Source organism: Rhinolophus sinicus, linkage group LG06 (genome assembly GCF_036562045.2).
Source record: "Rhinolophus sinicus isolate RSC01 linkage group LG06, ASM3656204v1, whole genome shotgun sequence".
In the NCBI taxonomy this organism is placed as follows: domain Eukaryota; kingdom Metazoa; phylum Chordata; class Mammalia; order Chiroptera; family Rhinolophidae; genus Rhinolophus; species Rhinolophus sinicus.
This window is the reverse complement of record NC_133756.1, coordinates 146,083,346-146,227,524: the sequence shown is the minus strand read 5'-3', so window position 1 is coordinate 146,227,524 and position 144,179 is coordinate 146,083,346. Positions and strand designations below refer to the sequence as shown.

The following is a 144,179-nucleotide window of genomic DNA, read 5'->3' as shown; positions in this document are numbered from 1 at the left end:
CTAGAATCATAATTCACACCATACAAAAAAGTCAACTGCAGCTAGATTGTAAATGTAAATGTGAAAGATAAAATAATACATCTTTAAAAACAAAGGACAGTATCTTCACAACATTGAGGTAAACAGGACAAAAATGCACTAAACATAAGGAAGAAATTAATTGCATGCTATTTAAATAAAGAAATTCTACTTATCAAGAAACACCATTAAGACAGTGAAAAGGCAAGCCACAAAGTGGGAAAAAATATTATATATACATATATATACATATAGACTCTTTCTCTCTGCCTCTCACTCTTTCTCTCCCTCTCTCTCTCTATATATATATATGTGTGTGTGTGTGTGTGTGTAAAATATATATAAAATATATAAAATATATAAAGTATATATTTTATATATTTTTGATACATATTATAATATATGTATACTATATATTATAAAATAGATATAATATGAAATAGATATGTTACATATAAAATATATATTATATATTATATATAATATACTCATATATTATATATATTACATATATAATTATATATATGTGTATATATATGTGGACTCACATCCACAATATACAGACGGTGCCAAAAAAATGTATACATATTTTAAGAAAGGAAAACTGTACTAAAATTGTAATATTCAATACATACCAATAACAAAAAATAAATACAGGTCACATTTGACTTCTGCAATTGCAAGAGGTGTTCAAAGTAGTTACCATCAGCGTCTGGACACTTCTGATTACAGCGAACTACTGCTTGAACAACAATGACCAAAGTACCCACTTTTATACATTTTTGGCACCTCTGGTATAAAGAATATTCGCAAGAAAGAGACAGATAACCCAAAAGAAAAGTGGGCAAAATAACTGAACAGACACTTCACAAAAGATGTCCAAATGGCCAGGATACATATGAAGATATGCTCAACTTCATTAGTCACTGAAAAGTGCAAATTAAAACAATATGGATAAAATGAAAAACACCAAAAATGCCAAGTGTTCATGAGGGTATGGAGTGTCCAGAACGCTCATACACTGCTAGTGAGATGATACATGGATACAATCAGTTTTAAAAAAAAGAAAAAACCTGACTGTACCCACTACATCTGAATGTGTGCATATCCTGTGCTGCAGTAATTCCACCCCCAGATAGCCAACAAAAATGAATACATATACTAAGCAAAGATATGGACAAGCATAAGAGCATGATTCATAACTGCCAAAAACTAGAAATTCCCCAAATACACATCAATAGCAGATTTCATACAACAGAAAACTATATCATGGCATTAATTGTTAACTATTATGTTTTTTGGGGATAGTGATGACTGACAGGAAGTATAAGGGGGGCAGGGTTCTGGGATGTTAGTAAAATATGTACTTTGGATGTGGGTGCTGTTACATCTATCTGTTCACTTGGTGAAAATTCATTGAGTTATTCATTTACGGTCTATGTACTTTCCATACATATGCTATGTTTCATAAAGCAGTTTTAAAGACTGAGTATAAAAGAGGGAAAGAATGGAAAGGGAGAAGTACTTGCAAATGCTCAGAAAATAAGAAATGAAACAAGTCCAATGTGGGTCAGTATTTTCTTCCAACTGGACATGACTTCACGTGACATGCCAAACAGAGAGCAGTCCCATCCTGAGGCAGTTCAAACATCAGTACCAAATAGGGTTACCAGGAGGGAATTCCCACCCAGTCTCAGGAATTTTTTTCACTTTCCCATTCCCGAATCCCAAGAAAAGTTGGTCAGGAAATCAGGAAAATCAGCTCCTTGAACCCAGTAATACCCACAATAGGAAATAAACGTACTACTCACAATGTATCTCTTAGACATTCTTCCTATTTATCACTAGGGTTTCCAGGTGGGAATTCCTGCCCATTCTCGGGAATTTTTTCACTTTTCCATTCCTGAATCCCAAGAAAATTTGGTCAGGAAATCGGGAAAATTGGCTCCTTGAACCCAGGTGGTTGGTAGTATTGGCCATCACTTTGTGGAAATGATTCATCATGGAGAACAGAAAACAGTTTATCTCTTGGGAAAAATTCCTGAGAATGGGTGGGAATTCCCACCTGGAAATCCTACTACCAAACTATGATGATGCCCACAGATGCAAAATTCCATCATTCCCTCTCTCAGGGTTTAAGGAAGACACAAGGAAATGATTTCCCATTCTGCCAACACACCGTTTTCGGTTCATCAGGGCCTACCTACACCCATGACCTCAGTGACCTTAGCCAGTCTCATGGTTTCAAATGATGATGACTCCAGCTCAGTTGTATAAACCCAACTCAGAGCTCGCCACTGAACTTCACACTTATACAGTTTTAATCATACAAAAGTGTCTTTTTTATAGGTCAAAATGGGTGATTTCATGAAGTTGAACTTATAAATCAACTGACTGATTTATATTTATACTAAGCACTTCTAATATAACTCATCTAAAGCCACATCTTCCCCTCCTGCATCTTCCAATTTTAATACACAGCAACCTCATCCTTCCTTTGCTGTGACCAAAAATCTTGGAGCCATCACTGACTCCTCTCCTAAAACCATATACCCAGTCCATCAACAAATCATCCCTGGCAGGCCGACCTTTAAACACTATGCAGAATCAGACTTCTGCTACCTCACTGGTCTAAGCCACCATCAGTGATTGGATGATTTTGCAATAGTTCTCAATGCATGCTCCCTCGTCCCTCGTCCCTCATCCTACCTTCCCAAATTGAGTTCATCCCAGCAGCCAGAGTCGTCCTTTAAAATGTCAGACATTAAAATCAAAAACCTCTCTACAACAAAAGCAGCATAAACAGAGGAAACAGCCACAGACTAGAAGACACTTGTGGTGTGTGTGTTTGTGTGTGTTTGTGTTTATTTCTGAAAGGATTAGTAGCCAAGATACCTAAACACCTTACAAAACAAGTAAAATTTACAATGGATACAATTAGAGAATGCTATGCCTAGTTTAGTTTTTAAAGGAAGGCATTGGCTCAGGATGTATCTATCTGATTTAGGAGCAATTCTTAGATAAAGGCCCGCAAGCTTAACTACACGTCAATAATGTGATCTGGTTTACAAAACAAGAAGTAGATGCAAACTTCAGTCACTGAAAGAAAAGAACATTGTTCGAAACTTATGCTGTCCAGATTATAGCCAGAGTATTGAATTTTTCATAATTAGCAAATAGTCATGCAACATTAAAAAAAAAAAAAAAAAAAGGTAAATCATTCTTCTGCTTGAAATCCTCCAGTAGTTTCCCATCTCACTTAGTGTAAAAGCCAAAGCCCTACAATTGCTCACAAAACCGCCCATCACCTCTCCTGCCCTTATTCCCTGCATTCCAACCACATGGCCTCCTTGCCGTTCCTCCAACACTCCAAACACACGACCCCCACAGGGCTCCTTATCTGCTGTTGCTTCTGCCTGGAAACACTGCCAGATACCACACTACTTACTCCTTCCTATCCTTCAATTATTTGCCTCTCATTGAGAACTTTCCTAATCACCTATTTAAAATGTAAAACATCCCCTAACAGGAACTTCTGAACCACTTCCCTATTCTATTTTCCTTCACAGCACTTATCATCCTCTAACATACTGCCACAGTCCCCCCTTATCTGCAGTTTCGCTTTCCAGGGTTTCGGTTACCCATGGTCAATGGTGGTTCAAAAATATAAATGGAAAATTCCGGAAGTAAACAATTCATAAGTTTCCAATTGCAAGTTGTTCTGGGTAGTGTGATGAAATTTCCCACTGTCCAGTTCCATCCCACCCAGGATGTGAATCATCCCTTTGTCCAGCACATCCATGCTTCCGACCCAGTCACTTAGTAGCCATCTCAGTCATCAGATAGACTGTCAAGGTGCCACAGAGCTTGTGTTCAAGGAACCCTTATCATACTTAATACTGGCCCCAAAGCACAAGAGTAGTGATGCCAGCAAATCGGATATGCCACAGAGAAGCCATCAAGTGTTTCCTCTAAATGAAAAAGTGATAAAGATATTTTGAGAGAAAGAGACAGACAGACAGATCCACGTGTTTATAGCAAAGAAAAAAAGTTGTTTTTAGAAGTAAAACTATCTTGATATAAGAATGAAGTCAGTTTTGTCAGGATGTCATCATCTCATCTGTTGTCATTGAAAATGTCATTCACATAACTTTTATTACAGCACACCATTGTGACTGCTCTACTTTGTTAGTAGTTATTGTTAATCTCTTACGGTGCCTAATTTATAAATTAAACTTTATTATTGGTGTGCATGTATAGAAAAAATAACGTAGTATGTATACAGTTTAGCACTATTCGCAATTTCAGGCATTCACTGGGCATCTTGGAAGGTATGCTCCGTGGACAAGGGGGGAAGCTGCTGTATGTATTTTACTTACCTGTTATTTTATTATATACAGACTAATTATAAGTTTCATAAGGACATGAATTTATGTGTTTTGCTTTCTGTTATATTTGCAGAATCTGGAGCAGTGGCTGGCACATAGGAGACATGAAATAAGTATTTGTTAAGTGAATGAATGAATGATGAAGGAAGGAAGGAAGAAGATTCCTTCCAGCTTTGTATTCCACTGTCCTGGTCCTCCTGGTCCACAATGGCTGCTCAGTCTTAAACATCACATCCACAATGCTCACAGCATGATTGAAGAAGGAAGAAGAAAGCATGTCCTCTTTATTTTAAGGAGACTTCCCAGAAATTGCACATATTATTTCTGTTTCTATCCCATCATCCATAACAAGCCATAGTTTCCCAACCTTTGCATTATTGGCATTTGGGCCAGATAATTCTTTGCTATAGGAGATTGTCCTATACACTATAGGACGTTTACCCACATTTCTACTAGCATTCCACCAAATGTCAGTAGAACACATCCATTGCCGTGGCCCTGAGTTGTGACAACTAAAATGTGTCCACACATTGTAAGTAGCTAACAGTCTCTGTTGAGAAGAAAAGTACTCTTTCTTCCCAGAAGCAAGCACTGTTGCCAGTTTGGGGAAATAATTTCAGAGATATTCAATGCATTGAAAAGTATCCTTTTATTTACATAAAGTGTGGCTTCTGTCATAATAACATATCCTGTGCTTTATTTCACTTAACAAAGCCATTTTTTCTAGGCTATGACTTTTCTACCTATACGTTCAAGTTTCCTTTTATTTCTGAGAAGTTCTTTTAAATTACATCTTTAAATATTTGTTCAGTTTCCTTATTTAAGTTACCTTTGTCATTAACACCAATTACAAGTATAACTTCCTATGTCAGTCTTCTATATCTATTATTTTTGTGCTAATCTTTTTTAAAGTGTTCATTTTAATTTACATTTCACTTTCCTCTACCTTATTTTCACCAGTGTCTACCCTTTTCAGTGCTGCATTCATTCTTTTGTTGAACTTCTTTTTTTTCTCCATCCCTTCCCCGGGCTCTGTCAGCTCATACAGCATCTATTTCTGTATCTCACCTTTACGATCCTTGGTTTCTAGAGGCAATTACTTCGTTATGTTATTTCTTATTATTGGTAATATGTTTGATCAGTTTTTTGGTTTCCCAAAGGCAATATTTTTCTGAATATTCTTTATTTGCCATTAATTTTTCTCCTGTTGTATATTGGTTTAATATGATTTCAAATCCACTTGTTTATGATTTAAATAAAGTTGTTTTAATCCATTTGTATATATAAAAGGAAAAAGTTGTTTTTAGAAGTAAAACTGTCTTGATATAAGAATGAAGCAAGTTTTGTCGGGATGTCATCATCTCATCTGTTGTTATCGAGAAGCACCAAGCAGGGGGCCCCACCAGTGGCTCATCAATAAGAACACGGGGAGAAACAACTATGGCAAGGAGACATTTAGACTATAAATACAGAGAGTCTGTGAGGATTAATCGAGAGTTTGCATCTGGGCAAGGTGACACTTTGCCGACCTAAACAACTCTCCAAATACCTTGAGACATTTGCTCCTGCCGTGGCCCAGGCAATTCTTTGTTCAGCAGTGGTGCTAAACCATCCAGTGGTCCCTGGAGTGATAACCCTCTCAGCTGCCTACCCTGTCCACCAATACCAGCATCTTTGTTCCCTAGCAACGTGCTGTAGCAACGAGGGACTTTTGTTTTACACTGGCAGCTGGAAGAAAGCTCACGGTTAGTTAAGCCGTCTCTCCTGAGAAACTAAACTGGTATAAAGGTACACCACTAAATTTGGGCTTTATTCCTCTCACCAACCCTTGCCTGGAACAATAGTGTGCTTAATCCATCATGTATTTGGAGTATGTTATTTCTTTACTTGGGTTATTAGGAGATGTTATCTTGTATGCTATTGGCTTGTGAAATTATTATAATCCCCACAGAGAACCTGTGCCAAATAAATTGTTGGCAAAGACAGAATCAGTCTCTGAGTATAACTATGCCGCCCAAAACAGAACAAAAACAAAACATCTCCTTGTCTTTTTTTTTCTTCTTCTAGTGTCTTTGTATAGATCCTGTGGTCATTCCTTTTTCATTGTTACTCATAAGTGAGATACGTCCTCACTAAATTAAATGTTTGCAGAAAATATCGAGGGGACTCCCCAAGGACTACATGCCAAACTAGAAAGAACCCTCTCCCTTATATGAAGCTGTAAGTGGAATTAAACTTTTTGGACTTTTCTTTTCCCCAGTCAACAGTGACCAGGACCCATCTGGTTTTTCACCATGCAGATGCTTTCCCACCCTGTGTCATCTGCCGATTGTTACCTGTCATGATGCCCTGTCTGTGTAATTTCTCCTTCAGTCCTGCCTGCCATCCTTTTTACCAGCAAGGCCTAGAAAAGTTCCTGTCATGAGTGCTTATGTGTTCTCCCTGTTCCAAACAAGAATAAAACCAAAACCACTGATGGCTATTAACATGCGTTCTCTTTTCCACTTATATCAGAACTGCTATATTAGTGGAGGTAGCAATAAAAACTGCTAAAAGATTACTTTTCCTGAACTCCTTTGCAACTAGATGTGACCACATAATCAGGTTCTTGTGGCTATCGTTGGGAGAAAATTCTGGAAAGCGTAGGGGCAAAAAAACTTTCTCTCCTTCTCTTCGAGTTTCTTTGGCTAGTCTAATAATTAAATTGACATAAGACAGATAGATTAACAGAAGAAAAACAAATTTTATATGTACATAAGCTCCATAAAAATATAAGACTCCCCAGAAATTAGGTAATTGAGGCTTATATACCATCTTCAGCTAAGGAGAAGGGGGTAGGGGTCTGGGGCTTCAAAGACAGGAAAACAATTCACAGGGAGATGGAAAGAGCAGTTGTTTGATAAACAAATGTTTGCCCTGCCACACAGATAGGTTTTTGTGATACAAAATGCTATTTCTGGTAATCGCTGTCTTCCTGGATCAGGGTATTTGGGAGGGATGCGTAAAAAGCTCTTTCTGAGTCTGCTGGAAATAATCTACTGTCTTTAGTTCAAAATAATCCATATGCCAAAGCGGCACATTCTGGGGCATATTCCTTCCCCACCTACACCCTCAAAAAGTCTCAACAACAAGAACACAGAAAGCCGGACAAAGTTTTGGTTATCCTGCCAACTACTGACTAGAATATAGATACGATGTTCCGGCCAACTCTTGGATCAAGAGGTTCCCATAAATATGGAAGCCACACACCAGATGGTAGGGCCAAAAAGCAGAAACCCTGATTTCTGGATAATAAGGAGCCACTACACCAGCTCTGGACAGCAAACCTCTAGACTTCTCTTACGTGAAAGAGAAACTTCTAGCTATTATTTTGGCTGTTCTGTTAAATGCACTTGAACTTCATCCTAGCTAAAACAAAGCTTTGTCCTTAAGGGCATGTAACTGACTTTGAAGAATTGCTCTGCGAGCCTTGTCTGACGTCAGCAGCCAAAGACAACCTCTCTAGAAGGAAGAGCCACTATTGGACTTTCACTGCTTTTGACATCCCTTCCTCAAATGTTTTAATTATAAATTCTAGCGTTCTTAACAATGGAATTTGAGTTTTTGGGCTCTTAAATGCAAGAGTAGATAAAGGAAATGCTTCCTTATTCTACTATTGTAAAACTTTTTTTTTTAGATAAGAGAAGAAATCGTTTGGAAACAGCAGAAGGGAAGATGAAGGGCATGTTCTCTACTTCCAGGCTCTGATTTATGAGAGATATAAGCTGCACATAAGAAGTCTGCAGAGCAAGCAGTGTCATCAAGGGACAGCTTGTTTCTTTCAGGGTAAAAATACAGCACTCAAGGATGTAGAGGACCCAGAGGCCCTCGCTCACGAGGACCTGAATGTTCCAAAGGCAGAACAAAAGGGAGGTATTGAAAGGGCAGGGAAGTGCATGGAGTGGGTCAAAATTATATGGTCATTAAAGGTCATGGTGACAAGAGGTAACCTGGGAAATTGGGGTTTTGTGGTGGCTGAGAAGAACTAGGAAGTGTCCTAACAGCCTCCAGAGAAAGGCAGGTTCATCGTTTCCTACCACATTGGAAATTAAAATATACATATATAAAACTTGGGTCCAAGTTCATAAGTGCACAAAGAACGGCTGTCTTCTGAGGTTTTACCATCTCCTTAGAGCATTGATGTTCAAAGACCTTCAGTCTTTCATTCCCTAAAATTTACAGAAGTCATCCCTCTACTCTCTTCCATTGTATTTAAAGATACTTAACGTAATTGCATGATTGGGTCAAATAGATGAGACAAAACAAAATCCTGGAAGAAAACTGCATGATAGGCAGCTTCTGCTTTCCATTGCGACACAACCTCTCCTGAAGTAAGGAAACTTAGCACCTGGGGAAGAGGTGGAGGTGAAAGAGGGAAATGCAGAAATAAACACAAATTATGTCAGACATCATCCTGCTCCCAAGCAATCCCTTCCCTCTTATTGTCCACACAAGTTAATCCCTTCTTTCTCGACTGTCACTACAGCTGAACTGCTTTTCCTGTCAACAGAGCAGCAATGCTTTGTTGGAGAAAAGTAGGAGACCTCAGAACCTCTTGCCCCCAGACATCCCCCCATTTTTATTCCTTATAGACTTCTTTTGACCCTCATTCTTTGAGGGCAAGGTTTTTCAAATGCTTTCCAAGGGAACTCTTCTTATCCACAACTTCAAAATGTGAAACATAAAAGTGTTGCTGTACTGGTTGAAGTGACGTCAGGGACACGCCACGCTTTCTGTGCTCAGCCTCCCCTTAGCACTGCCATGTTGTCCTGACCCTCCCGCCTCACACACTCATCTTTCCTAAAATTCCTAAATTAGGGTGACCAACTCACTCCAGTTTTTCCAGAACTTTCTGGGTTTAGCACTGAAAGCCCCACATCCTGGGAACTCCCTCAGTTCCATGCAAACCCGATGGTTGGTCACCCAACCCTAAATGCTGTGCCATGATAGCTTGAACATCACCAATTTAGAAAAAATATAAGCATTTCTAACACGGGTCACACTTTAAGCCACGGTTGGTCATTGCCAACTTGGTATGAATTGGTTTATCAGCTACTTTCCAAATGACAGCCAGGTGGAAACCAGGATTTGAAAAAGAAAAGGATGAGCATGGCCACCTCATAAGCATGCACTGCTGGTGTTCTCATCAGAGTTAAATTCATTGACAAGGTTCTAGCACCCGGTTACCCACAGGCACACACTAGCTGAGCATCTCTGTAATTCAAGTGACACATGGAACTATGCCTGCCTCCACTACAAGAAAGAGACACTCATCCCTCGGATCCTCAGAGGGCTGGTTCCAGGACCCCTCATGGGTACCCAAATCTGTGGATGTTCAAGTCCCTTGTATAAAATGGCACAGTATCTGCATACAACCTATATTTGCATAGAGGCTACAGCAGGGTATGCCGACATATCAGGGATTCGGTGTAGTGTTCAACACATGGCAAATTCAAGTTTTACTTTTTGGAACTTTCTTTTTTGGGACTTTTTTTTTTCAAATATTTTCTATCTGTGGCTAGTCAAAACTGCAAAGGCGAACCCTGTGGGTATGGAGGGCTGACTGTAGTTAGGTGGGTCATGACACACAACCCGTAGCTCCATGGCCAAGAACTGTGTTAGCTTCATGAGAACAGCTCTGTAACGGAACTAACCAGCCATAGCGAAGCCTGTGTAATTGACTTGGAAGTGCTTTCCGGCGCGGGAGTCTGTCACAGCAGCTGGAACCAAAGCCCCAACCAGAGAATAAGTGCCCAGCAGAGAAAGGGATGGTTCGAAGACACCCAGATGATCCTCTTTTTTGGCAAAGTTGTCCAGATGGTCATAGAGCTTTAATTAAGCCCAATGCTCATTAATCTGTGACCTTATTCAAACCAGCTGTTTCCCAGAGCCTCTAATGCCTCTCCAGATTCAGACTCCCTTTCCTCCAAGTGGATTTCAAAGGTCTGTTTTTCTTATCAAGTTTAATTGAAAGATGACCGAACCAGGGTCTTTCATAAACAGGACACTCCCCACCGATAGAACCTGTACAACAGAGGAGTGGCCAAGAGGCCAGGGAGACATGACACAGCTTCTACAATCTGATCACTGATGAAAGGCTGGGTCCAGCAGGGACTACTTCAAAGACAGCCCCGGAGGCCTCAGACACTTGACTAATCGAAAGCAGCACACTGTTTAGAACAGACACAGCTGGCTTGGCAGCAATGTGACTGTGGACAGATGGAATGAGACCAGGAAGCAATGTGAGAGAGGAGCAGTATAAAAAGGAAGCAATAGTCAAAGCGTTAAACTCCATCCCCAGCCCTCTAACCCAGAGCTTCTCAACTCCCCTGTCAGGGCACACTGTGTGTTACACGTGACTTACCAGGTGTTTCCAGATGTTGATGCCTCTGCACTGGTTGGGGCTTGGGGGAAGTTGGAGATCCCAGGCCAGTTGCCTCTGACAGCAAGCAGTCTTCCTCCAGCGTGCTGTTGGAATATAATCATTACGTGTGCTATGTTACATGATACTGAAATGGTGTTAAACATATTGGGAAGCACTGATGTAAACCCATTCGTTACCCCCCTTTAACACCAAAACTGTATCTGTGCTTCTTTTCTGTCAGAACAAGTACCCCCACTGACCACAACTAACCAACGTGGTATGGAAAATGTGAGCTGCTCTTTGCCTCACCGTGCCTGTAAGATATTTTATTAGTCTAGTCTATATTAGGGTGATTTGAATGTACTGGGATAGATTTGAATATGTCGCTCTTCCCAAAAGCTTCCAATTAAATAATTTATATAGTTTCCTATTATTTTTAGGGTAAAGATCAAAGTCCTTACCAGGATGCACAGGACCTTCCAGAATCTGGCTTCTTGGGGCAGTCAGGAGTTTTAGCACAGACCCATCCAAATTGGACTCAACAGAAAATGAATGTATCGGAGGAGATTCAGTAACTCAAAGGACCTCTAGGACAGACAGTCAGAGGACTCCCCAGCCAGGAACGGCCGACCTCACCTAGACTCTTCCCACGAAGCCCGCCCTGACATCATCCCTCACACAGATACCCAGTTCACCCTTCCCTTGCTGAGCACTGCACACCAGAATCTCCACCAAAGATGTTCCTGAAAGCTACTGCCACCACACACACCAGAGAATGGGTTCCACATGGCACCCACGACCACACCTTTCTCTCTTCTGCAAAAACATCTCACTGGGGTGGGGCCTCTGATTGTTGGAGCTTAGAACATGGCTGTGTCCTAACTGCAAGGGAAGCTGGAGAAAAGGGCAATCTGGTGTCCACTTTAGGAAGGTAAAGTGCATGGTGTGGGACATTCCCCAAATGTAGACAAGATGACAAAGATGTCAGACAGTTACTAACTTGACAAATGCCCATTTGCTCCACTGTATAAAACTCCAACTTCATCTCCCCTGGTCCTTATTATTCCAGCCACATGGTCTTCTTCAGGTTACTCCAAACATCATACCTCCTTGTAGTAGAATAATGCCCCTTCCAAGGATATCCTGATCCCTGAAATCTATGTATATGTTGCCTCACATGTCAAAAGGAACTTTGTAGATATAATTAAGGATCTTGAGATGGAGAGATTATCCTGCATTACCCAGATGGGCCCAATGTAATCACAAGGAAAGCAGGAGGGTCAGAATCAGAGAAGCTGTGACAAGATGTGATAACAGAGCAGAGATTGAAGTGATGCGAGTATGGGTCCATGATATAAGAAATGATGACAGCCTCTGGGAGCTGGAAAAGACAAGGACCAGATTCCCTACTAGAGCCTCCAGGAGAAACGCAGCCCTGTGATACCTTGATATTCTATTAGCCCCGTGAGACCCATTTTAGACTTTCTTCCCTCCAGAACTGTAAGATAATAAAATTGTATTGTTTTACACCACTAAGTTTGCAGTAATTTGTCACAACGCCATAAGAAAGAAATACACTTCTGCCTTGGCACATGCTATTCCCTCTGCCTGGAACACATACCCTTAGCTCATTCTATTCCATCCTATCTCAGCTCATTTATCTCTTTCTCATAGAAACTGCCTTTAACCTCCCAGACTACATCAATTAACTCCCCCATTGTCCTTTATTACAACCCATGAACTTGTTCTTTATGACACTTATCACAGTTGTAATTTGATGTTGGAGTTATTAAATTCTACTGTGACCAGATGATAAGCTACCTAAGGACAGAGGCATGTCTAGTTTGGTCATCCATTTATCCCCATCACCTGGCATAATACCTTCCACATAACAGGTGCTCAAGCAGTGTATGTTGACAGGATGGATGGATCTCACACACATACTGTCAACCCAGCAGCAAAGCACTTCAGTTAGCTCTAAAAAGATGCTTATTCAGAAAGGGAAAAATCTAGACACTAAAAGCTTCTAAAAGTAACCTGGCAAAGAGCAAGCACTCAATAAACATTGGGTGGGTTGAAGAATGGACGGATGGACTTGTGGATGCATGGAAGCATGGAGGAATGGATGGTTACATGGACAGACAAAAGAATGTGTGAAGTGCCCTAATAGCCGTATGCACATTTAAGAATCTTGCTGGAGAATTTATTTTACAAGAATAAGATTTTGATCAATAATTGCCAAAAAGCATAGATGCTACCCTTAAACCATGACCCTTGAACACTAAATGATACTCCACTCCGTAACTGTATCCCCAGTTGACCTTTTGTTCAATACATTCCAAAAACCTTTCCTGAACTCATACTGTGTGGCAAGCATTTCAGATAGAACCAAAAAGAATGACACTAGGTCAAGGATCTCCTGGCTGGTCAGATCAGAGCGACACATTCTTCTAGAGCAACGTGTCTCATCCATCATTTCATTTCACCCTCACATCCCCTGTAAGAGAAATCATTCCCTGCCTGTTGGAAGTCAGCCCGTCCTGTGTGGCGCCCAGCTCTGGGCTTCATTCACAGGGAGGGAGGGGCTGTATCAGATGCTATCAGTTGGCATTTTCCATATGCTATTCCGACAGGGACCCTCTTTGAAGGTTAAGAAGCACTATCCTTTCCTGACAAAGGGACTATTTTGTCAGATGATACATCAGTGTCCATATCACAGGATCCTTAGCCCTTTCTAGACCTTTCCTCTAACTGTTGTTCAGGGAAAGAGCCACCTCTCTACAACACTAAGATATAGATACTGTCTTCTATGCCCTTCTCTCTCGTCTTCCCCATCCTGATGCCTTTCTGTGCCTTCCCCAGCCCGACGCCTGACCTCCAGCCCAGGCCAGAGGGCCTGTGTGCTCAGGGAGTTCTCAGAAGACTTACAACTGATACGGATTCACCCTCTCAGGATTATTTCAATGTTTTTAGATTTCCAAATTATTAAAGTTCTTCAAAGTTAAAAGAAAGAAATGGCCAAGGATGAGCATTGGGGCATGATGTCTGATGAAAAAAAAAAAAATGTTTCAAGCCAGAAAGTCTTGATCAGTGCCTCAAATTATCTCCCAAAGGTGGGCCACCACCTCCATAGCGATCATTGCCCTGCCCACTTCCCTGGGAAGCCCCAGCCTGGGTTTAGCTACTGGCAAAGAGGAGAGACACAATGGTAGGCACATGCTAAGAGCTTAATTACTAAGTGGCAATTTATCAGAGACAGAGATGTGTGCAAGCAAACAACGAGAGCAAAAGAGAAGGGCAGGGGGTGGCACTTCCGAGCAGCTGCCCAGAGCCACAGCCGGTCTTGGGGGTTTTGTGAGCAGCTGAGGCTTGACCTTTGCTGGCTCAGCCTGGCTTAGCGTGCTGGGGCAGGGAAGAACACCTGGCTCCAGAGGCCATCCTCCAAGCATCTGGAATGTTTTCTTTTTTTAGGGGTTTTATGTCTACATAGTGGAGATACAGTGTAAAAATGAGACTCTATCATTTTTAACAAGGTCCTTTTAAATCGGAAAGAACAGCCCCATCAATCAAGATATTATTCTCATTTGTCATTTTCTAGCCTGTTGCCTCAGGATTATACTAGGCTGCCAGCAGAGATGTAGGAGCACAATTAATAAAATATTATTACAGATACAGGCCGCAACCACAGTAAGCACAATTAAGATTCACACACAAGCACGTGCACACACCCTTCCCTTCAGCGTCTCCAGGCTCCTGTCATAGGAACCCTCCATTTGTCATAACTAATCCAAATGAGAATTTCAGCCCACTGCTAGTTGGTATGTGTGTGAAATCACTTCATAGCCCTTTCATGAAAGAGACCTAGAAGGCACCAGCTAAACATGATAAATGAGAAGCGCCACAATGTGTAAAGAGTTGGGGCTCTGAAATCAGACAGACTGGGCCTGAATTGGGCTTCTCCATTTACTAGCTGTGTGGCCTTGGGCAAATTATTTAGCTTCTCTGGGCCCTGGTTTTCTAATCACTGGAACAGGGATAATAATATTTATTTTGCAGAGCTATGGAGGAGGTTAGAGAAAATTTGTTTAAAACACATACTCCGGTGCCTGTCACTTATTAAATGTTAGTGTCATGAAGGGTCTCTGGTCCCGCTCCTGGTGGGTGGACAGAGAATATGGTGAGTCCAAAAAGAAACCCCAATGGAGCCATGGATGGGGGTTCACACCACTATATTCTTGCTGGCGGCTGAATTAGAGATACAGGAAGCAGGGTCCATACAATGCGCAATCCGCCATCCGCTTCTCTGCCAACCAACCCACCAACTAACCCCCCAGCGTAGCCACAACAGTTATATTCATGGCTAATGGCTAACCGGTAACAGCTAATGGCCACCCAGCCACAGCGGATGGCCAACTAACTACAGTTGATGGCCATCTACTACCCGAGCCAGCACATTTCCACGTGAGGCCAAGAGCCTGGAAACTGCTCTCTGGGGCTCTGTCCTCACAGTTAGCATTTATTATACTCCTTCCTTCCCCCTTCCTCCTTCTCTCTGTCCCCCTCCCGCTCCCTCCTTCTCTCCTTCTCCCTGAGGTTGTACCTACCACAGACCTACTGCTATTTTTCCCTTCAGGTGTTTACATGACCAGTCAGTCTCTCAGGAAGAATTTATCAGCTCAGACCAGGTGCTGAGCAATAAACTAGGTCATGTTCGAGACACCATTACGGCTGTTGTCAGCACTAACTGATTGCAGTTTTCTGACATAAACTTGGCTGTTTTTTGCCCTGCTGCCATCAGGGAGCCATCTTACCATGGGGACCCTTCCCTCCCTAATGGAAACATTTGGGGGAAGTGGGAGGGAATCGCTATAAAGTATGAACAGTACAGAACAGCTGGAAGTGGCCTTCCTAATTGGCGCCTTCCCACATTATGACAGGTTTGAGGCAGATTACAACAGTGAAAAGGGCGCGTGCAGGGACAGAGTGGCAAACAGCACTTCCTCAGATGGAAGCTTCCACAGGCTTCCAGATGTAGCGGCTCCCTTTAACCTGCGTGTTCACAGCGGTTCCAAAGTACCTTTTCTGGGGACTCCCAGGGCCATACATCATTGTCAGTTTGGCTGCCAAGTCCAGCTCCACAGAGACACCTGGGCAGGCCGGACAGCTAACGAAAGCAGGGCAATCAAGGGAAAAAGACAGCTGGGCTGGGGGCCAAGAGGCCTGGGCTCCCGTCTTACCACCACAGGAAATTCTGGCAAGTCCCACTAAGAGTCACAGTTTCCTGTCACAAAAAGGCTGTCCTGATCCCATCTCCTTTCTATAAGAGGAATGCTGCCATGGGTGCTCACTTTGCTTATCTGTAGTTTCTACTTTTTCTACAATATACATATATCATTGAGGGTGGGGGATATACCATGTTTCCCCAAAAATAAGACTGGGTCTGTCGTGCGGGGCGTCCGGCGGGGTCTCTGCTCCCGTTCCCCACAAGAGAATGCAGGATATGGCTAGGCCAAAAAGGAACACCCACGGAGCCATAAGTAGGGGAGTCATACTACTATAGTCTCGCTGGCGGCATCCACCTCTCTGCAATCCACTCTTGTTAGCTCAGCCACCATCTTCTTGCTAGCTCCCATTTTTTGCTAGCGTAGCCACAGCAGTTATATTAGTAGCCAATGGCTCACTGGTTATAGCTGACGGCCAACTAGCCACAGCTGATAGCCAACTAGCCACAGCTGATGGCCATCCAATCACAGTTGATGACCATTTACTACCTGAGCCAGCAGCTTTCTATGTGAGGCCAAGAGCCTGGAAACTGCTTTCTGGGGCTCTGTCCCCACAGGGTCTTATGTTAATTTTTGCTCCAAACGATGCACTAAGGCGTATTTTCAGGGGATGTCTTATTTTTTTCATGTACAATAATCTACATTTATTCATATACAGTCATATCATCTTCTGTAACATCGTCATAATGTACTAAATGTGTTCGTCTGGCTGATGATCTTAACTGGGGCTTATTTCAGGATAGGTCTTATTTTCGGGGAAATATGGTATATATAGGTATATATATACCAGGGGTGCCAAAAAAATGTATACACGACTTGTATTCATCTTTTCTTATTGGTATATATTATCACAATTTTAATACAGTTTTTCTTAAAATGTATGTACATTTTGTGCACCATATATATATATATATATATATACATATATGCATATACAAGGTCGGACAATTAAGTTCTCAAACTCATCCTGAAAAAGTACTACATACCTCATTGCTGAATATCACTATGATCACCTTCAAAGTACTCCCCTTGGGAAGTTATGCACCGACGCCAGTGCCTACTCCACGCTTCAAAGCAATTTTGGAACTCTTTTTCTCGAATGGCCATCAGAGCTGTCGTCGTATTACCCTTGATATCCTGAATGTCATCAAAATGTCTTCCTTTCAATATTTCCTTTATCTTCGGGTAAAGAAAGAAGTCATTGGGGGCCAGATCATGTGAGTAGGGAGGGTGTTCCAATACAGTTATTTGTTTACTGGCTAAAAACTCCCTCACAGACAGTGCTGTGTGAGCTGGTACATTGTCGTGATGCAAGAGCCATGAATTGTTGGCAAAAAGTTCAGGTCATCTTTTTCCCACAGCCTTTTCAGAACTTGAAAATAGTAAACCTGGTTAACTGTTTGTCCAGTTGGTACAAATTCATAATGAATAATCCCTCTGATATCAAAAAAGATAGCAACATCATTGCAACAAGTTCGCGAACTTCATTGTCAGACCTCGTGTACATATATACACACACATATACTTGAGAGGTAGAAAAATAGTAACTAAAATACTAAGCTAATATTAATCAGGCACTTCCTATGTGCCAAACACTGTGTTAAATGCTTTACATTCATTGTCACATTCAATCCTACCAACACCACCAATAAAGAGTTGAATTTCCCTCTGCCTCCTCATAACAGTGCTCTGAATTTCCCATGAGAAACCACACCTCTTCACCATCTTCCCCCATGTCCCTCTGTGGCCTTGGCCTCAGCCCCAGCTCTAGAAGCAGATCTTGACTGGCTTCATCCGTCGGTATATGCCCTTTGCTCCTCACCACAGTGATTGATTCAGGGGCGGACAAGACCTGAGCAGCACAATCAGAAGAAATCTCCAGAATTTGCCAGGGATGTGAAGATACGGTCTCTCTCTTCCCTGAAGGACTTAAATGGGGAGCGTGTGGCCCCATTATGTGCTGCCAGATGTTTCAGACACATAAGAGGACATGCTTCCAAAATAAGAGTGAATGATGAAGAAACAGAGCTGAGAAATAAAGAGTGAGAAAACCAGGCACTTAAGTTGCTAGATCAAGCCTTGCCTGAAGGTACATTTACTCCTGGAATTTACTGTTTAAACATCTGATTTGAATTTTTCAAGTTTGAATGTTTTCAGTTTTCTAATTCTTCCATTTTTTTAATTTTCCAAAAGCATCCTTATCAATGTAAGCAGGTGTTGCTATTCTCCCATTTTATACATTAGGAAACTGAGGCCCCATGGGGCTAAGCAACTTGTAGGTCACACAGCAAGTATGTAACAGAAACATCATCTGAACCCAGTTCTATTTAGGTTAAAAAGCCCAAGCTTTTTAAGCACTACACTTTGCTACCATGAGGTAGTAGAAAATGAAAATATCTTGAAAGTGAAAATGTTCACAAAATGCAACTTTGTTTTATTTCAGGAGATTTAGAATTACCACCTCAAACCCCAGCTGAAATGGGCTTTGTTAGCACTTTCAGAACAAGAAACCTACCCATTACTTTACTCTCAGTGGGTTGTTCCACAGTGATCAAATGCTAGGCCGCACCCACTCCAGTTTCCTGGTAACTATTCCAAACAGATGACATCCTACCAACCTGAACCCCTCACTCTCAGTCTGTCCCCACCTTCTTACTCACTAAGAATTGGGAACTAGGGAATCTAATCTCTAACCTAGTTCTTCACTCACTAATTATGAGACCTTGAAGAAGTCATTTCCCGTTCCTGACCTTTCTGTTCCACATTTTTTACACGGAATAATAAGATGAGATCATCTTTATAGGATCTAAGAATCAGGATGCCATTTAGGAAAATTACAACTTTTGAAAACTTTCATGGAATATTGTTAATGACTTAAAGTTTCCTTAACATGGCTGAATGGGTTCCCCCAAAACTTAAGCAGCCTCTTGGTGGTGGTATTAATTATTTGCTTTTTGTCTTCTTATGTATCTCTATTTCCTAAACTTTCTACATTGACTATGCATGACTTTTGCAGGAACATACTTTTCTGAAGAGGAAGGTAATCGGTGAAAAATGACATGCCTGGCAAAATAAAATTACCAGGAGATATTCAATCAAAAAGGAGATTCTTCCAGTCTGGACATGTTAACTTGTGGTAGGCTGAATAATGACCTCCGCTCCCCAAATACACCCACATCCTAAACCTGGGAATTTGTAAATGTTACCTTCTACGACAAAAGGAATTTTTGCTTAAGTGATTGAGGACGTTGAAAGGGAGAGATTTTCCCAGATTATCCGCACAGGCCCAAAATAATCACAAGAGTCCTTATAAGAGGGACACAGGAGGAGTCAACGTTAGAGAAAAAGACGATATAATGGCAGAAGCAGAGATGAGAGTGATGATGTGCTTTGAAGAGGGAGGAATGGGCCACCAGTCGTGGAATGGGAGTGGCTACCAGAAGCTGAAGAAGGCTTGAAAATACACTCTCCTTCTCAGAGACTCCAGAAAGAACCCCCTGCCTTTAGCTCAGTGACACTGATTTCAGATTTCCAACATCCAGAACAGCAAGATAGTAAATTTGATTCTAAACTAAGTGCTTCTTTTATTTTAAAATATGTTTATTTTTAAACTAATGCTATTTAAGTCACTAAGTTTGTGGTAATTTGTACAGCAGTCATAGAAAACTCACACATCATTCTGGAAGAAAAGACTAACCGAGAAAAGATTTAGCATTTTCCAAATTTAGAAAAGGAGGGAAGGCTGAGATCGTCAATTATATGAAGCATGAAAAGGGGATGAAGACGGGCAGTTTTTCTTCTCTTTGCAACATGACACGAGGAGGACGTGGACCACAATGAATCCAGAGAAATCTTGATTCGATATAAAGAGGAACATGTTACCAGTCAACATTGGTAAGAACTAGAACGCATTTTCAATGGTGATTGTGCAAAAATCATCTAATTGGCTTCCTGAAGGAGGGCTCTGGCAACAATTAGACAGGACTTTAACTAGATTTGCTGGAAAGCAAAATGATGCCCTTTGACACACTGTGTAGTCAGAAGAGGCCACAAGTTATTGGATGTCTGTGTAGGAGGGCTGGGGAGTCAGGGATGTCTGAGGTTTGAGTAGGTGTGTTTCTAGCACAGGCATGGAATCCAGGGGCTTGAACAGAGTGGACCTGTCTGGCTTCTGCATGTGGATAAGAGGAAAGTGTCACCTGTGAGTGAATGTACCCCCTAACAGGACCAGGGGAATACTAGGATGGTTGTAGGCACAACTATGTCTTCCTCAACGGGCCAACTCTATACACATGTCAAGACCAAGCAGTAGAGTATGAGCCCGTACACATATCATGCAACAGTCAAGCACACAGGCTTTGAGGTCAGACAGTCCTGAATTTGAATCTCAGTCCCGCCCGTTCCCGTGTGACCTTAAGCAAGTTCGCATCTCTGAGCCTCAGTTTCCTCCCTAGCAAATGCTAAGTATTTCTCCCATTAGGCTCATGTGAACATTAAATGATAAGTCACATACAAAGTAGAATGCCTAGAAAATAGTAAGCATTCATTAAAGAGAGTTAGCATTTTTTCTAGCAGTGCAATCAGGCCTGCTGTGAGTTAGAGCAAGGTAATCAGATACGAGTGGAGGGAATGTGACATTAAAGACCCAGAGAGGCGGGCGCATGCAAAAGGCAGAGAGAACCAGGAACCAGGAAGCATGCAAATGAACGGTGATAAATCTCCAGTATTAATATCCCAAGCTCTGGAGTCCTGTGAAGACTAGCATTTGAGGTGCTTGGCAAGAACACCTACAGCTGCCCTTTTTCCCCTTTTCTACCCTTTCTGGCTTGGAAGGACAAGGTAGGGATTTTGAAGCCACTTGCAAGAGACAGGAAGTAGACCCAGTGCCAAAGTAAGGCTGTTCCCAGGGCTTCCTAGGATTTCTCATTCACTTTGGTCTCTGTACCAGGGATGGCAAATGCTTGACTTTCACGCCATCATTTCTTCTCCTCCCATGCTCACTCCTTTAACATATATTTCTGTGCTGTGTGCAGGGCACATCTAGGTGTTGGGACCTAGCAGTAAATACAACAAAGACCAATCCCTTCCCTAACAGACTCTATAATCTAATACTCGTGGCAGACATCAATAATCTATGAATGGTATACTTTCGAACTGAGCTCCCAGAACCCTTCAAGTCCTTCGTAATGCAGCCCAGTTCTCCAAAGAGCCGAGGCCAATCAATTCGAGTTGGTACTTAAGATGAAAACTCACTTGCATTCCTGCTTTGAGCTTCTGTGACTGCTGAATAGACACATTGATCCCTTCACAGGAGCCTGTCATTGTTTGTCTCACAGCCTGGTGCTAACAGGAAAATCAGACCCCAAAAGCAGCAACAACCAGACATTTAGAATCTGGTGAAATGATCGCTTTGACTACTAGCACTGAAATGGTCTTGGATATTTCACTGAAGCATCCAGTTACTATACTGATCTCGGCTGAATTGATGGGGGGTAAGGAGGTATATGTCATAATCTCAATTTCATTTATTATATTTATGATCTTCTCTCATTTTATAGCTCCAAACCCAGCCTTTATCCACTCTTTCTCCTTCTCCCCAAATACACACACACACACACACACACACACACAAACATACTCTTGGAGGAGCCTCAGCAAGGAGATAGAGAGAATGAGTGTACACATGAATAGCTGGGGACCACACAATATGGTGGGAGATCATCCATGATATGGTGGGGTCAGTGGAGCCGGTTCCCAGCCTCAGCTATTGCACTGACTCACTATGTGGCTGTTAGGACCCAGTTTGCTTATCTGAAAAATAAGAATCATGAAATTCATGTCATAATAATTTCACAGCTTATCTTATATAGTTCTTTTGAGACTCCATGTGATAATATGTTACAAGTCAAGAGTTCTAATGACTCCGATGCCACTCGGGCACTAGGAAGAAGTGACTTCCTGCCTCCCCACGGAGCCAGAGGAACAAGGTGACTTCAAAAGTCACCTCCATGTGGCCACCCAGGGCTTTCCCCAACAGAAAACCCAGTAAGGATCTGTTTGCCTTATGGCATCAGAGGGAAAGGACTGAACCAGACACGATGCATTTCAAACCCCTCTAATCTATGAAGTAGGAAGCGGACGATTAAACCACAGGAAAACGAAAGACCAACATGGCCACTGGACAGTGTACCCAGGGAAGTAAATGTGTGACACCATGACTCTACTTCTTAGTGACACTAGCTCTCAAGCTCAACTCCTCTGACACCAAGATACGTGCTCCAGCCTCCACATTAGGAGGTACTTCTGCTTCAGAGAGGAGGGGAAAGAGCCTGGCTTGAACCAGGGTCTCCTGTCTCTCCCTCCAGGTCCAGACAAGCAGACCTGTGATTTGATTTTGTTATTCTGTCTTATCGCTTCCCTCTGTCTTCATAAGAAACTGTTTTCCAGTGAAGCTAGAAGGCAAAATAGAGTAACATAAAAATACAGTGGCCACTAGCCACAAGTAGCTGTTTAATTTAAATTAATTTAAATTGAATAAAATGAGATATTTCCTTCCTCCGTTGCATAGCTCAATAGCCATATGTGGTTAATCACTGGACAGCACAGATAGAGAACTTGTTCCACTGGGCAGCACGAGTCTACATCATCAAGGAGGCATGACTGTGTCACACACACCATTCAATTGCTTTACAATGAGCTATATTATGTTTTTATTTGGAAAAAAATCAGTGGAAAATCAGAAACGCATTCCTATGTCAAAACAGTATTATATAAAGGGGAGTGAAAATGTAAGAGAAAATATTTACAAAATACATTAGGAGAAAATTGTTAATATGCTTCATAAATCAATCTAAATGGTAGACAAAGTATCACAATAGATAATTCAAGGTAAAGAAATTAAAATGACAACAAAATGCATGAGATGATTCTCAGCACATTAATAATTTAAAAAATGAAAATAAAAGCAATGAGATAAATTAAATGAAACCCGCAAGTTAAAGAATTTGTTTTACCAGGTGATGACATTTTTGCAAAATAATACATATTTATATGTGATCATGAATATAAAATGGGAGCTAGATTTAGAAATGGAAATTTTTTTCAAAAACAAAGGTTTAAAGTGTTATAAAATTTTTCTTACATTCTTATTATAGACATCATACTTTCAGATGATGGCCCTGCTTTATTTCCCTCTATTTATCATCAATATTATTCTTGTATTAAAACCTCTTCTCTGTAGCCAACAAAATCAAAATGAACAAGTTTGCCCAAAGTGAAATGCTTCTTAAAAAGAATGTGGGATAGTTAACATGTATGACTATGCTTCTGAGTTAGTTATTTTTTTTCTTTTTCTCTAGACATCCACATCCCATCCAAATTGCATATATCTACTTGTCTCTCAGAACATATTATTAGTACTTGAACTTGCTGGAGAAAAATGGTAAATTTATTGACTCATGGAACTGTCAAGTCCAAAAATGTGTTTAGCTTCAGTCTCAGCTGTATGCAGGGCCTCAAACTATATCCTCAGGGCTCTTTCCTTCCCAATCCTTCATAAAACTCTAGAAATAAGGCATCATTTTCTCCAATAATGATCTTCGTGCATGCTATCGGGAGGGTGACCACCAGAGACTCTTTTCCCACATCCCTGTTTAGCAATCCCAGTGGAAAGGGAGACTTTTCTTTCCTAACTTCCTTAAATTAATTCTAGAAACAAAGTCTGATTGGTCCCATATGTCATGCCCATCCCTGAGACCACTCAATTCCAGAGCAAGACTATCCTGTCACACAACACCAGGGGACCGTTCACATTGCAGTCTCTGTCAGTGGTGGCATTTGGAGTTACTGGAGTTTGTGCTACATGGTGACCCTATTCCCAAGGACAGGTTGTTATGAATGGACAGGCCTGTATCATGTACCGTGTTTCCCCGAAAATAAGACCAAGCTGGACCATCAGCTCTAATGCGTCTTTTGGAGCAAAAATTAATATAAGACCCAGTCTTATATAAGACCAGGTACAATATAATAATATAATATAATATAATATAATATAATATAATATAATATAATATAATATATAATATAATATAATATAATATAGTACCGGGTCTTATATTAATTTTTGCTCCAAATGACGCATTAGAGCTGATGGTCCAGCTAGGTCTTAATTTTGGGGAAACTTGGTAGTACCCCAGTGTCCAGACGGATAGGATCTGTTTCCAGATGAAAGCAAATGTAGGGAACGCATTCTGGAGAACCCAAATAAACCCATAATCCACCTCAATATATCACCCCAGAGCAAGAAGAAATGAAAATTCCACACCCATCCTCCCTGTGCCCTTCTGTGTAGGGTGAGGGTGGGGTGGGTGGTAAACACAGTAATCTTTAAACCCTCAGAAGAAATCAATATGTGTTGCAAGGTACTGCAGTGAGCAGGGGTCTTCTTTCCTGTAAGGTGACAAGACCAACATACACACACACACACACACACACACACACACACACATGAAAGTCTTCTGCTGGTTTGTTATACAATGGCAAAGTCCAGGCTACTTCTTGAAATACAGCTGGTCTCTGCTTCAGAAGCCAATTTCAGTCCTGAGAATATTTTTTAAAGAGCTAAAACTCTAGAAATAAGGCACAAGGACTGGATCATGTTGGCAGCATCTCATCTTTTCTAATTCTCAACTCTGGTAGGTTCCTGGGTTTCAGGATGTGCCCTTGAGAACCTGCAAATGAACCCATGCCATCGGCTCCAGTGGCTGTGCTGGCAGGCTAATGAGGAGGCGGCCTGGTGAGCATGGGCCACCTTTGAGCATGCAACTCTCTCTGCTCTAAACAACGAGCTTCTTGCACACCCCCAGTTCACCCACAGAGCTGCCAGAAGAAGGTCCCCAGCCAGGCAGGGGCAGACATCCTCTTTTGCTTTTCATTATCTGTAGCCCATCTCCTTGTAGTTACAGGATGTCTTTTCTTTGCTCCTCTTTGCAAGTCCAGTAAAGAACCACCTGTGGCACTCTTTTTAAATGCAGATTCCTGGATCTCCTCCTAGATTTTATGATACAAATATCTGGAGACAGAAGCTCCGGAATCTGTATTTCTTTTTAGTCCCCTAAGCTGATTTTGATGTCAAGCTCCAGAGCACTGTAATCACACCTTTGCTTGGCCTTGCTTGAGACTCAGGCATTATGAACAGAAAATAACATCTCAGAGCAACTCTACACCAGGTCTCCATCCATGAACTCTTCACTGATCTAGCTTACTATTTTCTGCTCAGGACTATTAATACTCTTAAAAATTATTGAGGACAACAAACAGCTTTTGTTTACATGGGTTATGTCTATTGATGTTGAACATATTAGCAATTAAAATGGAGAAACATTAAAATATTTAATTAAAATATTTACACGTTAACGTAAGTAATACAGTTTTATAAAGACTACCTTTATTTTCCAGTATCAAAAAAATCGGTGAGAAGAGTGGCATTGTTTGAGATTTTTATATATCTCTTTAATTAAGGTCTTATAGAAGAAAGAAAGAGCAAAGAAAGCTGGGTTCTCGTATTTGCTTTTGCATTTAATCTGTTGCTATATCACTCGTTATGTTGTCTCCAGAAAATTCCACCGGACATTCACTAGAGAAGGAGGGCAAGAAAAACGAATAATGTCTTAGTATGGCTAGGGAAATGATTTTGAACTTATAGAGAACCCTTTGCTAAAGTCTTCAGGGTCCCCAAGTGACCCCCAGACCACACTTTGAGGCCCCCTGTTCTAGTCCTTCCCTCATACTACTTACCCTTCACTTTCATATACATGCTTATTTCTCTAATTTCACTGTTTGTATATCTTGAAGCCTTTTTTCTTTTTACGATATTCTGCTTGTTTCCCTAATCACACATGAGCATGCGTGCCTGTGCATGTGTCGTGCACATGTGTAAAAATCATGAGCTTTAAGAATCAGAAATCCACTCATGCTAGATTAAGCCAAGGGAGATTTATGGTACAGATACAAGGGAATCTCACAAAACTCCACGTGGGAGGTGCATCTAGGTCTTCACTGTGTTTCCTCACAGACTCCATGGCTCTACACGTGGGCCCATTCTCCACTCTGCATATTGGTGTCCCCTGCGTGGCTCTTGCTCTCCCTAGGAAGCCTTTGGGTTACCGTGAGGCTAACTTGGATGCATGCCCAACTATTTCTTCCTAGCCAATCTCGATTCTAAAATCCTAGGTGAGAAAATTTGGTTGGCCCAGCACGAAGAAGGTTCCAAGAGGAGTTAGTGGAGCATTTCTGATGTTTTATTTACATATAGACACAGAGCCCACATCGGGGACCCCACGAAGAACCAAATAGGATAACATCGGTTCTCAACCCTGGTTGTTCAACCCTGGCCTAATAAGATGGGATCATAAGCCAGCGTTACTAGTGCACTGGGTGTCCGTTCAGGCTGTGGGGTTTCACATTGAGCGGAAGTGTGTGATGAAGAGGTAATGGGCATTCCCCAGGACAGACTGCCAGCACTGCTCAGTAGAAATATAATGTGAGCCAGGTATGCAACTTACAAATGTTCAATCGTCCCTTTTGAAAAGTGCAAATAAACTAGTGAAATTAATTTTAATGTATTTTAAACCAACATATTCAAAATCTTATTTCAACATGTAACCAGTATAAAAAGGCACTCATGAGAAATTTTACATCCTTTTGTATGAAAGTCTTAAAATCAGTGTGTATAAAATACATGTCAACTGGTATACCAAATTTTCATCAGAAATAGACGACCTGCATTTAGAGTTCATAAAACTTAGAGATGAAAAAGCAGATCTCTGTACCCAAGTTGTTACATACGTAGAACATTTCCAGCAGCTGAATCAAATACCAGCTTTTACATTTTAATTAATTAAAATGAAACGATATTAGGTTAAAAATTCAGTTCTTCAGCTGCATTAGCCACATTTCAAGTGCTCAGCAGCCACATATAACTAGGGGCTACATTCCAGACACAGCAGGTCTGGCCTGAGAGCCAGAGTCTCCTCTCCTCTACTCTCTGCATCTCCCACAGCACCAGCTGAGAACTGCCTCGAGGGATACCCAGTAGGTATTGGTGATGGAAACTGTAAGTTATAACTGCTCAAATCTAATGGCTCAAGGACCCTTAGCAGTTGCATGCGAATGTTTTTCTTTAACAAATCACACTAAATGCATCAAGGAACCTTATTAGTCAAAGGAATCCTATAATGAATTAATTCCATCAATTAAATCACTTGTCAGTCACTTGTGTAAAAAAAAAAAAAAAAATTCCGATTTGAAGTGAGGCACAAACATACAGAAAACCAACTGAAGGCCATGCAACAAATGAGCAACCTGAGAAGCCGCCGTAAGTTACATCCTCCACCCTGATGCAGAAGTACTTGACAATACAAAACAAAAAGGTGTGATTTCTGGTTCTGTTGGGCTGCCTTTAAGCATGCAGATCCTCTGGCCCAATGTGCGTGGTGATGGAAATCAGGAACAAAGGCTGGTAAGTGAACTCACAGCCTTGAGCTCTTTCCAACAGATGGCACTGTAATCAAAAGGCATGTTCCATGCCTCCACAAATCAAATTTCCACAACGATTTCTGAAATCTGATGTCTTTACATCTGCACATTATATTCCAAAGCTGGCCTATGTATGCATAACCCATTTTGACTGAACTGAATTATTGAAAGCCTCCCTTTGTTCAACCAAATAAGCATTTGAATATTTAGTGTTAGCCAAACAAACTGTTCATTTGTTCATTCACTTATTCATTCATTCATTCATAAACTCTCCTTGAGTGCTACCAAGTATCAGATGCCATACTAGGGAGCTAGAAACTCAGGGAAAAATAAGACTAGATCCTGCCCACAAGGAGCTCATAGCCAGAAAAGTCAGACATTCACATAAATCACTGCAGAATAGTGAGACTCAGTATAGTGAGAGCAAGATACAATTCTGTATCAGGAGGATGGAGAAGAAGAGAATTGAGGAAGATTTTCTGCATAACGATATCTCTCAGATGGGTGTAGAAAGTTGGATAGTCGTCACCATGCAAAGGTGAAGAGGGAGGCAGGGAATAGACATTCCTGAAATGGGAACAAGAGATATACAAGAGCCTCTCACGTGATCTCCCTGCTTCTACTCTGGTCCCACTATGGTTTATTGGGCAGATTCCATCTCTCCCTGATCTCAGACTTCCAGTAGCTAGCTTTCTAGCACACCTGGAATAAAAATCCAAACTTCTCACCATCATCTAAGAAGGGCCTGATAGGACAGACCCTTGCTATATTAGTGACCACCCTTCTTTCCACAGTCCCCATGGCTCAGCGTTTCAGCCACACTGACCTCTCGGACGTTCTTCAAACATTCCAGGCAAGCTCCTATCGCAGGGCCTTTGCAAAGTGCCTTCCCCCATCCTACATAAACTAGGACCACCTATCACTCTCTGTCTCCTTGCTCTGCTTCATTTCTCCACACAGCACTCAGGATGGCACTACGTTACATAGTTAGCTATTCGCCTGTGTATTATCTGACTTCTCCACTGGTATGGAAGCACCATTAGGGTAGGGGCTTGATTTGTTTTGTTCACAGCTACATCACCAAAGCCTAGAACGGTCCTGGCACAGGGTGGGCTCCCCAAAAGGATTTGAACAATGAATGAAGAATTGAACGAGGCTAGGGAAAATATTCATATTTCAAAAGACTGCAAGTACCCAGCATGGCTAGTACACAGAGGGAGGGGGCAGGCAGGAGAAGCTAGAAATAGACAGGTGCTCGGTGATGGGGTCCTGAAGAACCCTGGACTCCTGGCTAAGGGCCGGGCTATGTTCTGAGGACTCTGGAGAGTCAGTGGAGCTCGTTAAGGAAGGGAATAACACAAACAGATCTGCATGTGTAAAAGATGTGTCAGGCTGCCATGTGGCAGACAGGGAGAGGGACTGCAAGCAAAGTGTTAGGAAATTTGTGCAATCATCGCAGCTTCCTCATCTGTAAAATGGAGATAGCAACGTCATCTTAGTGTAGGCTGCAGTGATGATTTAGGGAGTTAATGAACACAAAACACTTGGCACAGTACCTGGCAATAGGAAGCTATCAGTCAACATTATCCACTACCAACAATATTACAGAAGCTTACAGGATGATGTCCACACTTCTGCTCAGACAGAGGGTCGTGTGTTTCATCTTGATAGAATCTATGGAAGGGAGAAATAATCATTTCTGGGAGCAGAGAATCAATTCTATTTTGGGCAAGTGCAGTTTGAAATAGCTGTGGGATATCCAGGCGAGATCTGTCGTAGGCAGTCTAATATAAAGGTCTAAAGCTCAGAAGGGAAGTTTAAACCAAAGATAAAGCTTCAGAGGACTCCCTGACTTTAAAAGCAATCGTCCTGGTCCCTTACAAGCAAACCCTGAATTCAAAGTGTTCAAAGTACACTCACCAGAGTAAAAAGCCCCAACAAGAAACCATCTTATGGAGCCGAAAAGCAAAATTCCATTACAGGAATTGACCCTAACTCTGAGCCTCTCAGTAACTCCCACAAATGTTCACAAAGTCCCCCGTTGCATTTCCCCTACGGGAAAAAAGAGCTTCACGTACTTATAGCTTTTTCCACATCCTTCTCTGAGACCTTGTTTTCCAACGTGCCTCTACACGAAAAGGCTGAATAAGCTCCAGAAGTCTAAACATTACGGCTGAGAGAACTCTTAGCTTTGAAGGCAATTTTTTTCTTTTTCTGAGCTGAGTGAATTTTAAACTCACAATGTTCCACTCCTAACCCTGCTTCAAAAATCTGAGAATACATGTGTGAAGTATGGTATATGGTGCTGGGGAATGTGACTCTATCTTGTTGCCTGGGGCTAGAGGTTAAAGAAGACCAGACGGGCAAAGATGGAGACGGCTCTGGCACGGGTTCAAAAAAACAGTCTTGAGGTTCACATACAATTGACTTTGGCGCCATTGAAAGGGCATTGCAACTAGGCTCATCCATGCACGCATGCATTCCCTCATTCATTCAACAAATAGCTGCTGAGTACCTAAAATACGTGCTAGACTGCGCTGCCTGCAGAGGAAACAACAGTGAACAATGTCTTGTTTCCCATTTCTTAGAATCCTTAGGGGTATCCAAAATCTAGGGAAAGCCTTCTTAATTTTCATTCACTCATCCAACAAAGGTTTATTGGGGCTACTGTGCTGGCCTCTAGGGTTACAATATTGACTAAAATCAGGCCGTTACAATTCCATTTAAAGGTCACAGTGAGGCAAATACAGTGTGCCAGAAATATGCCACCATATTCCTTTGATGGAATAAGCTTGTCCACAAATTCTTTGGCATTGTCCCCCCCACCGCACTGAGAGGAGATGGCTATGCCCCTCCTCCTTGGATCTGACCTGGTTCTCCAAGTATGTTGACCAGCCGAATATGACAGAAGACATGCTTCATCCAGGCTTTAACAAAGTAGCCAAATCCTCTCTTAGAATGCTTGCTCTAGGGGAAGCCGGTTGCCATGAAATGGGTCTGACTATCCTGAGACTGTCACGTTGTGAGGAAGCTCAAGTTAGCTGTATAGAGAGGCTAGGGGGAGAGAGAGGCTCTCCAGCCATCCCAGCCAAGTGACAACACCTGAGTAAAGAAGCCATCTTGGATATTACATGTTGGATGGTGCTTTGGTCTGAATGTTTGTATCTCCATAAAATTCATATGTTGAAATCCTATCGCCCAATGTGATGGTAGTAGGAGACGGGACCTTTGGTAAGTGCTCAGGTCATGAGGATAGAGTTCTCAAGCATGGCACTAGTCTTCTTATCAAAGAGACTCCACAGTGATCTCTGACCAATTCCACCAAGTTAGGACACAGCAAGAAGGCACCAGCTATGAATCGGGAAGTGAGCCCTCTCTGGACCATGCTGGCACTACCAGGCTCCAGAACGGTGAAAAATAATTCTCTATCTATAAGCTACTCTGTCAATATGTAGTATTTTGCTATAGCACCCCAAATGGACTAAGACAGATGGAGAAGCCCTCTCTAAAGAGGTGCCACTTAATTTGAGACCCAGAGGATCAAAAGGATTTTGGCATACAAGGACCAAGGAGAAAAGCATTCCAGTCAGTGGAAAGGGATGTTCAAAGATCCAGAGATGGGGAAGGTCTTGGGGTGTTCAAGAAGCTGAGATTCAATCAGTGTGCAAGGCATCTGAGGAGCCAGGGACAAAGCTGAAGACTAGACTGGCAAGAGGACAGGGACAGATCGGGAAGCCCTTGTTAGCCACAGCAAGGTTTCTGAATTGTGTCCCAAGTACAGTGGGATGCCTTTAAACAATTTTAAACACAAAATAAACATGATCTGTATTAAAATTATAAGAGGATCCATGTTGCCACAATGCCAGCTCTGTGAGTACCAGTTCTAAGACTTTGATCACTGTTATAATTCATCACTGAGTATAGTATCTGGCATATAGAAGGTGTTCAGGAAAAAAAAGGTTAAATGAATGACTTAATAAGACTGGATTGGAGAGGGATATGAGTAAACCAAGGGAAACCAGTACAGAAGCCATTGCAATAACCCAGGTGAAAGACAGTGGGCATGGCTGGAGGTGGAAAGAAGAAGAAAGGGTTAAGAAATCGCCAGAGGTAGAAGAGATAAGACTCAACCTTTGGTTCTCAGATGTATCAACAAATGGCCTTGGGCAAATCAAAGTCCCTGAACCTCTTAATTCTTCACCTGTAAAGTCTTCTCAATATAAAAATCTCTAATTCACATTGGTGGTACAAGAACCTCATGAGAAAATATAAGGAAAGCACTTTGTGAAACTGTGTGCTGCTAACTCAGTGAGGCGGCATTACTGTTATTATTGCATTCTCTCTACGGCCTGATGGATTACTCAGAAACACAGCCACTGAATTTTATAGCATCTCCTAGGTTTCTAGGATAGTGAGCATAGGAGTCCAATCCTTCTGAAGCAGATACCATGATTTCATGAGCCATTCTACCTCCTGAAGTGCCTTACCAAGGTCATAAGAAACCAGACGTCTCCTTCTGCACCAGAAGGCCCTTTCCCTTTAGAGCAGCAGTTCTCAAACTTGAGCACACATCAGAAGCTCCTGGAAGGCTTGTTAAAAAGCTGACTGCTGAGTTCCCCACTCAGAGCGTCTGTCTGCATTTCTACCAAGTGCCCAGGTGAGGCTGGACTATGAATCTGGGGTCAGCTTTCAGATCTGCCTTAGATAAGCATGCACTCAATATCCTTTTCTGATTGGAGGGGAGGGAGAGGGTCAGATGACATTCCCAGGAAAACTCAAGAACTAACGAGAAAAAAGTTTCCTCCAGGTTCTTAATATGAGATCTAGTTGTTCTTGTTTAAAACAACTGGTAGGTTTTAAAAACACAGAGCCAAGGCACCTGGTTTTAAAACCATGTACTACCTGTATGACCTGCACCAAGTAGCTAGCTCCTAGGACCAATGAGAGGATTAAGAGTTATTACACGCTACGTGCCTGACCACTGTACACCTGAAGCTGAAGCTGAATAATATTGAATGTCAGCTGTAATTTTATACATATATATTCACGGGATATGGAGTACAGCATAGGGAATAAAATCATTGGAGTTGTAACAGCTGTATACAATGTCAGAGGGGTGGTAGATTGGGGGAGGAGGGTTATCACTTTGTGAGGGGTATAAATGTCTAACTATTACATTGTTTTGTACACCTGAAACTAATATTAAAAAAAAAAAAGAGCCCACACGAAGTACTTAGAGCTGCAGCTGGCACCGGGTAAGCACTTGATAAATGCTAGCTGTTAGCATTATTATTCCAAAGTGCGACTCGTGTAATGGTTATTTTATGGTTTTCACATCAAAACTGATAGAAAGTTCAGCTTCAAATTTGTGACCCATCTCTGAAAAAATGTATAGGACTGCACAGCAAGCGTTTCAGGAACAAACTTCACTCCCAACTTCATCTAGCTTTTTAACCTACATTTTTAGGAAGACAATCCCCTCACTTCACTTTCATTTATTTTATCTATTGAATTGTTATATAATTCTCTGTGTGCCACTTTAAATCCTTTCTTGAACAAGGTGAATCTCGCGTATAAATAAGTGGTTCTCGATTCATTTAAGCAGCCCCTCCATGACTGATCAAGGTGTTTCAGGTCCAAGGACCCCACACCTTAACTTCTTCAGGAAGCTGATCCTTCCTGTTTTACGTTTTCAAGTGCACACAATCATTACACTAAACCATATATGAGAACCATAAACAAGAATATGGTAATATGGTTGTCTTTCACCTATCCTCCCAATCAACTATCGGTCCTTCTGATGCTTGGAATGATAGAGAGTATGTTCTACAAAATCAAGCTGCTACCCAACTTTTCCTGCCATTCTCTTATAAAAATATTATTGACCTTCCACTGGGAGAACACAGTCTTTCAATTGTGTTTGTAGGATTCACTCATTCAAGATGCAGTTATTGAGTGCCTAATATATGTCACACACTGTGCAGGGCACTGGGGAGGCGACAGTGCTCAAAATACTATCTGTCCTCCAGGAATTTAGAATCGAGTGAGCAGACCCATAAACTGTCACGTTATTACCATACTGTGAGGTGCATGTTATGAATAACGAAGGTCAACAACACTTATTGGACACTTGCTACGTGCCAGGCACTGTCCTGTGCATTACACATGAATGATCTCTTTTATCCTCACCCCGACCCTCTGAGGCAGGCACTAACATTTCCCTCACTTTGTAGTTGAGGAAACAGAAGCATGGAGACAGCAAGGTCATACTGTAAGAGGCAGAATCAGACTTCAAACTCAGGCGGTGCAACTCCAGGGACTTGCTCCCTGCCATGCTGCTTTTCTGCAACATAACATGAAGGAGTACTGGAGAAATCCATGTTTGAGGGATCTTTGGACCCAGGAAGGCAAAAAAGTAACTTTGGACAGAGAAAAATAATTACTGTGAAGAGAGAAGGGCAGAAACGCTAGCAAGGCAGATTGGGTAGCAGAATTACGTAGCATTCCATGGCCCGGAACCATGGGTTGAGGGAAGCTGAATAAGCGGCCTGAAGTAATGACCCATAGAGCCACTGGAGGGTGACCACTGTAGCAAATTGCACTACCAGCCCCCAGTAGACCAGCAGGCCCCACACAGGTAGCAGTTTTATATAAGGCTCAAAATCAGCGTTTTCCACGGAGTTTGGCAACAGAGCGAAGACTGTAAGACCTCTGGCCTAAAGAGGCACTCGCCTCTAGCCTCACACATGAAAGAAGAGAATAATTGTCCAAGGCTTCTGTGTCTACATGTGCTCCGTGCTCTAATGTTGCATTCATGACATACAGGATTTCTTATTATTTTGTAAGTCTAAATTAGGGTCCTGTTTCAGTTACCTATTACTACATAACATACCACCCCAAAACTAAGTAGTAAAATAGCCATCACACTATGAAGCTCAAAATTTTGGACCTCTTGACCACTAGAAGTGAAATGGCTGTGGGATGGCTTGAATAACTGGAGATGGTTGGGACAACATGCCTGGGGCCACCTGTCTGAGGCCTTGGTTCTGGATTCCAGTTGAATTCCTAGGCTCTTCTCTACATTATACAAGCTGGGGTTGAAATAGCTAAGACGGCATCTTCAGTCAGATATTGGCACCTGTCTGGACCAGCTGAATAACCAGAGCTCACTGGGCATCTCTCTCTGTGTAGCCTCTCTACAGAGCTAAGTCAGGCTTCCTCACAGCACGCCTCTCTCAAAACAGTCAAACCCACTACGTGGCAGCTGGTCTCTCTCTCTCTCTCTCTCTCTCTCTCTCTCTCTCTCTCTCTCTCCACACACACACTGAGGAAAGGCCACAGAAGCACACAGAGAGAAGGGAGCTCTCACCAGGAAGGGAGTCCTCACCAGAACCCAATCATGCTGGTACCCTGATTCCAGACTTTCAGCCTCAAGAACTTTGAGAAATAAATTTCTGTGGTTTAAGCCACAGAAGTTTTGTTATGGTGATATTTTGTTGTGGTAGCCCAAGCCAACTAAGGCAGTCTTATTCTAAGTTACAATAGCATAGGTCATCAAAATACACTGTGATGGATGCTATGATTACTATAAACACTGGGCAATACCGAACTAGCGTAGCCTTGAGAACAGGATGTCTTCCCTTGAAGAAATTATGTCTCAAGCTGAATCTTAAAGGATGAAAGGGATGGAAAGTATCTTTCAAGGAGGCCATGTGCAAAACACCGAAGATGACAGAGATTGTCATTCCACTAGGCACTGCAAGTATTTCAATATGGTGGGAGAGCAGAGAGGAAAGAATTGAGTGGTCAGAGGCAGGACTAGAGATAGTAGCAAGGATAGGTTGAGAAGGTCTTGCAGGCCATGTCAAGGAGTCTAAAATTTATTTTGGAAGCAAAGAGAAACCACCTAAGGAGTTTTAAACAGAGAACTGATAAAATAGGAGTTATATTTTAGAAAGGTCATGGGAATAAACAGTATGTCCATTTCAGGGGTACCTCAACAACAACAACAATATTAATTCAACTAATATTTATTAAGAACCTGTTATGGGCAAGAAACTGTTCTGAGTACCAGGGATACAGAAGTGAACAAAACAGACAAAAAAAAACACTGCTTCATAGCACCTATATTCTAACATGGAGATACAGTTCAAGAAAGAAAGACAGAAAGAAAGAAAGAAAGGAAGAAAGGAAGAAAGAAAAAAAGGACGGAAGGAAGGAAGGAAGGAAGGAAGGAAGGAAGGAAGGAAGGAAGGAAGGGTCAGATGGAAATTAGAGTCCAGGAATGAGGGTGGGCAGAAGGGGAAGTTTATACAGAGCAGCAAGAGAAGAACTTGCTGAGACTTGAAGGAAGTAAGGAATGAGCTGGTAGAATCTAAGGTCAGACCATTCTAGTTAGAGAGAATCAGAAGTGCAAACGTCCTGAGATGGGAGCAGACCTGTCCCAGAAACAGCAAGGCGACCAGCAGAGCGGGCGAGGGGGAGAAGGAGAGTAGCTGAGGCCTGAGAGGCCAGCTCCTGTGCCTTCTTGGGATGTATTCACCGCCTTAGGCTGCCATAGCATTGGTAAGGCTCACAAAGAACTGCACAACATATAACCTCTTGCCCATCTGTGTGCCACACTTGGTCACCAGGACCCCAAAGCAGCTCTTCTTGGACCCAGAGTTTCTCCAGAACAGTTCTACCAGCTATTAACCACATTCCTTTAACCAGATCTCTCAAATACACACCACACACACAAAAAAAAAAAGAAAAGAAAAAAGAAAAAAAGGTCAGTTTTTACTCCTACTCCTCTCACCAGAGGAATTAAACCCAATCCAAGGAGCCGAGAGGAAAGCAGTAGTAAACAATCACTTCATCCTCCACTTTCCCCTTGTTCTGCCCCCAAATATTTCCTTCCTTTCCCACCTCCACACCCACCATTCTGTGATCATCTGAGAATAAAAACAAATACTTGCAGGAAAGGCTGTTATTATCTGCGCCAGTGGCATCCACAGACCTTCCCATCAACAATGGCAGGAGGCAAATTTTCACTACATTTTTAATGAAATTAGAAAACAACAAAAGGAAAATGTAATGGGTTTTCATGACATGAAATTTCTTGAATTTAAATTTCGTTTTGAATCTCTTTTGATTAGCTACTGTAACAAATACTAAATATCTTGGTGATTTAATACAATAAAAGTATATTCCTTACTATGCTGGTAATTAAGTTGTTGTCTCTCTTCTCAAAACCCACCTTTCCATACTCAGCTTTATGTTCTGGGGCTGGAACTCAGCAAACCCCATTGTTCTGAACACGATTTCTTGAAGGTTCTACCAGTAGGGGGTGCTAGAATGAGATTGCAAGGCTGATGGAGAAAGGATATGCTCCTGTATGGGCTGTTTGGGGTTTGTTTGTTTTTTTGTGTGTGGTTTTGTTTTGTCTTGCTATACCTATCAATGTCACCTGAGTACCACTTTCTTACCTGGCAATGGCAGCTGGTTCTAGAAGCATTGGGTTCCAGTTTCCAGTTTTTGTTTCCCTTTTCCAAAATGAGTCTCATCAATCTCCCAGAGATATGGGCACCGCAGGACTGGTCAATGTTCCCTCCTCAGAGGTCAGAGGTCGGAGTTTCAGCTCAGCACCTGCTCACTAGGAATCCAGTGAGAATGTTCTGAGTGGGCAGTGGCCACTTGGGTACACGGGCTCCCGTTACCCTATGACTCAGCCACCAATAGGGCCTCGGGTCCTGGGCAGGACCCTTAGCATCTGCTCCACACATGGAGAATTAGAGAGAGGAGGATTGTGGGAAGTTTTTAAGGGTCAGGACAGCAGCTAGTGAACCTCCCTTCTACCACATCCTCATGGTCCATTTAACCACCAGGGAGGCTGGGAACTGTAGTCTGGCTGGGGCTTTTGTTGAATGGCAATCCTTCATACCTCAGTGTCCTTCGTACACTTGGGTGTTAAAATGCCCTTTTATTAATTAGAGGAATAGTCGGTGATAGGTTTTGTATCAGCAAAATAACAGGTTACTTGCCCTCTGAACCCCATCACTCAGTAGGTCTGTGAAACCTAAAAAGGCTGAAAACCACCATTGGGTGCTAACACAACTAGCCTCAGGTGCTTTCTTTATTCTCACAAAAAGCGATACCCTCGATCTGTTTGTGCTCATTTCCAAGTTCTACTCTCTTTCCTCCTGAATACAGCGATGCATAAAACGTCTCTCCCACTATTGTATGGAAAACCTAGAATCATAAGTCATCCTGAATTCCTAACATCTGGGTTATAATTGTTCTCTAGCGGACTAGCATATTACAGACTCCAGGTGAGTGTTGAAACTAAAATAGCATTGGCCAAATTCTTTGGGCTCCCTAGAAGATATTTTCTATTTAAAAAAAAAAAAAAAAAGAAGGCAAATAGAGTCTAGACAGACTTTAGAATAGTCCCTAAGTTAGTTTTGATATACTCATTTCTACTTTTGGTTAAACTTGCTTTCCAGATAGTTCTTAAGTTAATGTATTTACATTTGGCTTTTTCATTAATCATTGCAAACTATGAAATGTTTTGCATACATCTCCATCTACCCATAAATTACTGTTGAAGCTATATGAGGTGAAAGTCACCGTACAAGTATAGGTCATCTGACCTTCAAAAGGCAATGCTGATCGTGAGACCCTCTTAGGATATCATCCTTTGCCTGCAATATAAAAACAAGTTTAGCCTTCAGTGCTATTTCTATTTTTAAAAATAATAATAATAATAATTGAACCAGCAGTTTTCAGGGTGAAAAGACAGAATCCTTGTAATTAGTGCAGGAAGAATTTTTTAAACCCAAGTCAGGACTGCGGGAGGTAAAGAGGCAATTAATAGTCTCTCTCTTTATATTCGGAACAAAAAAAAAGAAAAACATTTAAAAGGAGAAACATCATGCCAGCAGGGTTTTTTAAAGACTACTGTTTTTTTTCTTTTTCTGTAACTCTTGCAAATCTAGGATGAGCTTGACTGTGACTGACTATTGCTAGAATATCTTAAGTTCCAACTGCCTCATGAACATCAAAGGCAATACATTAAAGACCTCCAGAAACCTACTCCTCGTCCATTTTTTCCTCTTATTCAAAGATACATTAACGTCCACCAAGGCATTGGAGCTAGAAAACTTAGAATCATTCTTGGCAGCCTCCTGTGTACTATTTCTGTACAGATATCCATCATTGCATGTACGACATTGCACTGTATGTATTTATTATTACACTTGCCTCTCCTTCCAGCTACTAAACACAGGAACCATTCCGTGACGGGTTTTGTGTCTCTAGGGCTTACTTAGACCATTGCTGGCACAGAATAAGAACGAAATAAGTGAATTTGAACTCTTCCTCTTCCCTAGCCCTTTATTTTTGGTCACCAAGTCCTGCCCATTTTTTTCTCTGAAATGTCTCTGGAATCCATCCTTTCCCTCAACATTCAGACCCTTGTCATGCTCACTTGGACACTTGGACTATCTAGAATCTCCCACTAACTTTTCTGACTCCAGGCTTGAGTCTCCTCCATCTGCCCTCTATCCACGTGTCAAGTTACCTTTCTAAAATACAAGTCTAATCAAGTCACCCTTTTGTGTAATACCTTTGATAGTTCCATAGCCCCTGGAATACAGTCCAAATTTCTCAGCAGAATTCTCAGTACTGCCTACCTGCCCGAGTTCATTCCAGAAACTTGCCTGTGCGTCCTAAATTCTAGTCATTCTAAACAACTGATCAATTAATCAAGAAATATTCCTTTAGGCCTCTTTGGTTTGTTCATCCTCCTTATTCTGTTTAAAATGCCTTTTCTATTCTCCTCAGAAAACTCCTCTTCATGCATCAATGCCTAAATTAAGTGTCACTTCTATGAAACCAAGTTCTCCAAATACTTGCTTATAGATCTTGCTCTTCCACTAAATTTTGTGCCCCTTAAGTGTAGGGACCGTGTCTAAATTATTATTGTATGCGTGGTGCCCAATTCAGTTTCTGATACCATCAGCATCAACAAATCTTTGTTAATAATTGCCAACCAGTACCTAGGATTCTTTGGTACTCCGAAATTTTAATTGGTACCCTCACTCTACACTCTACAAAGGCTGCATTCCTGCTCTTAGGATGACTCCCCAAACGTGTTATTTTAAATACAGATTGGAAACCCTCCAGTACCTCTGCTCAGAGTCACAGACATGATAACAACCCTTTTTAAGTAACTAAAGAAAGTGAATTTAATTCTTTGGGGGAAAAAAGAATTGTAACTGCTGGTGTTACAAATCTGAGACAATGCTAGCACACAGTCCTTTTTGTTGAAGATTATGATAATATCTCCTTGATTAAGTAATTTTAAACCACTTCCATATACATTAATTTACTTGATATCGTAGTGACATAGCTGGAAATACCGTATTTCCCCGAAAATAAGATCTAGCCAGCTCTTATGCGTCTTTTGGAGCAAAAATTAATATATGACCCTGTCTTATTTTAAGACTGGGTCTCTAATATAATATAATATAATATAATATAATATAATATAATATAATATAATATAATATAATATAATATAATATAATATAATATAATATAATACCGGGTCTTATATTAATTTTTGCTCCAAAAGACGCATTAGAGCTGATAGTCCGGCTGGGTCTTATATTCGGGGAAACACGGTAGTCACATGCATTAGCAAGGCATCACTTTGACTTTGGCATCAGAACAGCAACGGTTCCCACCCCAGTACCTCCACTTGCTAAGTATGTGGCCTTGGGGACGTTAATTAACCTCCTTAAGCCTCCTTAAACCCATGTTTTTGCATCAACAAAAATAGAAATAACGATAGTAAGAATAAGTATTGTTCCTTATATGCAAACACTATTCTAAGTGGTTTCCATATAATTCATTTAATCCTGTAGGAAGTGAAGTAAATACCATGAATTGCTTTTAATTAGGAAAGTAGTAAATGGTAAGGCCAGGATGGGGACCTGTACTCAACCAGTATGGAAACCACATCAAGATCTCCTCAAATACCAGATGAGATCAGCAAGTCCCACCCTCAGCACAAAGCCTGCAACATAGTATTAAGTTGATGCAAAAGTAATTGTGGTTTAAAAGGTTAAAAATAACTGCAAAAACTGCAATTACTTTCGCACCAACCTAATAAATCCTTACCAAACATTGGCTGTTACTATTCTCATTACTATTGGTTAGGAGGACAATAGCAATCACTCAGCTGAACTATACCGTAATCTAATCACCTGCCTACACCAAGCACAAAATAGCATTGTTCACTATTCTACAGCCTCAGAAGGTAAACAAAGCGGGGGAAAGTGGCCACAAAATGAGAGTGTAGCTCTGAAGTCAACTTACAAGTAAAAAGTACTTCAGAAAATGAGTGGAGGTGATGTGACAGAGGGAGGAATTTGGGGGAGGGCACCACATCCCTTGAATTTCATTGTCCTGTTCCCAGTGTGAGGACTTCTCATTTTTCTCCTTAACAATCAGCCTAAGCCCATGGAAACGTGGAAAGGGCCCTAGACTGTGTTTTCCTGTGGACACAAATCACAGGATAACTGTCTTATGTCCCTGTGGGAGCCAGCATGATATAGGCGGAAAAACTCCCAAACCCATCCTCCCTCACTCGATTCCCTGAGGGCCCTTAGAGGAGCTTCCCTCTCCAAATTCAACTGCTTTCCACGTTTTACCATTTGACCTATTTCCTCCCCTCCAGACAACATGGATTCATTTTCCTTCATTATGGTTTTCCTGAAAGCAAAGTAATGACAACTGTCACTTAAAATAGCAGATTGATTATTTTGAATTGAAAGAAAACATCTTATACCATGTTTTCCTGAAAATAAGACCTAGCCGGACAATCAGCTGTAATGCGTCTTTTGGAGCAAAACTTAATATAAGACCAGGTATATAATATAATATAATATAATATAATATAATATAATATAATATAATATAATATAATATAATATAATATAATTATATTCATTTTTGCTCCAAAAGACGCATTAGAGCTGATGGTCCGGCTAGGTCTTATTTTTGGGAAAACAGGGTATGTCAAATGAAGATCCTCTCTGTGGGGAGGTGTACAGCATGCTGTCCAGTAGGACTTTCTACAACGACATTCTGTATCTTCACTGTCCAATAGGGCAACTCGCTCGACTTTATGATGCTTCTGAGCATCACCTTTAATAGGTTGAAAAGTGAGGCATTTCATCAAACTACCAGTTGATATTTTATTTTATTTTACTTTAATTTTATTACTTTAATGGAATCAGAAGTATAGACTAAACCACTCCTCCAAATTCCAGAGGCACGTGTCCAAGGAAGACTTCTCCAGAATTCAGCTTTGACGGGTCACAGATGCAGCCTTACAGAATGTCAGGTGCCAACCCCTTCAGAAAAGATTGCACTCACCCCTTATTTTGGAAACGCTGTGGAATGTGGTCTTGTTCTCACACTGAAGACTTTCTGCCTTTGCCACATTTGCCTGCCCTTTTTCCTGCCTCTTAGGCTAGAAGGGTCTTGAAGTTTCAGTCCTTCCTTACTTAAAACACCATCACCTGGACACTTTCTCAGTCTATAGCCACATGATCCCTCAGTCCAGAGAAGGGGAAATTAGCCTGGGGTCAAAGGCTCCAATGTCTACAGAGGCCAGTGAAATGAGCCCCTGCCCAGCTCCATCCTATTGTCATGTAGGAATAACCAGTATTGCTGGAATTTATGATTTTTTAAAGAGAAACTAAAAATGTGATTTAAAAAAAAATAATAATAAATTAAACCTTTCTACTTTTAAATGACTAGCTCAGAATTTTTTTATTTTTTTTTTAAGAAGCCTACTTGGGCCAAATAAAACCGCTCACAGGCTCCGTGTGTCCCATGGGCCATCAATTTGTGACTTTTGGTCTCGGGGGTGGCATTTGTTAATCATCCCTAATGGATACCCTTTCCCACTGAATCTGAATGCATCCTTAGCATCTATCTCAATACAGCCCTCCAGGGAGACAACGTTGCACAGACGCAGAGCTGCATATGAGTTGAAATTTGTTTGCCATGCCTGTTCTGGTGCTAACTAACTCCTCCACAGAAACAGGAGAACATCACAAAATTCCCCCAAGTCCTTCTCTCCTCCCTTCAAGAAAAACTGTCTTGGGGCACAAACACAAATGCCAATTATTTTGGTACCTGTTTCTAGTAGCACATGTTGTGTTATCTGAGTCTACAAACTAGTCCCATTTTCTTTGCACCTTGTCTCTGCTCAGTGACCTTTTAAATGCCACTGTAGTTCAATTAAATCATCATCTTTTTCTATTCACTCTTGGACTGCACCACACCTCTTAACATTTTTTTTTTTTTTAATCTCAACAGCATTTCCCTAAACAACTTGTCCTGATTAAAAGCAAGACCTGGACACTTTCCTCTACATAATCCTCTCATATGATGATAATGAATGGAAAAGCCTTTTCATACACTGACCTCAGAACTCAAGGGCAATAGGAGAATCTGCAAGCCCCGGTACTTCCTGTAGAGTGACTGGCTTTGTTTTCACCTAAGTTTAAATAAATTGAAGAAAGAGTTCCTATTCATTCCAATTAGTAACAAACAATCATTTTCCTGTGTAAAATTAAAGCTGAGCAGGCACCTTTTCTTGGGAAGACATGAAATTGAACACTTTTAATTTAAGCCAAACAGGAGCATTAAGAAGATGTATTTCTCTAGAGCTGTACTTCTTCAGGGTCTTTAAATGCCAGTTATTGGCTTATATTTTAGCCAAGGTAAAAGATCCTTTTTCTGTGGTCTTTAAGGATCACCATTAAGAAAAGAACCAGCAGTTACTCCATTATTGAGTTTTCTTTGTCGAGGCAAAGGGAAGAGGAATTATAGTCTCATATTTTGGAGAACAGTTGTGTTAGCTTGCTAGGGCTGCCATAGCAAAGTACTACAGATGGGGTGGTGTAAACGACCAAGTTTACTCACAATTTTGCATGCTAGAAGTTCAAGGTCAAAATATCACAAAGTTGGGTTTCTCCCAAGGACATCTTTGTTTGGTTTGTAGGTGGTGACCTTCTCCCCGTGTCCTCACATGGTCTTCCTCTGTGTGTGTCTGTGTCCTAACCCCTTCTTCTTATAAAGACACCAGTCATATGATGTCTAACAAGTAAGTTCGCAAACTCATCCTAGACAGAGTGCTACATAACTGATTGCTGAATATCACTATGGTCACCTTCGAAGTACTCCCCTTTGGAAGCTATGCACCGACGCCAGTGCCTAGTCCACCCTTCAAAGCAGTTTCAGAACTCTTTCTGGAATGGCCATCAGAGCTGGCAACATATTCCTCTTGATGTCCTGAATGTCATCAAAAGGTCTTCCATTCAATATTTCCTTTATCTTCAGGTAAAGAAAGAAGTCATTGGGGAATAGATCAGGTGAGTAGGGAGGGTGTTCCAATACAGTTATTTGTTTACTGGTTAAAAACTCCCTCACAGACAGTGCCTTGTGAGCTGATGCATTGTCGTGATGCAAGAGCCATGAGTTGTTGGTGAAAAGTTCAGGTCGTTTTCGTCTGATTTTTTCATGCAGCCTTTTCAGCACTTCCAAATAGTAAACTTAGTTAACTGTTTGTCCAATTGGTACAAATTCATAATAATCCCTCTGATATCAAAAAAGTTTAGGAAGATCGTTGCAACAAGTATGCAGATTTAATTGTCAGACCTTGTATTGGATTGGAACCCACCCTGGCAATCTCACTTTAACCTGATTACCCCTTAAAGACCCTGTCTTCAGAAATAGTCACATTCTGAGGTACTGAGTATTAGGACTTCAACATATTAACTTATATTTTTGAGGCGGGAGACAAAATTCAGCCCATAACTGGATATTGAGGATAACCTATATTAAAGCAGGGTATAAGTTTTTAGGAACAAGTAACAGGAATTGATTCATGCTCGTGAGAGTTAATGGTAACAATCCAAAGAATGAGAAACGCTCTAAGGCAGGAATGTATTCATGCCTCAAGAATGGAGAGGAACCAGGAACTGAATACTCTCAAGACATTTTACCTCTCTTCTCTGCTCCCTCTGCCAATAGGCTGATTTTCTCTCCACACACCTCCTTCCTCTTCTCCTCATTCCTGCACAAGATACAAAATGGTCCCTAGGCTTCCAAGTCTATGTAGGACAGGTTCTGTCATTTATCCAGACAGACTGGCTGGAAAACATCAATCCCAATTCCCAGGGGAGAAAATCTGGTTGTCCCAGCTTGGATCAGGTATTCACCATGGTCCAATTAGTTACGATCATGGTGATATGGTCATCTATTTCAGATATGACTGCTCTGGGCTTGCCTCAGTAAGCTGGGGTGATTCCCATAAAGAGTGGGGGTACTGATACATGTTCACTGGCCTCTGAATAGGATCGATGCTCTAAAATGTGTTGCTATGTACATAAGAACACTTTCCTGCATGTCCCACTCTTTTTCTGTCAGACTTCAGCACCTATGTCTCTTCTGCTAACTAGCCTGGCTAGATATTTCTCCTCTGAAAGCATAGACAATAGGTAACTATAGCAACTTGTTGTACAGGTAATTGCTATAAAACATCACCCAGGGGTTAGAAAGCCGTGGAGACCCTTACCCCTACATTCGGCTGGAGCATTAGTTCACAGCTAAGGTGAGTTTCTTGTCTCCGGAACAATCAATGTTTTACCTTTAAAAACAAAGAAAAGCGTGTGTGCCACAATTCTGTCTGAAAGCTCAGGCATTGGAGTGGGCCCAGGGGTGCAATTTCAAACAAGACTCACCTTTTCATCTTCCAGGTCCGTGACTTGGTTAGGTCTCAGTTGCCTCCAATCTTCTCCTTGGTCGTCTTGGCTTCAGCTGCCTGCCATTTCCAGGAGCTGGCTAATGAGGAAAGACACAGGTTCAATAACATCACCTTTAGATCTAATAAGACAGCATGCCCTCAGATGCAATTGGTTCATCCCCCAAAGGACCAGCCAACATGTTAGGTATCCCAGAACCCTTCAGCTCCTGGTGACAACCCTCCTCATTCATTTGCTCTCCCCGGAATTCACAGACACGAGGACAATATCCTTCCCTCTCATTCTCTATGGGAAACTAAACACAGAATTGAATAACTCATTTTAGAATTTCTGGAATTAAAGAAACTGACATAATCCAGGGTTTTATAGACTCATGTCCTCTCTTACCAATACAGTGGGAGACAGCGCAGATATAAGTACAGGGGTCCTGGAGCCAAGCTGTCTAGGTTCAACCCCAGCTCTGCGACTTTCTAGCTCTACCTCAGACAAGTTATTAGCCTCTCTAAGCTTCAGTCTCCTCATCGAGTTGTTATGATCATTAAATGAGCTAATACACCTAAAGCGCTTAGAGCTATATAATTTATTGCTATTATTATTATTACTGTTAGAATATAAAATCTGGCCTGAAGGACCATCTAGGGATGGTCTGCAACAAAATGTGGGGACTTTCCTCTCTGTTCCCTACCCAGGGCACTCTGCTCTCCTGCTTCCTTTTATTGCATCCTCCCCAGCATCCAAGCACTTGGAAGCCTCATGGAAAATTCCCCCAACAGCACCCACCCAGAACTCACTCCCAAAGTAGGAACCCTCTCTGGGTCTTGTCTTCCACCCATTTCTCACTCCATTCCTAGTCTGTCTTCTCCCAGCAGGGCCGGTGTCCAGCCCTATTACCAATGCTCTGGACATCAATAGGAGTGAAAACAAAACAGAACTCCTGAGGTCTCCCAAATGACCAAAGGGAAAGCTGAGATTAAATCATGGGATTGTTACCCAAAGCCATGCTAGGATGTAGCAAGACTTCCAGAGCTCAGAAGGCACAGTTCCTTCCCACAATGCTATGGAGTCAGCCTTGCAGCTCAAACTCGGCTGCCTTTTCAATTGCCTTCTCACTGGTTTTCCAACTCCAGACTGGGCTCACTCCAATTCACCCCTCAGCCTGCTGTGATCTTTCTAAAACCCAAATCTAATCATATCACTCATTGGTGCCAAGCCCAAAATGCAATGTCCTGAACACATCCCACCACACCGCATGAGGCCTCTGTCTTTTTACACATACTGGGGTGACAGCGTGCCACACTCTGTTTTACTTATTTGTTTCCTTATCTGCCTCTCCTAAGAGACTCTAAGCTCCTTGAGAACAACACTGTGTCTTATTCATCTTTGCCCACTGTCTACTGCAGCAGAAGTTGTAATTCCGTGCTGTTGCATCTTTCCAAATCATAGTGTTGTAGGAGTTCAGACATGGGAAAATAATCTATAATACTTAACACAAACCCTTTATTTAAACAAGCTCCACTCTCTTTCAGGGTGCTTTACTCTCCTGTCATCTCTTATTGCATCCTCCCCAGCACTCAGGCATCTGGGAAGTCAGGCATCTGCCAACTTCCCCCATGAGGTCCAACCCAGAATTCACTCCCAAGGTAGAAGCAGAGAGCTGACTTTCAGAGAGAGAGGTAGTTCCTCTCTTCTGAGAAAAAAAAAAGAGATCTTCAATATCTCCTGTTATTCTCAATATCTTCTGTTTCCCTTTCCAAGAGTTTTTTCCTACATTTTCTCCCATAACACCCAGCCATGGATAGCCAATTGGGTTATGCCAGTTGTATTAAGCATCACCTAAAACTGTCTCCTGCCCTCCCTACTCACTTCCACTGGCTGAGTTTGGACTCCATCATCTCTCACCTGGACGATGACAGCAGTCTCCCTACTTGGTCACACTACCAATACTTTCTCCAAGTGGTGACATAAAGTTTTTTCTAAAAATTTAATTCAATCACAAATTAAATGTTTTTCCAGATAAAAAATATTTGAAGGATCCCTATTACCTGAAAGGCATATTCCAAAGTTGGAAAGCCCAGAATTCCCCTTCTGCCCCCTATCTACTTTCTCAGTCTAATCTCCTGCCACTCCACTTACACCATTACTCTACACTCTAGTCTCAGGAATCCATGAGCCATTGCCATTCTGCTCCAAGTATTTTTATGCATGGTGTTGTTTCTTCCAGCTGGAACATCCTGGTTTTTCACCCATCAACCTGGCTGACTCCTACCCATTTCTCAAGACCCAATTCAGCAGACATCTCTAAAAGCCTTCTATGGTTCCCCCAAGACATAATCAATTACACCCTTCTGTCTCTTCACTCAATACAATATATATAAGACAAAGTATTCTAAATACCAGTTTTCTAGACTCTCCCCCACATTTCTTAAACCACTTTATTGAGTATGATTGACATGTAAAATGTATAGGGAACTCCTACAACTCAACAGGCAAAAAACCAAATAGCCTGATTTTTTTTTTAAATGGACAAAGTATCTGAATAGACATTTCTTCAAAGAAGACATAAAAATGGCCAACGGGTATATGAAAAGGGGCTCAATATCACTAATAATAAGGGAAATGCACATCAGAACTACAAGGAGCTATCACCTCAAACCTATTAAGATATCTGTTATCAAAAAGACAAGAGAGAAGTGTTGGCGAGGATGTAGGGAAAAGGGGAACCTTGTGCACTGTTGGGAAGGAATGTAAACTGGTGCAGCCATGATGGAAAACAGTATGGAGGTTTCTCTCCCACTTCCATCTTTGAATATGTGCTTTGAGGTCAGGAACGATGTTTTATCCATATCGGTACTTCCCTCAGCACAAAGGCCAAAAAAGAGTCTGAGTTATAGTAAACATGTGATGCGTGAGGGAGGGAGGGAGGAGGAAGGTCTATTCTTCATGCACAAAGACGACAGCACTACAACCCTACCAACAGACTTTACCTTTGGATATGTTTCCCAACACTGGGATGGATTGTATGGATACACCCTAGTTAGTGGGGGACCAATTGTTTACAGAGTGCCTGAGTGAGAGCATTCAGAGTGTCTGACTAGGGACAAAGCCAACTGGCTCTACCCTGGAAAGAAATTCTGCTCTTGACCCAGTCAAAGCATCACTCATGCCTCAGCTGAGCCCAAGCCCTTGTATGAGGTCAGCTTTCATCAGAGCCTGGCAGGTGGATTGACAAAGGTAAGGGCAGATCTCCAAGCTGCAATGAAACTGAAAAAGCACATGTGCCATATGTCAATGAATAGAAGACGTCCTTCCTCCCTTCCTTTCCTCCCTCCCTCCCTCCTTCCTTTAGTACAGAATAGCAAATGGGGGCTGGTGTAACCTTGAACCTAACAACTTCAGTCGTTGATTAAACTCTTCAGTTTCACTCCCCTGCTAATCAATGACACAAACTTTCAAAACACACACCAACCTCAGAGAGGTTTTATTACTTAATTACTATAAAACAACCCCACAGGTTAACGCATGCTTGATCTCAAAGGAGTGGCAGTAACCATCATGATACTTATGTCAATTGTACAGATAGAAACAAGACCAGAGATTTCAGGCCTAGAAATATGACACAAAGTCTGACTTAACGGGATATGCTTTCTTGGGACCCCCACTACCAATCTCCAAAACATGACCTACCACTTCACTTTACTATGGTCTGAAATTCTAAAACCATAAATGTATTCCTTTGGGGGGTTTTACCTGTTAAAGTGCAAGTCCTACATAGACTAGATTACGTATCAAACCATAGTCAATCATTTTATGCCTTAGATACGTCTAAATAAATTTAGCCATTTTTCTAGGGCACTGGTGTTACAGAGAATTGAGAGAGAGTTCCTGGAGGCAGGTCTACCATCCAGGGTGGAAAATAAGGCAAAAGAGGAGCGTGGGTCTGTGCAAGCAAGCCTCATCTGTTTCATGTCTTTACTTCCTGCTTGGCATCAACAAACTTGTGGACAATTGCATGGAAATAATAGGCTGAGGAGTCTGACTTAGCTAGCATCCTATTCTGCAGAATTGAGTTACTGAACTTTTCTTCCTCTGAGTTTCATCACTCGTATCCCAAGCATGAGTCAGCACGAATTGCAACTCAGGGTTTCACTTTATACAGTATGTATGTGTCTGACAAGCTCTGGGTAAATAACTTTTCATAAATCAAATAATAATATCGGTATTCCAGGAGAGAAGTGGTGAGCTCATCTTGAACAGAGAGAAGGCCCTGACTACTTTGTGTAAGGACATGCTTTTCTACCTCAGGCTTACTTGCTAAGAGGTACACTTACTGTATGTGTTGCATCTCTCTCTGGAAAGCAGAATATTTAGAACGCCATGACAACTGCTGACCTAATTTACAAGATGCCTCCTCAGATGGGCAAGTTTTTGCAGAAGTGTCCTGATGATTTCAATACGTCTACAGGGGATGCATAGGGTAAACACGACCATCCCCAAACTGGTAAGAGATTTGCTCATCGGACAAGTTAGTGGTGGAATGAGCCGTCAGTCTCCTCTTTTGGGAAATAGAGAAGACGTCTGGAACTAGGTAAGAGACTTCTCATAGCTACAGGTTCTTTTATAGTGAGAACAACTGACAGAAAGTGTATTTGAACAGAAGTCTCAGTTTCACTGAAATTGTTAACAGAAACTCAATAATAATGGTGTGTATCATTGTGTTATATGAGGTTAGATGCTCAAGTTACTTCTGACATGGGTCACCAAGCTAAAGCACGTTGGGAATAGAAAAGTGCACCCTATATCTCATCAACTTGACTGGGCTTGCACACAGATGAACCTTAAGAATATTTTCCATAACAAAAATAACTGGCTTTTTAGGCAGTACAGAATAGCAAATGGGTGCTGGTGTAACCTTGAACCAAACAAACTGCAGCATGCCCCCGAAGAACTTGTAAACAAGTGTGCCCACGAATAGGCAAGCCAAATAAATCAACACTGAATAGGAGGAAGCAAAAAGGCTCCCGTATTCTTCTCTGAAATATAATCAGTGATGTTGGCGAATTGGGGCCTTACCTTGACCCAAAAGAAAAACTCCTCAAAACTACCTGCACCCTTTTACTTTGAATCCCTACTGAACCATCTACCATCTACTGATTAACAATGCAGTTCCATGCCTGGGAAAGGAGCCGTCCAGGCCCAGGAAGGAGTTCTCTCTTATCGTAAATAATCACGTTGGCATTCTAGTTCATCCATCAATTTCATGTGAATTGACTTAGTGAGTATCCATTACTTCAAATCGGATCAATTCGAAGTAAACTGAAAAAAATCCCAGTTTTTTGGGATTTTGAACAGTGGTACATTCACCAAGCTGATACTGCATTTTACCAGGAAGACTTTCTACGATTTTATCCTTTCCTCTGCCATTGATCTTCTTCCATTCTTTCAACATTGCTTAAAATTGATACAATACCGAAAGAGCTAGTTGGTCTCTTTTCCTTGCACAGTGAAAAGCCTGGTCAGAATGGTTATTTGGCAGCACAGGCAGAGATGCAAGGCTAGACGTGAGCATGATTTTCAATAACCCCTAAGGTTACACTTTTTTGTGCCGCAGACCCCTTTAAGAATCTGAAAAAATCTAAGGGCCCTCTCTCCATTAAAATGCACAATCACAAGGTTTGGAGTTTGGGATAGCTCATGAATCCCATCTACAGACTGCTATTTACAAAGCGTCATCCCGTACAAACTCTCTATTTATAGATGGGGAGACTGAAGCTCAGGGAAGGGAAATGATTAACCCAAGGTTATGCAACTAGTTACAGGCCAACACAGAATGAGGTTTTTAACATCTTCAAATCCATGTTATTTTTTTCACTTTGTAACTAGTCCCATTGACATCAAATGGGCACAGCCATAATGTGGAAACCAGTCAGTACGTTCTGCTTGGGCACCAGCCTCTCCTACGACCTAGAAAGAGATCTGGAAACATCTCCTCACTCTGCCCACCCTCATTCTCTATTCCAAGCTACATTTAGCCATCCAATTCTTGAGTCTTTATTCATATATTTAAAAATGGGACCTGAAAGAGGGACACAGAGCTGATCAACCAGAAGTGGAGAAGATTCCAGGAATTATCTGTGTTTCCTTCAGCAACCTGAACTACATTATGCAAACATGTGGTGTGTCCAATGATTTCAATCAAACAAATGTGAAATAATGGAAAGAAAATAGCCAATTTATCTGAACTAACTAGGCTGGTCAATGAAAATAGATCTTATAAGTGACCCAGAATAGCTCTCTCCTAAAGCGATTTCTTTATAACATATTAACTAACATGTCTACGACGTTTTGTATTTCACAAAGTGCTTTTGGGTACATAAATCAACTGAGGAGAGAAAAACAAAAGCGAAAAAGCTGCAAATCCTTACCATTCAATGTTGTACTTCCAAAACAACGCTGAAATGAAGAACTCTCTTTTTAACCCGTGAGGAATCAGATGCGGAGTTGCCAAGTAATTTGCACAAGATCCCAGAGTAATCAGCAGACCCAGGACTCAAATCCTGATGTCTGAGTAAAACCTGTTTTATAGATGACAAAGTGAGGTTCTCGGAGGTTAAGTCACTGCCCTCATTCATGCAAATCCTAACTTCCGGGGCCTGTCTTTAAACTCACATTTTTAGATCCTAAAGCAAGCTGTTCATTCCACTGAGTCAACCTTCTATGCAAAGCGTCTAAATGAGAATCACGCAGTAGCCCATTCCTTGAGAAAAACGGGTCTTGAATAGGTGTTCCAACGTGTGGTTCTTGGAACAACGGCATTACTCTACCTGGGAACTTGTTAGAAAGGCAAGTTCTCAGACCGTACTCCAGACCTACTGAATCAGAAATTCTGGGAGTGGGACCCAGCGCTGTGTTGAACACATCCCCCAGGTGCTCTGATAACCCCGAATCTAGTGGCATGCTCTCCCTTAACCCTCCCCATAAAAGCAACTCGTTTACACCTGAACCTTTTCTAGCTAGAACAATTTTAGCACCTATAACCTCATCTTAAAAATCATCAAAAGGTATTCAGTATTTAATCAAAGTGCATCATACTTTGCAAGGCTCCAAACCCTGCGGCACTGATAGCCCTGCATAATTTCACTTTAGTCTCTTTTCCACACAGTTGGAAATCAGACAACTCAAGAATCTACTGAAAGAACTCAGCCCTGAATATGTCCTCAGAGATTGTTTCCTAACTAAGAGGGAAAAGATTCCCAACAACATCATTTGCTTAGGAACATTTTGTGACTTTGAACAGACTTTTTTATGGAGATGCTTACATTAAAAAATAGTTTCCTCTGCGAGAACCCATCAGAGGAGGTGAAAGTCTTTCTTTTAGAGCTGAGTTTGGCAATGTGGTGTTGGTGTGTGGGCCTTCTGGTTTCCTTCTTCTTGGTAGGTGGTTTGTTTTATGACACTATGTGTTCTTCTAAAGCAGGTATTAGCTGGATGTAATAAAACAAATTAGTCTGGTCTTGGGGAAAAACGACATTATACGATGAATTTAGACTGTTATTTGCTTGAATTACACGAGTGTTCTAACAAGGAGAGAAAATGTATTACTTTTCCTGAAGTATGCTATATTTTATCATGGAAAACACAATCAGTGGTACCAAATACAAGTATAATGTTCGCTGGTTAAACCAACACCATCCTGCACCTCCCAATTTATTGCTTAGCAATTGAATTTACCTGGAGTCAGGCTGTGGGTTAAGGTTTCACAAGGAATGATGCAACACTGCCACCATGTGGTTCTCAGGTGAAAACGGCTGACGCAGAAATCATATCCACGCTCATTAAAATTGATGCACGGCTTCCCAGGCCTCTCCACATGCTTAACCTTTGCATTGTCAGCTTAGAAGTCAGCCTAAAGAGGAGAGACGAGGCCAATTTCCAGATGGACGGACGGTATTAGTCAGACAGTGCAGTGGCCACTAGGTGATCACGTTACGCTTAGGAACACCCATTGTCCCCTCTCCTTCGATGTATTCTTTTCTCCTCAACCTGTTCATTTCTTGTTAGTAGCTATCATCTGACTGCAGCTTCATCAATTTCCATGCCATTCCTGAATCTCAGCTGCTGGCCACTTAAGGAAGCCCCCTAGCTCAAATCATAGGTCCCACTCCTGTCCTGACCTCCAAGTTTCATGAAGCCCACGTCCAACCACTAGGAACCAAATTTTAGCCTGGTTAGTCAGAGGGAAATAGACACCTAAGGGACGACACATGGGAAATTCAGAAAGCCCTAACAGTGATCACTCCAGCAGTGGGTCTGCCTGTTCTTTCACCAGTCTCACCCCTTTACTAATCGTATAAGAGTTTTCAGTTAGCATGAAAATCAAAGAATCTCACAAACCATCTGTAACTTTATCGGGAAAAAGGAGAATTAGTTTTCTAAATGAATCAAATATGTATCAGTAAATTTGTTTACCTGCAAAGAACAACCCCCTGTACCTGCATGGGTCTACCTCCCGGGCTCCAATATCATATGTCTATTTACAGTCGACCAGTGAAATACGTGAGCGTGTAGTATGTGCCAAGCATGTGTCATGCATTATCGAGAAGGTAATAAACAAAATAGACATGGTTCCGGCTCTCATGTTGCTCACCGTGCTGGAGGAAAACAGATATTTGATTTTTAAATTGATAGATGAGATCTGTTCTCCAAAGGAGAAGTACAAAGTGCAACTGTTGGATCCCTCTGGGAGACTTTCTTACCTCTTCCAAAAGGGGGCAGCGTGGTTCACAGGAAGAGCATGGGTCTCAAATCAGACCTGGGCAGTTTTCTTACCAATAGAATCAACGCATAAATCTCTACTTCGTAGGGGAGTAAGAGGATTAAATGTGATATCACATGAAAAGATGTGCAAGCTCTTCGCACAGAGTAATTGTGGGAATAGAGCCAGGAGTGCAGTTTCCAGGCTCTCCGCCTCACATAGAAAGCTGCTGGCTCAGGTAGTAAATGGCCGTCAACTGTGATTGGATGGCCATCAGCTGTGGCTAGTTGGCCGTCAGCTGTAACCAGTGAGCCATTGGCCACTAATATAACTGCAGTGGCTACGCTAGCAGAAAATGGGGGGCTAGCAAGAAGATGGTGGCTGAGCTAGCAAGAGCAGATTGCAGTTAGCATGGCGGATTTTAGCTAGCATGTGGGGTTGGTTGGTTGGCAAAGAAGTGGACAGCAGGTTGCGGATAGTGTGACTCCTGCTTCCTGTGTCTCCAACCCAGCCGCCAGCGAGAATATAGTGGTATGACTCCCCTACCTATGGCTCCGTGGGTGTTCCTTTTTGTCCTCACCATGTCCTGCGTTATTATGTAGGGAGCGGGACCAGAGACCCCACATGCCACCCTGCACGACAGTAATAAATGGTAGTAGAGCCCGGCCCCCTTTCAAGCAGCACGCTTCTCATGATGAGAGTCACTTGATAGCTCTCCTCATGCTATTTTTCTTTGTCGTTGGCTGAGGCTGGATTTAACATCCACCCAAGAAAAATCTGGTTACCCCATATTTTTACAGTTGCCCCCATCTTATTAATGGCCTTCTGCATGCCTGGGCCTGGCTAGGTCCTCCACGTTCATGCTATTTCTAATTCTACTTCTCAAAACACTTTGGTTTTCTTAAATGCTGCTTTCAAAGCTAAGGGTGCGTGCACACACACGCACACTTAGTATCTGCTAAAGCTTATGATTTGTATGGGAAACGAAGAATCTCTTTCACTCCCAAAGCATGGCTGAGAGCTTTGGTGTTTTCTAGTTTAAAAAGTTAAATTCAAAATGGCTTTTTTCCTCATCCCCGGAGATGGATTGGTATTGAATGTAAAATGAGACATTCGGGCTGACCACGTGAAGGCAGAAGAGGGGATTTTTCTAAGAGAATAAGCACATTTGTTTGATTGCTCAAAACTGTTTGCTAGCAGCTTCCATCAAACTGTCATGCCAGTTCTCCCATGCTCGCTCTCAGCTCTCCTGCAGCAACCAGGAAGCTTTCCTCCCACATTCCCTCCACCTGGGAGGCACTGCCTCCCTCTGACACCTTTGCAGAGGTCCCACTTTGGAGAATACAGAGAAAGCTGGGAAATGTCCACTCCTAATGAATTTTAAGAAACAGAAGACACACACGCTGTAGCAGGATCAATATTCACCTGCACTATACTCAGACATCCAAAAAAAAACAAGTAGCCTTTTTATTTCTCTGTGATTGATCTGGCATCCCTCACAGGCCTTCACCCAGTGGATGGCAGGAGAAAACACATGCAATGTTTGTCCAGCCTAGGAATTTAGTTTTTCTTGGTATCACCTCTCAGCTTGGTGACATGGATAAATACTTGCAGAGTCTGATCCCTCATCCCCGGTTCCTCCTAAGATGGCACCTTAAAGGAAGGATGTGGTTGATGTGACCTGACGGGAGCAAAGGGGAGATGACCAGGGTCCCTGAGATGTCAGCTGGCATCTGCTGCAAAGGGCCCCGGCTGGGCTGACCCCTGCACTGGAAACTGCTGAGACGCAAACATGTGCCCTGGACATTCCGCAGGCACCTCCAAAGTCTGTAGCTGGTATAACTCAGTGTCTGTGGCGTGACCCCCAGTTCTTGCTGGCACAAATGGACACACGCCTGAGGCCTGGCCCCGGATCCCTGCCCTGCTGTCCTGAGCAACCCTGGCTCTTCCACCCACTGAAACACCCCTGTCTGCCAAGATCCCCAGTCAGGCTCTACACAGTTCAGTTGTTGACTCTGGGGGCACGAGGAACCTCTGGGTCCTGTCAGTCACTTGAGAATTAAGGCTGGTTCCGAAAAGCCAGGCCCTCCTCTGCCGAACCAGGCTGTGCTCACCGGTGTGCTCTGATGAAGCTGCCCACAGGTTGCTGCAAAGACAGTCTGTGAAACACATCTGCACCCAGCATAGCATCCCAAACCTGCTGCTGGCATTACACACACACACACACACACACACACACACACTTCCCATCTCCAGGGCTCAGGCCCAGAAGAAAGATCAAAATCCGTATCTCACCTCTTCCTCACTTTCCTTCTCTCTCTCCACTTCCCCCAACCCCACCCCGATGCCAGAAAGGATAAACGGCAGATTTCCCCTATCCTGTACAAATCATCTTCCTCCGGACATCAAGTCTTATGCCCTGCCTGTCATAGGCAGAGGAAGGAGCCTTTACACATGGAAAATCTGTGTTTTAATCCCCTTGATACGTTGGGGGCAGCAATAAAAGGAGTTTGGGATATCTTTCCCTCTCTTGACAAAGCTCTTCTTATCTTACTGCAGAATCAAAAAAAGGACTACTTTAAATATCAAACCTGGAATATTAACTCTTTCTCTTTGCATCCTCTTTTAAACATCCTAAGAGGTACGCTGAGAAATGCAAAACGAAAATAATGTCAAAGTATCATCCCACCGTACTACGGCAGCTCATCCGTGACAGTGTTCAGACCTTTGCTGAGTACTGCTCCCTTCTCAACATTAGGGAAAGTACTATGGGGAAAACAGGAGAGACACAGACATGGTCACTACCCCTAAGAATCTTCATGCTACTGGTAAGAAACTCTTAAATAGTAATAAGACGTTAGACCTGACTTGCACAAACATATGGTGAAGGCAATAAATTCTCTAGATGGCAGTTCAAAAGGCACTCTCCCAACCCCGGATTTCCCTTCCTCCTCTGCTAGCGGGAGGTGCTTTATTTTTTAATCTCTCTGCTGCTGGAAAGAAAAGCCCTGAAGCAAAGAGAAAGCAAGCAAGGGCTGCAAACTTGACAACCATGTTCTCAGAAACGGGCAGTTCCCTGGAGCATAAGCCCCATGGATGAGGACACCTACCAGGTTCCCATTTCACATATGCAATTTGTGCCCATAATTGTTTTGATGACTTCATGGGTCACACAAGGTTTTACCAAGCAAAGAGCCACTAATTAAATATTATGCAAATTATCTCATTCCTATGCAGTCTTCTATATGTGAAATATAGTCCACTGAAAAATGAACCTTACGTAGAGTGATTTTTATCCATATGCTTTAATTTCACTAAGACATCTTAAGAGAATGGCAGATGTTGATTTTTTTGTTTTTAAAGTCAACTTTCATAGAAGACGAAAGGACAGAGCTAAATATTGCCAGTGGTTATTCTGGATCGTGGTGTGGTGTGTGTGTGTGTGTGTGTGTGTGTCTTTTTTTCTTTGTGCCTTTTTTAAAGTATATAGCATATAAGCCAAATAAAGCATGAAAAAGTATAACATTCAGAAGTCAAAAATATCTTATACCTATTTTTTTTTTAATTTATTAAGGATCACTTAGATTGCTACCAAAAGGAAAAACAAGAGAGGAAAGTACAGGAGACCTGCTTACAGACTAGGTCACTTGGACAGACGGACAGACAACAGGAGGAAGAGAAGGTTGCTGGTCGGTGAAATCCACATCATGTTTTCCACCTCTGAAATCAAATCATCACAGATTCTCTTGACTTTCCTTCGTTTTCTGCTCAATGACCTTCTCTAGCAAATGAATCCTATTATGGTCTGAATGTTCGTGTCCCCCTCAAAATTTGTAAGTTGAAACCCTGCCCCACAATGTGATGGTATTAGGAGGTGGGACCCGTCCATGAATTTCCCATCACCAGGCACTTCGTTGGAGCGGCTCCTACTGCACTGGTTGGTCATTAGAATTAGAGGAGGTCATGAGAGTGGGACCCTCGTGGATGGGTTAGTGCCCTTCATAACCATCACAAGAGCTTGCTTCCTCCTCCGCCCTCCCACGATGTGAGGCTACAATGAGAAGTCAGCCATCTGCAGCTGAGAAAAGGACCCTCACCAGACCCTGGCCACGCTGGCACTCTGGCCACAGCCCTCCAGCCTCCAGAACTAACAGAAATAAACGTCAGTTGCTCACAAGCCACTGCATCTAGGGTACTTTGTTACTACAGCCTGAGCCGACTGAGATAGATCCACGCCTGCTCCTTTGTCAGGTTTACAGGGAAGGCCAGCACTGCCACTCGGTCCTTCCTCCAGACCTGGGCAAGTTCCTCACGTGCTAGACTGACTTTGCTTCTGTGCTAGCCTCAGTATGTGGTATTTCTGGCCTTCCTTTTTGATTTTATGTTTTTCATGGAAGTCTACGTTAATGAGCCAGAGTTAGGTCATCCTAGAACCGCCCCTCTGGAGGGCAATGGGGAGGGCAGCGGGGCAGAGAGGCTTTGGATGAGGTCTCAATCACTGACAAGGTTGCGGGCCGCAGTGTGGGATGGTTCAAAGAAACCCTTGAGTAATCGGATTCAGAGTTTCTCCTCTTGCTTGCTGGTCACCCCAGTGGTTTCAGTGGCAAGACTGCCTGCCTGTCCCTCAGACATGGATCTTGGTGGTAGAGTCTCCATTTTCTGGGTCATCACATCCTGGGTGATGTCATCCTTCCAGAACAAACCTTGAGGTACAACTTGCAAGTGTCAGAAGACAGGGGTGGTAAATGCTTGGAGGGGCCAGAGCTGCCCCCCTTCCACTTGGCCCTGACCATCATGGCCATTAATGTCGCTACAGCCCCCTGGGTGGCTGTTTCAGCAACTGGAGCCCCTAGAAATCCCCTGGCACCGCAGTAAGCAACAAATCCTCCCAGGCTGGTTGTGCTGGCTTCCCATCTCAGTCACAAAGAAGCCACTGTGATTCTTAACATCAGTACACTGCTGTTAAACAAAATATGTTCACTTCCACTGCTGCAAGTCTTTTTTTAAAAGAGGGTTTATTAGGCCATTGCTATCAAAAACGAAAACAAAAACAACAAAAAAAACAATCTTGGGGCATGGAGTCTAAACAATCAACAACATGGCTAGGTAGAAAAGACAAACATGTCCATCATTTCAGAGTTTTACAAGCATTTTCAGCCGTCAAGTAGGGAAAATGGGGGATAGGGGCGCAGCCCGGTGGCTCAGGCGGTTGGAGCTCCGTGTTCCTGACACTGGGATCTGCCAGTTCGATTCTCACATGGGCCAGTGGGCTCTCAACCACAAGGATGCTGGTTTGATTCCTTGACTCCCACAGGGAATGGTGGGCTGTGCCCCCTGCAACTGGGATTGAACACAGCACCTTGAGCTGACCTGCCACTGAGCTCCCAGATGGCTCAGTTGGTTGGAGTGTGGTCCTCTCAAAAATCACAGGGTTGCCGGTCCAACTCCCACAGGGGATGGTGGGCTGCGCCACCTGCAGCTGGCGGAGGCAGCTGGACGTGGGGCTGGGCTGTGCCCTCCGCAACTAGGATTAAAAGGACAATTTGGAAAAGGCCCTGGAAGTACACACTTCCCCAATAAAGTCCTGTTCCCCTTCCCCAATAAAATCTATTAAAAAAAAAAAAAAAGTAGGGAGCAGGGGGAAGAAAGATGTCAGCGTCTGAAAGAATTTACATCAGCTATGGGCAAAGGGGTGGGAGAAAGCGAAGTGGAGCCAGCTCTGGGATAGACACAGAGTCCGCAGAAAGAACTGTCTACTCTTGTGGATTAGCTGTGACTGGCAGTTTTTCCGGGAAAGCTCACATTTAAACAAGAAACAGGACTCCTGGAGTTCAGTGGTACCTGACTAAGGTAATCTGCAGAAATAGCCACCTGGAAATTAATCCAAAGTTCCAACAGGCACACAGGACTGTGAGGTGTCTTTGGTCAGAGCTGGCCCACAGCTGTTAACAGGCTAACTGTTCTCTCTTTCTCTCACTCTCTAGCCCCTGTAGTTTTAAGTTAGATCATCTCAGAATTTTCCTCTCAGCACTGCTTTAGAGGTTCTTCCTTCTTAGGATAGGCTTCAGCCACCTCCTTCTGTTTCTTGAAAAGATCAGAAACAGATTTCTCCGGGGAGTTCATGTCTGTTAGTAAGTGGATCTTTTTCTTTCAGAGCCTTCGGGACTTGGACTTTGTCAAGCTCCTGTTTCTGAGCCTTCTCCGTCACCTGGGTTTATGATCCCTTCAAACCCCTCCATGATTTTCCTTTCACCAGGTACTTATTTCACCTGGAGCTTTTCTAGCCCAGATTCTCTAGTCCAAGTTCTTTAAAGGACTTACACTGCATCATCCGGGTCCTCCTGGCTACACTGCTGCAGGTCCTCGTAAGGGGGCAGAGGGCCTGGGGGCCGGCCTCGGGCCACGGGGATGGTCTGCCACAGGAATTACAGGACCGCCCAAGAAGTCAAATTCTCCCAGCTTTGCTTCACGTGGACTTCCAGAGGTTCACTGGGTGCGTCACGAATGCTGTTCATCTCGGTGGCCATAAGAACCAATTTATGAGGGATGCCTTTCAGGAATGGGTCAAATTTGAGACATACAAGCTGTTTTCTCAGGGCAGACTCCTTAAATGGAAGAGTTCCAAGCTGCTCCAAATAGCCCACCTCAGTCCTTATGCCTAGAACTTCAGTGAGGCCCCTGGAACTCTCCTCTCTGCCGTCCATGCAGCTGTGTCCCTGGGGAGGAGGGGGAAGCTCACAGCCCCCACAGGATTCCCTGTTCCCACCTCACCCACTGCTGTCAGAGCCTCCCCTGCTATCTTGGGTTTAAATATATCTTCAGGTGATTCCAATTTGCATCCAAAACTTAGAAACACTGATAAAGAACAGACTTGGTCCCAGTAAACAGCCAACTGAGTGCATATGAGAAAATTGTGCCATTGTCTCATATCCCTTGCCTCTTTTATGGCTGTACTTCATTTGGGTATTTTGTGATTGGCCAGAAAATCAGGCAACTCTTCATGTATTAAATTAGAGAATGCACTCTAGAGAAAAATGAACATAAATGTCAGTGGGCTTTTTTAATAGACAGAATGTTCTTGCTTTTGTTCCCCTCGACTATGCAAGTCGTTCAGATTGGACGATCTCGGCTAAACTATAGTTTATCTAATATCTTTATGCCAGTTATTTTTGTTTCTTGCCAATTAATTGAGGGTGATAGGTGCTAGCAGAGCAGGTGCCTGCCTCTCTAATGCAAACTGCAGATAACTATTCATGCAAGTAAAATGAAATCCGTTGTCCTCCCCAGATCCTTTCACATGCCCTGCTGTCAGCAGCCCTCTGCAAAGATTCTCCAGCTTTAGGGAATGTCAGCCGCACGTGGGAAACAAATGGCTGGGCCTCATTCCCAGTGTTTCTGGTCCAGTAGGTCTGCGCTGTGATCTAAGAATTTAAATCTCTAACTATAGTTCCTAGGTGACGCTGATACTATCAGTGTACAGATAAATACAAATTGGAAATAAGGAAAAAAATATAACTCTCCCTGAGGTGAAGAAAATTAAAAGAGACCTTCCACCGCTCCCTTTTACTTTGAACGTTTACCGTAGAGAAACAGTCACTTATAAGCTCTTTCTCTCCCTCTTTGAAAATGTATGTAAATCTTTTTTAAAGCTAAGTAAGCGACAAGAAAAAAAAAATCTGAGATGTTCTAAGTTAAAATTACAGCGAGAGAAAGAGACAGAACAGTTCGTCTGTTAATAGCTGCAGGCCAACTCCGACAAAAGACAGCTGACACCCCTTAGTGTATGTTGGAATTTAGGATTAATTTCCGGGTGGCTATTTCCAGGATTATTCTAAAGAGAGAAGAGCCAGGCGCCTTCGAACCCCAGGAGCCTCCGCTTCTTATTTGTACACGAACTTGGCAGACTTGCCCACACCGACCAAGGGAGCAAACACTTCTTCCTTGGACCCTGCGCCTATCCCAGAACTAGCCCAGCTTCACCTTCTCCCATCTCCTTTATCTATAGCAAATGGAAATTCTTTCGAACAGCTTATCTCTTTCTCCCGTGTACTTGATGTATAAAAACACTTGCAAAACTCTGGGACGCCGGGCACGCTTGTCTTTTCTACCTAGCCATGAGGTTTAGACTTCACACCCCAAGACAAGTCTTCTGTTTTTGTTTTTTGTTTTGCTAGCAATGGCCTAATAAACCCTTTCTTTTAAAAAGGCTTTCAGCCATGGAGCTTAAACTTTTGTTTAACGGGAGGGTCTTGTCCATTTTATAATCCCAAAATGTTTCCTCAAGGACCAGGGAGCATCTCTTTGAAATGTAGTCATCAAGAAAGAGGGCTTCTATCTCTCAGTGTCGTGGGAGGATACAGGCCTCAATTCCTCAGTCCCTATGACAAACCTACCTCCTGTCATAAAGATAGGAGACATTTACTTGTCCTTTGCATAAAGGCAATTAAGCAAACAGAGATGGTCATCCCCATTACAGGTGAATTTAGGATGAACTATATGTGGCAAATAGTGCTGCCAAGTCCCCTTACCTGAGGAATAGTTATTGGTTATCTTGAGAACATGTATGTAATGCGTTATACCTGCCTGGACATATAAAAGGGTGAGATTTCTTTCTGTCTTTGTAATGTCTTAGCAGATTTCTGTAATGCACATCACTTTCTGGTTTAATGCCTATTCAACAATGAAACTATTGTCTTTCTCTCCTACTTGGTGGAGAGGATTTCTAGGTTGGCAAGAGGTTTTGTTTCTCCTATGTGGTTTTTGCATGATCCATGTTTTCTGTATTGAATACTTATTACATTCGTGATATTATGCCATGGAGTTATTAATAACATAAGAATTAAATCTATCTGAAAGCTATTTAGTTGTCTTGGATTTTTTAAAAACTAGGAATTAAATATCAGGAAGGTGGGATGATTCTGGAATATTCTGGATAAGCTTGAACACAGTTGAATAACTATTTTAGGCCTTGGTTTCTCTATCTGAAAAATGAAGACTAAATAACTCTGTGTTAATCAATTCTATGTTTTGGAAGATGGTTAAACATCATTTGAGAGTGTCCCAAAATACAGAAACAGCTGGCTAAATCACACACCGGTATCTCTAGGCTTGCCTGTGACCTGTGAAGCTTTTCTCAGATAAAATTAAGACTTATTTTGAAACTATGTCTCTTCTGTTAAGAACACACACACACACACACACACACACACACACACAAATGCGTGCATGTGCGCGCGTTGAGGACTTTATCTGTGATTTACAAGTAGTGAGAATACAAAAAGTAAAGAAATGGGTCTCTTTGATATTGATATAAAGCCACCAACCTACTTCATCTACATTATCTACTACATTTCTATCAGCAAAATATTCAGAGATTTACTCACTGGGCAGGTTAATTTTTTTTTAATTACACAACGTACTTTAAAACCTGGAAATAAATATTTTCTATACTTTTACGTACATTTGAAGAATGCCATAGCAATGAATAATGGCCTCATAACAAAGATCAATACCTTTAATTCATCAACTCTTTTATAAACGCTAAATTCACATAGGGCCATGCTAAGATAATTGTGAGCAAACAAAACAAGAGGCTATTTGGTATCTAAATCCTTCCGTTAAAACTCACAGGACAACCTATTAGACTAAATATCACATACATGTTACAAGGTATATTTTGTTACTTACACCACTTCAATTGAGATTAATTTTAGCAATGTTGTATTTACCACTAATCACACAGGAAACCCCCAAATTGCTAAGATCCTAAGACCTGAACAATTAAGAGCCTAGATTTGGACTCAAACAGACCTGGTTTGAACACCAGACATAACCATTAACCAACAATGCAACCTAGATCGGGTTATTTAACCTCTCTACAAAGTTTCCTCAACTGCAAGTGAGTTACATTAAATGAGATAATACTCTCAATAAAGAGTAACCATTAGATATTGTTCTACAATTGTTCCATCCAGCTCTGTCACTCCAAGGTATCAGAGCTCTAAGCTTTGTAGTTGTCTCAGTTTACAACCTTGGTAATTTGTTTGGTTTGGTTTTTTTCAAACAGAAAAGGAAAAAAAGGGAGAGTGAGAGAAGTTGGCAAAATGCTCGCACAAATTATTGTGCAACCAAAACCTGACTTTCAAATATGGCAGAGATTCTTCATGTTGTCCTTTTAAGAAAGCAGAGCTCTGAGTCCCCCTTTCAGTCAAAAATAAACCCACTGCAACTCGTGCCTACCAGAGAGACTTGTTGCTTTCAACCCAATTTATCACTGTGGTACAAAGCAGCATCACTACAGCATGTTTCAAATTAATTAAAAGACATTCCTTTCCATCCAAGGTATAATCAAGGCAATTTGCTTCCAAACATAATCAAGAAATTATGTAAAGGTAGATTAACCATATGAGGAATTTTTCATGTGTGAAGTTAATTGATTTTCATATCTTTTTTTTTTTTTTTTATGTTTCAAATGAGGATTCTAAAAGACTGGATTTTCCAAAATATCTCAACTCAGCAGAGTTTTGAAATATTTCTTCAAAGGAGATCACACTTTCCACCAACAAGCTGCCAGGCTGGGGGGGCAGCACAGTGTTATGTGAATACATTATGGGCCTGCAGCCACGGGACATTCAGTGTCTGGAACCCTCAGCCAGAATTCCTTCTGAATACTCAGAAGAGCTCAAAAGGAGCAGTGAAAACATGATTGTTCTCTCTTTCAGTGAAGCTTGGAGCTATGTATTTTAGTCCAGGTGAAGACGACGTCACTAGCAGCTTTTAGAAAGGGAGAGCAGAAGGGAGGAAAAATTACTGGCTGTGCTTGTCATCTCCAATTTTCTGGAGGGAAAAAACCTGTTCACTTGCAATATTCACTTCCATAAAGAGGATCAGTGTCCTCTGCTGAGAATCAACTAAGAGCCTTATTTAGACAGTCGACACAACTGCCTCCACTGCAAACGGGCATTTGAATAGGTTGCCCTGGTCCCAGATCTCTACGCTAGCATTTCCACAGCCCTTTAACTTGACTCCCGAGTCCCTCCAATCAATCCCCCCTCTGATACGGAAATATTACAGAGGGCAACATTATGGTACCATGAGCAGTTATCGCCCATATTTGTCCAATATGTTCACGATTAAGGATCCTGTTTATCATGCACTTCCCACACCTCCATGGAGTGCACGTCCTGAAAGATCTTACCAATCACACTTAGGGCATGTGTTACTCATCCTTTTACCCTACTTCTTTCATTAATGAAGGCCATAAAAAGTGACAAGCTCTAGTCAGCAGAGGGCTACCAACATCACCACAGGGAGTTGATATAATCCCAACCAAAAGCCAGGAAGCATGGTTCAGAGCTCAGACCCTGGGGCTAGAGCATCTGGATTAGAATATTAGTTCTACCACTTGTCAGCTGTGTGACTTTGGGCACATTACACAACCTCTCTGTACTTCCATTGTCTCACCTGTAACATGCTAGTAATAATAGTCCCTATCCACAGGGTTGTTGGAGAGATTAAAGAATTTACAACAGCATCTGAAATATAGTAAATACTAAGTTTGCATAGCTCTAATTTTTAAACAGTTTTATTTCCACAAATATCTCCAGGAAATAGTCCTAGAAACTTGTGTCCCTGGATGTTCGGACCTTAAGTGAAGGACGATACATTAAGGCCTTTTAAATTTTCATCTTGTTTCATGTGGCCCACAGTTCAGCTCTCACCACTGTAATTAAACATAGCTTTGACACCTTCCTTCTGCAAAAAGTGAGGTGAACATAAAGAATTATCTCTAATTGACTACCTGTCAATAACAGTATGGGAATCATTTAAACCCTAGATCTCTTAAAATCCCTGTCTCTTCATTCATAAAGTGTCACTAGGAAGTGCATATTATCTCCATTTCCCCTCATTTAACTTGGAAACCCAGGATAGGAGCATTTATGTGATAGAAGCCAAGCACTTTGAGGAGCAGGGATTAATAGAGGGGCCGGAGAAGTCAATCAATCAGTTCAATCAGATTTCTAGAGGAAATAGATTGAAATGCCCTAAGTGGCAACTATATTACTACGCCCAGATGAAATGAAGACGACAGTAATTTGGGGCATAAGGAAAAAGGCAGTGGCCCAATCTTTCAAGCGCTGAAATGGGTAACTATCCAGAGGGTAAGAGAGTTGGGCTATACAGTCCCATCCCAGCCATTTTCAGAGAGACCAGCACTTGGAGACCCTGTAGACAGACACCCCTTCCCCCATAAGTTTCCAATTCTGGCTCTGTAATCTTAAAAGTTACTCTGTGGCTTGATGTCCTCATTTGTAAACTAGACATAACACCTATACCTATAAATGTACGTAAAGCTCTTAAAACAGTGTCTGGCACAGATTAAGTGCTACATAAATCTCAATTATTATCTTTATTTAAAAAAAAAAAAAGATTCCTAAGCTTCTCTCCAATCCTAGTAAGTCAGAATTTGCAAATCTTCCCTCTGTGTGCAGCGGCTTTGGGGACCACGATAGGGCCATTTGATTTTAAATGAGCTTGTCACTTATTTATCTTACTTAAAATATCTCCAAATGGCCCAGGAACAGAAATATGAGACCTTTTGATGGATCAAAACCAACAGTTCACAATTGGGGTTAATTCTGCCCCGCCTCCTCGCCCCCTCCCCGCAGGCCACACTTGTCAACTTCTGGAGAAATTTTTTACTTGTCACACATGGAAGGGTAGTAGAAGCCAGAGATGCTGCTAGACCACCTCCAATGCGCAGGACAGCCCCCATGATGAAGAATTCTCAGGCCCACAATGTCAATAGAGCTAAGCCTTGAGAAACCCTGATTCGGACCAGTGCTTCTCAAACTTATATGTGCATATAAATCGCCTGGGAATCTTACTAAAGTGTATATTTTGACCCAGTACATCTAAGGTGAGACCTGAGAGTCTGCTTTTCCAAGGATCGTCATCAGGGAGTTTGTTAGAACAATCTCAGGCTCCACTCCAGACGTGTTGGATCAGAATCTGTGAGCTAACAAGTTCCCCAGGGGATCTGCATGCACATTAAAGTTTGAGAAACATCACTCTAGAAATCCAATCAGACTCGCACTAATCCACAAAAAAGAAAGCAATTTTTCAGAAGTATTGGCAAAGTATAAGACTGGACAAATTTTTTTTCATTTAAATATGATGGAAAACTGTAAGGATTTCATTAGATGAGTCACAGTACTGGATTATTCAGACAGTCAAAGTCGGCCATGGTGTTTCTTAGTCAAAGCCAGCAAAATCTTAGGGGTGTTCTGGGAAAGGAAGGGGAGGAGAGGGGAGAGAAGGGAAGGGAAGGGAAGGGAAGGGAAGGGAAGGGAAGGGAAGGGAAGGGAAGGGGAGGGGGGGAGGGAAGGGAGGGAGGGAGGGAGGGAGGGAAGGGAAGGAAGGAAGGGAAGGGAGGAGAGGGAGAGAAGGAAGGAAAGAAAGGAAAGGGAGGTGAGTAGAGGTAGAGGGGAAGGGAAGGGAGGGAAGAAAAGAGAAGGGAAGGGGAGGAGAGGGGAAGGGAGGGAGACAGGAAGGAAGGAAGAGAATGAGAGGGAGGAAAAGGGAAATGAAGGGAGGGGGGAGAAGGTGGAAGGAAGGAAGGAGGGAAAGAAGGAAAGAGAAGGAGGAAGGAAAAAGAAAAAGAGACAGTGAGGTTTGGGAAATGCTCCATACATGGTTAAGCAAAAAGATCTTTCTTCAAGTGTTTAACGTTCTAATGGGCGATTTGAAATTCCAAAAGAAAATATTTTCAATATTTGACCACAGGAGTATTTTATTATAGCGCATCTCCCTTCATCAGATACATCTGCCTACAACAATCACTACTGAATGCGTCATTACTTTGTGCCAGACACCATGTTATGTACGTGCTTACACATATCATCTCTTTTAACCCTCACAACACTGTGTAGCAAGCAATTACCCCCATTTAAAAAAGAGTAAATTAAACCCATAGAGGGTACATTATGTACACAATCAGCCAACTAATATGTGCTGAACTCAAACCCTGTTCTTCCTGGACCCCAAAACTCACCTTCTTATCGGTAAGCCCTGAAGACCCTCAATAAAATAACTAAATGCTTGTAAAATCCTATTGGAAATGGACACAGAGGGTACAAACGAATCACGTGTGTTACTTGGTTTCCTCATGTAAGGTGCCTCATGAAGTTTTCTTGGCAAATACTTCCAATGACAGATGTGCAAATTGAGAAGGGCTGCTGCAGCGCACAATTGCATTTTTCCAGGCCAAATTTACAACTAAACAGAACTTGGGTTTATGTCAAAACAGGAGGCTAAAAATGGGTTCACAAGCTCCAATTTCACAGGGATGTGGATTTGTGAAGAAAGTTAATCAAAATCACAACACTGAAAAATGAGCATTGTGGAAACCACCCACAACCTTGGCTCAGCGTGTAGTGGGAAAGATCAGCATGTCCCTTTATCCTTGGCTCCTGGACCCTACGGGACATTTTCTTCTCAAAAGACATCCTTAGGATATCTGTTACTTCATCTGGAAAATGAAGGCATGAAACTAAACGGTCTCACAAGTGCCTTCTAACTCCAAGTTTTACGGCTTTCTGAAATGGCAAAACCAATTTCAAATCTCCTGTTGGGAGAGGCTGATAGAACATTTCTTGGAAGAAGGCATGGATAAAATTGGTCCTCCCCACACACAGGTTTTCAACCGTCTCTTCAAGCTCACTTTCATGCTTCCCCATCATGTGAATTTCTGGCATTCCTGCAGTTGTTTCTTGTTTCCACTTTTCGGAAACCCACAGAGGTTACACGTGTCAGGAGAGTCCTGGAGTCCCCACCACCCACTTGTGATTGGAATAAGGCAAAGAAGAAAGAGCAAGGACCAGCTCTTCCTCTCCGTGTCTTTCACCCATCATGTGATGTCACCACATACGCTGTTTACACTTGGAAAGGCAATGGATTGCCTATTGTTTTCAACCAGTTGCTTCTCAAACTATCTGGGGGTGAAACACCAGTTTTGCTTTTTTGTTCCTTTGGTTTCATTTCCAATGTTTTATTACAATAGAATAAAAGTAAGTTGCTGGAAAAACGCAATGTTTCTTGGATGTCAGAGCAATTACAAATTGCTATAAAAGTTTCTAAATGTTTACTCTTCATATCCAAATGTACCTTGCCGTGGACCTGTAACAAATGGCTCCTAACAAAACAGTTCACAGAACCACACAGGCCTGTAGACCACACACTGAGTGTTACTGCCCTAAATCCCCTTTCCATTCAATTCCAGACATTTCTTAGGCAATGCCTGTGCCCACCCCCAGGTACTGTGGGTACCAGTGACATTTATGACTGGCTTAAAATCTCCTTCAGATGCTGAGACAAATGAGAATGGGCCGGGCTATTGCAAAGTGACAGTATTATTAAATAATCCATAGGTTTTGAGTTAAAAAGAGGAAAGATAGCAAGCACGTGGCTTGAGAAGCATCATATCCAAGTCTGAGAAGATGATGTTTAATTGCGAATGAAACGTCCTATAATATCATACAGTGTCATGTTGGAAGTTCCAGACCAATCCCAATCCTCTTTTAACACATTTTTTTTTGTTGTTATCCTGGCTTCAACCCTTGGAGGTTGGAAGAGAAGCCTGCAAAGCAAAAACCTAGGATTCAGGCTCAACTCCTCTCATCCCCTGACTCTCTCCATACCTCAGCCCTCACAAGTCCCCTCAACTGTATCTCCAGAACAGGTCCTGAATCCATCCATTTCTCTCCACGTGCACCACTGACACCCAAGCCAAGCCACCATCACCAAGCACCCGGATTACTGCAATACTAGCCACTTAACTGGCCTCCCTGCTTCTTCTCTTGACCCTACCACAACCTCATCAAGCAGAGTTGATCTCTTAAAATATGAGGCACATGAAACGCTTAGACAACAATGGCTTCCCGTAGCACTGAGATTAGAATCCAAGCCCCTACCTTGGCCTCCAATGTCATACAGTCTCTCACTAGCCCCTACCCATCTGACCTCTGCCCCAACAACCTTTGTCTTCCCTTATTACACCCCAGCCACACTGGCTTTCCTTATGTCCCCCCGGTCACCAAGCTTGTTCCCGCTTTACAGTCTAACCTAGCTGCTTCTCCGTCATTGCAAGCATGGTTCCATCTTGCCATGCCAGTCTCAGCTTACCCGTACCCTCCGTAATAAGGTCTACTCTTGTCACCTCAGTGCTCTCTTTGATTTCATCCAGCTTGATGTCCATCATCGCATTTATCAGCAATATGTGATCTGTCTTGTCCACTGCTCTAACTCCAGAGAGCTGGTGCCTTGCAGATCGTAAGCACTCAATAAATATTTACTGTTCATAGGAAAACTTTTGACACTGTCCAGGAGTTTGTGCATAGTTGCTACTTAGCAATATGAGAAATACCCAGCTCACTTCAAAAAAAAAAAAAAAATGCAATACAAGAAGTTGAGGGATTCGTTTGCTCCCTTACTTGGGATTTAATTACATGGAGGACATGGATGAAAAGAAGGAAAAATATTGTAGTACAGGATGGTGTTAATGGGTGGGAGGTTTCATTGTTTACCCTTGTCTCCCTCCTAGGGGTTATTAATGAGCTAACTATCTTGTATGTGGAAATGTACTACAACGAGTCCCATTGGGTAGTAGGTCAAGATAAAACAACACAGTGTAATTTAAACAAAATGATGTTTGCTTGGTAAATGGCAGACTCATTTAACACATGCTTGTCTTCTTATGCACTTCAGCTGTGCACACCCCAAGCTGAAGAGACCCCGCCTCCCCCCCATCTAGCTTATGGGAGGGGGTCGATGAGCCAGCTGCTCAACAGTCGAATTTGACCTCTGATAAAAAAAACACAAATCAAGGTGACCTCTCAAACAGCCCCTCTTTTCAGACTCACCACCTTACCTGGCAGCCTTTGAATGACAGTGGGTCTTTTGACAGCTACCTCTGATTTTCTGAAGAGCTGGGCAGATACTCACCCTCTGGTTACTTCTCAGAAGCAGCCTCATGGACCAAAGCAGGGCACCGATCCCACAGAGGTGGCCTTCCCCTTCAACAGACAACCTTCAAAAGATAGGCAGCACCCTACGCCCACCTGTGTTAACTGCCAGCTGCCCACAACAGACAGCACAGCGGTGGGAATGCCCCTGTTATCTCAGGCTTTTCATCGCTGTGATAGAGAGAAGCTGCTCTTGTGGGCTGAGAGGGATGGATTTCAAGGGTTTCTTTGCCTTTGATGTCAACCCTTCCCCACCGCATGATGAACATGTGCCATCTGTGGCACAGCCAAGTGCCTCACAGGGGAAGGGGACAAGCCAGGGACACACACACACTTGCAGGTAGTTGTCATTGGTCCCACATAATCAAGAGAGGCCACCTCTCCCCGAAAGAACATTGAGCTCCTCTTCTAGAAGTATAAAGTCTATTTACCTCTCCTCTTAGCTATTAAAGGTCAATAGTTTATTGGAAGCAATGAGCGTGGCTAGTGTATTACTATTATAATTCACCACTGGGTTTGCTGGGTTATTACACGGACTTCTCTTTCCTGTGTCAAATTGGCCTCTCTGTGATGTTATACAAGTGTTTTTCCCTTCTTACACATCTCACTGAAGACGATGCCTGAACATGTGACAGACACTCAGTTGATATTTAGTGTGTTCTTAATATTAATACTTTCTATGTTGATCAATTATTGTTTAGGATGTAACGACTGTCAGATTTGGGGAAACTGAACGTGTAAGCACACTTTTCACAAAATGTATTTTCTCATTTTCATTTCTCATCCTGGACTATTGCGATGGCATTAAAACAGTTACTTATTTGATAGATAGCATATTAGAGCTTAATTTCAGCACAATGAGAAGCGATCACTTTGGGTACCATCTGTGTAAAACTTTGTCATCCTTGAAAACTGAGGACAATAACTAAATGAGATATAATAGACTCGTTCACACTGACAAATACAGACACTGTCATGAAAGGAAAGACATTTTCCAGAAATACTATGACCAGCATGTCATACAGTCTCTGACATGTAAGAGACTTAGATGTCATTATTGTTTTTGAATACAGAAGCATCTCAGCTCCAACAACAAAACCCTCATCTGCAGCTTGCATAGAGTCTTCTTTTTGTTTGTCTTAAATTCAAATCCTTTCTCCGGACATCTGTGCACCTGCACAGAGCAGCCAGGTGTTCAGCTGTTTAAACCCAAAACAACAACCAGCATCTATCTGTGTTACACTTACACTCGGTGGACTCGGGGAAGCAGATACAGATGCTGGAGGTGAAACCCACAGGCCAGAACAATAAAAAGGAATAGAGTTGAACAAAGACAGATGCTGTCTGTTTGCTCCCTGAGAAAGGTTAGCAAACTCGATTTCAGCAAAACAAAAAGGCAACAGAGACTAAGTAATCTATGGAACTTATTCACATTTGAAAATAAATTGGATTCGCTGAAAAATAGTATAAATATTATAAATAATATAAATATATACATACAAATATATGTCATGTATCTATATTTATCAGAAATCACACCGTCAATGCATTAATAACAGGATGAACTTAGAACCAAAACATTTACAGAAAGGCATAAACTACTCTTCAGGAACTGAAGTGTCTTCAGGAAATAGCTGACCTTTATTTCCAAAGCTAAGACCTCTTCAAGTCTAAGACAGTAACCTTTTTAAACCCAAAGGACTCAGAAAAGCATTTTTGCAAAGACATCTGATACTGTATGGTTTTTTTTGTTTTGTTTTGTTTTTTAAAGAAAAGGTCTCAATCTGTATATAATTCAAATATGTTCCAGGTTTTCCTATCCTTTCGGGGGAAAAAAAAGAAGATGATGAGAATAATTAGTGTTTTATTTTTCTGCCTGGTTTTTAAACACCCTAATTACTTCAAGTGCCATTACTACCACTTGCGCAAATGCCATCTATTGAAAACCTTTTTCAATATAAACTAAAATTGATGCTTGTTTCTTCTGAGAATATAGCCAGTATTAATACATTTTGGAGATTTATTGGATTTACTTTTTTAATCTCCACAGGGATGTCAGCATCCAAAGTGCATACAATGGAGATAATCTACTACCATCTGAAGTGGAACCAACAACAGCAGTAACAACAACAAAAAAAACCTCTTTAGAAAGATTGCACATTTTTTGTAGACATGAAAAGTGTTATAATTATATATCATGTACCATAACCTTTATTACTGACTTATCATAATTTTGATACTACAATGTCTTTCTATATTCCTTCATGCAAAATGTACTTACATTAGAATTATATTATTGGGTGTTTTCTCCCCTCCCACTTTTGTACTGGATACAGTTACTTTTTCACGATTGTTCTCTCAATACATCAACATTCTGGTGCAGCTTGTACGGCCATTTTGCATTACTTTCTTTACCATAAATTTAATGGGTTAATAAATCATGACATTATTTGTTTCAATAAAAAACTCTAACAAAGAAATCAGACACTAGATAAACGTGAGTTGAATGAGCAAATTTGAACATGATCCATTTTTGTGGCACTGAACCTGGATTTTGCAAGTAAATTAAGTCAGTGATGAGAAACACAATGAGCAAGAGACAGCGTTTACTAACCAGAGACAGCATTTACTAACGCTGTCAGAATGAACGAGGCTTGGTGCTTGCCCTCGGGGTTGGTGGGGGAGGGAAACATGTACACGAGTAACTACTATACAAGACAAAATGTGATGAGTACCCACAGTGTTACAAGATAATAGCAAGGTTCTGGGGAAGATGAAATTACACCTGGTCGGGAGAATTAGAAAGGCTTCATGAAAAAGGTGACACCTGTGCTACATCTTCAAGGATGAGAAGAAATTAACTGGGCAGAAATGAAAGGTGATCATCCAGAAAGAAAGAACAGTAAGAAGAAAAGCATGAAGGTGGAAGGCAACAATCAGGAGGCATGTGTAGTCAGTTTGGTCTGTGCCATGGGGGTACGTGGGAGGGGACGAGGGCTGGAATGTCACATTGAGGAGTTTTAATACACAATGATCCACTAGTGGTAGTTTTGAAACAAGATAGCAACGTGAAGATTCATAGGAAATCAATGTGTAAGACAAGCTAGAATTGAGAGAACAGAGGCATTCAAAGACTAATTGGGAAGTAAGAAGGCTCCCAGGAGGAGATAAGTAAAACCAAAGGCTTGAATAATGGCCGGGGGGACACAGACAAGAGATTGGAATCAAAAGGTAGCGCAGGGGTAAAAGTAACAGACTTTCCCAACCACTGTCCTGCCATAAACAGAAACAGGAAGAGAAGAAGGACTTGCTTTTGAGGATGGAGTGACTAACATATGAATACTGCGTACATACCAAGGCAACCCAGCCAGAGACCCACCACCCTCATGCATCTCTTTCCTCTCTCAGAGTCGAGGGGCCTAGAACTCCCCTAGCCATGGCATTGTCACATCTGAGGCTCCCTACAACATGATAGAAGATGCCAGAACCTCTTGACATCTGACTCCACCCCCCATTGCTCATTCATTTGACACAGTAAATACAAGTGCTTCACATCCAGATGCACTCGGCTCAACACTACGAGTATCGAAGAAAAGGCCCTGTCTTCACCTTATGGCTCCAACACTCTTCTGATGCAACTGAAAATGTGTTTCCTTGGTGGCTTTCTTGTTTTGTTCGTTTCGTGTTTCATGGAAATGACCTGACTGTTTTGTGGATTTAAAATGTAAAACTTTAAAAGAAAATAATGCACACACTGCAATAAAAAATGTGGAAGATAAAGGTGAGAAAAATCTCAGAAAATAGAGCAAAAAGAGAGAAAAATCGGAGAGAGGAGAGTACAAACATTACAGTAGCAATCTAAGAAGTTCAATATCCAAAAAGTGGACATTCTGAGAAGAAAGAAAAGAGAAAATAGACAGAGGAAAATCATCAAAAAATAATTTAGGACAATTTCCTAGAATTGAAGGGCATAGGTTTCCAAACTAAATGGCTACTAAGTGCTCAGTACAAAGAAAATAGACCGATGCCAATACATTTTCAGAATATTAGGCATAATGAAATCACATAAACTTCCAGAGAGAAAGCAATAAAAAGGCCCTGCACAATCCAGCCCTGCACACCCCGCCAGTGTCGCCTCCCCCCAATACAATAGAGCCCAGCCCCCTTTCCACGCATCTCCCCTCAAACGTTAAGTCAGATCATGTCCCTCTGTTTAAACCCTCTAATGGCTTACCCTGCTCTCAGCAGAAATAAAAATATAAAGAACACAGGGGAATTAGGTTTTAAGATCACCTCTAAAGTTTGATGACTCTTAAGAGCATTAACATTTTTGAGCAAATGGATGAAGGAGTCGGTTTTACAGAGACCTACCAAAATGGAATTTTTCTTCTTCCTACCTCACTCTTCAGGTCATGTTTTCTTTTTTCCTTTCCAGTTTTCCTTTAGTCATCCATCTACAGTTTTCAATGCAGAGTGTTGGCAATATCGGTATTGTGTCACATGAATTGCTCCCGGATAGGATTTTTAATGTGACAAGTCATAGCAAGGTTCCAAAACAACAAATAAAAAGTGGGCCAAGTGCCCATGAGAATCAAGATTCTCTCAATCCCCCGTAGGGTTATGGTGAGGAAAAGAAGGGACACGTTGAACATGGAACAGTTCTATCCAATCAGGCTAGACTTCCCAAATTTGCATTGGCCAGCAGGTTTTCATAGGTCGAGGAAGGAAGAACTTAAATATCCCTTGAATACTATAAAAAGTACTTAATATATACCCAACCAAACTGAACTGAGGAAATGGGCCACCAGGTTCTTCCAACGAATAATAAGCTTATACTTTCAGATTTAATTCATTCAGTAAATATTTATTGAACACCTACTTTATGCCAAGCACGTTATTCAGGTGTTGGGGATGCAGCAATGAAAACACAGGCTCGGAGCATATGCCCTCTTGCAGTTTATATTCATTCTAATGGGAGAGTCAGGTAATTAACAAGACAAGAGAGGGTCCTATGCAGTGACCGGGGTTGAAAGTGTGTGATAAAGGGATTATTTCAGGTAGGTGGTCAGAGAGAGACTCTGAGGATGTATTTTTCACCTGAGACCTGAATAATGAGAAGGATTTAGGCACCCAAAGACCAAGGAAGACTAGGCACAAAGACGAACGAGAGTCAAGGTCCTGAGGTAGAAACCAGTGGAGTGTTTGAAAAACGAAACGAATACAAACTGGTCAGAACATAATAAAATATGAGGAAGACGGTACAGGATGACATTGGAGAAGTAAGTAGGTGCCATATTATGTAAGGTTGGTTAGGCCATGGTAAAGAGTATGGATTTCTCCCTCACATGGAGAAACAGTTTTCTAGAAGAGTCTCAATAAAATTGTCTCTTCCATATCATTTCCCATGCTATTGTATTCATTTACCATCAACTTTCAAGAAACAAGCAAATGAAACGTTTTGTCTTTTTCATATTTTATTCCGACCACCTACCACATAAGGAACTTTTCTTTTTTTAAATGAGGAGATAGTTCTATCTCATTCGTGGGGACAGTAAAAAGAATTCTTGATGTAGGAATCAAGGAAATTCAATATCAGGTCTAAATATTTTTTTCTCCTCTTGTGCTATATCACGTGCGATGGATCCTGAAAGAATAAGATTGCGCCCTGTGCCACCACACTGAACAAGCTAGGACTGGTGTGGCAGGCTTGAAATCTCCATTCAAGCTAATTTCTGTTGGAACCGCCACCTTATTTCATGATATTGTTTAAATTTTCATGTTCTTCCCTCCCACTTTGGTGTATACATGCAGGTGCCTCCCCTTACCTTCTGCTCTTTATTAATCTTACCTCTGATGGTACCACCTAATCCTGTAAGCATTATTCATCCATATACGCACAGTCTTCTTCCAAAGAAACTTGGTTAGGGTTTGCCAGCCAACGTAAAACAAGCCAGCTACATCAATTCAAGGGATCCATAAAACTGAAAGTCATGGAGGAGTATGTGCTAGTTAGGGTAAGAGTAACGGTACAATTGAGACAAAACTCTCACTCAAAGGCTTTAAGGGACCCATTTTCCAGTGACACTTTTGCTGTAATGCACAATTGCCCCCAAATAATGCAGGAGACAAAAACTGCCAAAAGGAATGAAGCCAAAACACAGTACACTAACTCTACAGACAGAAAGCTCTGCATCACGTTCGTATGCCATCTATCTACCCTGCCTAGTCAATGAAAGATGCCACTAAGATGTCATTCTGTTTTAACACTTAGAAAGACGGTTTTGTTTCTTCTATTAGAAAACTATTTTAGTCCACAAAATTGGGATGTCTTTAAAATGGTGAACTCTTTTATTTAAAATATCAAAATGCTGTGTATATATATACAAGTATATGTATATATATTGAGTCAAAAGAGAGTCTCTGGTCCTCGGAATAATTACATCACAGCATGGCTGTCTCAAGCCAGTGTGTTCTGAGATTGCATGCTAAAATCTTAACCTCACAATTGCTCTCTCATTCCCACAGTGCATCAATCAACAATCTCGCTAGTTCTACCTTTGAATCCCTAATCAAATCCATGCCCTCCATTTCCACCTACACTGCCTTAATGCGGGCTCTTATCATCTCCCAAACTATTCTAACAGCCTCCAGTCAAAAACTCCTGCTGATTCTTCCTGAGGAAGCTCAAACGCCGCCTCCCCTGTGAAGACTTCCAGATCTCCAAGGCATGATTAAATCACTCCAACTTGCTTTGCCCAGTAGTAGCTCTCAGAACACACCACTCTTACCATACAGATTACCCTCTACCTCAGGGCTGCTAGTAAAAGCACGCAAGCCACATGTGTAATTTAAAAGTTTTAAATGTAGCCTCATTAAAAAGGTAAAAAGAAATTGGTGAATTTTAATAATGTATTTAACCAGGTGTATCAAAAATATTATCATATCAACATGTAATCAATACCAAAAAAATGATATTCTACAATTTTTCACATTAGTCCTGTGAAATCTAATGTGCATTTGCATTTATAGTGTATTTTAAATTTAAACACTAAGTTGTCATCAAAAACTCAAACTGTATTTAGATGTCATAAAATTTTCAGTTGAAAAAGGAGATTCACATACCCATGTTGTTCCAAATGTACTTTAAAGTTTTATAATAACTGCATCAAATATCAACTTTTTAGTTTAAAATACAATTGACAGTTAAAAATTAGTTCCTCTGTCACACTAGCTATATTTCAAATGCTAAATAGCCACAAGAGCTGATAGCTATTATACTGGACAGTGTAGCTCTACTGTAATTATTTGTGTATACATCTGCCTTCTCCACTAAATAAGACCATGTCAATTCAATTGTATCCTTTCCATTGCCTAGCATAGACTTGGCACATAAATGGTGTTTTATGAAAGTTGTTGACTAAATAAAGACAAATATATGTGGAAATCATTTGACTCTATCTCAACTTTAAATCAAGAGCATTGTTTTGTAAGGAATATAAATGGCAGTTTTTTATGAATATACACACACATACATGCACATACACAAGCACAGGCCTATATGAAAACTAATTAAGACTAAGTACATTTGATTTGTTATCGATTCCTTCAATAAGAAAAATTATTTCATGCATACTACTCCCCCTTCTTCCAGGCTTTCACCTCTCTATTCTCCTTCCCTTAATGCATTTATGGATATTCTACACAATTAGCACTTAATATGTTTTACATTCTCTAGTTGTCTTCTCTATGTCTTAGTTTCTCAAATTATATTTTAAGCATCTGCAGATAGATCCTTGTACTTTGTAACTATCATCAGACATGACTTAATGGCAATAACAAAGTACACAAATTTCATATAGGACATATGATCAATTCTCAGGTGCCTTCTTTTTCAGTGAACCCTTTCCCAATCAATCCTACAAGCCCAGCCTCTCAGCACTCAGATTCATGCTACGACGTCTGGATAGCTGAGGTCAGTGACCTACCACAAAATCAATTCTTCTCTGTGTGCTACAACGTGTCTTGCCGATGCAATTGCCCTCCACCCCCAAGGAGGTGTGATGAGGTTTCCAATGTTTGTGACAATACCCCGTGTTACCTAGCTGCAGTGCTCTCGTCAAAACGGAACCTTCCATAGGTGTAGCTTCCTGTCACCACTTGCCACCTCCATCGCCCCCTACCAGCCACAGGATGCAGCAAAAACATGACAGAGGGGAGCTCTGTGAAGGTGCAGATCTCTGTGGTCCCACGAGTAGCATCTCCCTACAGACAAATAACTGATAAATAAATGCACACATAAGTTTCCACAAAGGGGATTGTAGTAGGTTTATCTTTTATTCCAATGCTGCTTGAATAAGAATGGAATAAAAATCAACACAAAGTGTCTTGGTGAATCAGTCAAGGGGTTCTTCCAAGTCTCTATTGGTGTTCCCCCTCTTTTGTTTGCAGAGCTCTGTGATGGCATCTATCTCTGCAGGAGTGAACCTGGGAGTCAGTATCACCCTGTCATAATCAAATTCTTCATCAAGTGAGAAGGGCTGCACTTCATCTCCGAGTATCTATAAAAGGTAACAAAGGAGGCAAATCATATACAATCATTGTAAATGAAGTTGAAAATATAAACTCCCTATTAATATTTAATCAAACTTTTTTTAGACTTCAGCATTCTCAGCTGATTAAGCTGTTTTTAAGTAAAGGAATAAATTCGATTATTCAGTTTGACCTAATTTAAGCCTTTTAATAAGCCCCATATCTACCATCCACATCGGAACGAATATCATTAACTAATCTGCCCACAGCAAGAATCAGAAAGTCTCTCTTACACATATTCATTATGATTTTACCACTTGTAGTGTTAGGGCTAGAGGTATATGGAAAAAGTAAGAGTTATATTAAAATGTGACAAAACATACCTTAAGATTTTGATCAACCTTAAATACACTTCATTATTTACTAAAAAAGACGTATCAATAAAACATAATATTCAAAGATAAAAACACTCTACACTTAATATACTTAATCCCTAGGTCAAATGTAGAAATTAAGACACATAGTATTATAGTAAATTAAAAAGTCCAGGATACCTTTTACCTACCCAGAATTTATAAGATATTACAGAATTTATCTATAAGTCAGAGTAGCTTCAAAGAGACATAATAATTTTGTATCTATTTATTCAAAATCTGTGAGTTTTAAAGACTCCTTAAAGGCAGGTAGTTGGAAAAGCACATACGCCAATAAACAAAAGAAGAATGTCTTAAATCTCATTGTATCACCCTTTTAAAAGCCCGTCCATAAGCAAATGGTGTGTGATACAATGAAATCATCCAGTACCTCTATAACATATATGGTGATGCTGAAATAATTGAAAACTATGGTGTAGGCAAGAATGAAAACAATACCCTGAAGCCATAATCAGCTTTAAACATTCTTACATGGAATATGAGCTCATTGAGTGGCTTTTGCAATGTGCTTGAAAATGGAGCAGATAGCTCAGACACTATGTGCTGTTATTAAAGGTGGGAAAAAAAAGAAAAACCCACAACCATGAAAAGTAGGTATCTCCTGTCTGTTCAGCAAGTTGCGTCTTCTAGTTCGGTATGCAGTGTTAACAGCAAACACCCAGCCATCTGTCATACTTTCTTAGTAAAACTAGCACACAAGCAATATTCAACCTTTAAGTTTTCACTGAAACTTTTCTTTGGGAGAAAAGACCTTTTTTAAATAAGCTAAATTAAAAAAAATTAAATTAAAAATTAAAAATAAAAACACTCAAGGCTCCATAAAAGAACAGCTGTACGTAGGAAGCAAATCAGTCTGCAGAGTAACTGATCCATTTTGGTCACTTTCTGAGATTACATTTATCATTGCCACAAAGTGACAGTGGGGTAATATGGCTAAGAGCAGCTCAAATAAAGAAACAAACACAGTACACTCATTTCCAGAAGATAAGTGTCCTTGCCACCTCCAATTCTGCTCAGCACGGAGCCTTGCAGGCCTGGCCACGATGCCACCCTGAGTCAATCCTAACAGTTCCTGGCAGAGGATGAGGAGAAGCCCCGTCTCTACCAGCGCATCAGTCTGAGGGGATTCCTGCTGCCCTTTCATGGCCTGGTTAAAGGCCAGGTATCCACGTGTCTACCAGTGCCCGGCTGCCCGAACCCATAAGTGCCGGTGCACTAGGCCTTGGAACTCCCCTCCGATGCCCTTAAAACCTGCCTAGACTTTTCCTAGCCACTCCCAGTAGACGAAGTTACTCTGCTTTCTGGAAGAGGAGATGGCTGAGCAGAATCTTAAAGAGTAATATTGCTTAACAAGGTTGAAGGAAGAAGAGTTTGACAGACAAGAGGCATTCTCATGAGCAGGCCAAGTTGAAATAAGATGCAGAATTTCACACATGTAGATTGTCAAATAGTTCAGTGTTGTCAGAGCACAAAGGGTGAGGGAGACAGTGGCAGGAGATAAAGAGGGTGCCAGATCATGACAGGTCTTATATGCCATTTATCCTGGAGATGATGAAAAGTCAGTGACAGATTTTTTTGAAGGCAGGGTGGATTCTTGGTCACCTATGCATTTCAGGTGACTTCTTTCATTCTGATTTTAACTGAGCACTTACAATAAGACAGGTGCTAGAGACATAGGTGTGTAAAAAACAGAAAGCGCCCTCCCTGCCCTCTGAGAGATTACATCTAAAGAGGACACTTTGAAGATTAAACAGAGGGTAGAATTGGAGCCAGGAGATGAGTCGGGAGCCTGCTGAAACCATCCAGGTCAGAGAAAATGAGAACAGGGCATTGATAGCAGAGATTTGAAAATATTAGAAAGTAAAATTGGTAGCACAGGATGACTGATTTGGATATGGAACGGGAAGATGTGAAGATTCCTAATGGAATGCACAGAGATGTCAACAAGCGACTGAATACACAAACCGGAAGCTCTGAAAAAAAATCGGATGCCAGAGATACAGATTTAGAGTCATGAGCATGAAAGGTAATAACCTATAGATGAAAATGGATCCAAGTATGTAAGAGGGAAGAGCTGGAGGTTTAGCGTGGAACCGTTGAAGAACACCAACTCATAAGGGATGGATGGAGGGAAAACCCCCAATGGAGGGATGGAAAGAACAATCAGAAATACACAAAGAAGCTGAGGAGAACTGGTGAACTTCAAGTGTCAGGAAAGTTCAGTTGTGAAAAACACAGTAGAGAGAGCCATTAAAATAAAGACTGAAAAGTGTCCACCGGGATCGGCAATTACAAAGTAATTGATACTTTTACTCTGAGTATGTCCAGACAGGTGATTGGAGCTGAGAACATTTTGTAGTATACTGAATGAGGAATGAGGGACGGAAGTAGAATCAACTAGTAGAATCGAGTCTAATGGTGTATGAAGTCTGGATGGAAAGAAAGGGGGGAAAAATAGACAGTAGCCAAAGAAGGGTCCAAGGTAAAGGGAAAGTTACATGGTGTTTTGTTTTGTTTCATTTTGTTAAGGATGGGAGAGACGTGAACACGTTTACGTGCTGAAGGGAATGAAGCAATAGAGAAGAATAGAGAGGACAACTCTGGCCATGTTGTTCTACCAGAAAGTCACTCCCAGTAGGTAGTGAGGTTTTTTGGTTGATGAGTATTTATTTGTTCATTCAACATTTATTGCATGTCTACTAGATGCATAGCCCTGAACTTGGCACTAGTTCTGACATTTTTGCATTTTAATTAAGTAAGCTTATAAAGACACACATGAATGTTTTAGTCTTCTAAGACAAGGGGCATACCTATATGCAATTCAAATGAAACTAGATGCACACTGCAATTCAAAAGACATCACTGTGGTCTTCAAAACGACAGCTTTTAAAATACAATGAAATTCCAATTCTGTTCATGTACTTCAGCTGTCGGCCACCGTGGTACATTTTGGGAATTCTCTTCTTTCAAGTCAGGTTCATTTTAGGGTCCTAAGCTAAAAGACTCCAAGGTTTTAGATTACAAACTCAAATCTGATTTATTTCAAAAAGAAGAATTTGTTCAATGGGAACACCAAATCCCCCGCTATTAAACAGAAAACAACTGTGAATTAAGTTATTAACTTAATTTTTGCCTAAGGAGCTGAGAGAAATATGTGGATTTCAGGTGTCTAATTTCAAATCTAACTGAAATCTTTTTGCAGCCACTCGGGGAATAGAATCTGTACACTAGTGTAAAACTGCTGGTTTCCTTAAAATTGCTCATGTGATTATCCTAAGGGAGACACGGTTACGGGAGGAATCATTTTTATTCACAGTACCACGTAGGCAAATTAAAGAAAACAGAACTAATGCTCAACTCAAAAAAGCACCATTTAGCTTTAGGCTATCTTACAAAGTAATATGGTAAATAAACGGTCTGTATAGGTGAGAAATAGTGAAGTCCCATTATGAATTGGAAAAACGGGAGGTCTCCCATTAAAATATCACAAAGGTTTCTTCTTTGACTTCTATGGTTTGTGGGAGGAACTCACAATTTCTCGTCTTTGTAATGTGAATTCATTTTGCTATGTATAGCTGTTCAAAACTTTCAAAATTCATCAAAATAGATTAACTGGTGCAAGAACTTATTCACAAATAGAAAGTAGAAGGTTCTTGGAAAATGTTTGACTGTAAGACGGAAATGCACATGTATAAAACCAGTGATAACATTACAAAAAAAATTTTTTTTAATTGGTCCAACCCATATCAGGAAGTTATGGATTCTTATTAGGCAATTCAAGGAAGTCAGGACACGCAGGATACATTTTCATCTTTTGAAACTGAAGTCACAGAAAGCAACTTCTCCACCCCAAAACAGCCCCTTGGTAGGCTCTTATTTGAGTCTACAGGACATATTTGCTGGACATATTTGGCAGGACATATTTGCTGGAAATTGATGATTATGTCCTTTTACCGGTATCGGACGCTTTAAAATAAGATTAATACTTTTAAACCAAGGCAGAGTTGGTGTAACATTATGATTCTAGACAGTTCTGAAAAGTTTCTCTAACAAATAGTGGTCAGAAATAAAAATCCCAGCCGAGATATTACTCTGTATATTCAAAAAAACCACCAGAAGTTATTCATCTATGTCTCATGAGTTTGCCAACACAAAAATTGTTTATATCATTTTGATTCCAACATTAAGAAGTGTTCACATTTTCTAGGAAGAAATTTAAGTTCCTTTTGAAGATACAATCATATACAGGTTTTAAATTACATTTTACTGGCTACTTGATAGATTCCAGGAATCACTCAGGTTTTTGTTTTAAACCATCCACTAAAACCATTTATAAAAATGTCTATAATGGCACTAGGTGCCATGATCACTGGTTGGTCCAGTAATTTGTATGGTCACAACTAAAGTCAAGAACATGCACCAGTCTTTAAAACAAAAAAAGATAGAAATAACCTTGTAATTTTAGCTTCTTACTACTCAGCAAAAGCAATCCATATTCCAAAAAGCACATTGAAAAGTGGCTGTCCCTACCAGTTTATCTGGTAACCAATTTAGGGATTTACTATAAACCTACAAGCATCCTACACATATGTTTGTGTTAACAGTGAATAAAGTTCTATGATAAAGAGCAATTAAAAATTGAAATATGTGGATTATTTCTGATTGAAGGACTGCTTCCATAATAAAATATCTGCAAGTGACAAGACTAGTACCTGAATAATCAAATAACCAAGAAACAGCCTAGGGGTTTCACTAGGAAGCAATAATAAAGAGTCCTCAACAACCTCTTGTACCTGATCCCCTTCTACCTTAGAGTAAAAAGAGTGATAAAGGTCACACCCAGCACCGCCAGCAGCCTCCCTTGGTGCCAGTTTGTTAAGTGTATGTAGAAGAGTTGCAAATGATGGCAAAAGGTGACTTTCAGGTTGTGCATGTGGGAGAGTAAACGTGTGGCAGATTCCGTTCTACCCCGCTAGTGAAGCAAATGGTTAGATGGCATTTCCCAGACTCCCTTTGTGGCTAGATAGGAACATGTGACTAAGTGGGTGCCAATGGAACGTGAGCAGAAATAAACAGCCCTGAGTCCTAAGCCTTAGGGAAACATGCCACCCCCATGCTCTCATCCCCTGCCCCTCCAGGTAGGATGGTGACCTGACTTGGAACAAGCACGTGAGAGGAATGTCCTACGGCATAGGGAAGTTCCCCAGAGAAGGACCCAGGGCCCCTAACAACCCCAGGGAACAGAGCCCCCTGCCCACTTTAAAGACCCTCCACAGAATGTTACACGAGAGAAATAAACTTCTACCTCCTCTAGCCACTGACTCACTGTTCAGATTCTCCACTGTAGCAGCCTGGCTTTACCTTAACAAATACAAGATGTCTATAGGACCTTGGAAACAATACTAAAAAGAAAAAAGGCCAGGTCAGACTAAAAGAGATAAGAAAACCGTCTGTCCTTTCTATCCTGTGGTCTCTAGGTAGCACTGTCCTGTAGCATGGCATACATCGTGAAACAAAAATAATTTCCACATAAATACACAATTGCTGTCTGTATTTAAAAAGAAACATATACATTATAGATAGATGGCAGTGAGAGGGACCCCATTAAGCAATGTGAATTCTACATTTTCCCAAATCTGAGGAAACTACAAAAGCACACAGGTATAGTAGCATTTCCAGGAAAGGACTCGTTACAACATCAAGGCAATTTCGAGACTGAATTCTCTGTGGAGTACCTCTTCCCTTTGTTTGTCTGCTCCTTTCACGGTGGATCTTGGCTTTACTCCAGAGGTAAGAGGCTGGGCCATGGAAGGAATATAAGAAGAAACACTGGTGCTTACATCCTGCTCCACTTCTCCTGGTAGCAGCAGCAAATCTGTTGGATACAAAATATTTCACTGATCCTTTCACCAAGTTCACAATTGACTTTAATCATCTAAAAAGTCTATAATAGTCAAAAGAATGAGGCAAATATGCTCAAATAAAGTAGGTCCATTTCACAATGTCTGTCGTTATTTGGGCAAGAGATTCCTCTTTCTAATAAAGTAGAAGTCCTTGGTGCATTTATTTTTATCTTATTATTGCAAAATTAAATTCCATCCAAAAGGTCTGACAAAAATATTGTTTGGGAGTAACCTCCAAACCCAATTTCCACTTTCTATAGGAAAATAAGGCAAGAAGAGCCTCTTTTTGCCTCATTTTCCCATATTTTCCTGAGGGGTGAAGAGAAAGGAAATGGAGTCCTGATTTCATCCTCTAATAATATGGCAGTATTTCAAAAACACAAAACAAAAAAATACTAGAAAACAATGATGCCCAGGGAAAGAACTTTAGCTTTCAGCAGGAAAATGAACTACTCTGTCATATTCAGAATGCACGTCCTAATTTTCAACATTTGCAAACAGCTACATTGTGTTTCTGGCTTGTTTAGCACAATTACAAGAATTCAATAACCACTTTTGATTTTCTGATCGATCCATTATAAGCAGATGTGTTCCCTTAGTTTTGCATGTGTGACAGAACATGGAAGCATCACAGACAACTGATGATCTTCCACCGCTTTCTTTAAGAAGGACAAAAAAACAAATCGAAGTACAACAGGTTTCCGCCTCAGTCGAAATTTTCATAGGAGCAGAAGGGCTGCTGGCACTCGCCAATAACTTGCAGCTGGCTCAGGATGCTGCTGTCTGCTACTCAGTAAGGATCCTAATGAAGACACTACTTCTCAGTGGAAGTGATTAATTAGCAACAGACATGCCTTAGCTGTTGCCAATGGCAGTATATACAGGGAGATAATGGAGCAGGTACGAATGTTCAAAAACTAAAACTTACTTGAAATATGTCTCTCACCACTGCATATATCACCGTCACAAAAAAAAACATAATTACAAAATTCTTAAGACTCCAGCAACAGAGAACATAGTCAGCCTAGAAACTCAGCATGTGGGTAGGGGATGGTGAAGAAGGCAGTTTTATGATTAACTATTGAAACTTTAAAATATGACCTAATTAACTAGCAGAAGTAAAAACAGTAATAGTCACCTCTTATGAGCTGACATTCTATATGCATTAACTCAGCGGAACCTCCCAACAGCTCTAGTATTTCCCATTTTATAGGCAAGGAGCTATAAGCACTGAGAATAACCATGGTGCCACAGCTAGAAAGCGGCAGAGCAGGGCAGTCTGTTTGCAGAGTTCATACTCTTAAGCCCACGATATCACATTATGAACTTCTTTTAAATAAACATTTTTATTACGTATGGTATTTAAATACACCACAGTATACATCCAAACTCAGAGTTGAGAAATGTCACTACAATAGTATATTAGCATAGTACTCAGTGTCAAGTACACTTACACATTTTATCTGACAGAAGTAATATTTTTAAATTCAATAAAGTTGGTGGAAAGATTGGCTTTCTAATATATCTATTTATTAGTTCAAAGCCACATTCCCTCATTGAGCTCCCCGGTATCACTGCCTAGAATTCATACAAGCCTGGTTAGGGGCTGGCATAACAAAGGCAAAAAGAGAAAGGTTAAAGCCTCTAAATGTAAAAACCAATATGTACCAGACCCATTTGCTGCCAGTGCAAACATCAGTTCAAGTATGAGATCGAAATCAATTCTGCTTTGAGAAAGAATCCATCAAATACCATCAACAACCAAGGTAAAAAGGCAGCTCAGAAAGAAAATAAATAATCACCGGAAAATAAACTTAAAGACATGGAAATATGTGACTTAAATGACAGAGAATTCAAGATTGCAGTTCTGGAAAAACTCAAGGAGATGCAAGAAAACTCAGATAGGCAGTTTAATGAACTCAGAAATAAAATCAATGAACAAAATGAATACTTTATCATAGAGATTGAAACTTTGAAAAAGAACCAAATAGAAATTCTGGAGCTGAATAACTCAATAAAAAAAAGATGAAGAATGAAATAGTGAGCTTAGGAAATAGAGTTGACCAGATGGAAGAAAGAATTAGTGATATCAAAAATAGAAATTTGGAAATGACACAGATGGAAGAAGAGAGAGACTTGAGAGTTAAAATAAATGAAAGAACTCTACAAGAACTATCTGACTCCATCAGAAAGAGCAACATAAGATTAATGGGTATACCAGAAGGAGAAGAGAGGGAGAAGGGAACATAGAGCCTATTCAAACAAACCTCTGGAAAGAACTGGATCCTCACTTGATCTTAGCCAAAAGGCCGAGAAGGGATAGAACTGGATCCTCAAATCCAAGAAGCAAACAGACCCCTAATTATCTCCATCAAAAAAGTCCTTCTCCAAAGCACATCATATTAAAACTTTCAAAAATTAATGACAAAGAATTCTCAAGGCAGCCAGGGAAAAGAAGATGGTAACCTATAAAGGAACGCCCATTTGATTATCATCAGATGTTTCAGCAGAAAGTCTACAAGCCAGGAGGGAGTGGAACCAAATATTCAAACTATTGAAAGAGAGAAATTACCAGTCAAGAATAATGTATCCAGCAAAGTAATCCTTTAAATATGGAGGAGTAATAAGGATCTTTCCAGACATACAGAAGCTGAGGGAATTTTCGACAAGGCCTGCATTATAGGAATATTAAAGGGAGGTTATTCTACCTGAAACAAAAGACAAAAGGATACAAAACAATGAGTAAGATGACTAACAAACAGACAGAAGCAGGAAATTGCAACCCCTATTCAGAATAGGGCACTATACACTTAAACATAACATAAAGGTTAAAGGAGGTAAAAACATTTTAAAAAAGAGAGAAGAAGACAATTGCTAATGCAACTCAGAAATAAAATCACAGCATAAATAGGGGTAATCTCTGGCAACAAAAACATAAAAGCAGAGGGGGCAAACGTCTGAATTTTCAAAGAGGAATGGAGATAAGATGTACGTAGAAGAAGAAGTACTACTGTACATGTGAAACTTTTTTTAACATAGAATTAATAATAATCACACACACAAAACAACCCGGAACTGAGATACGTAACATTTTTAAAAAGGAAACAGAGGGGGAAATCGTACACTATCATCAAACTAAAATAACAGACATAAACACAAGGACAAAGAAATAATGGGGACACTAAGCTCCAAGAAAACAAAAGATAAAATCGCTATACGAAATCCTCATATATCAATAATCACCCTAAATATAAATGGTCTGAACTCACCAATAAAAAGGCCTAGAGTAGTAGACAGGATTAAAAAAAAAACAAAACAAAAAAAAACTCAATCATATACTGCCTTGAGGCGACACGTCAGTTACAAGGCCAAATATAGACTCAAAGTGAAAGGGTGGAAAACAATACTCCAAGCACATAGCATCCAGAGGAAAGCAGATATATCCATACTTATATCTGATGAAATAAACTCCAAAATAAAAAAAGTAATAAAGAGACAAAGATGGACATTTCATAATGATAAAGGGGACAATACATCAAAAAGACATAACACTTATCAATCAATGTATATGCTCCCGGAGAGAGCCAAAATATATAAAGCAACTACTAAGAGAACTGAAGGGAGAAACTGACAGAAACACAGTTATAATAGGGGACCTAAATACTCCATTGACAGCTATGGATAGAGCATCCAAACAGAAAATCAGTAAGGAAATACCAGCCTTACATGACACATTAGGCCAAATGGACAAGATCAACATTTACAGAGCTTTTCATCCCGGAACACCAGATTATACATTCTTCTCTAGTTCACATGGAACATTCTCAAGGATAGGACATGTTGGCACACAAAACAATCCTCAACAAATTTAAGATCAAAATCATACCAAGCATATTCTCTGAACAAAATGCTTTGGAATTAAAGATCAACTACAAAAAGAAAGGAAAACCACAAATATAGGGACATTAAACAACATGCTACTAAAAATGACTGGGTCAAAGAAGAAATAAAAGGACAGATCAAAAGAAACATAGAAACAAATGAGACTGAAAATACATTGTATCAAAACTTTTGGGATGCTGCAAAAGAGGTAACATGAGGGAAATTTATATCATTACAGGCCTATCTCAAGAAATGAGAGAAATCCCAAATAGCCAACCTAACATTACATCTTAAAGAACTACAAAAAGAAGAACAAATGACGCCCAAAATCAGCAGAAGGAAGGAAATAATAAAAATTGGAGCAGAATTCAATGAAATAGAAAACAAAAAGACAATAGAAAAAAATTAATGCAACAAGGAGTTGGTTCTTTGAAAAGATTAATAAAATTGACAAACCCCTGCCTAAACTCACTAAGAAAAAAAGACAAAAGACACAAATAAACAAAATAAAAAATAAAAAAGAAGTTATGACAGCACAGAAATACAAAAGACCATACAAGAATCCTATGAAAAGATCATATGCCACCAACTTCAATAACCTAGCGGAAATGGACAAGTTCTTAGAAATATTTAACCTTCCCAGACTGAATCACAAAGAACTTGAAAATCTAAATAGACCGATCAACACAAAGAAAATTGAAACAGTCATCCAAAACCTCCCAAATAGCAAAAGTCCAGGACCAAAAAGCTTCACTAGTGAATTCTACCAAATTATTCATAGATGATTTAATACCTGTCCTTCTCAAACTCTTCCAAAAAATTGAAGAGGAGTAAATACATTCTATCTCATTTTATGAGGTCAACATTATTACCCTGATACCAAAACCTGGTAAGGGTAACACAAAAAAAGAAAACTACAGACCAACATCTCTGATGATTACAGATGTAAAAATCCTAAACAGAATACTAGCAAATCAAATACAACAATACATTAAAAAGATTATACATCATGATCAAGTAAGGTTCATTCCAGGGGCACGAGGATGGTTCAATATACACAAATGGATCAATGTAATATATCACATAAACAAACTAAAGGATAAAAATCATATGATCATATCAATAGATGTAGAAAAAGCATTTGACAAGATACAACAACTATTTATGATTAAAAGACTTAATAAAATGGGTACAGAAGGAAAGTACAGTAGTACCTTGGTTTTTTAATGTCTCCATTGACGAACATTTCGGTTTACAAACGCCGTAAATTTTATGGATCTATGGTATCATAAGATAGTAAAATTCATGCTAAATTTGCAGTTTTAGGGGTTGATTTTAAAGGTCTGGAATGGATTAATCCATTTTGCATTACTTTCTATGGGGAAACTGCACCTTGGTTTTCGAACATTTCAGAACTCGAACGGTCTTCCAGAACGGATTATGTTCGAAAACCGAGGTACCACTGTACTTCAACATAATAAAGCCCATTTGTGGAAAACCCTCAGGTTTGGCAAAAACAAAAGCTTCTCCTCCAAGATCAGGAAAAAGACAAGGATACCCCCTCTCACCACTGTTATTCAAAATAGTATTGGAAGGCCTAGCCAGATACTAGATACAAGCTCTAAAATTCTGTTTTTCATTTAATCCACTGCCAATTTTATCAGTAACGATGAATACTATCACTTGTTTGTCGTGAAGAGATAGGCTCCCTGCATTCATTTCTGAGAGCCATAGTTTGTCATTCTTTCAAGTAGAAATGTTGATCCATGAAAGAAATAAAGGAAAAACTAGTTCAGCATACCACTCAATCACAGAAGTGTTTTTCCATGAGATAACAGTTGTATTTCAGTATGTAGAGACGTACTTAATACATACTTACTATTTCAGCACACAAAACATTGAACTCAAGGATCAAGATTTAATAAAATTAATCATTTTTGCCACTTCATCAGACATTTTTCCATGGAAACCACCATTTGAACTACAAATTCATGACACTGAAGATTATAATGACGACTAGCATAGTTTGGTGTCATTATCTTGATTCACGCTAAGTTACCAGCATCTTTATCCATCATTGCTTTTGTAACTTTAGTACAAACATCAACACATTTGACCTCTAGACCTTAGGGTTTCCCAAGGATTTCCCAGACCACATCCCCAGGAGTCTGCCAGTCTGGCTAATATCAGCCCAACCCTCTCACCAACAATACTAGAAAAGTTGAATAAATTACAACATTCAACTATTTAAAGACATTGGAGAGCTACCAGTGCAGCCCAGGATTTGAGAGGCCAAGATCTCAGAGAAGGAAAATACTGAGATGTGAGTATGAGACTAAGCTGCTTTCCAAATCATAAATCATGGCATTTACTGATTTGCAAACAGAGGCTGAGAAGCCGAGACACTACAAAAAAATAAAAAATAAAAAAATTAAGGACAAGAAGGAGGAGGAGGTAGAGTGGGAGGAGAAGGAGAAAAAGCCAAGAAGCTTAGCAGAGCAACCAACATATTCACAGTACAGTGAAGATAAAAATTAGAGTTCAGGGCCTCCAAGAAGGAGGGGCTGTGATTTACCTTGAAGGGCTATCCCGTAGAGGTAAACAAGAACTAGAAGTAGAGGAGCCCTCACAACGCCTAAAAGCTAGTCCCAAATCAACTCAATCCCAGATTGGATTAAAGAGATCTATTCCTACTCTAATTGCTAGTAAAATGTTGAAGAAGTGGTTCTGTAAAAGAAGATAATATCATCTGGAGCCTAACACAATTTTTTATATACAGTGTTCAGCATTCAAACAAAAACTACCGGGTATACAAAGATATCAGATCAAAAGGAGATATTAATAATATAAAATGGACCCACAGGACATCTCAGGCATTAGAATTATGAGACAAGAACTTTAAAATAGCTGATTAATGTATTTCAAAAAATACAATACAGAATGGAGAATTTCAGAACTAAACTCTATAAAAATAGATATCCTAGATCTCTTTTTAAAACTACAATAACTAAAATATTGAGGACTTTATCAGCAGACTAGACATAATTCAAGAAAGGATAAGTGAAATAAAATATAGATAGTAGATAATACTCCAACTGAAGCAAGAATGGAAATTAGAACAGGATGGAAAATGCAGGAAAGAGCATAAGAGACATATGGTATATGTAAAAAGGTTAAGGCACAGATAATATGTGAAGAGATAACAGCAAGAATTTCCTAACACAAGAATCTCTACAAACCCCAAACAACATAAATACAAATAAAACAATACCAAGGCATAGTGAAATTACTGAAAAAAAAGACTAAAAGAAAATCACAAAAGCAGCCAAATGAGGAGAAAAAAACATATTGTCTCCAAAGGAACAACAATCAGATTGACATCTGGTTTTTCAACAGTTTTCAGTAATTAAGACCAGAAAAGAATAGAATAGGCAAGAAAAAAAGAACATATCACTGGCAGGACAAGTAGAAAACAAAATAGTAAGGTAATAGGTTTAAAGCCAAATAAATCAGAAACTTCATTAAATGTAAATGGACTAAATACTTCAATTAAAAGACAAAGTTTTAGAATATATATGTGTATGTGTGTGTGCACAGATGCATATGTACAAACAATATACCGTTTTCAGGAGACACATTAACCAAAACCTACTTTGAGGAAAAAAATTCCGAAAAAAATAAAGTGGAAGTGTAAAAGAAGAAAGATAACTGCCATCCAAGGAGAAGGTGGGGAATATCAGGGAAGATTTACTTCATGGGTGAGGGTGGCATTTGACAACGATAATAAATCATATCCCTCCACCTCCAGGCACAGAAATAAAAGAGAAATAAACACAGGAGTCAGAAAGATGGAGACAAAAATATGAACTTTGTAGCTAATGGAGCTGAACTTAAAAATGGAGCTTGTCCTACAGTCACAATCGGGCTTTTGATTTGTCCAGCTTTCCTCCCAAATCTAGACCTTGGGCTATCCCACCTGAGAGAAATCCTGCATAGCTAACACATATCCAGTCAGGTATGAGAACTATTTCGCATCCATACAGCCCTTAGAATAGGGACTTGGAGAATGCCTCTGGACAAGTACCTCCAGACTTGTCTAGAGATGGTTCTCAGCTTCAATTGCACATTAAAATCACCCAGGGAGCTTTAAAAATTGCCAATGCCCAACACACATGCCAGACAACTGAGACAGAATCTCCAGGTATCGTTACATGTTTTAAGTTCCTCAAGTGATTCCAATGTGTCTTGAAGGTTGAAAACTAGGAAATAAGACAGGCGTAGGCCCCATCTAAAATATGTTTATTATCAGAAATGTGCCACAAACAAAGAAGGACATATACCTTCCAAACAGCATGAACCCAAAAGAAGAAATGAAAGGGCTGAACCATATGTACTTTCTTTTCCCAATCTCTCCAATTAGATAAAGCCTTTATTTTTCCCTTAAGGAGAAATTGGCAGAGGAATTGTGAAAGGACAGAATTATCTTCTCCTCTTCTCAGGAATAGAATGGAAGTTTCCTTATGCAATCGTGAAGCCTGGAAATCACATTTGCCCTTCCGGTTGACATGGCTTTCGAGCTGGAGCTTAATAAATGGTTAAATATGCACATATAAAAATTGGAGGAACTGGAATACAGGAACAATATGAAGCAAGAATTATTCCCTGTGTTTTTAGTGATCTTCTAGGCAACGAAAGAATGATTTTTAACAATTCTAAGTAAAATAAATGAAATGCTTAAACTATAAGTTGGGTGAAATACGCCATCTCCTAGCTAAGGACCTTTATACATGCTGTTCCTTATGCTGTTGCTCTACTCTCTTACCCACCCACTCCCAGCATCACTCTATCCCCCTCATCTAGTTAAAGGTTACACATCCTTTAGATTTCAACCTCTCAGAGAGCTTTAACTGATCCCACAGACAAATTTACGTTCCCGTTACATATGTATTTTCTCCTAAGAGCTAGAATAATTTGTAATTATATATTTATGATTATCTGGTTAATGTTTGATTCTTCCAATATAATATGAATTCCATGAGAACAGGAACCAAATCTGTTTTATTCCGCATTATATCACAGTTGTTAAATATTTGTTGAATAAGAGTCCCAAGTCATTCATAGGCTTCATAAAACTGCTTAAAGTTGCAGATAAGAAAATAATTTTTAAATTAAATTAATTAGAGTGACGTTGGTTAATAAAATTACATAATTTTCAAGTGTACACTATTATAATACATCATATGCATTGTATGCTGCACTGTGTGCTCTTCACCATATACTTGACCCCCTTTACCCTCTTCAAACTCTACCCACTTCCCCTGTGGTAACCACTAAACTGTTGTCTGTCTCAGTGAGTTTTTTGTTTGTTTTGTTTTGTTTGTTCATTTGTTGCTTTCTGTTTTATATCCCATATATCAGTGAAATCATATGATTCTTGTCCTTTTCCATTTGACATATTTTGCTCAGCAAGACACTCTCAAGATCTATCCATATAGTTGCAAATGGCAGTGTTTCATCTTTTCTTATAGCCGAGTAATATTCCATTGTATATATGTACCACATCTTCTTTACCCAGTCATCCATCAAAGGACACTTGGGTTGCTTCCACATCTTGGCCATCATGAATAATGCTGCAAAGAACATAAGGGTACATATGTCTTTACCAATAAATGTTTTCAGATTTTTTGGGGGGTAGATACCCAGAAGAGGGATTGCTGGGTCATATGGTAATTCTATTCTTAATTTTTTGAGGAATCCCCATACTGTTTTCCATAGTGGCTGTACCAATTTAAATTCTCACCAGCAATGTATGAGGGTTCCTTTGTCTCCACATCCTCTCCAAGACTTGTTATTACTTGTCTTGTTGATAACTGCCATTCTAACAGGTGTGAGGTGGTATCTCACTGTGGTTTTGATTAGCATTTCCCTAATAGCAGGTAAAGTTGAGCAATTTTTCATATATCTGTTGGCCGTTTGTATGTCTTCTTGGGAGAAGTGTCTGTTCAGGTCTTCTGCCCATTTTTTAATTGGATTGTTTGTTTTTTGTTGTTGCTGAGTTTATGAGTTCTTCATATATTTTGGATATTAGCCCCCTACCAGGGGTGTTTGCAAATATTTTCTCCCATTTGATTGGTTGCCTCTTTATTTTGTTGATAGTTTCTCTTAATGTGCAGAAGCGTTTTCAGTTTGATATAGTCTCATTCAGTTATTTTTGCTTTTATTTCCCTTGCCTTTAGGGTCAACATCATATAATCCTCTCCTAGATCAAGGTCTATAAGTTTAGTACCTATATTTTCTTCTGTGCATTTAATTGTTTCAGGTCTTTTATTTGGCTCTTTGATCCATTTTGAGTTAATTTTGGTGTATGGTGTCAAATAGCAGTCTAATTTTATTCTTTTGCATGTGGCTTCCCAATTTTCCCGGCACCATTTATTGAAGAGGCTTTATTTGCTCCATTTTATGTTTTTGATTCTTTTGTTGAAAATTATTTGCCAATATACCAGGTGTACCAAAAAAATGTATACACATTTTAAGAGATGTTATCTATGTATTACTTTGAATACATTCATTTATGTAATTACATTCATTTATGGCATTCACTCAAAAAATGGCATTAATCAAATGAATGCTAGTGTCATTCATTGTATTAGAATTTTAACACAATTTTTTCCTTTCTTAAAATGTGTATACACTTTTTTGGCACCCTCTGTATATGTGGGTTTATTTCTGGGTTCTCAATTCTCTTCCATTGGTCTGTGTGTGTGTGTGTTTTCTGCCAATACCATACTGATTATTGTCACTTTGGAGTATAATTTGAAGTCAGGGAATGTGATACCTCCAACTTGTTATTTTTTTCTCAGGATTGTTTTGGCTATTCAGGGTCTTTTATAGTTCCACACAAATGTGATGATTTTTTTGTTCTATTTCTTTGGGAAATACCATAGGATTTTGATGGGGATTGCATTGCTTTGGGTAATATGTCCATTTTAACTATGTTGATTCTTCCAATCCATGAACACAGAATATCTTTCTATTTCTTTGTGTCTTATTCAATTTTGGAAAGAATTAAAAAAAAAAAAAGAAAGAAAGAAAAAGAAACAGGTGATTGATACCGTCATTAGAATTGGGAGTACTAGAGAGCTTGAAAATGAAAACGAAATAAGGCTGCCAATCTTTGAGTAGGAATCAGTTGCCCATTATCATCCAACACAATCAACCACAGCATAAATATACCTACTGGCTAAAAGACTTTTCTAAGACTATAATTCTGAGAACTAGACTTCAAAAAGTTCCTTCAGTCAATTGCACTCAGCCAGAGAACAGACTGGGCCAACTGAAGGGGAAAATAAATAACTAAAGATGACTAGAAGATTCTTCCTCCTTTGATTAATAACAATTAATGCCTATTCCAAATAATAATTTTGTGGGATAACAGTCAGCGGTATGATGGTAACCCACCACCATCAGGTTAATTACTTTATCTCAAATTCAAAGGAGGAAAAAATGGTTAACGATGTCAAATAAACACAAGGTCCCAAACTTTGTGGCAAATATTACCCTCAGACAACTGCTCAATACCAGTGCCCTGAGCTGGCTCCTCCATCGAGGCTGCCAAAATGATAAGCCAAATACTGGGATTGAATCGTGCTCCTGAATTTTGGAGAATATTTATGAAAGCAAATAAGGTGAGCAAGTGAAGTCAATGACAGAACAACAATGGGCAACTCCCTTCCTTGTTGCCCCAGGCCAATCTGTTGCTTAAACAATAACAGGATCTAATCAGTAAACCTCTCAACTGCCAAAATTATACAAGCCACTTGCCAATTTAAAATGTCACATTTCCCATCTGATATAAATATTTGCCTTCTGCTCGCGTTCCTGAAGTGTAATACAAATTAGGCCCAAACTAAAATTCACCTTGGCACAAACTATTTAATTCTTTTTCTTTCGGTTCAAATGACCTACACAGCATATTATGAAAATTGTGAAGTCCTGGTGGTCTTTTCGGGAATTAGAATAAATCACTGAAGTCGGGTGTGCTTATCAGCCTAGGTTTTTCACATTATTTTACACGTGGGAAGGTCTTGACTACTTCATTCAAGCCCACTGAGACTTGGGTTAGGCCTCAGTAATATTTTATATTCAAATGCAAGACTGCCTGCTATCTAATTTCTGGAAAACCATACTAGTGAGATGTTTTATGTAATATTTTAAACTAAAGTAAAAGATCTGATTAAAAAAAAACATTAAAAACATAACTTGGAAAAATGTTTAAAGAAAACAATCTAAAATATTGGAAAAGGTAAAAGGCTAATTTAAGAGATTGATATAACCAAATTACAATCATTGGCTAAGTAGGTTTATGTCACTATACATATCTTCTCATTACTGCCAGGAAGCAAGAAATTTAAACCATTGAAAAAATGCTCGACCTGTGCACTTCTGTGCCCTCCTATAAAACTAATTTTATATTGCAAATGTATTACACACAAACTAAAACCATTTGTCTCCAAGTGTCATCCACAGATGAACTCTATCAGAATCCCCTGGGGTAATGACAAAAGGCACAGATCACTAGATGCCACCAAAGATCTTCTGGCTTGGAAACAGGACCAGGAATCTGCATTTTTAACAAGCTTCCCCTCCCCAAAACCCCAAAACAGTGTGCTTGCTCTACAGACTCAGCTTCTGGCTGAGTCTTTAGCTATCCTTCTAATCCAATTGGAGACCCTAAGGCTCTTATACAGAATTCAGAGCTGCCTAGGGTGCCTGTGGACTATGTGATTTCTTCAGATGTCTGATCTCACTTGAACCAAGTAAGTAAGGAAAAATCTGCAGTGTCTACTGGTTAATAGTGCTTGAGAAAGAAACCAGAAGAAGAATATAAATGTTAAATGCTTCCAATTACCAGAGCCCCTCAATTCAGGCAACTAGAGAAGCCAGAGCAGAGGCTTATACAGCCAGTTTATAAAGAACGACCATCCCCAAGCCAACTACATGCAGTCACTTTAAGTCCTATCTGATTATTAATAACCCCCCCATCCAATGATAATGACCATAATTCATGTTTATGACTACCTAAAGACTGTACGCAGCACTTAAATGCCAACCACCAAACCCCCATAGAAACTGACCCTTCCCTAACATTCACCATTGACTTTGAGATATTCTTGCATATTAAATTAGGAATGAGTTTTCAAAGCAAATAACTCTAATCTTGAACGTATTTCAAAGATCCGTTGAGCAAAAAAGGATACCTATGCTTATACAGAAATGTTAACCAAGAAAGGAAAAAGGCCTCATCTACTAAATATCAATGAACTAAGCCTCACCCAGCCCAGTCTATGTGGGAAATTGCCCCAGAAGAAACACTTAAAATATATCGTTGCGCTTAAGTGTTTGGTTTACATATTTAATAAATATTTATGAAAGCAAAGATTCAGATTTTATTTTGTTTATTTTATGATCAATTCTGATATTTTTACGATCAATTGATGTTTTACGAGTATGTATCACTCAAACATAATCTCAATTTATAACATGGTTCTTCTAACAAATAAGGGTTTGACTGAAATGACTTTACTTGAAACAATTACCTGAAAATCAATCATACCCATGAATTGGAGGTAGGTGGGAAGGGATCTTTATTCCATTTAAGACAAAAGACTTTACAACCTTCAACAGGCTTTGACCTCTCAGCAGACATCACTGTTAATTGAAAAAGAAATTGCAGGACTCCAGTTTTCCCTGTCTCGGGGAAGATGGAGGTAGGGTTGCCAAAAAGAAAGAAAAGCTGTCTAAAGTCTTATTTGTAGCTTCTAGAAAGAGGTCAAGCAGTATAAAGAGGAAACAGAAGGCATACCTTTGCTCATTTGGGGCTTAATCTCTTCATCCATATCCAAATCTTCTAGTTCTAGAAAATTGTCTACCTAGAAAAGAATTAACATCATTTTTATGCATATTAGACCTACAGTAAAAATTCAATTAAGAATCAGTGAATCCACTTTCAGGACACTCAAGTGAGCAACGGAATCCAATTTTCTCATTAACTTTTGAGTCCTAGCTAAAGATTTTTGTTATTCACTGTGCTTTCCCAGAGACATCTGAAAGAAGCAGTCAATTTGGAAGTTGGCCTGGATTTTGTAAGCATGATAGTAAGATCTCTATACTGAAAGGGAAAAAACCATCTGGGGAGTTTTGAAAAGGGACTTTGTTCCAGATTCTATCCCAGAATATACACCACCACCAAGACAGTCCAAAACAATATCTCTGTTTTGTTGTTGTTGTTGTTGTTTTATTGCTCTTGCTTCTCAAATAAATGATGGTGGTGGGCCTGGCTATTATCATTAACAACATGCTTTTCACTCTGAAGAGCCAGAGAGAAAAAAAGTAAAGAAAGTAAGAAAGAAAGGTTCATTCAAAACAAAATCATCTTGCCCCAGGTAATCACAAGAGAGGTGAGCAGGGCAAAAAATCAAGTGTTCTCTCTTTCAAGTAAATAAAACTGAAAATTACTTCAAAGGTAAAAAGCAGAGCAAATGACCTTTACAGACACAACAGCAACATTTCAATGAAAAATGATTCCACGTGGAATACTGCTTTCCACTGTAAGTTGACAATGAGACATTTTAGAATAACAAGATGGTAACATTTTAGACATGAACTAATTCATCTCAGGTGAATATCAAAGGTGTGAATCAGAAAATTATTTCACCACTAGCTCGAAGGAGACCTAGTAAAGGCATAATGTCAAAATGCCTTTTACGCTTATGACCTAAAACATGTACATAACAAAATACCTTATAATTGCAAACTTAGACCTCATCATTGGAATTCGAAAGAAAGCCTGTGTCTTTCTTCCTTCAGCTCTATTTGCCAGACCATGGCTCTTACACAGGAATTAAAAATGGTAGTTTCCATTGCTTGTCAGTACATGACTGCAGTTATTTCTTGGCATCCAAGTGACAGCAAAAATTTATCTTCCATACGCTGGTTTCAGTACTAAAATGTGAGAATCTGTTATATTGTCAGTTGTCTTAACAGCATATGTTAAGGGGGACTAGAGTCATGTTTCTCTATCAAAGCACCCCTTCCATCTATTAAGCTTTAAGGAAAAAAGATGCAGAACCCAGCCAACCATGGATAGTTTAAGATATTCAAACACCAACTTAAAAGTATAAGGACAAAATCTGCTGAATTCTCCAACTTGTATGAGACAGCTAGTGAGTCCTATGGTTTTATTGCTTTTATGTTTTTGGGGGGGTTTTTTGGGGGGTGGGGGCGTGCCATGGAAAAAAACTGAATCATGCCTTACCTTCACTTTTCCTCTCCAATTCAGATCACCTTGAAAGGAACTGCCAACTTTTTGGCCTTCGTCCATCACTATCTGAAAAAAACAGTGAGGACATATTGATGAGAAAAAGAAACAACGGAAAATAAAGGAGCTGATCTTGTAATCCTTGAGATGATAAAAGCCTTCCAGTTTTGTTTTTTTTAAAGTAGCTATACATGATGAACCAGTCACTAAATCAGAACAGAGGTCAGGACTCCAGTTCTCTAGATTAATCCCTAGAGGAACCTAAGTCAATCATTTAACTTCAGTTTTTTCATATGTAAAACAGAAACTCCCCACCTCATTAGCTCATTCCAATGAACCTTTGAATGACTAATCTGAGAAACTCTTTCAAGTTATTAGAAAACAATGCCATTGAACAATTTTTTGTCTCTCATATGCTGGACCAAGACTCAATAGATAATACCCATAATTCCAGTTGCTAAAGATTGCCAGTAGACAATAAATCTTCTAGGGAAAAAGGTTCTTGTCCACAATCCTCTCATCCTCTCTCTCTCTCTCTCTCTCTCTCTCTCTCTCTATATATATATATATATATATATATATATATATGATCCCCAAAATAAGATCTAACCCGGAAAATAAGCCCTAGCATGATTTTTCAGGATGACATTCCCTGAACATAAGTCCTAATGCATCTTTTGGAGCAAAAATTAATATGAGACCCAGTCTTATTTTCGGGGAACCACAGTATATATACACATTTCTAATGCAGAGATTTTTGTTCCCTTGTATAAAAATCACAATCCCAAATGCAGTTCTATCCACAATATCACAGGGAAGACCAGTGGAAACCAGAAACTCAAATGGCTTGAAAAGCAGAACAGCGTCCACTTGGATTTCTTGATAGTTAAAAAGCATAGCTAAGGAGAATATGACTGCAGTCTATTAAGGCTTGAAGATTAGGGAAAGCGCATACAACACTTACTGATCAAATCTGGGTAAAAAACAACATAACAGCTTCTACTTTAAGTTCACAAGGGGTGAATCCAGAACAGGGGAAAGAAACTCCCCTTTTATACAGAAAATTTAAAAAGGCATTCTTCTGTCCCAAATAGAGGACAAGTTAAAATATATAAATAATTTCAAGAAGAAACTTGAAGATGGCAGATTCTTAAAAGGTTTTTAACAAAAATTGGGTCTGAGCAAGTTACCATCACAAAGGTCAGCTGCTGAAATCATGGAAGGCAATAATGATTTTCAATAAAGCATCCAATGGCACCCCGTCTAGAATTCGGAGTCTGAGTTATTGATCCAATAGCTGTCCAATGTTTCTTATGGTCTTACGGACTCATTTTTTTTTTTAATTCATGAAGAATTGTTTTCCCCCAGCCTGTTTCTATAAGTATGCCATGGTATTATTACCTGCTCCTCTTCTGAACTTTGTGATGAGTTAAGAAGAAAGATGGCTTTCTTTCTAAGACAGTGACCATTTGATTCATTTTCATGAGTAAATTGCATTGAAGTAAATATGTTTTCTGAGGAATTAGTTCCAAATGCTCCTCTTTTGGTCACATTAGCCTCTGAAATGATAAGTTACATAATATTAGAAAACATCTACCACGCCCAGTCTAGTTTATTTTATGTTTATTGAGAATCTTCCTTCCAAACAAAAACACAGTTTTCAAAGAAATCTGAATGCTTGAGGCATTAAGCATATGTAACTTTACAAAGTTATTTCTAAACATGCAAGAAAGATAACACTATTTCATTTACCATACAAAAAATATTTATTAAGTGTGTACTATGTACCCAGTACTGTTCTCAGCCATTGTTGAGAGGTTGTCATAAAGTGTAGTATTTGCAAGAGTCTGTGACATCTCCTATCTCATTTTTTTCTAAATTTGAGGGGGATTTTTCCTTATGTGGATGATTTTTTTTTAATTTGTAAGAGAAAATAATTAAAATTTGCAAGTTACTAATAATCCTACAAGACAGAAAAGCTGCAACAAAATTTTTTCAGTGGCTATTTTTCTCATCTTTTATCTATGCATCCACATACTTGTAAAAATCAAATGAAATTTTACTCTACATATTGTATTATAATTCAGCTTGACAATAATATTTCTTTCCAGATAATTGAATATTCTTCTGTAATTTTAATGGTTATAGAGAATTCCACTGCATAAATGTAACATAGTTTATTTAACCAATCTCTTATTCTTAACTATTTAAAATTTTAAACAACAAACACTTTGTGCTAAATCGGTGCACATTCATGATTATCTCCTTAGGCTAAGGAAAGAGTCTAAGATTAATCCTAAATTAGAAGACTGAGAAAACTATGCTATCATGATAAGAGATAATGAATTAAGTTTTGGCCATGTTGCATTTGAGATGCCAGAGGAAACTAAGGGAGATGTCCAGGAGTCAACTGCAAATGTAAACTAAAATGTGGAAGAGAGACCACAGCTACAGGTAAATATCTGGTAGTCAGTTACACTGGGGTAATGGTTTAACTCATAACATTATTTTAAATATTAGTAGTAATATTAAAAATACAAAAAAGATTAACGTTTATTGAGTGTCAGACAATACTAGAGGAAAGTACTGTTGGTATCTCCACAAGGGAACCAAGGCCACATGACATTAATTTGTTCAAGGTAATACAGCTGGTAAACAGCAGAGTGGGGATTTGAACGCAGGTCTTCTGACTAGGAACCCATAGATCCTAAATACTGTGCTATGCCACTTTGAATAGCATAGTAAGTGAAGGGACATGGTCCTTAGAGAACAGAAGAATGAAGTGGGGAAAAAGAGACAAAAATCCCAGAAAGAGACACAGAAGAAAAGTTTGCAATAGCACAAAAAGAACAAAAGTGCATGGTACATTCCAAAACTAGAACTTCCTTGCTGCAACTAACAACAGCAAATATAGGAATGTATGTCAACGGTCACCAGGAGAGTGAGAAAGGATTCCAAGGAGGCCAAGTGGCAGAAATCAAGGTATTGTCAGGTTGGGGAACACTATTTCATCCCCTCACAGTACTCTACCATGAAAAGGCTCCAGAGGCACAGGGACTGTTTAATTTGTGAGCTCCTCAGGCAAGTAAGTACCTAACTGAGGGAGTTATGAGACAGCCCAAGCCAACAAGGTGGCCCATGTTTGCTCGTGAGCTTCTAGTGGCGTGGCGTCAAAGCTGGTGAGATGCTTGTTATGATCACAACCTGGTGCAAGTCCAGTCAGAATCCTCTGCTTGCTTCTGAATACCTATCCATCATTGGTAGAATGAAAACTTACAGTGATGTCTAAAGGACATTAACACAGAAATACCGCTGGGGAACAGAGGTGAGATAACCTAATCTATAATACATTATTATTCAGTCAATTAGCCCATGAGGGAAAACACAAATATTGAGTTTATCACTTTCTCTTTAAAAGGATTATATTAATAAATAACACAAGCTCAGGACAGCTCTCTCTACTGCCTCCTACACCAGCACCCATGACTCCTAACTAGCTACTACTGGGAGAGGTGACCTCTGCCTTTGGCCTCAGCAAATCCCTAGAAACTCTGATGGGTGGGGAAGAGATGAGTGAGTAAGGTAACAAGGTAAGGGGAGGGTTGCTAAGAATATTGCTGCAGTAACCGGCATTCTAAAAGATCAGATAAGTGAGTAAGAAATAGTCTTAGGACTTATCTTCCCTGATTTCTTCCTCTTTTAGAACCACAAAGATGTCCTAAATCACTCCTAGGGCAAAGATAAGCAGTGGTAGCAGGATGGAGCAAGATAGGCCTGAAAATGCTTGGAAACAGGAAAATTTACCTGGGGAGTGAAAGGGTTCTGCAAACTTCATCAAAAGTAGAAGCAAGGCTTCCTGTGGCTACCTGCCATTCCTCAGTGCACTGTTCTAACAAGAGGTGGAATTGTTTCAGTTCTCCCGCTTATCCTTTAAGTCTAGCACAACCTAAATCTAGTTTTTCCAACAAAATGCTATGTACCCAGCACAACAGTACCGTAATCGTCTATTGATTTAAATATTTGAAAAGCACAGCGATGTCTGGGACAAACGGATGTTCCATAAGGACAGGTTCTATTTGTTCTCATGTTCACACAATGTGTTCCTCTACCATTTCCAATAAAACAACCAGGTTATTTGACAGATAACAGATTAAACTCGTTGGAAAGAAAGAGCAAATTACAATGAAGTCCCAGCTTCTGATGCTGATATTGAACTGCTGGTGAGGCCTCTGATCTAATAAAATGTATTATTCATTCTTTTAAAATTTCTTCCTTTCATAAACACAAAGCTTTTATTTTTAAAATACCAGAAGATACAGAAAAGAATTTGTCCTCACTCTGACTGAACCTAAAATTTAAGGCTCCTTCCTAAACCTTACAAGTAGTTTCACATGAATACAAGGTGTGATCAAAAAATACAGTGAATGTTTAAAAAAAATTATTACATTAAAAGACACATTGCCATTAATCCCCCTCAAAATACTCCCCCTCACTTCAAACACTTATCCCATCGTTCTTGCCACTTTCTGAAGCAGTTCTGAAAGTCCTCTTTCGTGAGTGTCTTTACTTCATCCTCCATCATGACAACGCTTACGTGTCCCACATCACTTCTGGTACATGGCAATTTCTGTCAAATATAAACATTACAGTGTGTCCTCATCTACCTTACTCACGGGATCTGGCACCATGCGAGACCTGGCTCTTCTCCAAAATCAAAATGACCATGAAATGTTACGTTTTGAATCGATTCAGGACATGGAGGCAGCCACGACAGCACAACTAAAGACACTCATGAAAAAGGACTTCCAGAACTGCTTCAGAAAGTGGCAAGAACGATGGGATACGTGTGTTCGAAGCGAGGAAGAGTATCTTGAGGGGGGTTAATGGTAATGTGTCTTTTACTGTAATACATTTTTTTAATCTAAACATTCACCGTATTTTTTGATCACCCCTCATACACTATATCACTCCAAAGACCCAGAAGTGCTTCTTATAAGGCTTTTACCATTGGGAAAAAAAAAAAAAAAAAGGACCAGCAAATAATAAATGTCCTGGCAGAGTGAGATAGGAAAGAAGTTATTTTTCAATATGATCTTGTCATAATGGCAGATATTGGCACAGCCCAGAATCTGACGTGGCCTAAGGCTGAGGAGAGAGTCAGATGCGCTTCCCAGAGTTATCCTGGTGACAATCCAAACGTACTACCAAGTGTACATCTCATCTTCTGTTTCTGTTTTTCATCAGAATCCTTTTCCACTCTTTCGTCTTATCCCTAATGTTTCCTGCTTTGAATTAAGTGTCACACATAGTACCTTTGAGAACTCTACCAACAATATTTCTGAGAACAAGTAGGTGATTGAGACCTGAAAGAACGTTTCTCTGGGCATTTCTGAGTCAAACCTTCAATACAGATAAACAAGGGTTTCTTTTCCTCACGGTTTTTAAAGGTTTCATTATTCGGAAGCAATGGAATTTCAATTCTCTTTTGATACCAAACAGACAAGCTTCCGACAGATCACCCTTATCAGACCACCAACTATAGCTACAGTGTCTAATTTCAGGCCAAAAAAAAGGTTACAATCCTTGAAAAGACTGAAACCACTGATGCCATGATATATTAGATACTAATCACGTACTGATTATACAGCTTCCAGATGAAAGTGATCACTTTGTTGAAGTCTATTTTGAAATAAACTTTTCAAAAATTCAAGTCCATCCACACAAAAGCCAGACTAGTGTCCAGGGGCTGAGAAGCCACCCCACACTCAAGGACAAGTTTTCACAGATCAACACCACCACCATCAGAATTCACAACCAAGCCCTGTCAGCAACCTCCGAGGGTCTGTTCTTCTGCACCACAGTCAATACAATAAAAACCGAGAGCATGTTCTCCATCGCAAAGGGATACTGAGGATGTTGCTAGAAGCAATGAAAAATTCATGGGGGCGAAATTCTGTGCAACACTGGGCAGTTGCAAAAAAGCCTTTTGCAAAGAGAATAGGGGATAAGCAATCATGCTTATAACAAGGTTGGGTACTTGGAAAATCAGGGGGTGATTTTCACATTACACTCCCAGCCTACAGCAATGTTTCTCTGGACGATAATTGCGCTTGATTTGTCCGGCCAAACTACTTCACTCAACCGCTTCTTGATCACATGCTATAGGGTATCTGGCCTCCCCTGGAGCGATAGTCGTTAGGATTAAATAAGCAATTTAAAAACCAATCAATCATAAATCAGAATAAATCCAAAGAAGCTAAACTCAGCAGACAAATGTTTTGTCTAAATTCCTTTTGCAGTGCTCTGAATTCCAACTGTGTTATGTTCTGCACTGAAAGAGCACAGGGAGGAGAGGATTATCTCAGACTGGCCAGTGGGGAATAATTGTGCTTTCCCTGAGGCTGGATGATAATTGACTCATTATTCACAGTCCTAGCTCTCAAGCTGCTGAGACACAAATGCACAACACTGACCCAGAAAGACACATGTCAAAAGCCCAAGATGAGGGACACAGGAGCAGTAACTTGAAATTTTTTTAAATGTCCAGTGTTAGGTACTCACAGATGAAAAAATGTGAAGAGAGTGTGAAGTTGCTGAAAGTTGACTTTCAGGGAAAAAAATCTGAGTGGTAGTTGACTTCTGCAATTCATTCGATCCAAAACTTATATTCTGGGCATCAACTATGTGCAAGGTGACAAAGATGGGTAAGACCCAGTCCTGCCCTCACAGAACTTACAAACTAAGAGGTTCTGCCTGGTATGCAAACCACCAAAACAGAACACAACTATCGCAGATGATACAAGAGAGGCACAAAGTTAGAGGCCGGTAAAATCAAAGGCTTCACACAGGAATGGGGCATCTCACGGGGCTTTAAAACACAGCTACAGTTTCAACAGGTGAACATCGGGAGTTCTCCCAGGAAGGGAAAATTGCGTGAGCAAAGCCCTGAGGTGGGAAAGGACTGAGCCTATATTCCGGGAAAATGGGAGTAAAATGGGAGTGCACTTAGTGAGGTGGGAAGGGGTGATATTTGAAGGACCTAAAGAAAACTGTACTTTACCCAGGCCCTTGGGAGTCATTGTGCTCTTGTCGGGACAGTTCTTTCACCGGCAAGCCCCCGCTAAGCGCTCCATCCCCTTATCAGAGCCGTCTGGCTCCAGCCCCTTACCGGAGCTGTCTCCCGCGGGCACTGAGGTTAGAGGCCTCCCCGTCAAAACAATGTTGAAGGATCACAGCTGCTAGGCATGGACTTCCCGGCACCCTGGCCAGATTTAACCAATCCCTAGTGTCGCAACAGCAATAGCGCGAATCTCCCCAAAACCCGGAGGCCTAACCTTATATAACAAAGAGCCCGACCCCGGGAAGTGCTGTCTTTGGAATAATTCTGCTGAGCCCACCGGCGTAATAAAGCTGTGTTCTCCCTGATCTCTGCGTGCCGCTTGCGTCTCTCGGTCCTTGCTGCTTTCCTGCAACACTCTAAGATGAAATGGATAGATGGAGCAGTGTGCTTCAGATACTGGAGGGAGAAAGTACAGAGCTATTGCAGTAATTGCGGTAGAAAGTACAGGGAGCCTCAGCCATGGATTTAAGATTAAAAGAGCTCACAAAGTGAGTTCTTCTTGTGTTTCGAAAACAGAAATGAAGACATTATGTCCAAGTGGTTATGTTCCCTCCCTCTAGATATCTCAGAGTATTAACCCTATCTTTCCACTGTAATCTGTCCAATTCTTTTAGTTTAATTTAGCATGCCCTAGGTAACTATTTTATTTCCTTAACAATCTCTGTGATGCTGGAAGTATGTAATACAGTGTGTTCGCTACCTGTCAAATGAATTACAGTTTGCTGCAAAGAGGCCACACATATCACCCCATAGGATAAGCTCCTTCCCAACAGATTCAGTCAAGGCACAGAAGGGAGGTGGCCCAGAGTGGGAGCAGATGCAGCATGTTTGAGTCCCAGAATCCCTAACAGAGTGACAGCTGTTGGTGACACTGTCTACATAAGGTAAGATCGTGTTACATCCAAAAAGTTTGTTTCTTTTTGTATCACAGTCCTAGCTACTTAAAACTTTCAAGTCTATGCACAAATGATTTATTTTCTTTAATAGGAAGTATTTACGACAAGCAGGACCCTCTTGGGTCTTGAGCCAAATCCAACGTCCTAAGGCCTTATGTTCCTCCAGTAAAGAACTCAGGGTAAGGACCTAAGGATCTATGAACAGAACCTCTGCCACTCCACAGTTTTACTGATGTGTAATTTACAAAATCCACACATGTTAAGTGTACAAGTATATGATTATTAGTAAATATACAGAGTTGTACGACCATCGCGATTAAATTTTTAGATCATCTCCAGCACTCCCAAAAGGTCCCTGGTGCTCGTGTGCCGTCACTCCCCATTCCTACCTCCAGCCACCGGCAAAGCCACTAGTCTACTTTTCATAGCTATAGATTTCACTTTTCTAGACATTCCATGTAAATGGACTCATATGCTACATATGTGGTCTTTTATGCTTGACTTTTTTACTGAGCATAACATCACTGAGGTTCATCTATGTTGTAGCATGTATTTATGTTTCACTTTTTTGTCAAGAATTACTCCATTATATGGATAGACCACCTTTTGTTTCTCCATTCACCAGAGAATGAATATTTGGATTGTTTCCACATTCTGTATCCCCTTGGTTCTAATATTCCACACAGTGCCATAGCATTATGAAATCAAAACAAAGGACAACTGGAGTTCTAGCTTCCTTCCACACCCAAACAATGGGAGAAATGCGCATATTAATTAAAGCCACAACTCTCTGATCATCTTATCTCCTCAGTATGGTCACAACCTTAGAATCACACCACTCTCTACATGGTCCTGTTTTCTTCAAATTTATCTGAAACCATCTAAAATTACCTTTCTTAATTGTGCATTGTCTATGGCTTCACACTAAGGAGAAAGGTACCTCTCTGTCAGATCTTACAGCTCCTGAAAGGGAAAATGTTCATTCTCCACTCCAAAGGACATGTAACAATTAAGACTGGAACGTAGATTGACACTCAACCCTCCAACTAGTGAGCTCACTGTGTGCGTAACACCACGCTAGGCTAGAAGACTAGCAGAGGAGTTAGGAAAGTTGTAAGACGTGACCTCTGCCTATGAGAAACAACCTATTTCCTTAAAACTTTTAGTCACTGAAAAGACATTTTACATGTCTTTCCGCCAGCATTTCCATGCCTAAGAATTGTCCAAAAGAAATAATTAAGTATTGGGCAAAGATTTCACTACAAAGCCAAAATGTCTAATCTATGACCTGGATCACTCTACATAAAATTACCCGTGTTTCCCTGAAAATGAGACCCAGCCGGACAATCAGCTCTAATGCGTCTTTTGGAGCAAAAAATTAATATAAGATCCGGTCTTAATTTACTGTAAGACCGGGTCTTATCTAATAAATATTATAATATAATATATAATATAATATAATGTAATGTAATATGCTAGGTCTTATTTTACTATAAGAACAGGTATAATATAATATAATATAATATAATATAATATAATATAATATAATATAATATAATACCATGTCTTATATTAATTTTTGCTTCAAAAGATGCATTAGAGCTAATGGTCCGGCTAGGTCAGATTTTCGGGGAAACACGGTACAACCTTATACATCCCCTACCTGCACTCAGGATCCCCCATACTCTGCTCTGTACTTTTTTTCTTTCCCAGAGAAATTACTATCTTCCAACAAAGATACCTCTCTTATTTGTTATGTTTATTGTTTGTTCTCTGCCATCCCCTTCTAGGATACAGATTCCCTGGAGGTAACGATCTTTGTCTCTTTTGTTCACTTATGTGAGCAGTACTTGGCATGTAGTAGGTGCTCCATAAACATTTATTGAATGAATGAGGGTGTGTGATATAGCATAAGTTATAGTAGCCAAAAACTGGAAATAAGTATCTAACAAAAAGAGGATGGTTTTAAAAAAAGGCATATCCACACAAATATAATACTGTCATTAAGAATATCGTTAAATAACCATGTTTATTGACATGGAAATATGTTCAAAACATGTTATATGATAAAGCAAGTTATAAAAAGAGTATGTGTGGTATAATCCCACTTTCATAAAATAATTATAATAAATTTGCTGAATATATAAATGAATGAAACTTTAGGTTGAGCCCTGATTATAATTCAGATTCTGTAAAAACCCATCATACTTTTTCACTGTCAAAGTGCCTTTTAAATAACATAAAATGGTGACATTAAATGAAAAGTTATTTTTAAACTAAAATAATTGTTGTTACCCTTTGGGTGGAAACAGTGAAGAATTTCATGAAAGCTATGGTTCTTTTCCCTAGAAAAACATTCAATATGCATACGCAAAAGCACAGAATTTTGAGGAATTCACATGTCTTCCCCATACACCTCCTTGATCTCATTTAGGGTGTATTTCTCAAAGCTGGTCTAAGAGTCAAGGTTCCTGGGCTGCACACTAGAACTGAAAAATCAGAATTTAGGGCTTGATCCCCAGGAATCTGCATTTTAATAAGTATCTCCCAGGTGATCTTTACATATACTAAAGGTAAGAGTCCCAAGTAAAGATTCCATGGAGTAGAATCTGAAAATTAAGAATAAAAAACAAACAAACAAAAAAACTATCTGATACCTTATCTCTGCCAACGCATGTAAATACTTTTGCCTGAAGGTCATGTCGACACACTATTTAGTCCATCCACCAGAGGCCAGTGTAGGATTATTCCCTGAACTGCATCGTCACACTATACAATATACTCTATACGTAGACACCATAGTTGGTTTTGATTACTTCAAAGACTATTGAGTGGACAACTAACATTGTAGATAGTATTTTACATTTTTATGTTGCAGATTCAAGATTTCTTTAATATTTAACCTTGATGTCCCTCTTTTAAATCATAAACAGTCCCCATAATCATAAAACTTTACACTTGAGTAAATCTTTAAAAGTTACCAAGCACCTTCATGTATATTTCATCTGAGCCTCACCGCAACCATATAAGACATACGGAGCAGGCAGAATTATCCCTGATTTACAGATTCAGAGAGAATAAGTGGCAAGCCTGCAGTCTCAGAATTAATAAATGCTTGAATTTCTTCTGAATCCTAAGCTTGAATAGTACCCTTTCCATTACACTGGCCCTGCCCACAGCAAAATGAAAAATATAAGGGCAATATACTAACCTTTTCATAAAACTAAATTCCATCAACCGAAAAAACATCCCTTCGCCCCGAAATCATGACCTTCCGCCTGCCTGCACAAAGATGCATTACTTGAGACAACCTCTTTTATTCACATAGGTTGAAGAAAGTTAGAGGGAGTAAAATTTTTCCATCTCCTTTACAAGTAAAGGCTGCTAAGAAGTCTTCACACTTTATGAGGTAGAATAACCTCTTCCTCACAAAACTTTAATAATCCAGGACTCATGCATTGGCATACAGCATTAGAGCAATGCAATAGCAGATTTAAATTAAATGGTACATGTCTTTCACATTCCCTCATTTTTTTCAGGGCACTCCAGAATATCCATGGGGGAGGTGGGGAGATTGAAGTTAAAAAAAAAAAGAAAGAAATATCAATCGAAAAAATCCACTGTTCTAATCATTCTTACTGCTCTTTTCTTAACTCATAAATAGTCTTTATTTAATCTAAAACTGAGACCCCCAAACCAAAGGCAATATTCTGGATATTGTTTTATCAGCACTATGTAAAGAGTAGTTAGTATTGCCTTATCCATCAACCTCTAACTATACAGTCTATAAACACAGATTGCTATCGTGCCGTCACACATCTAAAACGTTTGGAACGCAGCACACAGAAATAAATAAGAATGCCATATCAGAGTGGGGACCCTGTCACCTTCATCTTATATTCCCAGATTCTAGCTCAGTGCCTAAAACATAGCAGCAACACAGTCAACACTGAAATGACGTCAACATTAGCAAGAAGAACTGGATTGACACTGTAATTAGGGACTAAACGAAATACCCAAAAATGAGATGACTGGCTACAATTCAAACAAAACATAACTTATAGAAAATGGGGGGAAAAGAAAATGGTACTTGATTCACAGTCCTTTTTTCTAATAAGCAATTCATACACTATAAAATCTAATACAAAGGCAGGCTAAACCCAGGAAACACATGAAGATGGTGCAATGATTCCTGCCTGTGCTAACAGAGCAATAGGTTGCAAGAAGCATGAGCTAACTGGTGTCACTTAAATCTATCTCATCTGGAACGAATTCAAGTAGGGGGAGAAAATCACACTAAAAATCTCATACTAGACAGATTGCGGTTTGATTTTCATATAAGGAAGATATGAGTTTGGTCAAGATAAAGTTTCCTGTTTGCATCCTTTGAGGTTAGCTGACCATTTCAAAGAAAATATTATTGCTTTACGGCTGAAAGAACATTTTGCTAAAACCATCCAGATTTGAATACATGCCCAGCCAGCTGAATCAGAGGACCCAGTTTTATGACCACCTCAGTTTCAAGTCGAGTAATTTATTCTTTTCCATCAAGTATAATAATACATTTAACAACAATGAATAAAAAATAAAGAGAAATGCATGCAAAACAAATGTGCGCACACAATATTGTTTAAATAGGCTACTTAAAGGCTGATAATGACCATCTTAAAAGTTTATTTGGCCACTATAAAGTTCTCTGCTTGTTGTTTGTAAAAAGTTCAAAATTCCATTTGCCTAAGAAAGTTCACCTCTCTAATATACACATACATATAAAATATACTGTATAATATATATGTTGAAAAAATATAGAGAATCAAAGAATATGATTCTTTTATTTGTACATATACCAAATTTTAAAACTTCCCATAATACCTTACTTCACTGAGAAAATATACTAGAAAAGATATTTGTTGTGACAAAATATTATGCACCAAAAAACATGGCCAGAAATCAATTTAATCATTATAATTCAAAATGTTGTAAATACTTAAATACATTTTCTTTCCTTATCCCATTACACCTAACTACAGCAGATTCAGAAAACAAATCATTATCTATGGACCAAATATTCATGTGTAGAATAAATATGAATTGTAACAACTGCAGCTGAAGATTTATGCTAATATATCTAAAATAAAGTGTCTCCATCAGCTCAAAATCCATCATAATTTGAGGAAGGAAATTTCCTTCTGCAACTGAACCAGCATTTTTCTGTTTCATAATTTGTCAATTTGTTCCCTAAGTGTAGTGATTTAGTGATGACAAAAGAAATAGAGAAACAAATGAAAATTGCTTAATTACAGTTTGCAGATGTTCCCCCAAAGAGAAAGAACAGGTTAATGTTGCTGATGCTGTTTCTTCCATAAGACGGTGCTATAAATTAGTTCACTTCATTCAATACCGTTTTTCTCCTTCAGTATTCTATGTGATATTTGATGTTATGTTGTGATAAAGAATTCACATACAGATAGCTATTGAATTTATAATGAATGTAAAACCGTGAACTTTTTTTCTTTTCCTTTTATTCTTTGCAGCAATACCAAAAAAAAAAAAAAAGAAAAGAAACCATCAATAAAGAGCTTTAAAATAACACCATCTCCCTATTTTTCTCCCTTAAGATACCAGATTAGGGGAGTTTTTTAATTGCCTAGTTGCTTTTATAATATTAGCAAGTTCTCATATGATGCTTTCTACAAGTTTCTCTTGAGGTTAACACATCAGTGGTCTATGTCTTAAAGTGTGTTTATAATTTGCAGTGTTATTTTCAGTTGCGCACTTTACTGTTAAACTCACATTTGCAAGAGTGCTTCCAGAGCTGCCCTTTTTTCTGAATGTGGCTAACGAAAAAAAGGAAACAGAAAGACACTGCAAATGGCCTGTGAACTAAAAACACCACTCAATATTCAGTAGGGAATTAAATGACTGATAACAACGGTGCAGAAAATGTGGCTTGAATGCCACCTGGAAGCATAAAGCTGGTCAGTTCGTTTCCAACTTCCTCTGGCAGACAATCTGCCAGTAGCAAGGCTATCAAAACAACGTTAAGCCTGCTGGTCTCTGTCTAATGCTCTGCAGAAAACAACTGCAGAAGACTACACGGCAAGGATTATTTCTTGTTGTTGTGTTTTCTTTTATAAGAGAAAGCTGTTTTTCTGCTCTACTGAAAGTCTTTCCTGCTCTGAAATTGGTAAGAGGGCCAGCTGTTTTCTGTATTTTTCTCTGTGGTATTTTTCTACAGCAGATTTTAGATGCATTTTTCAGATTGGGAAAAAGACTATTTGTACCCCCATGGAAGCTTAAAGATGTATTTCTGACATTCAAATTCAAAATAGCTTTGGGAACCAAAATGATATGTCAGCTTCAGAAACGTGTTGTTTTATGTGCTGTCACCAGTTTCATTTTTAATTACATTTTTTAGAAGTTGTCAAGTATGAGTAGTGATATTCCTTTGGCTAAACTGACAACTCAAAATTTATCAGTCCAGAGGTGTAAACCAAATCCCAGCCCAAGATTCTAAGCTCTTGACAGAACATACACTCAATAAGGAAAAAAAGAAAAGAGATAAATAAATGTAATGAGAACTGTGTAACACTGAACAAGTCACTCGGCCTCTGTGGGCCTCCATAGCTCCCAGGCTGGTCTTTGACTCTTTCTTCTCCCAATTCCTGTCAGTCATCTGTTACCAAGTGCTGTCATTCCTTCACTTGCAGCCTCACACCTGCCCTTTTTGCTTTCTATTTCCTCCTCCACTACTCTAGTCCCTATCTCCACTTATGGATTTTTGCTTGGCCTCTTAGCTTGTCTTCCTAACTCCAGTTGTTTCAGTATTTCTAAACCTCTAGATTTTAAAATCACTTGCTGTGTGTGTGTGTGTGTGTGTGTGTGTGTGTGTGTGTGTGTGTTTAAATTCTACTATAGCTCCCCGGTCTGCTAGTATATCAAATTCAAACTTGGGGCATCATGACACAGTCTTCTTGGCAGGTCCTCCTTCCTGTGTTTATCCATTAAATGTGAATGTTCTCTAGGGTTCAGGCCCTCCTGTCTGTCTTTGTCATTCTGTATACACTTATTTTCTTTTTATTTCATTTACTCAACAGATCTTTATTAAACATCTATTTCTCCTGAACATTCAAACACACAGTGTTCTACTTAAGGGAGAATTTAGTTCAAATATTAACAAGTAAGAAGGGGAAAAGGTAAGGTGAGTTGACAGGAATTCTTTTTTCAAAGATATGTGGAAAGAACAATAAAATGCTAAAAGCAAAGTATTACAAGTGAAATGAGAATAGTATAAAGAAAACTAGAGGGCCGGCCCAGTGGCTAAGGTGGTTGGAGTGCTGTGCTCCTAACATCGAGGTCACCGGTTCGATTCCCACGTAGGCCAGTGAGCTGCGCCCTCTACAGCTAAGACCGTGAACAACAGCTCTCCCTGGAGCTGGGCTACCATGAGCTGCCAGAGGTTGGAGTAGGCTGCCATGTGCTGCCACGAGCGGCCTGCAGCTGGCGAGAGCTGGCGAGAGCTGCCGTGAGCGGCCGACCAATGACTGGTGACCGACTGCCTCAGCCAGCAGGGGGGTGGAGAGGCGGAAGGGGGGGGAGCGCAAGGCTCATAATACCAGCATGGGCCAGGGAGCTGTGTCCTACACAACTAGACTGAGAAACAACGGCTTCTACCAGAGTGGGGGCGAGGGGAGGCGGAAGAAGGTGGGGGGGGGACTAGAAACAAAATTACACATCAAAATCAGAAACAAAATCTTTGATTTAGATATAATAGCTTAATGTAGTGAATAAAAAGCTGTTTCAAGTAGTAATATAGAAACTGGTAGAATCATCTGGGAAACTAGATCCTAAGTATTTTAGGAATGAAATGAGAGAATGAAAAACACAGACTTATTTAAGAGTTAATCATAAAATCACAGAAGAGTCATTTCAATTTCCAAACTATGTTAAACTGAATAGTTGGTAAAATGGGCAGCTTTAACGGAGATTAATCATTTAGCCTGAAGCACAAAATGAGAACAATAATGGTATGTGAGAAAGAGAGAGATCGAGACTTGGATGTAACTGCTGAAAATCCCCAAGGTCAGTATATGTGACAAAATGGAGTTGAAAAGATTAAATGTCAACTTCTAAGTCACTGGCTTCTTACATATATAATTTCTGTAACATATGTGTGATGGCAATATGAGAGTAACTTCCACTGTAAAGGTGGCAGCAAATGCCTCCCAAAAAATCGGACTGTGTGGTAACCTCCGTGTGGAAGAAATTAAAAGAATCTGACTTTTTCTTTCAGCAGTTTAGAAATAACTTAAACCTTAATAAAAGCAAAGCTATATCTCCATCTTCAAAAGTTATTATTTAAACCTATTATTAAAATGTATTTTATATAAATGTATATACCAGTACTAAAACAAATGGAACCATGATCCAAAAGGACCATCACCAGTGGAAGCATTTTAACATCTTTCAAGTTCAGCTCTTACCTAGTAAACCTTCCTGCACTTTATTTAATGTTTTAGGACTCAAGGTAAGTTTCGGTTCAGTGGTTATCCCAGACTCACCTCTGGCATCCTCTCCAACAGGTAGACTTTATAGCTTTTCCTTCAAGTACAGGCTGAATGGCCTTCCTATGAGCTCTCACAGAACTCGGTGCTTCTCTCCATTATGATACTTACCATATACATTAGTGTAATTTCTTGTTTGCTTATTTCTCTCTCTCACTGGACTATGAGTGCTTGAGAACACTAATTATGTCTTATTTATTTTTGGATTCTCAGCACCTAAAAATAATAACTAGACCATAACTAGACACTCAGAGAATGAATGAATGAATAAATGCACTAAGAGCAACTCCCATATAAGTTTTCACATCTGGGTTTTTATAACCTTAAAAAAAATGATAAAAATAAGAAAGACAAGAAGAAAGAAACATTTTCCCTTTAGATGGATATTCTAGAAAGGCCTATAAATTAATCACATTCATCAAGAAACTAAGATACCACAACTGAAACTTAGCCTCTTTATCCACAATAATGTCAACAACATAATAATGTCTTCACCAAAAATGAGTAAAACCAAAATCTGCAGGCTGATTTTCTAATACAAATGTTACAATTTGGTCTTACTCTCTTGAATCGAAGAAACTACTGAGAATTCAATTATAATTGTCTGTTTAAAACTAGTAATTAATGTGTCTCTTTAAAGATTTTGATAGAACATGGTACTGATTATCGAATATGTACCATGGCATAAAAAAACAAAAGCTGCTTTAAAAAACAAAAAAAACTGCAAAATCTGATCAACCTAAATGTACTGTAGTGAGAATTATGCTACCATTATTAACAGTTTCCAACTGTTTTCCAAGAGTCTAAAGTGGAAATGTGAATTTCTTTCAATAAAGCTATAGTTTAATTTTGTCCAGGGAAATATTTTAATAGGATTACTGACCCTTTTAATACTCTCGGAAAGAAAAATGAATCCCATAAGCATTCTGGTGTATAACTATTATAAAATTAAATAGAACAGCCAATCAGTGGGAATGCTAATGGACTTGAGAAACTTACTGAAGAAATGTATACATAAGCACGCATGGGGGAAACTACTTAAACAGAGAAAAGATTCCATTACTTATCAGCAAAATGACCAAACACAATAAGACAAATGAACGGCTAGAAAGAAGGGGAAAACTGAAGAAATAGCTTTCGTGTTTTCCTTGAAACAGAATGAAACACATTCACTTTGATCAATTCTGCTATCACTCAACTCTTAGGCCTGTCCCTAAGTCCTGTTCCGTTTTTCAGAAGGTATTTAAATATTTTAGAGGAAAAAAGGGCGCTCACTGATTTAAGGCACATTTTTGCACTCACAACTCTTTGTGCTTTACGAGGAATTTTCTCAGGTCATTAGTTTATAATGTGAATTGGCGCCTAGGGATATTTTCAAAGGAAAAGAAAAACTGGTATGCTTGGAGATGCTGTTTATGTGATTTGCGTCATCATTTATTTCAGCTCAATTTGGGGCCCAAAACTAAACTCAAAATGAAATTACCACATGTGCAATAGTTTCTGTCTCAGCACACAATGATCGCACAGAAATCTGAAAACAGAAAAGACCCTTTATCCCCAAAACAAAAACATCATAACCTCCTTAAAATATCCAAGTCCTTGCAAGTTCTTACTCTTCCATTAGTACAAAAATAAAGTTAGCTTTACAAATAATTTCCAAAATAATTTGGATCAAAATACCATTGGCATACCAAAATATATTAATTCTGCAGGTTTACCTTTGTTTCTATACCCCACTCCAGCCATTCATATACTGCCAGGTTTGGTTGGGTCCAGTGAATATGGAACTAAATCACTAGGCTCAAAGAAAGCAAGCGTCTTCCTAAACTCAAGTTCACAGAGCAAGGTGATTTGGCTGTTATCAAGATTAATTTGATCTAACTATTATGTCAAAATAGATCATTCCCAGTCCGAAAGTTTTAACTAGAGATTTCCTAAATTCTCCATTTCCCTTAAGTATAAACAAAACCACAGTCCACAGTTCTTAAGTATAAACAAAACAGACATTGATGGTCCAACTATTTTGCACAACAAAAGAAACAGGTTAGAATCACTTTTCCTTCACTTTGTAACTACCTTTCTTTTTTCTAGTGAAACTACCTTTCACTTTTCCTTCTCTTGTAACTACCTTTCTTTTACATTTGTTAAGGAGACACAAGTCCTGAAGCCAAGTGTCTTGAGAGTGTCACAATCTTGGAAATTACAAAACGCCCTGTTCCCAATCTTGGGTACACTTTAGAATCACCAGAGGAACTTTTACAAACTACTGATTCTTAGGGCCCCACTAAGACTTAGAGTGGGCCCTGGTATCATTCTACTCTAAAAGTTCTTCCGGCGAGTCCAACGTGCAGCTAAGTGAAGAACCAATAGTCTCACAAATGTGGATCAATGACCCAGACGGAACCAAGGCTGAGATCAAGCCAAGGGCAACCTGAAGCCGAACTTAGAACACAGATTACAAACTCAAGCACCTACAGGAACCACTTAAGTCAATGACGCAGGCAATGTGTACACACACTTTTAGACTGTGTGAGTGCCAGAGAGTGTGACAAATAAGGGAGCTGCCAGGGAGAAGGCTCCTGAGCTCTAGCTGATATTGCCATCAGGGAAACAATAGGTAACAGGTCTTCTCCCTTAATCAGAAAAAACACAGATCAAGACTTTTGTGTAAAATTTCCTAACTTTTCAACGTTTGGCTCAATTAAAACAACAACAACAATATTGTAGGAGGCAAACAAAACATATAATGAAACATACAACACAGGTTTGGCCTTTAGGCTTCAGTGTATCACTTCTGGTCTAAAGGGCTGTTTCCATTCTGCAGAAACCGTAGCATTATCACCATCATCACAACAATAGTAACACCTCGCTTTCATTAAATACTTAACATGTTAGCCATTATGCTAAGAACTCTACACGATTATCTCAATTAACCTTCACCAACCTTTTAGGTTCTATTATTATTCCCCCTTTACTCAAAAACTACCCCCCCAAAGTCACACAGCCAGAAAGTGGTGAGACCAGGTTCCAAACGTATGCAGTGCAACTTCATAACCTATATACCATGCTATATATCTTAAAAGTTTTAAATACACTCTTAAAAACCTCCACTGTTTGCACTTGCATTTCTTCAAAAATAAAATGAAGAGATTATACTAACTGATTTCTCAGGTCCTTCTTAGTTCTCAAATTCAATGGCTCTGATTCTATAACACAACTCTCGGTTGTATAAAAACATTGGTCTTTACATGTATCAGTCACAAATGCCCTGATAAGAATTACCTGATCAAAGGAATGGAATGAATGAATGCTCATTAAACAGTCTTTCCGAAAAAGCAGCAAAGACATAAAATTATAATAAAATTATTTCTCTCTACTGCTATAGAAAGTCGACTTCCCCATTTTACCTTTTGAAAGATGAGAAAAAGTGCTCCGAAATTCTTCATATGTTTGCTCATGACAATTAACAAACCTATCCAAGACTTCCTCAATCATTCGATCTTCATCCATAATCTCCAGTTCTGGCATTCCTAGTCACAAGGCCACCTTATCTGTGAAACAAAGACAAACATGAGCTGGAGAGAGTCGGCCTCTCTGAAGATACACTAGATGGGTAAATGGAAGAATTCCAAGGCTCCAAAAGAACAGATCAAGATAGTTACTAGAATAATAATCTGTAGCTCAAGACACCAGAGTTTACCTATATCTTGGCTTCTGAGTTGTTGTTTTTGTTTCAGTTTCCTCATTTCCATCTTCTTCATTCACATGTCTTTTCATCTTTGTATCTTAAATGTCTACCAGCTCAGGGAGTAGCATAGAGCCGGCAGTCAATCAATATCAAGCAAAAATTAGACAGTACCTGACTTACGATGGTTCAATTTAGGATTGACCTTATTGATGGTGTGAAAACAATATGCATTCAGTAGAACTTGAATGTGGAGCTTTTCCCAGGCTAGCGATATGCAGTGTGGTACTCTCTCGTGATGCTAGGCAGTGACAGAGAGCCACAGCTGTCAGTCAGCCACTCGATCACAAGGGTTAACAACTAATACTCTACAGTGTAGCATTAAATGCATTTTCAACTTACAGTGTGTTCAACTTGCAATGGGTTTATCTGGACGTAACCCCATCATAAGTTGAGGAGCATCTGTGCTCATTTGAGCAGTTATTATAGTCAAATATTGCTGGAAGCTGGCAAAATACTTCAACTGTGCCTTACCTGACGTGGCTTCATGTCCTTTCATACGTCTGATCAATCTACCTGGAAAAGATTTCACATTGCCTGCATTCCTTTAAAATACGCCACCCAGATGAAGACAGGTCTCCTGACATGGTCTGGATGCAGTGAGATTTGACTAATGCTCACATTCTAAACGTAGCACACCTCCTGTGTAGTTGAACATCACGCTCACATCCTAGGGACCCCTTCACATTTAGTGTACAGCTAACCACATTCCTGTCAGCTAAGACACAATGCCCCAATCCTTACATAGTTGGAGCTTTGTTTTCACTTGTATTTCATCTTGTTAAATTCCATTCATTCTGTATGAAATGTCATTCTTACAGAGCTTGAGAAAATTGCCTATCTGCAGAAAGCAGGAGCGTAATTACTGCCTAAGTAGTCAGTATAATTCGTGGGGGATAACAAAAGAGAGGGGTTCTCCAAACTGTAGAGCAGGCAGAGAAAGCATCAAGCTTCTTATATTTTTCTAAAATAAGAGTAAAAATCTGTCACCTGTTATTAACTTTATTTATTTGATATTTATAAAAAAAAACACCAGAAAAAAATAAAAATGTTTTCATAAATTGACGTCCAAACTCATTTGGAGGCAAGACCTGAATTAACGTAAAGTATTTATGACTTTTATTTATTCCACTCAGTGTCACTATTCATATACTTATTGCAGAAATACGAATTGGCTTGCTTTTGAAGTGCTTTCCCAGATCCCACTAGAGATTTTGTGTAATGTGTGGCCATTGCCCTGATTACCTTTCTAAGCACCAAAACAATTCTGCATTCTAAAATACATCTGACCCCAAGGGTGTGAAGCCAAATGTACCTCACAGGGTTGCTACAAGGATTAAAGAAGGATACATGGCACGTCGAGAAATGTTAGCCATGATGAGCAAGGTGATGATAATGGATGGGTCTTAGTATTCTGTCCTTTGCCTAAACAAGGACTTGGTTTGACTGTCACCTCTCTGACTTTGAAGGCACTGATGTTACCTAGGATAAATCAAGATAACTCCTCAGGCGTTACAACCCCTGCTAAACATGGTGTTGTAAAATCCCAGGCAAAAATAAAATGTGCAGCTCTGTATCAACTCAAAATGAAAGAACCTGTTTCAAGCTATTTGTACCTAATAATTAAGTATAGGAAAAAGGATCACTTATGGTTTAGGCAAATCTACCTGTAACACTGCCAAATTCCAACAATCCCAAGTTTAATAAATTATGCTTGCAGTCGCTGGATGAAAAATAACAAATTCAAAGGTGGCTATTAGTTCATTATCATGTCCTTGATTCCAAGAAAGTCCTTAATTCCAAGAATGTCAATCTGCTTTTCCTGAACTGGACCCCGACGAAAGTCTAAGATTGGATTACGTCAATCTTGTTCTCAAACCATCTCGGGTTCTCTACTTTAAGCAAATACCACACAGAAGCCACACTTGTGTTTTATATTGCTGTACATGTCTCTTCATGGATGCTGTCAGAGTGATAACAGAAAGTCCTTTACACCGTCTTTCCAATTCTCAAATTGGTAGGTATATTTTGAGTATTTAGCCTGAACACATGTCAGTTTTACTAAAAGCAAATAATCAACAGGCTGTGCACAGCACAAATTCCGAATCCTTCAAGGTCTTTAATTGTATTCCGGTGGTTATCACAATACAGAAGAGGTTATGTTTTTATTGACTTTTTTAAGACTTTGGGAAAATCCAGTGTCACAAACTGTCATTATTCGAAGCATTTAACAAATACCCACCTTCAAATTTAGAACTCTCCTTACCTATAAAAATACAAATACCCTAATGTTAATAGTCCCCAGGGACTGACAGAGCAGATAATCATTTACCAGACAGTCAAGTGGTTTATGCAAATCCTCGTGGTTTTCTAAAAGGAAGAAATGCCTTTTCAGTTACTATTCACGTGCGTTTGTGTTTTTATCATAAAGTATTTTCTAAAAAAAGAAAAGGGAGAAAGAGAGATAGAGAGACACTTGCCTGGATGACAAGATTCTTTGTTTGGGTTTGGGTTTTGTGTTCAGACTTAGAGCGTCACATGAAAGACCCGGAACATACTGTGGTGATAAGTAAATGTGTGTAAATATCTACGGGTAACACTTTCACAATCACAGCCTCCACTAGGAAACAGAGAGGATGTACTGCTTTGCTTGGACTACTAAACAGGCTTGGTTGGGAACAGAGTTCTCTTCTTTTCGAGTCACTGAGAGATAATATGTCATATTCCTAGACTCTTGTTTTCTACTATCAAATACTAACCACTACCCAAGCCAGTTACCGTTGTGTGCTCTCCGAAAGGACATTATGATGAAATGTGGTGTTTGGAATTATCACCATTAATTTAAGCACATCTTTGATGTTTATCTTCAGATCCCTGCTTGATGCAACCAACCTAAACCAAATGCAACTTTCAGAGATGAAAGTGGTGAGCCTTAGGATACAAGTTGCCATGAGCTCGTCTCCTCGTAAAGTGCAAATCCTGCTTTTTAACAGCAGAGCATATCTTGGGGGAAAAAAAAAGATTTTTTTGTGAGGTTCACCACTGACACTTAAAAACAATATATAACACGTTTTTAAAGAGTTATACAGGGGACATCAAAGCCTACTTTCTCAAATTTTCATAGTTCTGCTCAACAAAAATCTCTTGCTGTGCGAAAAGGTAAGATGGGATATTATTAAAATAATTTGCCTTGCCTAAGGAAATGAAACTATCAACCTTGGTACTTCACAGGATGGGTCTCCTTTTATATTTTGGAAAATGGACAAACCTCAAAAAGACCAAGTTACGTTGTAACTGCACCAATTTATTTATATGATAAAAGAAACCTAGTATGAACTGATTTCTTCTTCCTTGAGTGAACTACACCTATTTTGCATCCTCTAATTTTTGTGTGTGTGTGTCTTTTAGATCATATTAAGAAGACAGAAAGAAATGACTACAGATTCTCAGAGTCAAGAGCTAGTCCAATCATAGAGAATACATGAATGATTTTGGGAAAGAAATTTTAGGTGGGGTTTTTGTCAACTAATGACTCTATGAGGAGGAGTAGTGTGTGATTCTCATATCGTAAATAGTCATAATATGCTCATGACTATGAATTTTTAGGTATACATGAAGTTAGCAGGAAATAAAGCAAAAAGCAGCACTCTCACCCTGGATGAGTATAGTCATGCCCCCAACTACATTCTGTACCCCTGTAACTGTTGTTTCAGACACCTACCAATACAAATAAGAAAACAAAGGAAAAGATAAAAGGAATAAAGAGGAAGACATAAATACAAATCTTACGAACTAGAAAACGATCTAAATTCCTCGACTGTTTTTTTATCAGGATGAGATTTTAAAAAATACAATTCTAACATCAAATAATACACTGCACTTCACGTCATAAGCTTATCCCAACAAATCTATTCTAACACTTAAAAGGCATGGAATTCTTCATTATCACCAAAAAAGTTGATGGCATAAGCCATCTATCTCTGCTTCTACATAAATTCTACACGTCTGCAGTGAATATTAAAGGAAGCATTTAGAGGGAGGCACGGAAGGCTTGGGATTACTGTTGACTACAAACCCTTGGGAAAGAGAAGTTGCAAATATACCACATCTTTAGCCAATCATTTATCGAAGGGCACTTTGGTTGTTTCCATGTCTTGGCCACCATAAATAATGCTGCAGTGAACATCGGAGTACATATATCTTTACGGATCAACGTTTTCAGATTTTTGAGGGGAGATCCCCAGGAGAGTGATTGCTGGGTCATATGGTAATTCTATTTTTTGAGGAACCTCCATACTGTTTTCCATATGGTGATGGAAGCAGAACTGACTCTGGGTGATGAGCATACCATGTGATATATAGATAATGTATTATAGGAATGCACACTTGAAACTTATGTAATGTTACCGACCATTGTCACCCCAATAAATTTAATTAAAAAAAGAAAAATCCTTCTAATTCAAAACAACTAAAAATGCTTTTTAAACTCTGGAGAAAAAAAAAGAAAGAAAAGTTGTATTATCGTCGATGAAGAGGTCTCAGTAGTAGGCATACCTTAGCCGTCATTTTCTTCTTGACAAAATCGCATCTGAAGGAAGCAAAACAGAAGCCACACATCCTAAAACTGCATCTAATAAAAACTGTGGGCTCACTACTTGCTTACCATGAACACAGATATCACAAAGTTTGCTTTAATAAAGACAGATCTAGTTCCTCACCTAAAGAGGATTATAATCTAAGTGTTCAATACAGGACTCCTTTTTTGTAACATGACTCTAATGACCTGTTTCATGATTATTTTTAAATCAGAGCAATATGGAATGGAGTGAAATCATTTTAAAATGAAGGTTGTAACAGGAGTAAGAACAACAAAAACATGTCAAGGCAAAATAGTGGATTTTATAAAGAAAGCAGGAAAAATACATAGATGATCTTTAGGACACAGGGCTAGGATAAGGATAAGAATTCTTAGGCTTGCCACCAAAAGCATGATCCACAAGAGAAAAAATGGATACATTAAGCCTCAGAAAAATAAAAACTTTGCTCTGTGAAAGAGCCTGTTAAGAAGATGAAAAGAAAAATTGCAGGCTGGGAGAAAATATTTGTAAGTCACATATTCAACAACGACTAGGATACAGAATATATAAAGAACTCTCAAAACTCAACATTAAAGAAAAATCCAATTTAAAAAGGAGGAAAGACATTTGCCAAAGAGAATATATGAAAAGCAAATAACCTCATGAAAAGATTCAATATCGTTAGCCATTTGAGAAATGCAAATTAAAACCACAATGAGATACCACTACAGACATGTTACTAGAAATGGAGAAAATGAAAAATTGTGGGACCACCAAATGGTGGCAAGGATGCAGAAAAAGTGGGGTAACTCATACATTGCTGGTGGCAGTGCAAACTGCTTCAGCCACTCTGAAAAACAGTTGGGCACTTCCTTACAAAACTGAAAATGGAGTTACCATCCAAACTACCAGATACACTCTTGGCATTTATCCCAGAGAAATACAGACTTGTTCATCTATGCAAAAACTTGTATATGATTGCTCATAGCAGCTATATTTGTAATAACAGGAAACGACCCAAATGTCCTTTAATGGGTGAATGGCAAACAAACTGGGGTACATCCATACCATGGAATATTACTCAGCAATAAAGACGAACAAACCATTGATTCATGCAATAATTTGGATGAGCCTCCAAGAAATTATGTGGAGTGAAAAAGCCAAACTCAAAAGGCTGTATACATATTGCATGATTCCATTTATGTAACATTCATGAAATGACATAATTAAAGAGACGGAGAACAGATTAGTGGTTGCTGGGGTTAAAAATGAGGGAAGGAAATGGATGTGGATATACATGGGGTAATGTAAATCTTGTGATGGTGGTTCCGCTGAGTATCTTAATTGTGGTGATAGTTACACAAGTCTACATGTGTGATACAGTTGAGCTACTCACACATACAAATGAGCGTATAGATGACTGGTGAAACCTGAACATGCTCTCTGGATTCTACCAATATTAATTTCTGAAGTTTTAATACTACAGTTATACAATATAACACTGCAGTGTTAACACTGCAAAAGGCTGGACCACAGGTGCTTGGAATCTGTACATGTCTTTGCAACCTCATGTGAATCTATCCTGTGAATCTATAATTATTTCAAAATTAAAAGTTTAAAAAGGGGGAGAGGAGCAGGAGAAGAAGGGTAAGCCAATTAAGGCAAAAGATGTTTAGGAAAAGAAAATGATCACTAAAAGTTTTACCAAGAATGTTGGAACTCAGGCACACTGATTGCTTTCCCCCTGCAGAAAGCTCTGGGGGATGGGAATAATACTAATCTATAAAATTACATGTTTAAGCAGAAACTTTCCTCTTGAAAAATTTGCTTCCCTTTCCTGCTCATTCATGCAAGCTACTGTAATGAGGTTTCTTGAGGCTATCATTCATTACGCCTTGCTGTTCATCAGCAGATTGTATAAAATCAATTTTATTTCTCCAAAATATACTCTTCCTCCAAGCTGTTTAAGTCAATCCAGAAATATCTGCATCGACTCACTGAGGCAGGTCAACTGAGTATTAGACTGTTTTCAATTACACAGTCATTAATTCCATTAAACAAAGAAAAATGCAAACAGTTAAGCATTCAAACTTCCTCTCCCTGCTCACTCCCGGTGGACATAGAATCTGCGGGATATACCCATAAGACAAATGTCAGAAAATGCACTGTTTTTGAAATCAAGAAGACTCCCTTTTCACTACCATTTTTACTTCTTTCATTTGCTTTTTTGAAAATTTTAGAGCTGTGGGTAATCACAAGTAAATACCCTACCTTCACAGCCTGACAAAACTCCTACATCAGTTGACCTCTACACGAGTATAATTATCAAGGAAAATGTACAATACACGTGCCAACCATATTCAGAACTGATCTCCTAGCTTCAGGAACGTGATTAAAGTTACACACGGTAACATGAGTGTTTCAGTGAACATTTTTTCAAGGCACCTGATAAAGATGGGAATCTGTAAGGCAGTAGTTTTTGAGTCAACTGGATAGCTCTATAATCACGCAATGATATTTCAATCATAAAAGATGTATTAGCTCATGATAATCCCACATTCGTACGGGATGCAATGTCCCATTAACGCTTATTTGATCTGTATGACAACTGTTACACAAAGTTCATCTGCATAACAACTATAACACAAAGGCATCAACTCTGAATTGAAGTTTCCCAGCTTCCTGAGCCTGCCAGCCACCTGCACAGTGTTCAGTACTGTAATAATACCAGAAAACCTGCGTTAAAGCAAAACCTGCACAGCTACTTAGAAGCAGGTGTAGGCCAACCAAACGAAATCAAGTCTGTTTGCAGGAATTCATTTCTAAGCATTTCAAAACGCCAGCTCTTGCAAATAAAATCGACCTTTTCATTTGACATTCTCTTAAAAGAAATAAGATTTTAAAGAATGAGTTTCCCAACTATACTTAATTCTAAATTCCTGTGAATGTGAAATTATAAGTGGGCTTAAAGAGGTAATAGAGTGGTTACCTAGCTTCCAATCACTCTCAGCGTTTTATTTTCAATTGTGCCTCAATGTACACAACACACACACATACATACACACACAATTTCTTTTTACCAACATGGTTTCTATACTCAAAGGTAGAAATTTAAAAACACAAATTCCCTCCTCTAAAATTTTTAAGTGAATTGTTTTGTTGTTGTAGTACAACATTGTAATGAAATCTTTCTCCCTTTAACTCTTTTTTTTCCTCCCTTTAACTTTTTATTTTCCTCCCTTTAGCTTTAAAGCAAAGTGTCCACCTGAAACCAGAGAACATGGAACATAGGAAAACACCAGTCATTCTGGTCAGGTGACCATATTTAATTAATTGCTTTAAATAAAAACTGACAAGTCACTTGTCATGTTCTTCTCTTGACAATCCATCACACTAACTGTAGATTGCTTCCTTCTATATAGTTCCTTTTCCTTCCTCTTTTCTCCTCTTTGTCACTTTCAGTTGTGGCTCCTATTGTGGGATTTACTCAACAGGCCAAACATCCCCCTTTCCTATACTATTTATATGATGTTATTAAAACTCAGCCACTTACTAAAACTTTTTGAATTGTCCATGACTATCCAAATGCTATGAAAAGTTTCCACTGACCTTATTTCAAACATTTATTAACTCACTGACCAACAGTGTAATTTCAGTGGTTTCTCCATTTATAAAATGGGGATGGAAATGCTTGAGAGGTGAACTGGACTTCGATGAACACTGTCATGGGTTCACAGAGAATGCTTCTCCCGTCGCCCCTCAACCCACCATGCACACACACCTGCAGCTGTGTACCCTTGTCAAGTTATTTAACTTTTCTGGCCTTAACTACTAATAGCTCGAATGTAAAAATAAAGGGACTGGACTTGAAGCTGGCGTTCCATCTCTGACAGTCTATTTTTCTCCAGGTATGCTGCCTTTTTGTTCAATTACTGTATCAGTATCTCATTACTTGTATCTCCCCTGTGGAATAAAAATTATTTTATTCTGAAATTGCACTGACTTGTATCCTTTAATTGTCCACTGTTTCTTAGATTTAAGGTGGGAGAAATCAATATATTTCAGTCCAAGAGTGAATTTGATTCTGCCTCAAGGTTTAAGAATAGGCTGAATAACCTATAATTTCTTGGTGAAACCTGTGGTTTCTTGGTGAAATTTTAAGTATTTTTAAGGGTGAATGTGGGAAGAATATGAGGTGTGTACATCCACAAGCAAAACTTGCTTCATGTATATCCCTTAAGGGCAAGACCTATCTCTGTGAATTGTTTTCTATTTCTCCACATGACTGTACACAGTGGATGCTCAATAAATACTGTTTACTATTTCACATTTAGTTTCTATGCTGAGCACTTTGGTAGACCAGGACCTTGACTGAGACCACTGCAAGTCTAATGCTCTCCTAATGTTGTGGCAAGGGCTCAGGGTTTTAAAACTCATTTCTAAATGTATTGCTAATTTCTCGTTTCAGGAGACAACTAACACATTCAGCAACACACTGCCTGTTTTCTGGTGTTAGAAAAACGCAAAGGCTGAAACACTTGCCTAAACCTACCCATGGTTTCTATGTTGTGGTTCTCATTTTGTATTTACTGTGGAGATAGCCAATATGTTAACTTTATGAGAGCTATAATTGATGCTGGAATTTCAAGTATCATAATCATTATATAGCACCTTAAATAGGTGAGGGAAATAATCCAGGACTCGTTTGCAGACAAAGAAAGAATCATCCTGGATGTCATTAGAAAAGAAGACGATGCTTTTTTTAAAGGATGGACCAACATTTCAAATGATGAAAATATACTGAACAACTGAGCTATTCATCAGCTTAAAAAAGAAAACCTGAAAATACAACTTAAAATTTTGCAAAAAGATGAAATAGTCACTTACAGCAATATATTTATATCATTGTCATTGTCATCGTCATCATCATCAAAGATTTACTGAGCACACTCTTTATACCAGACACTTTATATCCATTAATCGTCACAATCAAGCAGGTATCATCCCAGGAAACTGAACCTCAAAAAGGTCATTCAGCTAGTGAGCAGCAGAACTGAGACTCAAATCCAGATCTGTCTACCTCTCCTCACTGCGTTCTATCATCTAAGCCACATGGAAACTGATGAAATGACCAACAATAGTGGATGGTCACATAAGCTATGTTACATTTACTTAGTGAAATTGCAGGCAACTATTAAATATTATAAACGTAAAAAATACTATATATATTTCATAGTGTATATGAAATGTTATTTTAAATGCATTCTCATTATAACTAGGTAAAAATGTGTATGTATTCAGATAAACATTAGAACAGAGCACAAAGAAATGAACAATTTTATGGTTAGGTGATAGGCTTAACGGGTGGTATATATTTTTCTTGGTGTAACTGTTTTTAGTGAACTGTTTTAAATTACATCAGCTACCGTAATCAAGACAGTGTGGTACTGGTGAAAGAATAGGCAAACGGATCAGTTGAACGGAACACAGAGGCCAGAAATAGACCCACATAAATATAATATAGTTAACTGTTCTTTGACAAAGGAGCAGAGGCAATACAAAGTAGCATAAATAGTCTTTTCAACAAATGATTCTGGAACAATTGGATATCCACAAGCAAAAAAAAAAATGAATCTAACCACAGACCTAATATCCTTCACAAAACCTAACTCAAAATGGACCATAGACTTAAACATAAAAACCACAAACACAAAGCTATAAAGTTCCCAGGAGATAACATAGAAGAAAACCTTGATGATCTTGGGTATGGTGACAACTTTTTAGATGCAATACTAAAGGTATGATCCATGAAATGAATAATTGATAAAATGGACTTCATTAAAATTAAAAACTTCTGCTCTATGAAAGAAACTGAATAAAGATAATATCTGCAAGAGACGCATCTGATAAAGGCCTGTTATCCAAAATATACAAAGAACTTAAAATTCGACAATAAGAAAACCACCCAATTTTTAAAACAGGCTAAACACTTTGACACCTCAAGAAAATATACAGATGATAAATAAGCCCCTGAAAAGATGCTCCGTATCATATGTCATCAGGGAAACGTAAATTAAAATGAGATGGCACGGTACATCCATTAGGACGGCCAAAACCCAGAACACTGACAACGCCAAATGCAGGTGAGGACATACATAACAGGAACTCTCATTCATTTCTGGTGGGAATGCAAAATCACACAGCCACTTTGGAAGACGGTTTGGTGTTTTCTTACAACACTAAACATGTACTTACCATGTGATCCATCAGTCACACTCCTTGGTATTAACCAAAGGAGCTGAAAACATGTCTACACAAAAACGTACACATGGATGTTTACAGCAGCTTTATTCATAAATGTCAAAACCTGAAAGCAACCGAGATGTCTTTCAGTAGAAGAATGGATAAACTGTGGTACAACCAGACAATGGAATAGTATTCAGTGCTAAAATGAAGTGAGCTATCAAGCCAGAAAAAGACACGGAGGAAGCTTGAATGCATATTACTAAGTGAAAGAAGTCAAACTAAAAAAGCTACATACTGTATGATTCCAACTACAGGCACACTTCGTTTTATTGCACTTCACAGATGTTGCATTTTTTACAAATTGAAGGCAAGACTCTCCACCAGCAAAATGATTATGACTGGCTTTACTGCCATACTTTTTTTATTATGGTGGTCTGGAACTGAAACTGCAATACCTTCAAGGGATGCCTGCATGTGACATTCTGGAAAAGGTACAACTATGGAAACAGTAAAAAGATAGGTGGTTGCCAGGAGTTAGGGGGAAGGGAGGGATGAATAGGCAGAGTATTTTTAGGGCAGTGAATCTATTCTGTATGAAACTGTAATGGTAGATACGTGTCATTTGATACTTGTCCAAAGCCATAGACTACACAACACCAAGAGTGAAGCTTGATGTAAACTATGGACTTTGGATAATAATATGTCAATGTAGGTTCATCAGTGGTAACAAACGTACCTCGGGTGGGGGGTGTTGATAATGGGGGAGGCTGTGCGTGAGTGGCACAGGAGGTGTATGAGAAATCTCTAACTTACACTCAATTTTGTTGTCAATCTAAAACTTCTCTAAAAAAATAAAGTCTATTAAAAAATTAAGTCAACTCTTGCCCCCTTTGGTTTATTCTTTGATTGTTAAATTTTGGGATGGGGGTCAGAGAAGCTACCAACACAGTTTTTATTATTAAGACCACTGTGGAATATCTTCCTTGGCTAACCACTCTAAAGATCATCTCATTTAATCTTTTGCAACAATCTTTTGAGGTCAATATTTCTGTTATCCCCATTTCAGAGATGGGGAAACTGAGGCTTAGAGATTAAATTGACTCCACCTGGCAGAGCTACCAGAGAAGAGAAAACCAGGTCAGCTTGACGCCAAAGCCCACCATCTTACTCATTCCACCATCCAATATTACACAGCAGCTCCCTGATATAAAGTTGCTGGTAGGCCTCCAATAATTAGAACTCCTTCTGAGCCTTGCATTAAAGAAAACGAGACCATAGAAGAGTAATTCAAAGTCAAAAATGATTGACATTGGTATTAGCAGTCTCTGCTTTAAGAAAAATAATTTCCCATTTGATTCATAATAGGATTTATTTAAATCATAGTATTATATTCATTTTCCTCTGTTTTTCTAATAAAAATATAAATCAGGTTTCAACCAGGTTTTTCTTTTGTCTTTACAGATGAATAGTGGACTGTGTTTGCACTGTCTGCCAGTAAGGAAATAGTTAACTCTTGAGGGTACACCCTACTGGATATCTCCCTCAACCATCTAAAGAAAAAAAAAAAAAAGGTCACAGTCAGTTACCCCCGTTAGATCAGTGTTCACAGGAACATCTGTAGACACACATACACACTCTCTTTACCGTCAGCCTTCTGCTTGCCACGGTCAGAGTGGGCAGTCAGTGAATCTTCCCCAAGTGCTGACATTTAATACCTGGTTTAGCGGCAAAGATTCAAAGAGGGGTGAGCAGCCCCTTTGGCCTTCAGGTAGGTCCAATACCTTCATTTCTACTGACGTTAAAAGATGAGCGCCTATGTTTGTCAACTTTAAGGGAAAGACAATGTCCCCTTCAGCAGCAAGTTAGTTAGCAGGTGGACTGGGTGTCCCGATGGGGAAGGGATGATGTAGAATTTGGAAACTATGGGACTTTCTGGTCTCAAGCTGCTGCAAGGATTTAATTCCTGTGACATCAGAGCCCAAGTATTAATTTAGCCCATAAATGCTCCTCTGGCATAAGTGCCAGAAGGAAGACCTAATTCTGGTTTTACTGCCAGGAAAAAAAAAAAAAAAATCAAGGAATGTATGCCTCAAATCTGATTAGCCATGCAAGATATGGTTAATTCATGCACTAATTCATGGTTAATTCATGCACAGTGGCTGCAGTTTCATGAGGTTACCTGCTATTTTGGAGCAATCAGGAAAACATGGGCAACACTGATCAGTAAGTTTTCATGCTTCAGAGTACAGTACTTTTCTTTGGAGGGAAAGAGAGTCAGTTCAGACACAGGAAACTACAAATCAAGACCTCACACTATTAGTTCTCTTTTGATTCTCAACTATGCCCTCGCTTCACAGTACATAAATGAAAATCTCCCTGCTGAGAAAAGTTAGCATGGGGTTGGGAAAATTGTATAAATTTATTGGGCCTATATTTCTGTCTTTTAAAAAGAATCTTCAATGTGTTGACTTTGAAACTTCCTTCAGTTGAAGAAGAGTGTCTTCTTTTTCAAAACCTGCCTGTTTTTATCTAGCCTATTTAAAGAAAGATTATTTTAGGTCTAGTATAACCTTTTTAAAACTCTTACAATAAAGGATGTGACTAATATAGTCATATTAAAACCATGGAAAATATCCAATAATCCACTACAGTGAAAATATATTCAAGTTAATAAAGCAAAACTTCAAAAACTAAATAAATAGTGCAAGATAATGTAAAAAACACTCAGTGTTCCTGTTTATTCTTTAAATACATAAGTCATCTGGTCATGGTTTAAAATGGGTAACTTAAAAATTAAATACACAAATATCTGAACTGTGTTACAAGAGGAGATGATCAACAGTAATAACCTTTAGCACTGTTTTCAGGGCCCTGAAATGATGATGTATGCCAATAGCAGGGAATCAAAGAGAGAACAGGTCAGAAATCTTTAGGGACCCAAGCTAAGCTATGAAAAATGGGTAGTATTCCTTTTGTCTTGCCCAAGAAAATGCTTCTGTCTAATATACAATAATCATGTTTTCGTTTATGAGAAGCCACCCTCCCGAGGACAACCTTAAAATGAAGCCAACAGGCTACCATGAAAATATTTTTTTTTTTTAAGCTTACTGTTTAAAAGCAAGTGTTCTTGGTATATGTTCACCCTTTGGGATCTGGAATCCATGACCCCTGGATGGCTTGTTTGATACCCCACTAACAACCTTCATAGGGTTTAAAACAAGCCGGCTTTGGCTTCGGTGCTCGTTCCACCCAAAAGTGGGCAACTCTCTGACTGACAATCACCACACAGCACGCTGCGTGTAATCACTTCTGGTTTTCATTTACTGAATTGAGGGTCAAAGTATTTCCTCTTAGTTCCTTTAGTTGCACAGATGCCTTCTCTTCTGTCTACTTGGATAGGCCGTGAATAAAGAAAACACTTGCCCAGTGTTTCATAATCAGGGCAAGTTGCTGAACCTACAAACCACTGTGGTCTGAGGAAGAGAGACGCTTGCTTTCCTAACTTTAGTAATAGTCTGTCTCATTCACCTCTTCTCACTTGGTTTAATAACCCACACAATTGCTATTAAAATATCCTGCCTTGAGGAATCTCCCAAGTAAACTAAAATAGTAAGAAGAGAATACTTAGCAATTAATTACATCTAATCCACAGAAGTGCTTCAAGGCAAAAAGCCACACCAACATCTCATTAGACTGACCTTAGATGCTAAATGGTCCGAGGAACCTTTGCAGGGGGAATAAAAATATAGTATCAACTAACATTTATTGAATACTTATTATGTGCTATGTGATTTACATGTTATTCCATTTATTCTTCAAAAAAAACCAATGAATAGGTACTAATATTATCCCCATTTTACAGATAAGAACAAAGAGAAAATAACTTGCCCAAGACAGTTACACAGCAACTAAGTTTTAGAGCCCAGATTTGGACTCAGACAATCCAGCTTCAGAGTCTGCATATTTAATGAGGGGTTTGAGAAAGGGTAACAAAAAGAATGAACTATTTCCTATTATTTAAATTGGACTCACCGCCAGCACCTACATTGTATATGCTTATGCAATTTTCATTAGCCTAAAAAGTACCCACATATACCCACTGACCAGATTCCCAGATCCTACAGCCCTTCTAATCATCTCCGACATTATAAATACCACCTGCCATGAACAGCAGGTAATGGTGTACTAACAATCTTACTTTCGATAAATTCAAGCATAATCCTAACTATGACTTACCATGTGCAAAGGCTTGTTCTAAGTCCTTTACGTATATGAATTTACTAAGCATCAATTACTTACATCAACCTATGAGGTAGGTAAAATTGTTATCTCATTTTACAGGTGAGGAAACTGAGGCAGAGAGAGGTTAAATTACTTGCCCAAGATCATGTAGTTAGTAAGTGACACAGCCAAGATTTGAATCCAGCCAGTGCCATACACTAAGCCACTGTTTTACACAGTTTTTTAAACATTTTAACAACTTACTCTTAAAAGTCGAGGAATCTGTGCTCCTTTGTTTCCTTTAACCTTTGGTTCCTAGGAGTTCACTCTGCAAACAAGGAGTGTATTTTTATCATTAAGGCTCCTGACATCTCCCTAAGGTAGGTGATAATAAAAATAAAAATGTATCAAGCTTACTTCATCTGGTAAATACCTTTTCTAAAAATATTATAAAATGTTAAATCCTGAATAATTCTGGCAACTCTTTGCTTAGCGTCTGCTTATTACAGTTTCGAAAAGAATTACTTCAAATTTCTTGGGCTGGAAAGAGAGTCTCAAATGACAGCTACTAACTCCATTTTAAAGGGCGAGGGAGTGGAAAGAAGGGGGGGAGGAAGAAAGAGAGGTGTTTAGGAATCCTCCCCACTTCCCTAAAAGAACCCTAAAAACAAGAGCAAGAGCAGTTGAGAAAACAACAGGCCTTCGACGTGGCACTCGCTGAAGTCTAACTACTGTATTTTTATCACTAAATAAAAGGGGGGCAAAAATCTTTATGAGATAATTTCTCCCCTGCACTGATCTTTTGGTTCTGCACAATGGTCACGGCTTCTGTAAGCTCGGTGCCCCGGTCTCCCCGACGCCAAGCCTCCGCCCCAGCAACCTAAGGATGCTCCGAGGTGAGATTCTGAGGGGCGCGCCACAGCGCCCGGCAGCGCTCAGCTACGACCCCTCGGCCGGGCGTCCCTCAGGCTGCGGTTTCCAGGAAACCCCACTCGGGCCAGAAGCAGTTATGCTTCCTACTAAGTCTCCTGGTTAAGAGTCCCCGGAATAAGCACCGGCAACACCTGGGCAGAGGGCTGCCTGAAGCCCCTTCTGGTGCTGCAGCCTTCCGGTAACCCGGATGTGGGGTCTGCGTCAAGTACTCTCACCTCCCATTCCCTAGTTTTCCGCCTCGGCTCCCATCTAGTCACTTGGCACTTGCAGCGTCTTTTTTCAGAGAGACATCCTAGAAGTCTCCTCTCCTGGGGCAACACAAACTATCGTCGCCACACAGCCCATGGCGAACGGATTCCTGGGAAATGTAGTTCGTTCTGACGTCAAGGGGTAAGTCCTTTAAGGAAAAACAGGACTACAATTCCCAGAAATCTAAGGAAGGATAGTCCGTGTCTAAAACATGTCCCAGCTGCTTGGATTTTATTAGGCAGGAAGATTCTGTGACTCTTTGCTTACCTAGCTGCCTGTGTCTTGCTTATTCAGTCCCACTACAAGCTTATGGGAGAACTTTATTTTTAACATGCTTTCCACATGGGAGGGGATATAAACACAGTGATTTATATAAAGAGATATAGTAAGTCAATTTTTTTTCATAATTCTTTCAGATAAAAGATCTACCCATCATCAGAAAATATGTCACTGCAGATGGTCACAGTCAGTAATAACATAACTTTAATTCAACCAGGCTTCTCACTGATGAATTTTGATGGGCAAGTTTTCTTCTTTGGCCAAAAAGGCTGGCCCAAGAGGTCCTGCCCCACTGGAGTTTTCCATTTTGATGTGAAGCATAACCATCTCAAACTGAAGCCTGCAGTTTTCTCTAAGGATTCCTGCTACCTTCCTCCTCTACGCTACCCAGCCACTTGCACATTCAAAGGGAGCCTAGAGTCTGAAAAGTATCAATACATTATCCATGGAGGGAAAACACCAAACAATGAGCTTTCAGATAAGATTTATGTCATGTCTGTTATGTGCAAGAACAACAAAAAAGTTACTTTTCGCTGCACTGAGAAAGACTTGGTGGGAGATGTGCCGGAAGCCAGATATGGTCATTCCATTGATGTGGTATATAGTCGAGGGAAGAGTATGGGTGTTCTCTTCGGTGGACGAGCATACATACCATCTGCCCAAAGAACCACAGAAAAATGGAATAGTGTAGCTGACTGCCTGCCCCATATATTCTTGGTGGATTTTGAATTTGGGTGCTCTACATCATACATTCTTCCAGAACTTCAGGATGGACTATCTTTTCACGTCTCCATTGCCAGAAATGATACCATTTATATTTTAGGAGGACATTCACTTGCCAATAACATCCGCCCTGCCAACCTATACAGAATAAAAGTTGATCTCCCCCTGGGTAGCCCAGCTGTAAATTGCACAGTTTTGCCAGGAGGAATATCTGTCTCCAGTGCAATCCTGACTCAAACAAACAATGATGAATTTGTTATTGTGGGTGGCTATCAGCTTGAAAATCAAAAAAGAATGGTCTGCAACATTGTCTCTTTTGAGGACAACAAGATAGAAATTCGTGACATGGAGACCCCAGATTGGACCCCAGATATTAAGCACAGCAAGATATGGTTTGGAAGCAACATGGGAAATGGAACTGTTTTCCTTGGCATACCAGGAGACAATAAACAGGCTGTTTCAGAAACATTCTATTTCTATATGCTGAAATGTGCTGAAGATGATGTGAATGAAGATCAGAAAGCATTCACAAATAGTCAGACATCAACAGAAGACCCAGGGGACTCCACTCCCTTTGAAGACTCAGAAGAATTTTGTTTCAGTGCAGAAGCAACTAGCTTTGATGGTGATGATGAATTTGATACCTATAATGAAGATGATGAGGAAGATGAGTCTGAGACCGGCTATTGGATTACATGCTGCCCTACTTGTGATGTGGATATCAACACTTGGGTACCATTTTATTCAACCGAGCTAAACAAACCTGCCATGATCTATTGCTCTCATGGAGATGGGCACTGGGTCCATGCCCAGTGCATGGATCTGGCAGAACGCACGCTCATCCATCTCTCAGAAGGAAGCAACAAGTATTACTGCAAGGAGCATGTGGAGATAGCAAGAGCATTGCAAACCCCAAAAAGAGTCCTGCCCTTAAAAAAGCCTCCACTGAAATCCCTCCACAAAAAAGGTTCTGGGAAAATTCTCACTCCTGCCAAGAAATCCTTTCTTAGAAGATTGTTTGATTAGTTTCACAAAAGCCTTTCAGATTCAAGTGCATCAAATTTGTAAACCTATTTTAAAGAATCATAACAATGATAAAATAATATGCCTATTTTCATTTATTGAAAATACCTGTGTTTTCTTTTAGTTATATGAATTCAGTGCCAGTTAAAAGTGTTTATAATACAATACTAAGTACTTGAAAATGCTTTACTCAAATATTTTACTCAAATATCTTAAATGAGAATTTCTGATCTGATTTTTTTCGTTCAAAGAATCTTAAATACAGAAGCAGTAATAACAATAAGATATATGATAGAGATAGATAGATAGATAGATAGATAGATAGATAGATAGATAGATAGATGGACTCCATTGACATGAAGAAATAGAAAAGAAATCTGCAGTTTGTTACATTTTATCGAGTTATCTGCATGCCCTTTCTTCAAAGGAGCTCCCATTGTATGGTATACAAATGATGAACCAAAGCCAGTCACTTGAACCAATTCTTGGAGAGATTTATTGAAAACTGAAGTCCACTGACACTTAGCCCTCTGATAAAGGAAGATGAGTGAAGAGTACACTAAAAAAGACCACAAAATAAATCTCATGGTGCAGACTAATGTTGTGTATTTCCCCAACAATAAAATTTTAAATAATTTCCAATAGTTAAAAGGTAAAAGATTTCAAATGGGGAAAAATAAATTTGTGTATGTGTCTAATTAGTATGTGAAGTTTGCTGCCAATGAAAATTATAAAATGAGTGAGCTTTCTAAGGTTCAATTAAATACTTTCTAGAATGAAGGTTAAAAGGATTGTTAATTTTGAAGCTTCAAGACGTCAACTGATAAATAGATGATTTTAGAAACAAATACCTTCCCTTGTGGAGTATCTTTCTGGCAAAGCATTGTAAGAGCCTCAGCTATCGCCTGTTATTCATCAGTCTTCAATGAGTGTCCACAATGTGGAAGGTGCTATTGCAAAGTTTAGGGAAACACGAACCATACAAGAGAAAAAACCCTGGGACACAAAGTCTTCTGCTAACTGTTCCAAGACTTACATACTAAGATTAACTTGAATAAATTAAATCATTTTCATTTTCTTTCACTAATGTTGCTTGATGAATATTCCTTTTAAATAATGTACTGTACCATTGTTTTGATTTTTTGTTTCTATCACCTACATAAAATTAATAAAGTACTAAAATGCCTTCTGTTTATATTGATTTAGTCCAATTATTAACATTCATAGCTACCCAATTAAGGGCAAAATTATACTGTTTAATTTTCTCAGGATCACTCTACTTTGATTTATTTTTTATGTGTTAGCAGAAACTGGCATAAGTTAGAGCTAAAATAGAGCTCAAAAGAGTTATTACTCCCTCTAAAGATATTAGGTTGGTGCAAAAGTAATTTTGGTTTTTGGAATTATTTTCAACCTTTTAAACCGCAATTACTTTTGCACCAACCTAATAGACACTTTCCCTTATCTTGATTTGTCTATAGTCACTGAGTGGCTAAAGAATTATTGCCATATTTGTTTTGTAGTCAATGAGATCAAGATGTGATAATCTAAGTGATTTAATTCTGAACTCGCTGGGTTCTCTAGTTAGACTCAGATATATAGTTAAACCCAGCATAGCTGCTTTTGGGGTCTGTGGGGGGAGTTAGGGGAGTTTCAAGAGCAAGTATTTTGGTTTTACTTATCATGCAGTTGAGTAAAAATAGATCTTTTTAAGTCATCTCAGAAATGAGTTCATCAGGTGTGACTTTAAGGTAATAAGTATACGCAAACATTCAAATGAACACCGTAAGAAGAGTACTCTCTTATTCCAAGGATGTACTGCTCTTGCCTAAAACATTTCTAGGCTTATGTTTCAATCACCTTCAGAGCTTGTGGTTCATTCTTTTGAAGATATTTAACAATTGTTCCTGTTCCTTCATTAGAGATAGTGTTGGTTTCTGAAAACAGACAAGTGTCATCCAAAGCCTAATAGGGTGTAACTCAGTATTATATAACCACTTTAGCTCAAAAGGAAGTCTTGCCTACAAGCTAACAAAATGGGTTTTCTGATATGACTCATAAATAGATTCAAGATAAGTGTTGAAATTGTTTACACAAGAATAATATCAATAAATAAGTATATGGCTTTCCACGGTGACCATTTTAACGGACTACAATCATCTATTAGTACAAATGACTTTAATATGTTAGAGGAAGGCAAAGCATAATTTAAAAAGAAATAGTTGGTCTAAAAGCTCTGGGGTGAGATGAAGCTTGTCACATTTGAGAATCTGAAAGAAGGTCAGTCTGGACAAATCATAGCCAACAAGGGGGATATGGAGTGGCGTGAGTCTGGAAAGATAAGCAGTGACCAGCCTGGGCCACCCTTTTTTCATCGGTCAAATAATACACATACAACTTCATTCATACCATTTTGACGTGTCCCCTCCTTTTTACCTCTGTTTCACGACTCCCTTCACACTGTGTGCTCAACATCCAAAAGTGCTGAACTGCTAACATTTGTAGTAAGCACCACTAGCTGTTTCAGTACTCAGGGTTTTTGAGAAACCGATTCCATCTGCAGGTCATACCTTCCCCTCTTGCGCTTTATAGCTCTTGCTAATACCCTGCTCCATCTGACCTATTCCTATCCATTCTTTACATCCCATTTCAAATAGCTGTTCCCCCAGGAAACTTTCTCTGAACCCCATCACCTCCTTGATAGCTATAGTGCTTACAAATCTCTGCTTATATACTCAGAAGTACAAGAAACAAACTCTCTGTAGTTCTCTATAACTCAACTCACAATATATGTATCTCTTTTACTACTACATATCAGAAATTTGATTTCAATAAATTTCGGGTTCACCCCCTCCACGCAACTTTTGAGCCAAGTCCCAGGGGGAAATATAATGCTGAGTTGTCAGGAGTGGGGTACAACCTCTAGGGTCATTATCCCTCCTCACTAGCTCCTGATACCACACCCACACTCCCACCTGGCCTGAGGTCCCCGGCTTTGAGGTGGAGTTGCACTTCAGCCTCAATCATAAGACATCTTTAGGTCTAATTCTCTGTCTCTATATCTATCTATCTATCTCTCAGCTGCTTTCAGGTCCCTAGTGGGCTCACATGATAATGAGATCATTCTGCCCCTTCCTCTCCCAGAGTAGCCACAGTTCTCTCTGCAAGACCATCTAAGACTTTTCTCTTTCTGTCCAGTCTTGGGCACATCCTGCTGCTTCTGCACCTTACTGGGACAGAGAACCTCTTCTTGACCATCCCTGGCTAAATATACCTCACCACCATCTTCCCTCCGGATGTCACTGGCTTCCTCAGCCATACAAAATGTGTAGTGATAACTTAAAAGAGGAGGGTGTGTGTGTGTGTGTGTGTGTGTGTGTGTGTGTGTAAAAGATGGCTAAATCATCCATTTTGAACCACGAAAAAGTATGAATATGGTATGATAGAAAGATATTTTTTGGTCTTTGTCCCTGGTTCCTGACATAAAGTTCCTAAAACCCTTGGAATTTCCTGAGTGATAAGGGTGAAATTAGTGTCTTTTGTTCTAATGAGGTGGCTCTTGACAGTCCCTTAGATAGCTTCAGGATAGGGTCAGGTCACAAGAAAGCAAGCCTAGATTAGAAGCTTGGAACTTTCAACCCCATCCCCAAACCGCAACCTCTGGGTAAGAGAATGGCTCTGGATTTAGTTCAGTCACCAATGGCCATGATTTGATAAAACACACCTACTTAATGAACCCTCCATAAAACCCTTTGAACAATGAGGTGCAGAGAGCTTCTGAACTGGGGGTGGGGGGTAGCACACCCCAATTCCATGGGAACATAAGCTCTTGCACTCAAGACCCTTCTGGACCTTACCCTCGGTATCTCTTCATTAGGCTATTCATTTGTATCCTTTACAAAAATCCAGCAAATGCACATAAAGTGGTGTCTTGAGTTCTGCGAGCCATTCCAAATTTGTATTTGGCCAGGCAGAAGTGTGGGTATCCTGGGCATCCCATTTGCGCAGCTGGTGTCTTGGGTAGGGGCCGTCTTGTGGAACTGAGCCCTTAACCTGTGGTGGCTGGGCCAATCTTGGATAGTCAGTGTCAGAATTGCATTGAATTGTAGGAAATCCAATTGGTATTGGAGAATTGAAGAATTGCTTGCTGTGGGGAGGAAAAACCCTCTCAGTGAACTTGAATGCAAAAATGGAAAGATGGCTATGTGAGCACTAAGTATTTATTTAGACCTTGATCAGACCTCAGAATGAAAATACACAGATCTTGGCCCCCAAGTAAGTCAGTATCTATTTTGTGAAGGCAGAAATACATTG

The 144,179-nt window shown here is 39.8% G+C and overlaps 2 protein-coding genes across 6 annotated transcripts; one reads left to right on the top strand and one right to left on the bottom strand.

Moving 5' to 3' along the window:
• Window positions 1-79,539: 79,539 nt before the first annotated feature.
• On the bottom strand, window positions 79,540-137,964 carry IFTAP (intraflagellar transport associated protein). Of its 5 annotated transcripts, XM_074336226.1 has the most exons (9): window positions 137,807-137,962; window positions 136,923-136,986; window positions 134,617-134,693; window positions 121,277-121,420; window positions 102,691-102,848; window positions 101,287-101,358; window positions 99,835-99,901; window positions 85,923-86,062; window positions 79,540-79,782 (listed from the first exon to the last, which is right to left on the bottom strand). In XM_074336226.1, exons 4-9 carry the CDS (start codon window positions 121,395-121,397, stop codon window positions 79,618-79,620), a joined length of 723 nt encoding a protein of 240 aa, XP_074192327.1. In that variant the 5' UTR covers window positions 121,398-121,420; window positions 134,617-134,693; window positions 136,923-136,986; window positions 137,807-137,962; the 3' UTR covers window positions 79,540-79,617. The 5 variants fall into 5 exon arrangements, with proteins under 5 accessions (XP_074192327.1, XP_019594169.1, XP_019594172.1 ...); XM_019738610.2 differs by lacking the exon at window positions 134,617-134,693; XM_019738613.2 differs by lacking the exon at window positions 136,923-136,986 and having other exon boundaries at window positions 137,807-137,954.
• Window positions 133,312-141,010, top strand: RAG2 (recombination activating 2). Its single transcript, XM_019738609.2, has 2 exons — window positions 133,312-134,205; window positions 138,257-141,010. Exon 2 carries the CDS (start codon window positions 138,285-138,287, stop codon window positions 139,866-139,868), a length of 1,584 nt encoding a protein of 527 aa, XP_019594168.2. The 5' UTR covers window positions 133,312-134,205; window positions 138,257-138,284; the 3' UTR covers window positions 139,869-141,010.
• Window positions 141,011-144,179: the final 3,169 nt, after the last annotated feature.

Bases quoted from the DNA above. Each gene is read 5' to 3' on its own strand.
- IFTAP (XM_019738612.2), bottom strand. From the start codon at position 121,397: ATGCCAGAACTGGAGATTATGGATGAAGATCGAATGATTGAGGAAGTC. The intron at 101,359-102,690 runs GTAATAATACCA...TGTTTTTTTCAG, and splicing joins AAAGTTCAGAAGAGGAGCAG to ATAGTGATGGACGAAGGCCA. The intron at 86,063-99,834 runs GTATGCCTTCTG...TGTATCCAACAG, and splicing joins TAAGCCCCAAATGAGCAAAG to ATTTGCTGCTGCTACCAGGA.
- RAG2 (XM_019738609.2), top strand. From the start codon at position 138,285: ATGTCACTGCAGATGGTCACAGTCAGTAATAACATAACTTTAATTCAA.